This window comes from Bufo bufo, chromosome 5, assembly GCF_905171765.1.
Source record: "Bufo bufo chromosome 5, aBufBuf1.1, whole genome shotgun sequence".
NCBI lineage: Eukaryota > Metazoa > Chordata > Amphibia > Anura > Bufonidae > Bufo > Bufo bufo.
Window position 1 is genome coordinate 549,019,802 of NC_053393.1, and position 124,511 is coordinate 549,144,312.

A 124,511-nucleotide genomic window follows, 5' to 3' on the forward strand; every position below is an offset into this window, starting at 1 on the left:
GCCCCTGGCTACAGCAGGATGGAATCGGCTAGTCTTCGGACATCGTTCTATGCTGAGGAGGAGGAGGCAGCCGCAGACTACAGGGATGCAGACAGAAAGGAAGTCTGGTATGATGCCCTGGAAAATGCCCAGCGGCGGCGAGGTGAGAGTCTCCCCAGTGATGAGCAGCGGCTACAGAAGCGTGTGGCGATGCGAATGGGTCTCTTGGGAGAGCAGCCCCTGAATGAGTGGGTAACAGAGCTCCAGAACCTGGTATGTAAGGAGCTTTGGCTAGAGGACGCTTACCAGGCCCTAAGGTGGCATGTCATTCAACATTCCCCCTGGATGGCTGAGCACGACAGACCCGAGGGTGAGGAGTTTGATGGACCGGGGTTACTATGGGATGCCTTGGAGGAGGACATTGATCTTGGCAGCACGGAGGAGTCTAGGTTTTGGGATCTCTACGACTACCGGATGGGCATGCATGTTTATGCTGACGGAAGGGAGGTGAGCAAAGACATGACCCACCTGGTAACAAGGGAGTGGGAGCTGGAGCAGACCTACCAACACCTGCTCAGCTCCATTCATCCCCAACCTACTCGACAAGCAGAGCCAGATCTGCCCTCCTGCAACTGGGAAGACCTCCCGATGGCAGGTGGAGATGGGACCGAGGTCTCTCCACCGGCCCTACAGAGATGCTGGATGGCCGGTTCAGATCCCCCACCAACCCTGCAGGAATGCCAGGAGGAGGAGGTAAGCGATTCCTCCTCTCCACAGCCGATCTGCAACAAGGTCCTGGGGATAGGATTCCCTGACCACATCCCAGTAGAAGAGCTGGCATCTGGGCAGAGCGCAGTTGGCCTCTGCCCTCCTCTATCCTCTTATCCAGAGCCTGACATCCCACAGGCTACCCCAGCAGAAGAGCTGGCATCTGGGCAGAGCGCAGTCAGCCTCTGCCCTCCTCTATCCTCTTATCCAGAGCCTGACATCCCACAGGCTACCCCAGCAGAAGAGCTGGCATCTGGGCAGAGCGCAGTTGGCCTCTGCCCTCCTCTATCCTCTTCTCCAGAGGCTGACTTTCCACAGGCTACCCCAGCGGAAGAGCTGGCATCGGGGCAGAGCGCAGTCGGCCTCTGCCCACCAAGTACCTACAGCTCCAAGCTAGAGAGCAACAAGGAAGCAAGGAGTAGCAGATGCCCCCTCAACAGCTGGGGACATTCAGAACAGAGCCAGGCCCCAAAATTCAACAGGTCCAGTATTGGGTTGTGGGTGGACTGCCAGACTAACTCAGGTACTGACCGTGAGGTCAGGTATCTGGTTAGTCTTCCCTGGGAGGGGGAGATGTGTGGCGAAACCAACCTCGCCACTGGGTTTTGGAGGGGACTGGGTACTAGCCTCTTGCCCCAGGATTATGGGCCCTCTCATCAGCCCATGCAAAACTTAAACCCCATGGCGATTTGACTGTGTTTGTGGCATCTGAGCGCTCAGATCCAAGCCATATGGGGACATGTGGGGTTTTGAGATGTGTGACAGAACCATCTGTCTGTGTAATTGTATTTTATGTTATGTGAGGGTACCCAGTTAGCTCATTTTATTGTATTCATGTTGTCTGAGTGCCATTCACCTAATAATATGCACTCAGACTTGAGCTGTCTGGGAATGTGTTAAATGTCTGTGTATTGAAAAGGGTGGGACATTGTATGTTTGAGTAAGTGATGTCTGTTCCATTGTCCCCACGTGTGTATTGGCCATTCCCCTTTGTCCTGAGAGATAATTGGATTACTTCTCGGGTTTTTCCAGGGCAGAGAGGAGGAAACCATGATGCATTGTGGGGATGTGTTGTAACATATTGATTGGTGGTATTTCAAACCCCTGTGGGCAGTACTATGTTTTTGGTTTGTAAATAAAAGAGGCTGTACGTGAAGTACAGTCAGTTCCTGTTTTATCCTTCATCATGTTGAGGCTGATGTTTGGGTAACTGATCGACGCTGGGGATTGCTATACGCTGGGAGATTTGCTATACTCCCCTGGCTATAACTACTAGCTCTTTTAAGGGCTGTTCCTGCTCTCTGGTTTTAGGAGAGGTTCACCCACTGGAGCCTGGAGCCTTGTCGTGGGTCCAGGGTGGGTAGGAGACGGTGAGACCTCAACCAAGCTTCGGCGGTTCGTGGGGTCTGCAGTGCGTACGGTGTCAAGTGGAGTTCTTGGAGTCCTCGGAAAGCACTAGGAGCATCTATTCAACGGAGGTACCCGGTCGGGGTGCTAGGAGATCCGTTACAGTTGGCTTGGTAGAATTAGCAAAGATGACGAATGTATTCGTCATATTCCTTAAAACGAAGATAACAAAGTATTCTCCATCTTCGTTTTAGCTCCATATTCGTCAACTTCGCTAATTCTAGCAATCATATAGGAAAGTTGACTATAGAGACAGCTGTGTTTAATTCGCTATGCGATTATATTACTTTGCTTTTTTTTTAATAAATAGAAAAATTATAATAATTATCAAGTATTATAATTATTTTATTTATTTAAAAAAAAAGCAAAGTAATATTATCGCATAATCGAATTGAAAACTTAGCTGTCTCTAGTCAACTTTCCTATTTGATTGCTAGAATTAGCGAAGTTGACGAATATGGAGCTAAAACGAAGATGGAGAATACTTCGTTATCTTTGTTTTGTTTTGAGGAATATGACGAATACATTCGTCATATTCGTCATCTTCGCTAATTCTAGATATCAAACCAATAGGAAAGTTACCTTAAGTTAAATTCGCAATACGCGATTATTTAAATCGCATATTAATCGCGGGAACCAGAATAATGATGAATATTCGATTTCGTCGAAATCGAATATGGCACCTCCCGCACATCACTACATGTCAGTACAGCTGCAATCAGGAGGATGATTTCTCTCTCTCCACAAGGTCCCTAGATACGATAGAGAAGGGACTAGCTGTCTTCACAGAGCAACTGAAGAAGGCTTCAGAGGGGTCAAAGGAGGAGATCCAGAAAGAGATGAATGAACTGAAGGATCTAGAATCACAAGTAGAGGTAAAAATTCTCCAACTTCAAGAGGAACTTGCAGCTTCTGAGCAATCCAGACGTCATGCAGAGCAAGAGTTGGATGATCTGATGGTGGTCCTGGACCACCAAAGGCAAATTATGTCTAACCTGGAGAAGAAACAGAAGAAGTTTGACCTGTTCCTTGCTGAAGAGAAAAACATCTCTGCCCGATGTGCCGAAGAACGTGACCGAGCGGAGACTGATGCTCGGGAAAAGGAGACCAAGGCCCTCTCTCTGGCTAGGGCCCTTGAAGAGGTGCTTGAGGCTCGAGATGAAACGGAGAGGCTGAACAAGCAACTTAGAGCAGAGATGGAGGATCTCATGAGCTCAAAGGATGACGACGAGAAGAACGTCCATGAGTTGTAGAAGTCTAAGTGTACTCTCGAGCAGCAGGTGGAAGAAATAAGGACTCAGCTTGAAGAGTTAGAGGCAAGAGCTTCTCGAGATGACATATTTACTCAATCAAAGGAAAATGAGAAACCTGAAGGGGAGAGTCCTCTGAAAGATGCCAAGAAGTCCAAGCCAGAGCCTGTTAAGAATGGGTCTGGAGATGGTGGCGCTGCGGTGCCGGCCGAGGCAGAGAATATGGAAGATGTCTCTGCTGGAAAAGTTTATGGGGCTGATACGGTTATGGAAGCCAAAAGACTCATGGTAGTGTAGCCTGGGCCTTTCCCCTCCGCCTACAAGCCCTTCCAAGTAGCCAGCAGCTTGCTGGGGAAGAAATACGAGGAGGTGGACGACCAGTATGCGGTTCTGGTCTACTACGATTGGCAGGCTCTCCTGAATCCTGCTTGAAAGGAGAACAATATGCTGGGTGTACCTATGGAAAAAATACCAGAAGACTACGAGTCTGGTGAAGTTCCCAGTGCCTCCTACAGCGGTGAGAAAGAGGAGGAGGAGTTAAGAGGGCAAGTATATGCTGCCGTGCCCAAGAAGAATGAGAAGGCCAACGAAAAGAATGGAAACTTAAAAAAGACAAGGGCCGAAGAAGCTAAGGCCGGTGTGTTGGAGGACATGAAGTCCCCAGGTGCTGCAGAGAACAAAGTTAAGACGAAAGGAGTGGCTGCTGAAGTGGGAGAAGCCACTGAAGACGCAGAAGACTCTGAATCTGGCCCCAAACCCGAGGAAGCCCCTGCTGAAAAGAAGGGGAAAGTGGCCCAGATACATGGAAAAGGGGTGAGCCGTGAGAAGCATGCTCTGCTGAAGCAGCTATGCAAAACAAAGGGAGAGCGAGGTCAAAGAGAGAGTAGAAAGAGAGGGTCGGCCCGTTACATGGACACTGGAGTCCTTTAAACACTATCTGTTAGGCAGAACATCAGTTTTGGTGATAAACCAAGCTCTGCTGACATGAGTGTGGAAAAATAAAGGGAAAGGTGTGCAGCGGATGCACTCTCACGAGCATCCAGGTATTACAAGTGTTCACCCCCAGAGGTGTGAACAGAGGGGGGGATATGTGATAAGGTGGACAGTGCGGGAAGGTGTGTATACCCCACTCAGATACCTCAGTTGGGTGGTAGCTAAAATCCGGGATGCAAGCAGCATGTAGGTTGCTGGGACAAGTTTATTTTTGGTGCATTCTGGGCTGGATTTTGGTTGGATTGGCAGATAGGACTGGAAGTGGGATCTGCCAATCCACACCCTTTCAGGACAGGTGTTCCCTTGGTCCAGAGAGGATCGCAGGTGAGGTCTGCGATAATCAGACTGGGATAAAGCACCTCTGGGGAAGAGAGAGTGACTTGGAAGCAGAGACCTGCCGAGGCTCTGCGTGGTCTCAGTCAGGAGGACTGAGGGGCCACAAGGCTATGTGACGCCTGATCACTTCCCAGGGTGGACTATTTGGCCGGACTGACTTGCACGTGTGAATGATGCTCTACAAGAGAGGTAGGGACGTATTTTGTATAGGTAGTGCCCAGACGGGCAGGTGTTTATTTTGTTTTGTTAATGCTAAAGTGCCATAATAAATCACAAGTTTGGACCTTAAACTTGGTATCTGGCGAAGAAGTCTGTGAGCGCGACCCCCTGATAATGAGCCTGCTGTGCTCCCCAATAATAAACTGCAGAAACAGATAAACCCCCTGATAATACTAGTACAATGCAGATAGTGCCCCTCAATAATTATTGGAAATCAGTGTCCAAAAATAACTGCACCCAGCAAATAGTGCCCCTGACAGTAATAGTGCAAACATAATATCCCCCAAAAATATCTGTGCTAAGCCATGCTGCCTCTTAGTGCCCCCAGTAGAGCAAATGTCCCCATAGCAAATGTCCCCATAGTGCCCCCATAATGTGACAGTGCCCCCCCCCCCCCCATGGTAGCCCAACAGTGTGGTGCCAAATAAGAAACAATAAACTCAAATACTTACCTCCATGTGGCTGTCAGTGATGAGGTGCCTCTTCCGGCCTGATTCATGGGCTGTACGCTTTGTGGCTCAGGCGGCGCGATGATGATTACGTCATCGCGCCACCTGTGCATAGGATTACCACCTTTTGCAACAAAAATAAATTAAAATGGCCAAGTTAAGCCACACCGAAAAAGGGGTGTGACTGTGAGGCGTGGCTTAACAAGGGGTGATAATACTGGGGTTCCCAGTATTGATAATGCCCCCATCAGTGCCCTCAGTAATAGTAATGTCCCCATTAGTGCCCCACAGTAATAGTAATGCCCCCATTAATGCCCCCCAGAATTAATAATGCACCCATTAGTGCCCCCCAGTAAGACTAATGTGTCACGTTCGGGTGTGGGAGGGAAACACCACACCAAACATAGGAGGGAAAGGGGTGAGGGAATCAGGCCTGGAAATTAGGGAAAGGAGATGGACACCTCCTAGCAAAACCCTAATCAAAGTCCTTACTAACTACCAGTATGAACAGACCCCAGAGGTAGGCGAGTTCATACACAGGAATACCTAATGTCCTAACTCACCCTATAGGACCCTGGTACTAATGTCAGGACTGAGACAACCTGTTCCTCCAAAGGGAAGGACGAACAGGAGTCTCCCTTAGTCCTTAATACAAATGACAGGGAAATGCAACACACAAAATAACCCAAACAAAATACAAAAGGGAAAGAAAACACTTAACTTCAAGTGGCAGCACCAGGAACTCAGCCCAGATCCACACACCAGCTATCCACAACTCAAACTGAATCTATAAACCGCACAGCATTGTGGGAGAAACAACAATATAGAGAGAAGGTTAAATGACCCTAATATCCACACCTGGGGAAAGAAGGAGCGGCGAGCGCCAGAAACAACACAGGCAGCATCTGATCCAAACGGAAAACATTTCAGATCAAACCACGTGTTGCCAGTCTCACCGATCTCCTGCCACCTGTCGCGGGAACGTCCGTGACAGTATCTTCCCCCCCCCGTCTACGGGTGACCTCCGGGCACCCAGGACCAACCTTATCCAGATGAGACCTGTGAAAGGCTTTCACAAAACGACTGGCATTCATGTCAAATGCCGGTACCCACATCCTCTCCTCCGGTCCATAACCCTTCCAGGGAACAAGATACTGAAGAGATCTACGGAGAACTCGAGAGTCAATAATCTTGGTGATCTGGAATTCCAAACTACCGTCCACCATGACTGGAGCAGGTAGCAAGGAAGACGGCTCCAAAGGTTCAACATTAGTGTTGAGCGAACTTCTGTTTTAAGTTCGGCGTCTAAAGTTCGGCTTCCGGTTAGCGGAGAATCCCGATATTGTTGTGCCTTTTCATAGGTAAATACATTCATATCCAATTCATTATTGTCAAGATGGATGTTCATTGCCTTTAAGAGCCATGCTCGACTATAGTTGCAATTTTGTATGTCTTGAGTAGGCCGAAGTAAGGTCACACAAAGGTTTCTACTTCAGTGTTATTTTTCTGGTGAATGTACCAGTCTGAGAAGAGGCCTCCTTGTCTACTTTTAAATTTATGACGGGAGAAAAAGATAAGTTCTATGCAGCTGGTGATAATTACCTATACAATTAGGCATTTATTAATAAAGCAAAATATATAATATTCGTGTATTCATTTAATGAGCCTTAGTTAGTCCTTAGCATAAGACAATCAGTAGGACATATATATACACTCACCTAAAGAATTATTAGGAACACCTGTTCTATTTCTCATTAATGCAATTATCTAGTCAACCAATCACATGGCAGTTGCTTCAATGCATTTAGGGGGGGGGGGGGGGGGGGGGCTCCTGGTCAAGACAATCTCCTGAACTCCAAACTGAATGTCAGAATGGGAAAGAAGGAAAGAAAGGTGATTTAAGCAATTTTGAGCGTGGCATGGTTGTTGGTGCCAGACGGGCCGGTCTGAGTATTTCACAATCTGCTCAGTTACTGGGATTTTCACGCACAACCATTTCTAGGGTTTACAAAGAATGGTGTGAAAAGGGAAAAACATCCAGTATGCGGCCGTCCTGTGGGCGAAAATGCCTTGTGGATGCTAGAGGTCAGAGGAGAATGGGCCGACTGATTCAAGCTGATAGAAGAGCAACGTTGACTGAAATAACCACTCGTTACAACCGAGGTCTGCAGCAAAGCATTTGTGAAGCCACAACACGCACAACCTTGAGTCGGATGGGCTACAACAGCAGAAGACCCCACCGGGTACCACTCATCTCCACTACAAATAGGAAAAAGAGGCTACAATTTGCACGAGCTCACCAAAATTGGACTGTTGAAGACCGGAAAAATGTTGCCTGGTCTGATGAGTCTCGATTTCTGTTGAGACATTCAAATGGTAGAGTCCGAATTTGGCGTAAACAGAATGAGAACATGTATCCATCCTCTGATGGCTACTTCCAGCAGGATAATGCACCATGTCACAAAGCTCCAATCATTTCACATTGGTTTCTTGAACATGACAATGAGTTCACTGTACTAAAATGGCCCCACAGTCACCAGATCTCAACCCAATAGAGCATCTTTGGGATGTGGTGGAACGGGAGCTTCGTGCCCTGGATGTGCATCCCTCAAATCTCCATCAACTGCAAGATGCTATCCTATCAATATGGGCCAACATTTCTAAAGAATCAGCACCTTGTTGAATCAATGCCACGTAGAATTAAGGCAGTTCTGAAGGCAAAAGGGGGTCCAACACCGTATTAGTATGGGGGCACTAATAATTCTTTAGGTGAGTGTATATATATTTGGTTATATTATATTGTTATATGTTATGAAGACAACATGTATCCAGTATATTGTATATATTTCTCATTAGAAGAGTGTCTGTAAAGATGTGCGTTTTGTAACAATGAATCACATCTTTGGTGTGACAGGAGGTACTGATATCTCTGTGAGAAAACAAGGCCATTCAAACTATCATAATCAATAAATCAAAAGTGTGAGAAACATTCAGAGAGAGGCCTAGAGGTCTGTCTCTAATTGCTACAAGTGTCAGAATTAATCCCTATAGCTTTGAATTAAAGCTTCTAAGGTCAAAATGTATATTCAGACTTACATAAGTTAACCCTTTATACTATGATGCAAATAGCTTACACAGCAGTGCCACCTAGGTATCAGTAGATGACATTACAACAGTAGCAAAAGTGCATTCTGGGTAAGGTTATGATGTCACAATTTTTATCAATGGTCACGCCCATCCGACAATGATTGGAAAGTTCCAAACTAGGAAGGTGTGTCTAACTGATAAGTTTGTGATCATAAGCCATACACAGGGGGGAGAGAAAAGAGAAAAGGAGAAAGAGAGAGAAGTAGAGGTCTATCAAGATGAAAGCCATGGTGAGATGCACTATGATGGACCACCCAGCTTTCCTAGGAGCAGAAGTGAGATTCCTACTAGGACTTCGTAAGAGACACAGAAAATGACATTTCATTTTATTAAGACTAATTTGATAGTGTGGGTGAAATTATACCATCTAGATTGGCGAATAAATAAATAATTAAATTAATTGATCATCTCCATGTTGAGATGTAGTCTTAGGATATTGTGAGGCTTCATTCTACCTGCAGAAGAATCTAGACTCATAATCTAGCAAAGCATTAAATAATTGCTTATATATATATATTGATAGAACATTCTTCGCCAAGCTAAGTGATGGATTCCCACAGGAAAGACGTCAAGTCCTTCCCATTTAAGATCCTAGATCCCTGTTATTTGTCTTAATAGTCTTACCAAAGTTATATATGTGAAAATAGTCCAGGATGGGGCGGAAGGATACAGTTGTCTCTTCTAAGTTATATCCTTGGATGGATTTGCCCATCTTGAAGCCATGTGATGTGTAGTTGGTTAGAAGGGGCAGAATGTATTTAGCCTTCCATATTGATGTCTAGGATTAGACATGCCCATCCTGATATCATGAGGTTTTCTCTGAACAGAAGTGATGTATATAACTTATGTTCCTACTTTGATATCCTAACCTAATAATAGCTTGGTTATAATGTGACAAGTTATTTCCACTCACATGTATTGTTAAGCTTGTAATGCTTTATATTAACGCTATATATATTCATTTGCCTGTATCATTGTGTTTATTTACTTATATATGTTTATAATCTTGTAACCAATAAATCTGCATATTTTTATAATACCTGTGTATTATTGTATAATGCAGAACTACATTTTATCATTAACGTCATCTCACGTCAAAAATAACTCATTTATCTGAGGAAATAGTCGGACTCAGATGTGAATTGTATCAATTAGGTTGTCTACAATTCACCAGGTCATGATTTTAAGAATTTATGACAAATTTTATAAATTTAATTTTTTTATGGTTAATTATTTTTATGACCATAATTAATAATTCTTAATTGAATTATTACCCACCGACAATATGGATTCCGAATTCCGTTGTGGTCCGTGGTAGCGGAATCAATAATCGGCCACGGACCCCAACGGAATTCGGAATCCATATCGGGATACTCCGCTAACCGGAAGCCGAACTTTAGACGCCGAACTTAAAACAGAAGTTCGCTCAACACTATTCAACACATCTCTTCAACAAAGATTTGTGAAACACATTATGAATTTTCAGAGCCTGAGGAAGTTCAAGATGAAAAGCTACAGGATTAATAATGGCAGTGATCTTAGGCTACTTTCACACTTGCGGCAGAGTGATCCGGCAAGCCGTTCAGTCCGATCCGGCAAAACGTATGCCAACTGATGGCATTTGTAAGACTGATCAGGATCCTGATCAGTCAGAAAAATGCCTGATCAGTCAGAAAAAAAACCTTGGTGTCATCCGGCAAAACGGATCTGGCATTTATTTTTTTCACCTTTTTTTCGGTCTGCGCATGCGCAGACTGGAAGGATGGATTCGGCACTAATACATTCCTATTAGGCAAGTCTTCAGTTTTTTTGGCTGGAGATAAAACCGTAGCATGCTGCAGTTTTATCTTTTGCCTGATCAGTCAAAAAGACTGAAGATATCCTGATGCATCCTGAACTGATTGCTTTCCATACAGAATGCATGGGGATATAACTGATCAGTTCTTTTCAGGTATTGAGCCCCTAGGACGGAACTCAGTGCCGGAAAAGAAAAACGCAAGTGTGAAAGTGCCCTTATTATATGGACCAATAAACCTTGGACCCAACTTCCAAGAAGAACCCTTCAACTTAATATTTATTGTGGACAGCCACACAGAATCACCCACACTTAGGTCCAGACCATTCATAAGTTTCCTGTCAGCCACACGTTTATACTCGTTGTCCATATTCATCAAGTTATTTAGAATTTTCCGCCATATAGAAGACAATGATGACGAAAAACGTTCCTCCTCAGGGATACCGGAAGTATCTGAACCAGAGAATGTTCCAAATTAAGGGTGAAAACCATATGCCCCAAAAAATGGCGACTTACCAGTGGACTCCTGTCTACGATTGTTTATGGCCAACTCTGCCAAAGACAAAAACGAAGACCACTCCTCCTGGTTCTCAGAGACAAAACATCTTAGGCTACTTTCACACTAGCATTTCTATTTTCTGGTATTGAGATCCGTCATAGGGTCTCAATACTGGAAAAAAAAACGCTTCCGTTTGGTCCCCATTCATTGTCAATGGGGACAAAACGTAACTGAACAGAACGGAGCGCTCCAAAATGGATTCTGTTCCGTTCTCATACCGGAGAGCGAACCGCAAAAGAATACGGATCTGTAATGCCCCAGAGTGGCATTACCACTTCTGCACCTCGCTACTATGTCCTATAGTTAACCTACCGTCATTCTGTGTATTTATTTCCAGGTCCTGTATAATGTGCATATCTCTTTCCATGCAACTGTTATGTTAACATGTAATATGCCTGGTTCACCAGCAGATGGCAGCATATATGGCAGAGCTACAGGTACAGAGAATGGAACCTTCTTTTACATTCTAACAGCCCCCTTTGTGGTATGGTGGGTGTGTCCCACTTGCTGCAGGGAGAGTGGAGTCCTAGTTAGAGGTCAGTGGAGAGTACCCCCTGCTAGGGGAAGGCAGCAGGAGCACGCCCCTGTTGGACGAGCCCTGTCTAGACCAGCTGGAGCACCTTCAGCTCTGCTGGATGTGGAGGCCACCGCTTGAAGCCTCTGAAGCCAGGAGTAAAGTTTTCCCTGGACAAATCTAGAAACAGACCAGACTACAAAGTTAAGTACAGCATAAAGAAGAAGCTGAGTTCCATAGCTAGCCTGTCAGCACAGCAGAGCCAGAGAGTGATAGCTGTAGTAGAGAGGAGTTTGCCTGCCACAGTTAATGCTAAAGCCTGCTGGAACCAAGATAAAGGCTGGAACTGTTTGGAGAAATGTTTATGCAAAGTAAAGCTGTTATTGAACTTCATCACAAAGTCTGGACTCAATTTATTCCATCATCCCCTTGTCACGATGAGTGTGGGGGAAAAACTCCCCACTAAACACATAAGGGAAGGGGAACAGTAACTGGGCCTGGAAACTAGGGAAGAAACAGGTCACCTCCTAAATAACCCTAATCTGGGCCCTAACCCCTTCCCGACCTATGACGTACTACTACGTCATGGGAACCACTGCATTCCTGCAATTTGACGTAATAGTACGTCATAGTGATCGCGCGGGCACCGGAGCGGTGCGCGCCTGATCAATGCAGGGGCCCGGTAGTCCGTGGTAGCCGGGCCCCTGCTGTATCCACCGGCATCGCTGTAAAAGCCGGCGGATTAACCCCTTATATGCCGCGGTCCGCGCTGACCGCGACATAGAAGGGGTTTGTGTCGGGTGAGTGATCGCATTGAGTCCCCGCGCTGCCTTGCACGGCATCCGGAACTGCCTTCTACGGGTGCCGAGGAGATCCAGCCTCAGGCCTGTCTCCTAGGTAACCTGTCCAGCCTCGGGCCTGTCTCCTAGGTAACCTGTCCAGCCTCAGACCCGTCTCCTAGGTAACCTGTCCAGCCTCAGACCCGTCTCCTAGGTAACCTGTCCAGCCTCAGACCCGTCTCCTAGGTAACCTGTCCAGCCTCAGGCCCGTCTCCTAGGTAACCTGTCCAGCCTCAGGCCCGTCTCCTAGGTAACCTGTCCAGCCTCAGGCCCGTCTCCTAGGTAACCTGTTAGTGTATGACTCAGTGTCATGCACTAACAGGCAATGCAATATAATACAGATGTATTGTAATGCATTGCAGAGGGGATCAGACCCCCAAAAGTAAACATAATAAATAAAGTAAAGAAAAAAAGGTTAAAAAAAAGTGTTTTTAATAAAATTAATAAAGTAATAAAACTAATAAAGCAAAAAAGAAAAAAAGAAAAAAAACAAACGCTCCTTTAGCCTTTTTTTATTATTTTATAATAAAAAACAGAAGAAAAAAAACAAAACCAGACATATTAGGTATCACCACGTCGGTAATGACCGGCTCTATAAATATATCACATGATCCACCTTGTCCGATAAACACCAAAAAATTTTTTTTTTAAAAAGTGCAACACCAAGCGATCAAAAAGGCGTATGTCCCACAAAATGGTATCAATAAAACGGTCACCTCATCTCGCAAAACATTAACCCCTACCTAAGACAATCGCCCAAAAAGTAAAAAAAAACTATAGCTCTCAGAACATAGAGACACTAAAACATCATTTTTTTGTTTCAAAACTGCTATTATTGTGCTAAAGTGAAATACATTAAAAATATATACATATTAGGTATCGCCACATCCGTAACAACCATCTCTATAAAAATATCACATGACCTAACCCCTCAGGTGAACATCGTAAAAAAAAAAAAACAACTGTGTAAAAAAAGCCATTTTTGTCACATTACATCACAAAAATTGCAACAGCAAGTGATCAGAAAGGCATATGCCCCCCCGCAAAAATAGTACCAATCAGACTGTCACCTCATCCCGCAAAAAATTAGACCCTACCTAAGAGAATCGGTCAAAAAATAAAAAAAGCTATCACTCTCAGACAATGGAGACACTAAAATATGATTATTTTTTACTTCAAAACTGCTATTATTGTGCTAAAGTGAAAAAAAATAAAAAAAGTATACATATTAGGTATCGCCACGTCCGTAACAACCAGCTCTATAAAAATATTACATGACCTAACCACTCAGATGAACACCGTAAAAAAAAAAATAGCTGTTAAAAAAAGCCATTAAAAAAAGCCATTTTTGTCACATTACATCACAAAAAATTGCAACAGCAAGTGATCAAAAAGGTGTATGCCCCCCAAAATAGTACCAATCAGACCGTCACCTCATCCCACAAAAAATGAGACCCTACCTAAGAGAATCGGTCTAAAAATAAAAAAGCTATGGCTCTCAGACTATGGATACACTAAAATATAATTATTTTGGTTTCAAAAATTATTGTGTAAAACTTAAATAAATAGGAAAAAGTAGACATATTATGCCACGTCCGTAACAATCTTCTCTATAAAAAAGTCACATGACCTAATCCCTCAGGTAAATGCTGTAAAAAAAAAACAATTTTTTGGTTACCTTGCATCACCAAAAACTTAATATAAAGCAATTAAAAATCATATGTACCCCAAAATAGTACCAATAAAACTGGCACCTTATCCCGGAGTTTTTAAAATGTGGTAACTCTTTTGAGTTTCTACTGTAGGGGGGCATCAGGTGGGCTTCAAATGGGACATGGCATCTAAAAAACAGTTCAGCTCAATCTGCCTTCCAAAAACCATATGGAGTTCCTTTCCTACTGCGCCCTGCCGTGTGCCCGTACAGCAGTTTACGACCACATGTGGGGTGTTTCTGTAAACCATAGAATCAGGGTAATAAATAGTTTTATTAAAATTAGTTTTATTTGGCTGTTAATTCTTGCTTTGCTACTGGAAAAAATGGATTAAAATGTAAAATCTGCCAAAAAAGTAAAATTAGGAAATTTCCTCTCCATATTCCATTAATTCTTGAGGAACACCTAAAGGGTTAACAAAGTTTGTAAAATCAGTTTTGTATACCTTGAGAAGTTTCGTTTTTAAAATGGAGTCATTTTTGGGTGGTTTCTATTATGTAAGCCTCACAAAGTGACTTCAGACCTGAACTGGTCCTTAAAAAGTGGGTTTTGGAAATTTTCCGAAAAATTTCAAGATTTGCTTCCAAACTTCTAAGCCTTCTAACGTCCCCAAAAAATAAAATGTTATTTTCAAAATGATCCAAACATGAAGTAGACATATAGGGAATGTAAAGTAATAAATATTTTTGGAGGTATTACTATCTATTATAAAAGTAGAGAAATTAAAATTTGGAAATTTGCTAATTTTTCCACATTTTTGGTAAATTTGGTATTTTTTTAGGAATAAAAATGATTTTTTTTTTACTCATTTTTACCACTATCATGAAGTAAGATATGTGACGAGAAAACAATCTCAGAATGGCCTGGATAAGTAAAAGCGTTTTAAAGGGCTTCTGTCAGCCCACTAAACCGTTTTTTTTTTTTTTGCTTAATAATAACCCCTACACTGCGATTTATCCATGCATAAGTAAAATAATAATTTTGGTTCAGTAGAATTTGCTAAAACCCTATTTTTATAATATGTAAATTACCTTGCTACCAGCAAGTAGGGCGGCTACTTGCTGGTAGCAGCCGCATCCTCCGATGGTAATGACGCCCCCTCTGCTTGTTGATTGACAGGGCCAGCGGACGGGATCTTTCTCCTCTGGCCCTGCCTGTTTTCATTTAATATCTGGCGCCTGCGCCGCGGCCGTACCTATCTTCAATCGGCGCAGGCGCACTGAGAGGCGGCCACTCACTCGGCCGCTCGCTCCTCAATGCGCCTGCGCCGGGTGTAGATGTAACGTCATCGGCGCAGGCGCATTGAGGATGAAGCGGCCGAGTGAGTGGCCGCCTCTCAGTGCGCCTGCGCCGATTGAAGATAGGTACGGCCGCGGCGCAGGCGCCAGATATTAAATGAAAACAGGCAGGGCCAGCGGAGAAAGATCCCGTCCGCTGGCCCTGTCAATCAACAAGCAGAGGGGGCGTCATTACCATCGGAGGATGCGGCTGCTACCAGCAAGTAGCCGCCCTACTTGCTGGTAGCAAGGTAATTTACATATTATAAAAATAGGGTTTTAGCAAATTCTACTGAACCAAAATTCTTATTTTACTTATGTATGGATAAATCGCAGTGTAGGGGTTATTATTAAGCAAATAAAAAAAAAACGGTTTAGTGGGCTGACAGAAGCCCTTTAAAGTTGTTACCACATAAAGTGACACTGGTCAGATTAGCAAAAAATGGCCTGGGCAGGAAGGTGAAAACAGGCCCGGGGTTGAAGGGGTTAACTACCTAACAATATGAATAGACCTTGAAGGTAGGAATATTCATATGCTGGATACCTAGGCCCTTATATCCCTATAAGGCCCTGGAATGAGGTTAGGACCAGAGACAACCCATTCCTCCCCAGATAGATGAATGGAAGTCTCTGTCTCAGGCCCAGATACAAACAGGGAATATAACAAACACAAAACAATAAGAACAGACAAGACTTACCTGAAAGTAGAAAACGGGCAACTCCAGAAGCACCACAGAGTACAACCGGCCAGCTAGTTAGAAGGCAGGAAGAAAATCTATAAAAGGTAGTTTACCAACAAGCAACACCTGAAGCAAGGGGTGGCATTCACCAAAACACAGACACAATAAGATCCACAGTGAACTTGTCAATTTAACCCACGAGTTGCCAGTCTCTCCGATCTTCTGGTACCTGCCACGGGAACGTCCGTGACAGTACCCCCTCTTCTACGGGTGACCTCCGGGCACCCAGGACTGACCTTATCCAGGTGAGATATATAAAAGGCATTCACTAAACGATTGGCATTAACATCAGATGCCGGCACCGACATCCTCTCCTCCGGTCTATAACCTCTCCAGTGGACAAGATATTGAAGGGATCCACGGAGAACTCGAGAGTCAACTATTTTCGCGATCTCGAATTCCAAATTACCGTCCACCATGACCGTAGCAGGTGGCAAGGAAGATGGCTGTAAAGGTTCCACATATTTTTTCAACAAAGACCTATGGAACACATTATGAATTTTCAGGGCCTGAGGAAGCTCAAGACGAAAAGCTACAGGATTAATAATAGCCCTATGATCTTATATGGGCCGATAAACCTTGGACCCAACTTCCAGGAAGGTACCTTCAACTTAATGTTTCTTGTGGACAGCCACACAGATCACCCACACTTAGGTCTGGACCATTTATACATTTACTGTCAGCCACACGTTTATATTTGTTGCCCATATTTTTCAAGTTATTTTGAATTTTTCGCCGAATTGATGATAATGATGACGAAAAAGTTTCTTCCTCAGGGATACCAGAAGTATTAGAACCAGATAATGTGCCATCCTGCGGGCGAAATCCAAAAAACGGCGACTCATCAGTGGACTCCTGACTACGATTGCTTATGGCAAACTCTGCCAAAGACAAAAAGGAAGACCACTCCTCCTGGTTCTCAGAGACAAAACATCTCAAGTAAGTCTCCAGGCTCTGATTAGTGCGCTCCGTCTGTCCGTTCGACTGAGGATGAAAAGCCGAAGAAAAGGACAGTTGAATTCCCAGACGAGTATAGAACGTCTTCCAGAATCTGGAAACGACGTCAGAGGGCATGCCATAAGGTTTCACAATGTTGTCAACAAATACCTGTGCAAGGGTTTTAGCATTAGGTAGGCCTGGTAATGCTATAAAATGTACCATTTTACTAAAGCGATCAACTACCACCAGAATAACTGTCTTTCCTGAAGAATTAGGTAGATCAGAGATAAAGTCCATGGATACATGAGTCCAGGGTCTGGACGGAATTGGTAACGGAAGTAAAGATCCAGAAGGTCGAGTATGTGTCTCCTTGGCCCGTGCACAGGTAGTACAGGCTGACACATAGTCCTTCACACACTTATGCCACCCCGGCCACAAGAATCTATGAGATATGAGGTTGGCAGTGGACCTACTCCCAGGATGTCCTGTAAGAACCGTACAATGATGTTCCTCCAACACCTTGTGATGCAATTCCAGTGGCACAAATAGTTTCCCAGAGGGACACGAGTCCGCTGCGTCTCCCTGAGCCTCTAACACCTTCTCCTCAAGGTCAGGGTAGAGGGTGGATATCACCACCCTTTTAGACAGTATGGGACTCGGATTTTCAAAATCACCACCTCCAGGGAAACTACATGACAAGGAGTCCGCCTTGACATTCTTAATCCCAGGTCGATAGGTCACAGTGAAATTGAATCTGGTGAAAAACAGGGCCCATCTGGCTTGTCTTGGGTTCAGTCGTTTCGTCGACTCCAGATAAGCCAAATTTTTGTGATCAGTGAATACCGTGATCGGATGAATCGCCCCTTCCAACCAAGCCAGCAACCCTCTGTTACCCACACCATAATTTTTCTCAGTGGGGGATAGTTTTTTCGAGAAAAATGCACATGGTCGCCATTTACCAGGTGATGGGCCCTGTGACAAAACTGCTCCGACCCCCACCTCGGATGCGTCCACTTCCACAATAAACAGTTGTGACACATCTGGCTGCACCAATATGGGAGCAGAAGAGAAGCATTCCTTAATAGCAGAAAAGGCTTGTAATCCTGAATCAGACCATACAGAGACATCCGTCCCTTTCTTAGTCATGTCCGTTAAGGGTTTTACTATTGTCGAATAATTCTTAATACATTTTCGGTAATACTTGGTGAATCCTAAAAACCACATAAGGGCCTTCAGATTTTCGGGTCGATCCCAGTCCAATACAGCACAGACTTTCTCAGGATCCATTCGAAAACCCGAAGATGACAGCAGGTAGCCCAAGAACTGCACCTCGTGTACCGCAAAAACACATTTCTCTAATTTTGCGAACAATTTATTATCCCTTAGAATCTGTAACATCTGTCTAATGTGATCCTGATGTGTCTCCACGTCTGGAGAATAAATAAGAATGTCATTCAAATACACGATCACAAACCTCCCCACCAGGTGATGAAAGATGTCATTCACAAAATGTTGGAAGACCGCCGGGGCACTGGCCAACCCGATAGGCATGACCAGGTTCTCAAAATGACCCTCAGAAGTATTAAAAGCCGTCTTCCATTCATCCCCTTCCTTGATCCTAACCAGATTATATGCCCCCCTTAAGTCCAACTTGGAGAACACCTTGGCACCAACAATCTGGTTAAACAAATTGGGATTTAAAGGAAGAGGGTAAGGATCATGGATTGTAATCTGATTGAGTTCACGAAAATCCAGACATGGCCGAAGACCTCTATCTATTTATTTATTTTTTTTACAAAAAAGAACCCTGCAGCCACTGGAGACTTGGAAGGTCCTGTGTGCCCTTTCTTCCAACTCTCGGCAATATATTCTCTCATGGCCTCGTCGTTCAGGTTCAGAAAGATTATACAACCTAGATTTAGGCAATTTAGCCCCGGGAATAAGATTGACAGGGCAATCATATTCCCGATGGGGAGGTAAATCCTGACATCCACTCCCAGAAAACACATCGGCAAACTCGGATATAAAAGAGGGTGCAGCCTTAGTAGTAACCACAGAAAAGGATGTATTGAGACAATTATCAGTGTAATAGTCCCCCCAATCCAGAATCTGCCTAGCTTGCCAATCGATAGTTGGATTATGCTTGGCAAGCCACGGTAAACCCAGAACCATAGGTGCAGGGAGACCTTCCAAGACAAAACACGAGAACTTCTTGATGAAAGTCACCCACTCTTAATCTGATATCATGCAAAACGTGCGACAAGCACCTCTGAGTAAGAGGGGCAGAATCAATAGCAAATACAGGATCGTCTTTTTTTTATGTACTTGGCGATAACCCGTGCATGCGGACAAACTGAGCATCCATCAGGTTCACCGCGGCCCCACTGTCGATAAATACTTCAATTTCCACCGTTTTTGACTCTAACGCCACCTCGGCAGTCAGGAGAAATCGGGTACTACCAGCAAAGGACAAATGCACATTCTCTGACTCCCCACTCACACCTCCGATAGATGGGATTTAGACGCCCCTTTTTGTTTCTCTTTTTGCCGCTGAATGCTTGGACATATATTGACAAAATGTCCCCTTTGACCGCAGAAAAAAAAACATACTCCCTACCGATCCCGGAGTCGCTCCCCCTAATTGCATGGGTTCATCCTCAGGTATAAGCTCAGGAGTCTCTTCACCCAAAGAGTCAAAGGAATACGGTACGTTATGTAATAGAAGGTCCTGAGAGAGCGGGCCCTTAGATCTCTCTCTGAGGCGTCCATTAAGACGTACAGCCAAAGACATAGCAGCTTCCAAAGACTCAGGATCCTCACGAAAGGCCAAGCGTCCTTCAGCCTGTCTGATAATCCCTCACAGAACGGAGTACGGAGAGCCGGATCGTTCCACTCAGTATCCGTAGCCCACCTCCTAAATTCGGAACAATAGATCTCAGCTGAACGCTCTCCCTGACGAAGGCCACGTAGCTTGGTCTCGGCCAGGGAGGTCCGATCTGGGTCATCATAGATTAGACCCAAAGCTTTGAAAAATTCATCCACCTACCGGAGAGACTGCGTTACGGTTGGCAGAGAAAAAGCCCATGACTGAGCGTCCCCTTTAAGCAACGAAATAACCGCACCACCTCGCTGCTTCTCATGCCAAGATGAGTGTGGACGTGGCCTAAAATGCCTCCCTAAACATGAACTGAGCATAGGAGGGAAAGGGGTGAGGGAATCAGGCCTGGAAACTAGGGAAAGGAGATGGACACCTCCTAGTAAAACCCTAATCCAAGTCCTGACCAGTGTCGGACTGGGGTGACAAGGGTCCACCAGTAGAAGTGACTCTAGGGGCCCACCAGTAGAAGTGACTCTAGGGGTCCACCAGTAGAAGTGACTCTAGGGGCTCACCCTATAGTTTCATTCAAATATTGACATTTAAGGGGGTTTTCCGATTTGCCTCAACATTCTTTAAAATAATCCTTTATATAAGAAGCTGTAGTGTAATAGCGCACATGACCGCTGCAGCCAATCACTGGCCTTGGTGCTGTTCACCACTGAGATCACTGATTGGTTACAGCAGTCAGGTGCGGTACACGGGCATTTTACCGCGGCAGCCAAAACATTATGTCCCAGCTGCCGTCCGGCGGAGAGAACAGGGTATGGGTGCTGGATCAAAGAGTGATCAGGATGGTGAGTTTAAGTGTTTTTTTACACACACATACACACACTGTCATACATGCAGGTACTCTTACATACACAGACTGTCATACATGCAGGTACTCTTACATACACACACTGTCATACATGCAGGTACTCTTACATACACACACTGTCATACATGCAGGTACTCTTACATACACACACTGTCATACATGCAGGCACCCTTACACACACTGTCATACATGCAGGCACCTTTTCATACACACTGTCATACATGCAGGTACTCTTACATACACAGACTGTCATACATGCAGGTACTCTAACATACACACACTGTCATACATGCAGGCACCCTTACATACACACACTGTCATACATGCAGGTACTCTTACATACACACACTGTCATACATGCAGGTACTCTTACATACACACACTGTCATACATGCAGGTACTCTTACATACACACACTGTCATACATGCAGGCACCCTTACATACACACACTGTCATACATGCAGGTACCCTTACATACACACACTGTCATACATGCAGGTACCCTTACATACACACACTGTCATACATGCAGGTACTCTTACATACACACACTGTCATACATGCAGGTACTCTTACATACACACACTGTCATACATGCAGGCACCTTTTCATACACACTGTCATACATGCATGCACTCTTACATACACACACACTGTCATACATGCAGGTACTCTTACATACACACACTGTCATACATGCATGCACCCTTACATACACACACTGTCATACATGCAGGTACTCTTACATACACACACTGTCATACATGCAGGTACTCTTACATACACACACTGTCATACATGCAGGTACTCTTACATACACAGACTGTCATACATGCAGGTACTCTTACATACACACACTGTCATACATGCAGGTACTCTTACATACACACACTGTCATACATGCAGGTACTCTTACATACACACACTGTCATACATGCAGGCACCCTTACACACACTGTCATACATGCAGGCACCTTTTCATACACACTGTCATACATGCAGGTACTCTTACATACACAGACTGTCATACATGCAGGTACTCTAACATACACACACTGTCATACATGCAGGCACCCTTACATACACACACTGTCATACATGCAGGTACTCTTACATACACACACTGTCATACATGCAGGTACTCTTACATACACACACTGTCATACATGCAGGTACTCTTACATACACACACTGTCATACATGCAGGCACCCTTACATACACACACTGTCATACATGCAGGTACCCTTACATACACACACTGTCATACATGCAGGTACCCTTACATACACACACTGTCATACATGCAGGTACTCTTACATACACACACTGTCATACATGCAGGTACTCTTACATACACACACTGTCATACATGCAGGCACCTTTTCATACACACTGTCATACATGCATGCACTCTTACATACACACACACTGTCATACATGCAGGTACTCTTACATACACACACTGTCATACATGCATGCACCCTTACATACACACACTGTCATACATGCAGGTACTCTTACATACACACACTGTCATACATGCAGGTACTCTTACATACACACACTGTCATACATGCAGGTACTCTTACATACACAAACTGTCATACATGCAGGTACTCTTACATACACACACTGTCATACATGCAGGTACTCTTACATACACACACTGTCATACATGCAGGTACTCTTACATACACACACTGTCATACATGCAGGTACTCTTACATACACACACTGTCATACATGCAGGTACCCTTACATACACACACTGTCATACATGCATGCACCCTTACATACACACACTGTCATACATGCAGGCACTTTTACATACACACACTGTCATGCATGCAGGTACTCTTACATACACACACTGTCATACATGCAGGCACCCTTACATACACACACTGTCATACATGCAGGCACTTTTACATACACACACTGTCATGCATGCAGGTACTCTTACATACACACACTGTCATACATGCAGGTACTCTTACATACACACACTGTCATACATGCATGCACCCTTACATACACACACTGTCATGCATGCAGGTACTCTTACATACACACACTGTCATACATGCAGGCACCCTTACATACACACACTGTCATACATGCAGGCACTTTTACATACACACTGTCATACATGCAGGTACTCTTACATACACACACTGTCATACATGCAGGTACTCTAACATACACACACTGTCGTACATGCAGGCACCCTTACATACACACACTGTCATACATGCAGGTACTCTTACATACACACACACTGTCATACATGCAGGTACTCTTACATACACACACACACTGTCATACATGCAGGTACTCTTACATACACACACTGTCATACATGCATGCACTCTTACATACACACACTGTCATACATGCAGGTACTCTTACATACACACAGTGTCATACATGCAGGTACTCTTACATACACACACTGTCATACATGCAGGTACTCTTACATACACACACTGTCATACATGCAGGCACCCTTACATACACACACTGTCATACATGCATGCACTTTTACATACACACACTGTCATACATGCAGGTACTCTTACATACACACACTGTCATACATGCATGCACTCTTACATACACACACTGTCATACATGCATGCACCCTTACATACACACACTGTCATACATGCAGGCACCCTTACATACACACACTGTCATACATGCATGCACTTTTACATACACACACTGTCATACATGCATGCACCCTTACATACACACACTGTCATACATGCATGCACTTTTACATACACACACTGTCATACATGCAGGTACTCTTACATACACACACTGTCATACATGCATGCACCCTTACATACACACACTGTCATACATGCATGCACTTTTACATACACACACTGTCATACATGCAGGCACCCTTACATACACACACTGTCATACATGCAGGCACCCTTACATACACACACTGTCATACATGCATGCACTTTTACATACACACACTGTCATACATGCAGGTACTCTTACATACACACACTGTCATACATGCATGCACCCTTACATACACACACTGTCATACATGCAGGTACTCTTACATACACACACTGTCATACATGCAGGCACCCTTACATACACACACTGTCATACATGCAGGCACCCTTACATACACACACTGTCATACATGCATGCACTTTTACATACACACACTGTCATACATGCAGGTACTCTTACATACACACACTGTCATACATGCATGCACCCTTACATACACACACTGTCATACATGCAGGTACTCTTACATACACACACTGTCATACATGCAGGTACTCTTACATACACACACTGTCATACATGCAGGTACTCTTACATACACACACTGTCATACATGCAGGTACTCTTACATACACACACTGTCATACATGCAGGCACCCTTACATACACACACTGTCATACATGCAGGCACCCTTACATACACACACTGTCATACATGCAGGTACTCTTACATACACACACTGTCATACATGCATGCACCCTTACATACACACACTGTCATACATGCATGCACTTTTACATACACACACTGTCATACATGCAGGTACTCTTACATACACACACTGTCATACATGCATGCACCCTTACATACACACACTGTCATACATGCATGCACTTTTACATACACACACTGTCATACATGCAGGCACCCTTACATACACACAGTGGCGCACCTACAGGGGGGGTCCAGCGGGTCTGGACCCCCCCTAGAACAACCAGACATATATTTTTTTTTATCCCTCAGGGCCGCACCGCCGATCACCACAGGCGGCGCGGCCCTGGATGTAATTGCGGCAGCGGTGTGGGGGTCGGGGGGGCAGTAGGAGATGAGCGCTTCCATTGTGGAAGCGCTCATCTCCATATCCATCCTGTGCTGCGGCAGGGGAGGGAGAGGCGTGTCCCTCTCCTGTTCTTCTGATAGGCCGCAGGCGCCTGAGCCGGGCAGCACACAGCAGGGACACAGGCCGGAAGAGCCCGCACCACATCGCTGCTGATGGAGGTAAGTATCAGTGTTTTCTTTTTTATTTTTTTATTTTTTTTGGAGAGGGGGGGGGGAGCTGGCACTATGGGGGCATCTGACAATTCTTACAGCCCAATTTTTTTTGGGGGTGGCACTCTGGGAGCATTTCTTACTGGCACATTATGGGGGGCCACCATGGGGGAGAGGAGCAATATGGGGGGCATCTGGGGGGTCTAAAGGGGCTTTTTTTTTAATGACACATTATGGGAGGCACTATAGGAGAAAACGGCACTATGGGGCATCTGGTGGCACTATAGGGGCATTATTTTGGGGCACTATGGGGAAGTGGGGGTTCTAAAGGGGACTTTTTTTCTTATTGGCACATTATGGGGGCATTATGGCATCTGGTGGCACTAAGGGGGCATTTTTTACTGGCACTATGGGGCATTATTTGGGGGCACTATGGGGGAGTGGAGCACTATTGGGGCATATGGTGGCACTTAGAAGGGGCATTTTTTACTGGCATATTATGGGGGACACTATGGGGAAGGGGGAGAGGAGCACTATGAGGGCATTTACTGGGGCACTATATAGGGGTATTTTATACTGGCATACATTATGGGGACATTAGCTCAACTGCGGACACTAAGCGGGGGTATTTCATGTACTGTCATACTATAGGGAGAATTATTACTACTAGGGGGTATTAGCTTTACTACTACTGGGGGCTATGAGGAACATGATTACTAGTATTGGCACTATAGGGGCATTATTACTACTAAGTGAGCTCTGGCAGAGAATTATTTCTATTGGTGGGATTTTGGGGAGCACTGTTACTTTGGGGGCACCCTGGCACAGTATCAGCTTAGCACAATAATTTTTGGGGGACATTATCTTTATACTATTAGTGTCTGGGTGCAGTTATTTTTTAGAGCACTGTGTGCCAATCATTGTTGAAGGGGGCACTATCTGTGTGGTAGTAGCATTTCCAGGGGGACTGTTTCTGCAGTATAGTATTGGGGGCACAGCGGGCACAGTATTGGGGGCACTATCTGTGTGGTAGTAGAATTTCCAGGGGGACTGTTTCTGCAGTATAGTATTGGGGGCACAGCGGGCACAGTATTGGGGGCACTATCTGTGTGGTAGTAGTATTTCCAGGGGGACTGTTTCTGCAGTATTGTATTGGGGGCACAGCGGGCACAGTATTGGGGGCACTATCTGTGTGGTAGTAGCATTTCCAGGGGGACTGTTTCTGCAGTATAGTATTGGGGGCACAGCGGGCACAGTATTGGGGGCACTATCTGTGTGGTAGTAGTATTTCCAGGGGGACTGTTTCTGCATTATAGTATTGGGGGCACAGCGGGCACAGTATTGGGGGCACTATCTGTGTGGCAGTAGTATTTCCAGGGGGACTGTTTCTGCAGTACAGTATTGGGGGTGGCAGGAAAGGGTGTTCAGAAGATGATGGAAATGTGGGAAACTAATGTCTGTTTCTCAATCTCTGCAGAGACGGGAGATGGCTGAAGAATCATCTACAACAAAGGTGACATCACAGGATGTAAGAGGTAGGGGGCGCTATGTAGGAGAGGAGATGCTCCAGCTCCCCCCCCCCCTGCCATTTGCAGAAGGAGGATTCAGAGCTGGGTGAGGACGGTCAAGGGGGGCAGCAGGCCACGGGCAGGTGGCAGATAGTGGGGGGGAACCACAGGCAATGAGCAGGATCGGGGAGGGAGGAGAGCGGAGGAGCTTCCTGGCTGTAGCTTGTTGTATAAGCAGGCAGTGCAGCCAGGACGGGCCCCCCCTCTCCGTATGATGTGTAGACAGGCCGCTACTATAGAATGTCAGCTGTACAGTGTGTGTTGGGAGTGGCCTATTATATGTAGGAGGGGCTTTTAATAATGGGCGGGGCTAAAAAAAAATGTTCCATTCCTGCAGATATTTTAGAAATGGCCAAGTAAAAGAATCAGCGCAACACACTAGAGCCAACACTACATGTGCCACATTTTTTTGCCTTTCGGATCCCCCCTAGACAAAATTCCTGGGTGCTCCCCTGCATACACACACTGTCATACATGCAGGTACTCTTACATACACACACTGTCATACATGCAGGTACTCTTACATACACACACTGTCATACATGCAGGTACTCTTACATACACACACTGTCATACATGCAGGTACTCTTACATACACACACTGTCATACATGCAGGTACTCTTACATACACACACTGTCATACATGCAGGTACTCTTACATACACACACTGTCATACATGCAGGTACTCTTACATACACACACTGTCATACATGCAGGTACTCTTACATACACACACTGTCATACATGCAGGTACTCTTACATACACACACTGTCATACATGCAGGTACTCTTACATACACACACTGTCATACATGCAGGTACTCTTACATACACACTGTCATACATGCAGGCACTTTTACATACACACACTGTCATACATGCAGGTACTCCTACATACACACACTGTCATACATGCAGGTACTCTTACATACACACTGTCATACATGCAGGCACTTTTACATACACACACTGTCATACATGCAGGTACTCTTACATACACACACTGTCATACATGCAGGTACTCTTACATACACACTGTCATACATGCAGGCACTTTTACATACACACACTGTCATACATGCAGGTACTCCTACATACACACACTGTCATACATGCAGGTACTCTTACATACACACACTGTCATACATGCAGGCACCCTTACATACACACACTGTCATACATGCAGGTACTCTTACATACACACACTGTCATACATGCAGGTACTCTTACATACACACACTGTCATACATGCAGGTACTCTTACATACACACACTGTCATACATGCAGGTACTCTTACATACACACACTGTCATACATGCAGGTACTCTTACATACACACTGTCATACATGCAGGCACTTTTACATACACACACTGTCATACATGCAGGTACTCTTACATACACACACTGTCATACATGCAGGTACTCTTACATACACACACTGTCATACATGCAGGTACTCTTACATACACACACTGTCATACATGCAGGTACTCTTACATACACACTGTCATACATGCAGTTACTCTTACATACACACACTGTCATACATGCAGGTACTCTTACATACACACACTGTCATACATGCAGGTACTCTTACATACACACACTGTCATACATGCAGGTACTCTTACATACACACACTGTCATACATGCAGGTACTCTTACATACACACACTGTCATACATGCAGGCACTCTCACATACACACACTGTCATACATGCAGGTACTCTTACATACACACACTGTCATACATGCAGGTACTCTTACATACACACACTGTCATACATGCAGTTACTCTTACATACACACTGTCATACATGCAGTTACTCTTACATACACACACTGTCATACATGCAGGTACTCTTACATACACACACTGTCATACATGCAGGTACTCTTACATACACACACTGTCATACATGCAGGTACTCTTACATACACACACTGTCATACATGCAGGTACTCTTACATACACACACTGTCATACATGCAGGCACTCTCACATACACACACTGTCATACATGCAGGTACTCTTACATACACACACTGCCATACATGCAGGTACTCTTACATACACACACTGCCATACATGCAGGTACTCTTACATACACACACTGTCATACATGCAGGTACTCTTACATACACACACGGTCATACATGCAGGTACCCTTACATACACACACTGTCATACATGCAGGTACTCTTACATACACACACTGTCATACATGCAGGTACTCTTACATACACACACTGTCATACATGCAGGTACTCTTACATACACACACTGTCATACATGCAGGTACTCTTACATACACACACTGTCATACATGCAGGCACTTTTACATACACACACTGTCATACATGCAGGTACTCTTACATACACACACTGTCATACATGCAGGTACTCTTACATACACACTGTCATACATGCAGGTACTCTTACATACACACACTGTCATACATGCAGGTACTCTTACATACAGTGCTATTGACTGACAGGTTTTAGTCCAATCAGTGCTCCTGGTCAGAGTGAGGCTCTTTCCACATCATCTGATTTACATAAAATCTCAGCAAATTGCCTCGTTTTTTTTTTTGCAGCGATTTTATGTAAATCAGATGATGTGGAAAGAGCCTCACTCTGACCAGGAGCACTGATTACACAAAGCTTGTCGGTTGCCATGAATCAGCGCTGGTGTGGAGCCTCCTTCTCCTACAGGGGGAGCCTGGTCCTGACTGACGACCAGTATGAACAGACCCCAGAGGTAGGCGAGTTCATACACAGGAAGACCTAGTGTCCTAACTCACCCTATAGGACCCCGGTACTAATGTCAGGACTGAGACAACCTGTTCCTACAAAAGGAAGGACGGACAGCAGTCTCCCTCAGGCCTTAATACAAATGACAGGGAAATGCAACACACAAAATAACCCAAACTAAATACAAAAGGGAAAGAAAACACTTAACTTCAAGTGGCAGCACCAGGAACTCAGCCCAGATCCACACACCAGCTATCCACAACTCAAACTGAAGCTATAAACCGCACAGCATAGTGGGAGAAACAGCAATAAATAGAGAAGATTAAATGACCCTAATATCCACACCTGGGGAAAGAAGGAGCGGCCAGCTCCAGAAACAACACAGGCAGCATCTGATCCAAACGGGAAACATGTCAGATCAAACCACGTGTTGCCAGTCTCACCGATCTCCTGCCACCCATCGAGGGAACGTCCGTGACATAATGCCCTCATTAGTGCCCTTCACAATTTATAATGCACCCATTAGTGCCCCCAGTAATAGTAATGCCCCCTTTAGTTCCCCCCAGAATTACTAATGCCCCATCAGTGCCCCCAGTAATAGTAATGACCCTAGTAATATTAATGCCTCTAGTAATAGTAATGCCCCCATTAGTGCCCCCCAGAATTAGTAATGCCCCCATCAGAGCCCCCAGTAATAGTAATGCCCCCTTTAGTTCCCCCCAGAATTACTAATGCCCCATTAGTGCCCCCAGTAATAGTAATGCCCCTAGTAATAGTAATGCCCCCTTTAGTGCACCCCAGAATTAGTAATGCCCCCATCAGAGCCCCCAGTAATAGTAATGCCCCCATTAGTGCCCCCAGTAATAGTAATGCCCCCATTAGTGCCCCCCAGAGTTAATAATGCCCCCGTTAGTGCCCCTCAGTAATAGTAATGCCCCTATTAGTGCCCCCCAGAATTAATTATGCCCCCATTGGAGACCCCCAGAATTAATAATGCCCCCATTAGTGCCCCCCAGTAAGAGTAATGCTCTCATTAGTGCCCCCCAGAATTAATAATGCCCCCATTAGCGCTCCCCCAGTAATAGTAATGCCCCCATTAGTGCCCCCAGAATTACTAATGCTCCCTATTAGAGCCCCCCCCCCAGTTAGAATAATGCTCCCCATTAGTGCCCCCTTCTCTGTTTCTGCAAAAAATGTATAAAAAAACAACACCCCCCTCCTCCATTTGCTGGGTCCTGCACTCCTGAATTACTGGTTTGGGTGGCGACCCTACTTGTGCACTAGGCCTGAAGCCTATCAGAAGGGACTGGTGGTGCAGACACCTAATGGTATCGCTGTAATGAGGACAGTGATACATAATTTGTGATGTTCCACCAAGGGGCGTCCTGTGGGCCCCCCAGGTTTAGGAGCCCAGTCTCAATGAGGACCGCTGAGGCCCCTATAGCTACGCCTCTGAATTTGTTGCACCACATTCTCTCCACAAGAAGATGGATGCACAGCTACTACCTTTTGTACAGTGACAAAAAAAAAAATGATAATAACGGATCGATATCGCATCTTGAGGTATCCGTCAGTTTCGGCATTCTGCAGAAGCCCCAGTAGATGTCGCTGTCTTTCATTCAACAGCGCGCTATCTCTACGCACCACTAGAGGTCGCCACGGTCAGTACCGCGATGCGCTGACTCCAAGGTCCGGTAGGTGGCGCCAACCGTGGCGGAAATGATGCAGCCAGTTCCTCTGGGTCGGGAGCCATTAGCCGCACGCTGCATGGACGGTCTGGAGCTCCGCGGGCTGCTGTGACCGGGACACCCCCTGCACCCCGCCCTCCAGCTGCACCGCCGGGCCCAGCACCCGGGGCTGCTCACACAGGACGAGCGCAGCCGCCTACGGGACCCGAGGACTGAGGGTGAGTGAACAATAGACGGAAGACCGCGGGCCACGAGCGGGGTCACTGCCGCAGCCCGGGAAACCGCAGCATCACGGGGGAGGGGTCAGTGCGGGCTCCGGGCCTCGTACAGGGGGCGCTGCCGGGTGCGTGCCTCATGGGTGGGGGAGGGACGGGCGAGCACCGCGGGGCCGTTATCAGGGCGCACGCCTCCTAACTGGGGGGGCACTGCCCGGATACCCGCCTCCTAACTGGGGGGCACTGCCAGGATACCCGCCTCCTAACTGGGGGGCACTGCCCGGATACACGCCTCCTAACTGGGGGGGCACTGCCGGGATACCCGCCTCCTAACTGGGGGGTCACTGCCGGGATACCCGCCTCCTAACTGGGGGGGCACTGCCGGGGCGCATGCCTCCTAACTGGGGGGGGCACTGCCGGGATACCCGCCTCCTAACTGGGGGGCACTGCCGGGATACCCGCCTCCTAACTGGGGGGGCACTGCCGGGGCGCACGCCTCCTAACTGGGGGGGCACTGCCGGGGCGCACGCCTCCTAACTGGGGGGGCACTGCCGGGGCGCACGCCTCCTAACTGGGGGGGCACTGCCGGGGCGCACGCCTCCTAACTGGGGGGGCACTGCCGGGGCGCACGCCTCCTAACTGGGGGGCACTGCCGGGGCGCACGCCTCCTAACTGGGGGGGCTCTGCCGGGGCGCACGCCTCCTAACTGGGGGGGGCACTGCCGGGGCGCACGCCTCGTAACTGGGGGGGGCACTGCCGGGGCGCACGCCTCGTAACTGGGGGGGCACTGCCGGGGCACACGCCTCGTAACTGGGGGGGCACTGCCGGGGCGCACGCCTCGTAACTGGGGGGGCACTGCCGGGGCGCACGCCTCGTAACTGGGGGGGCACTGCCGGGGCGCATGCCTCGTAACTGGGGGGGGCACTGCCGGGGCGCACGCCTCGTAACTGGGGGGGCACTGCCGGGGCGCACGCCTCCTAACTGGGGGGGCACTGCCGGGGCGCACGCCTCGTAACTGGGGGGGCACTGCCGGGGCGCACGCCTCGTAACTGGGGGGGGCACTGCCGGGGCGCACGCCTCGTAACTTGGCGGGCACTCCCGGGGGCGCACGCCTCGTAACTGGGGGGGCACTGCCGGGGCGCACGCCTCGTAACTGGGGGGCACTGCCGGGGCGCACGCCTCGTAACTGGGGGGCACTGCCGGGGCGCACGCCTCGTAACTGGGGGGCACTGCCGGGGCGCACGCCTCGTAACTGGGGGGCACTGCCGGGGCGCACGCCTCGTAACTGGGGGGCACTGCCGGGGCGCACGCCTCGTAACTGGGGGGCACTGCCGGGGCGCACGCCTCGTAACTGGGGGGGCTCTGCCGGGGCGTACGGTATATGGGGCAGAGGCGTGTCGGGGGCTGACTTTGGGTGACCCAGCGACCCTTGTGTCTCTGGAGGACCCGTCCTGTGTGACCCATCGATGTAATACCTCCCGTCGCCTGTGGGGGAGCTGCAGACTGACCGCCCGGTCTCCCCACAGAGCTGGGATTTGCTTGGTCACCGGGAACCTTCTCCTTCACATCCAGAGGCTGAAACCCCATCTGGACCTCAAACTTATCACAGCTGAGGGTTTGTTACAGTGTATGACATAATCATCCAAACATCAGCACCAGTCTCTCTTCTGCTGATAGTCTGTTACAATGTGTCAGTCTGGAGTCCAGGTTCACAGAGGATTGTCTAGACTGGATACAATTGTAACAAACCCCCAGATGGGACAAGGCAGGATCCGTTTTTAGTGTCTGTATGGAAACAAAAATGTCCAGTTCACTGACTGCAAACAGAGGTATTGAAAATGGGGAGAAAATAAAAGTAGTGCTGGTTGATGTCTGCAGCCAGTACACGGGACCTGACGTCTTTACACTAGCAAGGGGTTAATGTGTGGCTTATCTCCCCCATGTGATACATTGTATCCCTGAGGCTTCCTGTTGAGCTCCCTGCACATGAAGGGGTTAATCAGCAGCTTGTTGTTCCAGACATGTGGCCTCTGGGAGAGCCCGCCAAACGGGAGGACACGGCCCCGCCCCCTCCGACACCGGGCCTGCCCCCTCCCCGCTGTCAGAAGTCGTATCCCTCTGTCCCGCTGGTATTATAGTATGTGCACCCCCAAATAGGAACTCTATGGATGCATGTGACACAGGTGCCCCCCCCCAGATATAAACAATGGATGCACGTCAGGTGTTCCGAAACTACAACTCCCAGAGTGCTCCATTCACTTCTGTGGGAGTTATAGTTTCACAGCCCCTCGTATACATATTTGTCATTCTCTCTTGCTTAGTCATTACCCCCTTTTTTGGTGAATGGTTGCTCCCGCTCACAGCTCTTACAATGTACTGGATGATTTTAAGTACTGGGGTGGGGGGTGTTATATGATGGAGAACTCTCATTAATCTGCTGTTTTCTCCCCCTGTTGCAGATTTAAATGCTGAGAGTTTGAATCCAGTCGCACCAATGTCTGACGGAAACCTCCCTGTTCGAAGAATTGGCACCAGAGCGGCGGTACGGCAGGAGGCCTCCAACATGGCGGAATCTGACGCTTCTTCCAGCTCCGAACCGGCACCTTCCACCCCCCAGAAGCTCGACAACTCTCCAAAGTTGGAAGCTTTACTGGAACCCAAACCAGAGCCGATGGATACGTCGCCCCCTGCGAGCATAGACCAGCCGCTGTCCCTCATGCAGACCGCCCCCATCCTCACCACCGTACAACTCAAGGACGCGGTGCTTCTGCCGCCGCTCGGGCCCAGCCTCTACTCCGGCCGGAAACGGAAAGCCAACTTCTCCAATGAAGAGACGGAGACGCTGGTCAGGGACGTGGTCGAACATTTCAGTGCCCTGTACGGGTCCGAGGCGCTGCGCACAGAGTCCACCCGCCGGAACCAGCGCCGCAGCCAGCTCTGGACCCAGATACAGAAAAACGTCAACGAACTGGGGTACACGCCGCGCAGCATCGACGACCTGAAGCACAAATGGCGCGACCTGCGCTTGGAAGTCAAAAGGAAGATCACCCATCGGAGGACGGGCACCAAGGAGACCCCCGCTCCTGTAGGGACCCCCGCTATTGACACTAAGCTCAGCCAACTAGAGGACCTGGTGGCCTCGACGATAGGACACCACTGCACGCTGGACGGGGAGCAGGAGGGCATGTACATGGAGCCTGGTAAGTGCTGGGGGTCCGGGGCTGTAGGGCCAGCCGCCGCAACGTTAGCAGATACGGAATTGTGAACGCAGCTCTGGATGTGACTGAAGTACAAGTTTTGCTGCTTTTCGTTATCATTAGTTTTGAAATATCTCTGCTTGCTGTCATTAATGAGGGGCATTTGGTGGCATGCAAGAAAAAAAAGTCCCGCAGCTTCGTAATAAACTGTGTATACCTCTGCTTGCTGCCACTGAATAGCAGCATTCAGTTCTTGTGGTTTTGTAGCCTCCAGTGCAGTTGTGAACAGAGTCCACCACCGATTGCTGAGGGGTTGTTACAGTTGTATCTAGTTGAAACAAAACTCCATGAGCTGAAAATCCTGCACTGATACATTGTAACAAACCGTACCATTGTTATGGGGACAGGGAGGTTTATCCCATTGAAGACCGCTGCAGCCAGGGAGCAGTAGACATACTGCGGGTGTAGAGTCCCTTTAAGAAGCTGTGCCGTATTTCGTGCTTCCTTTGACGGCCTCCGTTTGTTTCCTCCTCCAGGGGTACCGCGACAATCCATATTCTTCTCATGCAGAGGAGGGATCGGGGACATGGGCAGCGACAGGGGCTGCGACAGGATGGGCACCACCGGTGAGTATCCGCCGCCGATCTGTGTCTGCTACTCCGGGGCGTAGCGAGACGTTCTGCAGCTTCCCCATGGCCTTTGTGTTTCAATTCCTCATCATTTACAAGATCTCTGCTTGCTGCCTCTGAATGGCAACATCACAGCTTTAAGGGCATTCACATGTCGTGTTTATATTGCATAAGACTTCCCTTAGCGTGAATACAGCCTAAAAACTACTCACCTCGATCCTGTCCCGCTCGCAGAAGCGGGCGTTAATGCACTGTAACGAGCTGCGCTCCTGTATTCTTGACCAAGAGTGTTCCTGTTCACTGATGGCAAGCGGAGTAATTGAAAATTGTGAGGAGTTGAGACGCAAAGGACATTGGACAGTTGCAGCACATTATTGGGGGGGATCATAGAGGCTCGGGGGTGCAATGGGCAGATATGGGGAGGGGTTCCCAGCAGGTGGGGTGGGGGGCTTTAATCCATGTACCCCCACAATAGGGGTCAGTCATGTCCTAGGTCTGATCACTGTAGTTACGTTCTTCTCTCTGTTCCATTCACAGCAAGTCCGAGGCCCACGCTGGAGAAGTCGGTCGCGTCCCCTCTGGTCAGCGCATCCCCCGCTCAGCTCTCTTTTATCCGGCTAACGGAAGACGTGGAGAACGGCGAGCGCGAGAAGGATGTCGTCCCGGGTGTCCAGATCAAGACCTTCCCCGACACCTGGACGGCCATGAAGGAGGTGTGCACGCTGGTGACCACCCAGAACCTGATCCCAGCTCAGCGGACCATCGTCACAGCCCCACCGGAGATCCTGACCGTCAAGCAGGAAGTTCTGACCGCCAAGCCTGTCTTGGCTCCAGCGCGTTGCGAGTCTCAGAACTCAATCGTCTCGTCCCCGGAAGGGTCCCTCGGTAATCCAGCCGGGCAAACTGAACAGAATGCCGGGGGAAGTGACTGCGGCGACAACAACAGCAGCAGCAGCCCGGCCATGTCTGTGGTCAAGACAGACGGGGAGACGGTGCAACTGAAGGTGGAGAGTGAAGGAGGAGACAGTCAGGAGGCAGGGAAGGATTCTCCTGAACAAGATGACGACCGGGGCAACTGGCAAGAGAATCAGGATGAGTGGGAGAGACAATCCCATTCCCCGCAGCTCAGCGACAACGCCCAGGACGACTCCATGCCCTCTTCATCTTCCCAGGACGGGGACCCTTCTTCAGGAGGCGAGCTCCCCGCAAACGGAGACTGCTCCTTTGACCCAGACGACCGCAAAGCTCCATGTAAATCGAATATGAGTCGGCTGCTTGAGTTGGAGGAGCAGTGGGACCGGTTATACCACCGCGAGCTGGGACTATGGGAGGAAGAGCGGATGCAGCAACAGCAGCAGCGCAACCAAGACAGGGAGCTGCAGCAGCAACTGCTCGGCGTGCTGACGGACATTCGAGACGAACTGCGCCAGCTCAGGCAGGAGAGGGCCGTCGCCCGGCAGAACCAGGCGGCCGCCGCCACCGCCTCCCTCGCGGTAACCAACACTTCTACTATCGCACCCACCAAACCTAATACCGAAAGTCCCACGGTGGCAGAGACCCCAAGTACTCCCGTTACAGCAAGGCGTAGGGGGAGGCCCCGCCTCATCAAGCCGGCACCAGAGCCCGCCCGCCCCATCCGACCGCAACCAGATCCTTCTACCAAAAGCTGAGCTTTGTCCCATCCTGGACCTCAGCAACTATGCTAGCTCAAACTGTATAATGCACTGGCTACAAAGTGGTTAACCCCCCCCCCCCCCCCCCCCCTCCATGCAATAGTTGGAGTAGTAGTCCACACTGGACACGAAAACATCAGTCTGTTTTTAGTTTTTTTTTTTTTTGCTAGGTTTTGAAGTTTCTAGACGCGACGGGAGCTGCCAGTTCACGGGTCCAGCTCCGCAGGGTATAAGGGGTGGGGGGGGGGGTCCCGACCGCTATATAAATGTATTTTTTTATAACCCAGGCCTTAAAATGATCCATGCACCTGCATTCCAAGCATTTGTCTTCTGCCCGGGGGTAGAGCCCTATCCCTGCATCGTTTCCCAGCTTCATAAGGCAGTATACAGGAAAGGTTTTTCACGCTTATTTTTTTTTCACGTTTTTCCGTTCATGACGTAGAGGATGTGAATGCAGACTTTCGGGATTGTAGCAGCAGTAGAAGTCACTGTATTGTACAAAGCGGTCAGGTTAGAGGAGGAAGAGTCTCCTAGGAGGAGGATGATGATGATTAATATTTTTTTTTTTAATTTAAAAACTTTTATTTTAAAAGAAAGATGTAAAACATTTCTAGTTTTCTATAATGAACTTCCCTTAGAGTAAGATTTTTTGCAACGCAGAGGACGTCCCCGTGGGACCCTGTGACTCGATCCCGACACCCGGGAGCATGAAAGATAAGAGGGGCGAGTTTTAGCGGACGAGGAGGGGTTCGATTCTCGCTGTAACCCCCCCTTCCCCCCCGTGCTCATCCGATGATTGGACCTTTTAACCTTTTCATGCAATAAAAGGATTTTTTGTTTTTTTTACCTTTTTTTGTTTTTTTCCTGTTGTGGTAATGTGCATGAACTCGAAGAGTTAAACCTGCATTAAGAAGTTGATCCATTGCACTGTCCCTGAGTTACAACATGTCTTGGGTTAAATTTGTAGACAGAATTATAAATGCAGCTCTGAATGTGATTAGTGTTTAAAGGGGTTGTTCACCTTCGGGGACCTTCCCCAATGTCACCAGATCTGCAAAAGAAAGCCCACGTAGCTGCTGCTGCTCACTGCAGGATTTAGGCCTCTTTCACACGGGCGTTGCGGAAAAATGTCCGGGTGCGTTGCGGGAACACCCGCGATTTTTACGCGCGAGTGCAAAGCATTGTAATGCGTTTTGCACTCGCGTGTGAAAAATCGCGCGTGTTTGGTACCCAAACCCGAACTTCTTCACAGAAGTTCGGGCTTGGGATCGGTGTTCTGTAGATTGTATTATTTTCCCTTATAACATGGTTATAAGGGAAAATAATAGCATTCTGAATACAGAATGCATAGTAAAACAGGGCTGGAGGGGTTAAAAAAAATTAAAAAGTCATTTAACTCACCTTTATCCACTTGCTCGCGTAGCCGGCATCTCCGTCTGACTCTTTTACTGTCTAGGACCTGTGGAGAGCATTAACTATAGTTTAAGGACCTGGGATGACGTCACTCCGGTCATCACATGGTACGTCACATGATCTTTTACCATGGTGAATCACCATGGTAAAAGATCATGTGACGTACCATGTGATGACCGGAGTGACGTCATCCCAGGTCTTTAAACTATAGTTAATGCTCTCCACAGGTCCTAGACAGTAAAAGAGTCAGACGGAGATGCCGGCTACGCGAGCAAGTGGATAAAGGTGAGTTAAATGACTTTTTATTTATTTTTTAACCCCTCCAGCCCTGTTTTACTATGCATTCTGTATTCAGAATGCTATTATTTTCCCTTATAACCATGTTATAAGGGAAAATAATAAGGTTCAGGTCTCCATCCCGATCGTCTCCTAGCAACCGTGCGTGAAAATCGCACCGCATCCGCGCTTGCTTGTGGATGCTTGCGATTTTCACGCAACCCCATTCATTTCTATGGGGCCTGCGTTACGTGAAAAACGCACAAAGAGGAGCATGCTGCGATTTTCACGCAACGCAAAAGTGATGCGTGAAAATCACCGCTCGTGTGCACAGCCCCATAGAAATGAATGGGTCAGTATTCAGTGCGGGTGCAATGCGTTCACCTCCCGCATCGCATCCGTGCGGAATACTCGCTCGTGTGAAAGGGGCCTTAGGCTCCTTCAGTCCCCGCTGCTGCGCTGTGGTCCTGCAGGGGGTCACTTGTGCCATTGCAGCCGTGATGTGTCCCCCCGTGCATGACGTGACTGGGGTCAGAACATGTGGGGACTGAAGGAGCTGAAATCCTGTGGTGGGGAGAAGGTCAGTAAGTATGCTTCCGTCTGCTGGTCCAGCAGTGCTGCGGGGCAGTGACCAGAAACTCCAGTCACATCCAGAGCTGCATTTCTAAACCTGCTTGAATCCTAGCACAGATCCCACAATGCACTGCATTTACATTGCCTTCGTAGGTGGTCCGGCCTTTAGGCAATAGTGTACTTATCACAAGGAGTTGCAGAAACAGATGCTCGCGGGTTTCAGACGTAGGCGTCCTACCAAATATAGGGTGTTGTCTTCTGCAAATCCAGGTGATAACTTTCACCCCTTCAAGAGCAGGTGCCTGCTGTTTTAAACAGAGACCCTAGGGGCAATGTCTATGATCGGCGACGCCGATCACAGACATTTTACCTCTCAAAGGCTGTGGTCAGTTGTGACCATGGCATTTGAGAATGGCCTTTCCTCAGCATCGCCGATACACTCCCAGAGCTCGAACAGCTCCCTGTGCGGCCATAGAGGGACCCGTTCATTTGCTACAGCATCCTTGGGCCCCCTGCAGGATCAAAGGCCTGCCACAGCTACATTCCTAAGAAGCCCGTCCTGTGGCAGGATAGCGAACCTCCCATCGGTTGCAATGTGAAATTATTGAGGTCTGTGGGAGAAAGTCCCTCTAGGGCAGTGTTTCCCAACCAGTGTGCCTCCAGCTGTTGCAAAACTACAACTCCCAGCAAGCCTGGACAGCCTTTGGCTGTGCGGGCATGCTGGGAGTTGTAGTTTTGCAACAGCTGGAGGCACACTGGTTGGGAAACACTGCCCTAGAGGGACTTAAGAGGACCTGTCCCCTCTCCTGACATGTCAGTTTTAGTAACTACTTGCATGCCCCATGTAATACTGATTCTGGAGCATCTATTCTTAGGACTCTGTGCTGTACCATTCCTGTATTATTCCTTCTGGAAGTTTACAAATACATTACCACTGGTCTGCAGCAAAGGTACTGCTGGGTGTTACCAGTATTAGGTGTGTTTGACTCTGTCCAGTCAGTGCTGCTGGTGTCACGGTGCAGGGACCCCCCAACTGGTAACACCCGGCTCTACCTTTACTGCAAACTACGGACCATAAACTTCTAAGAAATAACAGAGGACTGATGACACAGAGCCAGAAGAATAGATGCTTCAGCATTATTACTACAACAGGCCTGTCAGGAGAGGGGGGCGGGTCCTCTTCAAGTGTAAAAAAGTTTTTAAAAATGTTAAAAAAAATAAAATAAATATATATATTCCCTAAATTAAAAATAAACATCAGGTATCACCGCGCTCAGAAAACCGCTGAGCTATTAACATCTAAACATAGTTGCCCCGTATAGTGAACACGAAACACGGGGGGAAAAATCATGGCCGATTCACTATTTTTCACTTCCAAATAAAAAATGAACAAAAAGTCACACATATAGTATCAATAAAAAGTTCGGATCACCCTGCAAAAAAAACTAGCCCACCCATAGACTGAAATTATGGGGATATAAAAAAATATTCCAACGTTTTTTTTAATTTTAAAACACAAAAAAACTATATGCCGTATTTTTCACCCTATAAGATGCACCCCCCCCCCCCCCCCCACAAAAAAAGTGGGGGTGGAAATAGCACTGCGTCTTATGGGGAGAATGCTGCAATTTTACACTGATGCATCGCTGCGGCCGGCGTGTATCAGTGGGAGGGACTGGGGGCAGCGGGGCCCAGTGCAGTAACTGTGTTCTACTACACCGGGCCCCGCTCACTGTAGTAATCATATAGGCAATGTTAATTCATCTCCAATCCAGGCTGTAGTACCGCACTTACTACTAACTTCCATGGCAGGCAGGAGGCCGAGCGGGCAGGAGCCGGCAGCGTAACTCGCTACGTCACGCGCCTGCTCCGCCCGCTTTTTGAATGAAGCAGGCGCGTGACGTAGCGAGTTCCGCTGCGCCTCCTGCCTGCTATGGAAGTTAGCAAGTACCGTACTACAGCCTGGATTGGAGATGAATTAACATGGGCTATATGATTACTACAGTGACTGCACCGGGCCCCGCTGCCATTACAAAACAAGATGCTGACCCCCCACCCCCTGTATTGGGGGTCATTCACTACACAGACACTGTTATTGGGGGGGGGGGGGGGGTCTGTGGATGACACATAGCATAAGATGCTATGTGTCATCCACAGATCACCATTAGTTCAAAACCCACCAAAAGCACACCTTTTGGTTCAAAATATTTTTTTTATTTTCCTCCTCAAAAACCTATGTGCGTCTTATAGGGCGAAAAATACGAGTAAATTTGGTATATTAATCGTACTGACCTGGAGAATGAAGGGAACAGGAAAGTTTTGCCACATAGGGGACGCCACAAAAACTAAACCCAGAAAACTTGCGGAATTGCTCCCCCCCCCCAATTTGGAATTTTTTCCAGCTTCCCTCTATCTTGTAGTCAATATTAAATGGTGGCGTTAGAAAGGACAATTTGTCTCGCAAAAAAACAAGCCGGCTATGTGAACGGAAAAATAAAAAAGTTACGGGCTCTGGGAAGGCAGGAAGGGGTGAGACCATCCCGCTGGGCCCGCCCCTCTAGGGGGTGCAGCGGGAGACTAGGCCCCGCCCCTGGAGCTCGGAATAGATAATTGCCATAAAAGTGGACATTTCTCAGATTGTTACAAGAGAGGGATCAACCCTAACAAGCATTTCAAAACCCGTAACTTTATTTTTCCGTCAGTGGAGCCGTGCGAGGTCGCGTTCTTTTCAGATGAATTTTTTTTCTACGTTTTTTTTATTGGATTTTTTGGTAAGTGGAGTGAAAAATTTTTTTTTTTCAGCGTATAGGATAATATAATCATTTTTCGGGACTATGTCTGACTATGGGACTTGAACACTTGATCCACTGATGAAACCCGAAGGGGCACATTTATTAGGATCGGCGTTTTAGGTCTTAATAGCTCTATAGCTGGCGGTGGATCCGCTGCAGTCATGCGCCGGCCTCTTCGTAAACTTCGGCGCATCGAGCACCAGTTCTAAATGTAAGAAGCTTCCTCGCTGTCTTACATTTAGACCATTTTCTACGCCTAAAACAGGCGTAGAAAATTGTAGATCAGAAGGACCCGCCGGCCCCTCCCCACAATTTTAGACCTGGCGCGAGTGAGAAAAAGCCCCAGATGGCGGCGCAACTAACCATTGCGCCGCCATCTGCACCTGAAATACGCCTAATTTAGGTGTATTTCAGATTAGTAAATGACCCCCTAATACTTCTGTAGGGTTATGTGTACTGTTAACCTCTCAGCACTATGTGATGAGGCCTCGGTCAGCATTAAGGGGTTAAATGAGCAGGGTCGGAGTTAGGCTACGTCTACACGACGACATTTGTCGCGCAACATTTTGTTGCACTAATGTCGCGCGACAATTTTTATAATGGCAATCTATGGTGTCGCACTGCAACATACTGCGACGCAATAATCGCAGAAAAATCCATCTCGAATGGATTTTCTGCGACTTGCGTCGCAGTATGTTGCAGTGCGACACCATAGACTGCCATTATAAAAATTGTTGCGCGACATTAGTGCAACAAATGTCGTCGTGTAGACGTAGTCTTATGTCTGATCATGGAGTGTGGTGCAACACAGCGGCACCCACAAGTAAAAGCTCTGGATCCTGCTGCTGAGCGGGAAGGGGTTAATGCTACTAATAGCGCTTGAAGCGGTTTCTTTGGACCCAAGCGAGGCCTGCACTCCAGAACCTGGTGAGCAGAGTGCTGGGGTTCTCCCTCGCCTCATGCGGAGGACCTACGAACGGCCCCAGGCCTGTCATAGGCCCTGCCACAGGCGCTCATAATAGGCATCAAGTCCTGCAGGTAGATCGTAGGTTCAGGTCCCCTGGTAGGACCGCTTAAAAATAAAAACCTCCCAAAATACATAATAAAAAGCGATGAGAAAAGTCGTAATGGCACCAATGAAAACTGGGCCTGCGGGTGGAACGGAGTGAAGTCCACCTCGTAATCTGGGCAAAATCACAGCAGAATAGGAGAAATGCAATCTAAAGTAAAAAAAAAAAAAAAGTATAAAAATTCTAATCACTTCCTTGCCCCATAATAACAATAAAAAAAAAAAGATCATAGGTATGATGCGTCCTCAAATATAGGGGGGGGGGGATCAAAATGGCCGATTTGCCGTTTTCTCGTCACCTTACCTCTCCCCTAAAAACTAAAGAAACGTGATCAAAAACTCACACACTCCAAATGGAATCACTAAAAAACGAGCGCACGCGGCTCCGTAGATGGAAACAGAAAACCGCCATGTGGAAGCAATGAAAACATTTTCTTCCAAAGTTTTGGAACACATGAGAACGATGTAAACGCAGCGTCTCTGTAATCGTACGGAGCCGGGAATGAGGAGAACAGGTCGGGGTTATCCCATAGGGAACACTGCAAAAACTAAACTCTGGTGGAATTGCTTTTTTTTTTTTCTTTTCCATTTCTACCCTCATTTGGAATTTTTTTCAGCTTCCCACTACATCGCATACAGTATTAAACGGGGCCATTAGAAAGTACAACTTTTCCGGCAAAAAACAAGCTCTCTCATCTCTATGTGAATGGAAAAATAAAAAAGTTACGGCTCTGGGGGAGGGAGGCAGTGAATGGAAATGCAAAAAATAAAAAATTGCCATGTCCTTAAAGGGGGCTCCCAGGATTTTTTTTTAGCTCCTCCCTCCCCAGCGGTACCTGTGACCTGCCCCCCACCTCATCTTCTGCTCAGACAGGTGAGGTGCGCCTCTGCAGCCAAGGACTGGCCTCAGAAGATGGAAGCCGGGGAGCAGGTAAGTACAGGCTCCTCACAGGTAGCGCCTGGACACCCGCTGTACAGGGAAGTGGCTGCCGACCAGTCTGAACGTATCCGCTCCTAGAAGATTGGGGTGCCATGTGACCCCACCCAACTGGGGCCCCCAGAGTCAGACTGCAGCTTACAAAGTATCCCCCTACTGAAGGGTGCGCTGCCCGCCCGCACCTGAGGTGACCCCAAGGTGCAGTGACCTGTAGGGAGGACCCGCCAGGAGTAACTCCACTCTGGACACAACCCGCAGCAGGGCTCAGCACACCTCAGCGCTCCCGCGGAGCACTGCATTATGGGAAGTGTAGTCCGCGCGCTGTGAGCGTTTACAGGGCTGAGCCGCCTAGGACTCCATCTCCCAGCATGCCTTGCTGAGCGCACGGGTAATGTGCTCCCCCTCCCGGTAGACTTCCTTTGTCTGTTCCTCCCGGAGCTGTGGCTCGTCCTCCTCAGCGGTGTCATGGCGACCGGAAATCCCGCTCAGGTACCGAGCGCCTTACGTAATCTTGTGTCCCCGCAGTGTGGAGAAAGCGTCATGTATGTAAAGTATGTTATATCTCCAGCGTCATCACAACCAACCGGAGATCCCCCACAAGTGTGCCCCCCCCCCCCATAGCAGTGTGACATCCACAGATCCCCCATAACAGTGTGCCCTCCGCACATCCCCCCATAAGTGTGCCCTCCGCACATCCCCCCATAACAGTGTGTCTTCCACAGATCCCCCGTAACAATGTGCCATTGGCAGATCCCCCATAACAGATTGTCATCCACAGATCCCCCACATAAGTGTCATCGGCAGATCCCCCATAACGGCGCGCCCTCCACACATCCCCCCATAACGGCGCGCCCTCCGCACATCCCCCCATAACGGCGCGCCCTCCGCACATCCCCCCCATAACGGCGCACCCTCCGCACATCCCCCCATAACGGCGTGCCCTCCGCACATCCCCCTATAACGGCGCACCCTCCGCACATCCCCCCATAATGGCGTGTTCTCCGCAGATCCCCCATAACAGTGTGTCCTCCACAGATCCCCCGTAACAATGTGCCATTGGCAGATCCCCCATAACAGCTTGTCATCCACAGATCCCCCCATAACAGTGTCATCGGCAGATCCCCATAAGTGTGTCCTCCACAGATCCCCCGTAACAATGTGCCATTGGCAGATCCCCCATAACAGCGTGTCATCAGCAGATCCCCCATAACAGCGTGTCATCAGCAGATCCCCCATAACAGTGTCATCTGCAGATCCCCCATAACAGTGTCATCCACAGATCCCCTATAACAGCATCATCCACAGATCCCCAATAACAGTGTGTCATCCACAGATCCCCAATAACAGTGTGTCATCCACAGATCCCCCATAACAGTGCGTCATCCACAGATCCCCCATAACAGTGCGTCATCCACAGATCCCCCATAACAGTGCGTCATCCACAGATCCCCCATAACAGTGCGTCATCCACAGATCCCCCATAACAGTGTGTCATCCACAGATCCCCCATAACAGTGTGTCATCCACAGATCCCCCATAAGTGTGTCATCCACAGATCCCCCCCATAACAGTGTGCCCTCCGCATATCCCCCATAACAGTGTGTGATAGGCGCCTCCTGGTGGTGGCAGTGTGTTACCGCACCATCCTGTTACAGGCTTACCTTCTCTTTAGGTTTTGCCGACATTTGATGACGTTGCGGTTTATTTCTCGCGGAGGCGTCTGAGCCCGTCCCAGAGGGATCTGTACAAGGCGGTCATGACGGAGAATTACGAGAGCGTGCTATCCGTAGGTAAAAAAAAAACTCTGACCTGACAGGGCCATTTATGGGAGAACTGGTACCGGAATTCATCACGGGCAGCAGAACTTACAATCTAACGAGAAGGAAATGGAGCTGCAGTCACATCCGGTTATTGCGCTCCTATTCTGACTCTACCTACGTGAAGAGGAAAGTCCTAGCGAAACCGGAACAGTAATCGAGGAGGCCTGAGGCTGCACTACTGAGACATTCTGATTACCACAAGTCCATTTATGTCACCGATGCTGCAAATCACCTACATCAATATCTACATCTACATCCTGCCTGGCTAGAATAGTGGCAGCTCTGTGTGTGGACATTGATGTGGATGGTGACACTCTTTGTATAGAGGCCTGTTCACACCTGCCTGCATTCCAAATGAGACTTTAAAATAGATTCCATGGGTTCTGATTTGTACAAAATGTTTTCGGATGCGTTTTACCTCCTGGCTGGACTCCAGTGCTCCACATCTCACAGGCCTTCTTGTTCCGTTTGCAGGTTACGAGATACACAAACCTGAAGTGGTGTCCAGAACTGAAGGTGGTCAGGAGCCATGGTCTGGAGATTGTCTGGAGGGTAAAAGCCAAGGTAAGAGATGATTTCCCACCCGGCCCAGGGGTTCGTCCTAATACGTTTCCAGTCGGTAACTAGTCTTGTTTATGTTATTTAGTGGAGACTCTGAAGACAGAAGATGGAGCCACCAGTGAAGTTCTTAAGGTTGAAGACCTACGCCTGAATTATGAAGAAGTTACTGATCTCTTGGGTGTAGAACAGGCTAATGAGATCCAGTCACCATCTCCTCAGGACATAAAGCCTCATATTTGTAGCCGCTGCGGTAAAAGCTTCAGTTGTTACGAGGCTGTGGAGAGACATCGGGCCTTGTGTGAACAACACCATGAAGATGTGACCAAACTGCGTAAAACCCGCCAAGGGCAGAGGTCGTTCCACTGCTCTGAGTGCAATAAGAACTTTGCAGCACGTTCTGCTCTTCTTAAACATCAGAAAACACATTCCGGGGAGAGACCCTACAAGTGCTCTGAGTGTCACAAGGCTTTCAGCCAGAGTTCTGCTTTAACTAAGCACCGGAGGAGTCACACCGGTGAGAGGCCTTATTCCTGCACAGTATGCTCGAAAGGCTTTATCCAAAAGTCGGACCTGGTAAAACACCTTCGCACCCACACTGGGGAGAGGCCGTATCAGTGTTCCACCTGCCAGAAGAGCTTTGCGGAAAGTTCTGCTTTAATCAAACACAAGAGAACGCACTTTACAAATCGCCATAACCAAATAAAACGGGTGGAGATGCCTGCAGAGTCTCCTAGGAGAATCCAGAATGTGGAGGACAAGAATGGAGCCACTAATTCTCTGTACACGTGTGCAGACTGTGGAAAGACGTGGAAGCAATGGTCGTCCTTCCTCAGACATCAACTGATGCATTTGAGGGAAAGACCCCACAAATGCGCACAGTGCAGTAAGACCTTCATCCAAAAGTCTGACCTGCTGAAGCATGAGAAGACCCACACTGAAGACCGGCCTCATCAGTGCACACAGTGCAACAAAGGCTTCATTCAGAAGTCCGACTTGGTCAAGCATCAGCGGACACATACCGGAGAGAGGCCGTTCCAGTGCGCTCACTGTCAGAAGACATTTGCAGAAAGATCTGCCATAGCCAAACACCAGAGGACGCACACAGGGGAGAAGCCTTACACGTGCACGGCCTGCGGGAGAGGCTTTTCTCAGAAGTCTAATCTCATATTGCACCAAAGGATTCACTCTGGAGAACGTCCTTACAGCTGTTCTCAGTGCGATCGGACATTTATACAAAAGTCGGATATGGTGAAGCATCAGGGAGTCCACATGAGGCATCAGGGTTTATCCATCAACCCTGCAGAGGAGGACTCCAGTTCTTACAAGTGTGACCAGTGCGATCAGAGCTTCAGTCAATGGTCTGACTTTCATAAGCACAAGCTAGTGCATGGTGGTCACAATCTTCTCCGATGTCCTGAGTGCAACAATGACTTTCTCCTGAAGTCCGATCTCTTAAAACATATCTGTAGCCACATTGGAGACCAGTCCTGTTCCCAGAGCTTCGTCCAGAACTCAGCCCCCCTTAGCTATTGTAAGACCCAGATAGAAGAACGCCCTGACACGTGTCAGGTTTGTAACAAGACCTTTGCTAAGAAATCAGCTTTAATAAAGCACAGCCGAATTCACACGGGGGAACGGCCGCATAAATGTGGTCTGTGCGAGAAAGCTTTTATCCAGAGGTCGTCCCTGACTAAGCACATGAGGAGTCACACGGGCGAGAGGCCTTACGCCTGTGAGCAGTGTGGGAAGAGCTTCATTCAGAATTCAGATTTAGTCAAACACCAAAGAATCCACACTGGGGAGAAACCCTATCATTGCACTGAATGTAACAAAAGCTTTACCGAAGGGTCTTCTCTGGTGAAACATCGTAGAACTCACAAGGGGGAGAAGCCCTATAAGTGTCCGCAGTGTGAGAAGACTTTTACTCAAAGCTCAGACTTGATTAAACACAGTTTGGTTCACATTGTAGAAAACCCACCGACTGCCACTGCTGTTCATGAGATTGTCATTGTAGACCCAGAGGATCTGAACAGCGGTTCAGTGGAACAGAGTTACCCCTATCGATGCACAGAATGCCCCAATGTGTTCCTTAATAGACCCGTTTTTATGAAGCATCTGAGAACACACAATATGGAAAAACGTTACCCATGCGGCAAGTGTCCCATGAGCTTTGTTCAGACCTCCGACTTAGTAAAACATTTGCGAAAACATACTGGAGAACGGCCCTACCATTGTACACAGTGTGGTAAGGGCTTCATTCAGAATTCGGACTTAGTAAAACACCAAAGAACCCACACAGGGGAGCGTCCTTTCAGATGTGACATGTGCAACCGTGGCTTTGTTCAGAAATCCGCCCTGACGAAGCACATGAGGACCCACACTGGTGAGAAGCCGTATAGATGTGAGCACTGTGGCAAGTGTTTTATCCAGAACTCAGATCTGGTGAAGCATCGAAGGATCCACACAGGAGAGAAGCCATACCGATGCCCAGAATGTGACCGCAGCTTCACAGAGGGGTCGTCGCTTATCAAACACCGCAGGATTCACAGTCGATTGCAGCCCTACTCGTGCAAAAAGTGCGGAAGAAGCTTTAGTCAGAGCTCAAACCTTCTGAAACACATGAGATGTCACGGAGAAGAAAATACGCAGCTAGCCGATGCACCTAAGAAGAACGCAGCAGTCATCGTCTCTGAGGCCCTCAGCCATGAGGTGCCCTTAATGCATGGGAAAAAGGGAGGTGACAGGTCATTTCCGTGTAGCGTGTGCGGGAACAGCTTTAATCACAAGTCAGTGCTCATTAAACATTTACGTATCCACACAGGAGAACGGCCGTACAAGTGCAATTTATGTGTGAGGAGCTTTATCCAAAAATCAGACCTTGTGAAGCATTACCGCACACACACGGGAGAGAGGCCATACCATTGCCAGGAGTGTGGACGAAGCTTTGTCGAACAGTCGGCGTTATCGAAACACCAGAGGACTCACCACAGAGCTCAGGTGCTCGTGGATGATAGTGCGACACAAGCTTGTGTGGGACCTCAGCACCAAATCACCTACTGGGGAGAATCAGAAGATGACCCTGGGAGTTTGATACCAAGGTTTCATGTCATCAAACAAGACGACCATTTTCCTACCATTCGGCCTATGGGCGGCTCAAAAGGTTTCTCCTTTAAGGTCAAACACAGGAGAAAAGCGACAAAGACACAGTCGTACACCTGTCCAGAATGCAACAAGACGTTTAGCCACTACGCTGTGTTCTTAACCCACCGGAGAACACATGGAGAACAGCTGCATATCTGCAAAGTGTGCGGCAAGAGAGTCAGCCAACGATCGGCACTGGTGAAACACATGAGGCGACACACCGGAGAGAAACCCTATAAGTGCCCGACGTGTGCAAAGTCTTTCATCCAGAACTCAGACCTGGCGAAACATCTGAGAACCCACACAGGAGAAAAACCGTACAAGTGCGACCTCTGTGAGAAACGCTTCATCGACCGGTCAGCGGTGGTGAAACATATTAGGACTCATACCGGGGAGAGGCCCTACAAGTGCCAGGAGTGCGAGCGAGGATTTGTCCAGAAGTCTGACCTGGTAAAGCATATGAGGATGCACACAGGGGAGAAACCCTATCCGTGCTCGTCGTGTGACCAAAGATTCAGCTCTCGATCTGCCTCCTTTAGACACCAACGTGTGTGCTCTGTGGGGGCTTCCTACCAAGACCCCGACCTCTTCTACCCCAACATGTTAATGTGGGAAGAGCAGCCGTCTCCTGATGCTTTTCCTAGAGACTCTTCCAGATTGCAGATGGTGTCAGGGGTGGTCGTATGACTTCAGGTCTCAACGCATTTCAGTGACTGAGCCCATTACATGTGAACATTAGAGGTGTAAATGGTGCAGACGCCACTTGTAAAATAAAACCTTTATCTGAAGTTTGAAAATAAAAGTTCACAGAAAAACTGATCACGAGTGAGTAAAACTTCATCTGTGGTGGTTCAGGTGCAGAAGCACTGACAGTAGTGGTCATGGGGGGCGGGGAGGTCTGCACACTTCCCGTCATTCATCCCATTGTAGAACACTAAGGTCAGCCTCTTACCCACCTGAAATGGCTGATAACAGGGTGCAACGTATTATACCCACCTACCCCACAGTCACTCTCTCCAGAAACAAGAGGTAGCAGCGTTTCTGAGGTAGAACGTGTTTATTTCTGATTTACAATTTGCAGCCTGATTGCACTTTCTAGAATAACCCTGTTAGCAATGTGTGGGGGTGAGAAGAACAATCACCCTCACCATCCTCCTCTTGGTTTGGTGCTTTCGAAGATTTTCAAGAAAACTTAAAGAGGCGGCATAAAAAATAAAAAAAGTATAAAACAGGAACTAGAGCAGTACGTATTCAGGTTGGACCCTGTGTCCTCGCGGTGGAGGTGCGGAATATGCTGCAGATTGTCACGCCAACATATATATATATACATTTATACACACACACTATACAACATGGACACTATGAATACAGGGGGCGCACAATATATCCAGCCATGGTCACGAACGCGCTACAGTCCAGTCTGCTTGCCCCCTACACAGGAGCGCCCTCTGCAGGAGTGGTGTGGTCACCGCACGGCTCATCCAGAGATGATTGAATGTGGAGGAAATAGAGACGTATCCAAGCCCCCGATACTGCACCATCCTTCACCACACATGGAAGCTGCGGAGGCTGTAGAGCGGCTGCTGCTGTACCTGCAGGGAAGGAGGTGATGCATGACATAAGACATTTAAAGGGGTGCGTGGTGGGAATTGTTAGTTAGGCGATTCCCTACAGTTGTCTTATCGCAATTGTTTGGGCTTTTTGTGCATGTTCAGACCTGGTGTTCCCGGCTGTTAACCTATCAGACTATACAGGATTGGATTTTAATGGTTTGGAGCCTTACTTTTCCTGGTACAGAGCTCCAAATACCCTTCTTCCCACCGCACTCAGCGAGAGGATAAAATTCTGTCCACCTGCAGCCACCACTAGGGGGAGCTCACTACATACGCACTGAACGCAGTAATGAATCTGTCTGATGTGAGCTCCCCCTAGTGGCTGCTGCAGGCAGACAGAATTTTATCATATAACTGGCTGTTTGAGGCAGGGGATTTGGTGCTGTGTATCAGGAAACAGTTACAGGTGCATCTCAATACATATTCTATAAATTCATTATACACAGAGTGATCTCTCATTCTATAGATCCATAATACAGTGATCTCTCGTATATTCTATAGATTTATTATACAGTGATCTCTCATTCTATAGATTCATTATACACAGTGATCTCTCATAGGATCCATTATACACACAGTGATCTCTCATATTCTATAGATCCATTATACAGTGATCTCATATTCTATAGATCCATTACACAGAGTGATCTCTCATATTCTATAGATTCATTATACAGTGATCTCTCATATATTCTATAGATCCATTATACACAGTGTGATCTCATATTCTATAGATCCATTATACAGTGATCTCATATTCTATAGATCCATTACACAGAGTGATCCCTAGTATATTCTATAGATTCATTATACAAATGTATAGAATATATGAGAGATCACAGTGTATAATGGATCTATAGAATATATGAGAGATCACAATGTGTATAATGAATCTATAGATTATATGGGAGATCCCTGTGTATAATCTATAGAATATAAGTTTCACTTTTTGAACTGAATTACTGAAATAAATACATTTTTCGATGATACTGAGATGCCCCTGTGTAAACACTATAAAAAATATTACCAACCTGCCTTCAGTACTTACTGGGCCCAGGACTCCATCTGTCCCAATCTGCTGCACCGGAGGCCGCACCACCTCAAGCCAGATCCACTGGAACATCTCACCAGTCCAATGTAGGATTCCTGGTGCGGAGAGCGCCCCCCTGTGGACAGAAGATTTTAGCTTTAGAAATGCAGGAATCACTTCACTGAACCAATTCAGACTTTATCCCCTTTATGTCCTCCATCTGAAATGTGGGCAGATCGACTGTCCCGATCATCCGACAGCCCAGCAAATCGCTAACAGATTCATGGATCAGGCACTCACTGGCTTCCTGGAGACTTGTGCCGGCCACTCCCATCTCCAGATGTGCAGCCGCTGGGGTCCGGCCGCCCCTGTGGCCCCTCCGCAGTCTCCACAACTCTGTTATTGCATGTATTTGTAAAACCTTCTCAGATTCACAGTTTTTGCCGGTTTCCCTGTGGCCGCCGAGCAAAGTCAGCCCCAATTAAAAACTGCTGCAAAGACACTTCTCTCCCGCTGCCGTCACTTCTGCTCATCGTCATGACGGAGGCGGCTTCAAGTTTCTGGAGGAAGAAGATGGAAATACAATATATGTATACTCTTCTTACAGATCCTGCTGTATACCTATAGACACAAGCGGAGGATCAGGACACTACCGTGAGACGATGTGCTCTTAAACCACCAGCTCCCGCTCCAGGCCTGCCCGCTGCCCCTGGGCGCTGGGGTAAACGTTGGGACTCCCTTAAGAAGCTTCTCCAGACCGCTAATATGTTCATTGACGGCAGGAACGGCTCTGACATCACTGCCCGCTCTGCTGCTGCCCGATGCCCCCGGGTCCAGCGGTTTGTCCAGCTTGCCACTTGGATTCTTTGGCGAGTTAATGGACCATCTGTGATTTTCAGCAAGAGGCGGATTCAGAGCGACACCTGTGGAGAGGAACCGAGAGGGGGCATGAGGGTCACGATCAGCGAGAAGCAGACATATGCACAGAAAGCAACCAAATGCAGGTCTGTAAGTACGGCTCAGCGGGCCGCAGTATGCTAGTCTTCAACGGCAAAACCCAGCGCAGTGTGTGAGGCGCCATCGATACCCGTGGTATATGAACCGTATCAGCATCCGCATGTGAACAGATGCAATCCAGTTGCTTTTACCAGTATGACTTGGCTTCCAGGCAATTTCTGCTTTGGGTTTGGTAGGCGTTTCCTCCTCTTCAGTCAGATCAATCAGCTGGTTACTGGGAATCCGGCTGCTGCCTGGATGTCTGGGTCTGTAACCCACTGGATGTATGGACCGGGTACTGGGCAATTCTGTGGGTCGGCCAAGAGAGGGACCTGTGAGAAAGATACACATGGTTTGTGTTACCCGATTTCCTCCCCAGGACCCCAGGCTGAAACGTCTGACCTGCACCGACACACTGTAACACCATAAGCTTTATTAACATTGAAGTAAACCATAGGTATGATCGCTGGGTGTCCGACCGCTGGGAACCCCAACAGATTGGTAGTGCTCATGTCTGACCAGCACTCCATTCTCTTCTATGGGACTGCTGAGTACAGCCCTCGACTCTTCTTCAGTCCCATAGAAAGGAATGGAGTAATGGTGAGGCACGGGCAATGCATTAATACAGGGACCCTCCATTCTCGTGATCGGTGGGGTCTAGAGTTGTTGCGATACCAAATTTTTGATTCGGTTTCGATACCATGAAAAAGTATTGCGATACTCGATACCATTCGATACCACGCGAAAAAAATAAACAAAAAAAGCCACGTGCATTCCTCATTTTTAAAAATGGCGAATCGCGCAGTTTTTATTTTATTTTTTCTGTTCCGGCATTCACCACCTAGATTTTTTTTTTATATTTTAATAGTTTGGACTTTTCTGACGTGGCGATGTAATATGTTTATTTATATATTTTATATGTGAAATTGGGAAAAGGGGGGTGATTTATACTTCATATTTTAGTGTTTTTTTTTTTTTCACTTTTTATTTAATAACTATTTCCCCCCTTAGGGGCTAGAACCTGGGATCTTTCATCCCTTTTCCTATTCACCCTGATAGATCTCTATCAGGGTGAATAGGACTCCACACTGTCCCTGCTGCTCTGTGCTTTGTGCACACAGCATCAGGGATGTTACCATGGCAACCAGGGCTTCCTGGCTGCCATGGTAACCGATCGGAGCCCCAGGCTTACACAGCTGGGGCTCCGATCAGAAGCTGCCACTGCACCACCAATGAGGGGGAGTGGAGAGGTCCCTGTGGCCACTGCCACCAATGATTTTAATACTGGAGGGTTGAGAGGGGCCGGCGCACTGTGCCACCAATGATTTTAATGGGATGGGGGGATTGAGGGGGGGGGGGGGGGGCTGCCCCACCAATGATTTTACCCCTTTATACAGGAGGCGGGTACTAGCAGATCAGCGGCAGTTAACTGCCGCTGATCGCAGCTCCCTGTCAGGGGCAGGGTGCCGGCAATGCGATTCTGCTGCCGGCACCCGCCTCCTGTATGTGTTAAAGACTGACTACTGTATATGAGTCCAGACTTTCACTATTAGGCCACACAGAGCGGCGCCCAGCGATGTCTCAGCACTCACCATTAGTCCTGGGCGCCGCTCCGTTCGCCCGCAGTGCCCCATTACTGTCTCCTCTCCTGCTCCACATGCTGCTGATTACTATCGGAGCGATGGGAGGAGACATCAGCTTCACTAGTGGGCGTTCCTTCTCCCTGGCTGTAGCGCTGTCCAATCGCAGCGCAGGAAGAAGGAACGCCCACTAGTGAAGCTGATGTCTCCTCCCATCGCTCCGATAGTAATCCTATCATTGGGGGCGCAGTGCGCCCGCCCCTCCTCCGCCCCTCTCTTCTCATTGCCGCCCCTCCTCCACCCCCTCTCTTCTCATTGCCGCCCCTCCTCCGCCCCTCTCTTCTCATTGCCGCCCCTCCTCCGCCCCTCTCTTCTCATTGGTGGCAGCGGCAGCAGCACAGGGGGAGGGAGGACAGCTTCCTTCTCCCCGTGCTGCTGAGAGAGAACATGAGCGCGCCGATAGCAGCGCGCTCATGTTCAGAGATACTAGACTGCGCAGAAGCGCAGCCCAGTATCGAAAAAACGGAAATCCCGGTATCGTATCGATACCGGGACAAAAGTATCGATTGGGTATCGAAATTTCGATACCCGCAACAACCCTAGTGGGGTCTCCAATAGTCTGAACCCAACTGGTCGCCTAATAAGTGTTTGTGGGCCAACCCCTGTAATTAAAGGTTTACGGAGCAGGTGTCATTCACAAAATTGGTCCACCTGGCCCTTTAAACCATGCAATGCTGATGCCTTTACCTTCCCGGATTTTCTGCCTTCTCTCCTTCTCCGGGGCCGCACTTCTGTTTTTGCTGCACACGGGCTCCTCTTCTTGTGTCAGGTCGATGCAATGGCTGCCGGACGAGCTGCGAGAGTCATTACGGCCTAGTAAGAAAAAAAAAAATATATAAACTTTTACATAACTTTACAAATGTGGAAAAATGCAACTTTCTTTGGTTCTGTCACTTTCTACACCAATGCAGCTACATTTATTACATAAAATAATCCGCTAATTGTCCAAATATTTGCAGATCTCCAGTCCCCTGCTGTACATGTCACCCGTCCTCTCTCCTGATGCCCCCGGTACCCATCCCCTAAAGGTGGCCATTCCTGCCCAGAACAAAGGTTCCTATTGGGGTTCTAAGCAAATCTCCCTCACGTATAAAGATGGCAGACTTGAAGGGGTTAATATTCAGTGTCGGCTCTGTTTGTGGCCCCTGTATAAGTAAAGGTTGGGGGGCTCCACACCCTGACACCCCATAGGGTCCTGCTGCCATCAGCAGACCCGGTTCTATAATGGGAGATTCCAGACCCGGTTCCTGTGGAGGACATTTTGGGAAGGACTTACTGGGTACAGCGATGGCGGCCGTTCTCTGCCTTTCAGTCGAGCATTTCTGTGAGGTCTCGCCTGGGGATAGAAAGCAGGGTCAAGGCTTCCTTTACACACATGCTGAGATTTCTAAATCTTACAGAAACGCACATCACGTCCTTCCATGGAAAGTGGCGCAAGGGAAAAGAGGAGCAGTTGCCTATGGCAAGCAGGTTCCAGTGGCCATTTTTCAGGGGTCCCGTTTTCTTCAGCACTAGTTTTGATTAATCTCCCTCATTACATATGAAAAAGGGGTAGATCCTGTGACCCCAGGGTAAGAGCGGAGGGACGACGTTAGGCTACATGCACACTATAGCAAAATAAAAGTTTGTTAAAAACGGATAAACTGTACATTTTTAACAGACTTTTTTCACTGACGCCTTTCTGAGAAACGGACGTTAAAAACGAACCCATTCAATTGTATGGGGGTCAGTAAAATACGGACAAGATAGAACATGTTCTATTTTTTGACGTCCGTTTTTCACAGACGGTCAAAAAAACTGCCGTGTGAATAACCCCATAGACGACCATTGGTCTCAAAATAGACGTGTGATGGGCGTTAAAAAAATGTACATCGCATGTCCGTCTTTGTGCATGTAGCCTTAGGCTTACAATATGGAGGCCACCCCTGTAAGACTCCTTTCCTGTATTGTATGGGAGCCTCAAGCTCTGGTGGGGGGACGTGGTCTCCATCCTAACTGGTGCAGTCACTACTGATGTTTTAGGTTTCGAGTCGCGGTTATCATGGAAATAGAAATGACATGCATCAGAACATGACAAACCCTCGTCGCTGCGCTCACGTCGGCTCTTCATCGTCAGTCCTGCATCACTCTCGCTGGAGACATTGCTGGCTACCGTCATGGGGCTCAGACAGCCGGCATCAGGGACCCCATTAATCACGTTCTTCTGTCCGCTGAGGGTAGAGGACACGACATCTGTGCACGGAGGAAAAGGGGGATCAGTCACCGGTCATACAACAAGAGCAATGCAGGAAGGTATGTATAGTCTAGACCAGGGGGTGCCCAACGGAGTGCTGTGTGGTCCTAACTAGGGATGAGTCGATTTGCATAAAACTTCGTTAGAATACTGTACAGAGCGAGCGCTCCGTACAGTATTAGAATGTATTGGATCCTATGAGCCGAAGTTATTACCCGCGAGACTTCGGGTAATAAATTCAGAAATTAATTTCTACTGTTAAAAACCTTTTATGATTGCATTTTACTCATTTTGGACTAAAAGGGTCACAAAGGGTTAACGGTTTGTCTAGGTGTGTGAATAGTGCTGATCATCTAATAACCATTATCTCTAATTTACTAAGAGGTCATAAACACCCCAATCTTATGGCTATACTGAGTGTTTATAATGTCAGAGAGCAGAGAGAAAATTCAGATCCCTCTATTAGAGCATCTCAGTTCTGTACAGAAAAAAAGGCTCCATATTTGTCATAAAGACCAGTTTAAAAATGGATTTTTAACTCAAAATGAGTATCTTGCAATAATTTATAAAAATTTTCCCCAAAGGTGTATATAGCCTTTCATTTTTTCTTTTATGTTATGTTGCTATACCTAGTGCAAGCCTGAGGGGGCGCTGTATGACTGGTGACCTCTATATGATTGCCTGTGTCATGTCGCACCCCCTCAGGCCCAGATAAGACAATTTATAGAAGTATTTTCACGGGAACCATATGCACACCATACTTTTCTGGTGAGTGGGGTCCATCTTTGGGGTCCCCATATCGGGAGGCCGCTCCAGAGAGGAGGAGATTACTCCTGGAGGAGACTGGGATCGGCAGAGTTTGGATGGTGGTGTATGTTTGGAGAGCAGACAAGGACACCCATCTCACCCTGTGCCTGAGCATCGCTCCTCCGCTGGATGGACACCTCTGGGACGCCCTCGCTGACCGGGGTACTGACTGCAGAGAACGGGCTGACGCAGCTCATCTCCGAGAAGCCGTTCACCACTCTCTGGAGACCACTGAGAGCCGAGTATGAGGAGTCTGGTGAGAGGAGTAATAGAGCTTAGTGTGACCCCTACTGGGAGATGCAGATCATGTGGGTGGGAAGCAGAGGGGCGACCCATAATAAACAAGGATTTACATCCTGATCAGTGCATCTCACCCCGTTCAGGCAGCCATTTTCCAGTGTCACACAGGAAGTGACTGGTGACCGACGCCGGAGGGGAGCCCAGAATATGGGGTGACACAGCTGTGGTCAAAGGACAAAAGATATACATGAAGATGTATACACTCAACCTGGATAGAAGACTGCTAGACATAGAAGGTATGTGGTCTACAGTAGCTCAGCAGCAAGGCAGACATGGCTCGGGGAGGCACAAGGCTGGCGTGGCCCGGGGAAGCACAAGGCTGGCGTGGCCCGGGGAGGCACAAGGCTGGCGTGGTCCGGGGAGGCACAAGGCTGGCGTGGCCCGGGGAGGCACAAGGCTGGCGTGGCCCGGGGAGGCACAAGGCTGGCGTGGCCCGGGGAGGCACAAGGCTGGCGTGGCCCGGGGAGGCACAAGGCTGGCGTGGCCCGGGGAAGCACAAGGCTGGCGTGGCCCGGGGAAGCACAAGGCTGGCGTGGCCCGGGGAAGCACAAGGCTGGCGTGGCCCGGGGAAGCACAAGGCTGGCGTGGCCCGGGGAAGCACAAGGCTGGCGTGGCCCGGGGAAGCACAAGGCTGGCGTGGCCCGGGGAAGCACAAGGCTGGCGTGGCCCGGGGAAGCACAAGGCTGGCGTGGCCCGGGGAAGCACAGGGCTGGCGTGGCCCGGGGAAGCACAGGGCTGGCCTGGCCCGGGGAAGCACAGGGCTGGCCTGGCCCGGGGAAGCACAGGGCTGGCCTGGCCCGGGGAAGCACAGGGCTGGCGTGGCCCAGGGCAGCAGGCAGACATGGCCTAGAGAGGCAGGGCAGCAACCACAAGTGGTGTACAGTGGCGCAGGAGCGACAAACATTGTCTAGACTGACAGAAGAGCAGACGTGGCCTAGAGATAGAGACCAGCAGAACCATGATATTGCTATAATGTACTTACCTTCCTCCTCCTGGCAGGTTTTTCTCCCAGGTAGGTCCCTCTGGCCGCTGTTGGGGGTGCTGTTCCTGACAGCTGTTATAGGACTCACGCACTCTTGCTCTACAAAGCCATGGACCACCTTCTGCAGGCCACGAATAGCAGCTATTGCCGCTTCTCCTGCAGGACATGAGACACGAGGATAAGTACGAGACCGACCTTCACCGACTTATTCAATAAGAAAAGCCAAACTTCTCACCATTCTCAGCAGAGCAGGCGCTGGCTGCGACCCCAGCAGCCTCCCGGGGCGATCGCCTGACGCTCTCATGGAGTCGGGAAGCGGAAGCTGCAGAGAGGATTCCATATGTCACACACAAAGAAAACTGCAGGACACAACATTTCCCTGCAGAGCAGCACTCCGATAGAAGCAATGTCGTGGGATCATCCATTTGCTCTTATAGGAAGCCATATTGTAACTTGCAGCAAAATGAAAGGATTCGTTTTTGTTGTTGTGAAAATACAAAAGAACGCCCCCCCCCCCCCTTATCAGCACCAAGAAGGGTTAAACTGCTAGGATCTGCGTTTTCTCCAACACTGTCCATCAGGGTGGAATCAAGTCCTCCGTGGTCGCAGCAGCCACGTCTACTCACCTGTCAAAGCCTCTTTGGGTTTCTTCAGTCCAGTCCCGTCCTGGACGCCGGGGGGGGCAGCTACTGCGACGAGGGGACTGACTGATCCTAGTTCGGCAAACTCGCTCACCACCCTCTGCAGCCCACCGATGGCAGAGTATGAAGGGTCCACTGTGGGGGTCAGGAAACAGAAGCCATCAGCAGGCTGATAACTTACCATCAGGACGGGAGGCAGGAGTGCGACCACTTACCGTTCTCCGAGGACCAGCTCGTGTCATCGCTGTACACAGAGTCCCCCGATGCAATGGTGCTGTCGTTCAGCTCCGCCTGGAAACCCGAATCGTCTGAAAAAGAGAGGCGCAGGAAGGGGTTAAAGGGGCTTCTATACCGTTTCGTCATTGTGTAATAGAGCGAGGCCTGACGCACTGCGACAAACACCTTGGACAGCACAATCTATTAACCCTTTCTAGCCATGTTCTATTCTCACCGTTACAGGAGGAGAGGTAATTCGATCGGTCCATTCTCCGGGCCATGGAATGTCCGACGGCGATACTATACATGGCCCGGGACGGGTTACTGGACTCCACGCATGGGATCTCCTCCATGAGCCTCATCAGCCCAGTCAGGTGGACGTTAGTGGCCACGGGTCCTGCAAAGAGGTTAATTCTACATTAAAATAAAAGGGTTTTTGAGCCAGTGCTAAATTATCAGGTTGGGGACAAACTTTAAGGGTTCACCCTATTTCACATCTTCCAAACAGCTGCAGTTTGAGGGTGGAAACCATCAACGAGCAGGCATAATATTCTCATCCTCTGCAGCTAAACCCGCTGTGGATTTTTTGGATGTGCCCTAAGGAAGGGGGATTGGGCTGACCTGATTGTTTGGGGACATCAGGACTCTGCGGCGGTGCTGTCCACTGTCTGGACGGCTCCACGGGAGGGTTTTCATCTTTTTCCTGTTTCACTTTTACGTCTTTCACTTCAGTGAAGAAAAAAAAAAGGAGAAACCGGTGGATCAGAGGCCTGAAATCATGAGCCGCTCGCCGCGTCCGTGCGTTGATGGTCACCTTGTGTGCAGGGGCGGCCCAAGTCTGGTGGAACATGTATGGAAGAAATGGGGCGGCAGCCGGGGATCCTCCTCACGCAGTTCATGACGCTCAGCAGATGGGAGCTTCCAATAGGCTGATCTGTAGGAGGAGAGCGGGGGACACATGTTTAGCAGCCTCATGGTGAGGGTGACCCCAGAACGGAGTGACGGAGGGGGCGCAAAACCCACACGCGGCGGACATCCAGAGCGCAGAGCTGTGGACATTCTCCATGTTATTACGCTCACATCACAGCTTTACAAATGAGACCTACCCTCACTGGGGGCCCTGGGCAGCTCCTCGGGGGGTCTCCACAAGTCACGGTGGCCGGGAGAACAGCTGCTGACTACACGGGAGGACACTTCCAGGGCGGACCTCTTTGCACCACTAAATACACCAGTCCGACAGGACAGATCTGAAACGTAAAGGCGAAAATAAAAGCACAGCGCCCCCCGAAGCTCAGGAACAGGATATGAGATACGTATCTGATTGGTGGAGGTCCGACTGCTGGGACAGTCGTCCCTCTGAAGTGGTCGAGCATATCGACTTAACCCCTTAAAGACCGGGCCTATTTTCATTTTGACATTTTTTTATTTTTCCTCCTCATGTTCCAATAGCCATAACTTTTTTATTTTTCCGTTCACATAGCTATACGAGGGCTTATTTTTGGCGGGACAAGATGCATTTTTTAATTCCACCATTTAATTTACTATGTCTTGTATTATAAAACAGGAAAAAAAAAATTCTTTGTGTGGCAAAATTGAAAAAAAAATTAAATAAAATGAATTCCACCAAGGTTTTTGGGGTTTTGACATCACAGCACTCACTATGCACAAAAAAACACCTTACGTTCTAATTCTGCGGCTCAATAAGAATTGAACGGTTCTTTTTTTTTTAGTTTTACTACTTTAAAAAAAATAAAAACCTTTAGAAAAATCTTCATTAGGTTTTTTTTTTTTTCGTAACGAACTGTAGTTTTTATTGATACCATTCTTGTAGTATATACATCAATACGATCACAGTTATTCTATTTTTTGGGGGGACAAAAAAAAAAAAGGGCAAATCGCGTGTTTTTATTTTTTTCTGTTACGGCGTTCACCGCACAGGAATTTTTTAAAATATTTTAATAGTTCGGACATATGCGGATGCAGTGATACTCAATAAAAAATAAACATATTGAGTATGTATTTTTATATGGAAAATAGGATTTTTTGTGCTGTAAAATGCTTTTCTCGCCGAGTTGATTGGGGGACACAGAAGACCATGGGTGGGAGCTGTGCCCCCCAATAAACTCAGCGAGAAAAGGATTTTACAGGTAAGCACAAAAAATCCTATTTTCTCGCTCGTATCATTGGGGGACACAGAAGACCATGGGACGTTAAAGAGCAGTACCATGGGGAGGGAACAGGACCAGAACGAATCCAAAACCTTCCATAAGGCCCCGTACAGAATTGCGGGGGAAGGACACCAAAAAAAACTTAAAAAATGGGCAGAGAGCGGCTGAATACACAGAGGCCCCGGCTGGGCAAAAAAAAACACCCTAGAGTGATCAACAGACACGACATGGCAAGAGAAAAAAACAAAAAACAAACTGAAAAATTCTGTCTGGAAACTGAGGGACAAAGAACTGCAGTAGCACCCCGGCCTTCTCGCTGTTTACCGCAGGCCCTGTGACGTCACTGGGCCTGCGGTAAACAGCGAGAAGGCCGCGGCGCTACTGCCAGCGCCGCTGCCTTCCCAAACAGCTGGGTTCACACCTGAGCATTTTACAGCGCGTTCCTACTCGCTTTAAAACGCTCAACAGGCAAGAACCAATGATTCCCTATGGGCATGGTTCTCACCTGAGCGTTTTACAGCGCGTACAACGCGCTGGAAAACGCCCTACGCCCCAAGAAGTACAGGAACTTCTTTGGGGCATATGGTCGCGCGTTCCCGTACATAGACTTCCGGGAAAGCGCGACAATGGGCGTTTGCTTGTTTCGGAGCAGAGCGCAACAAGGTACGCTCAGGTGTGAACCCAGCGTAAGGATTCTGTAGGGGTGTAACAAGCGGCCACCTTGCTTCAAGTCAAGCTAAGCCTGCCCCTTACTCCTTGTTACTGCACGATCCCGTCTCCGGCTCCCGCAGTCAGCCGGCTGCTATCGTCTCACGTGGCATGCGCCGGCCATTTCCATCGCGCGCGCGCACGCCTGAAGCCAGTGATCACGCTGACGACAAGAATCGCCGGGCGCGCGCGCACAATGGAAATGGCCGGCGCATGTGCAGTGAGACGATAGCAGCCGGGATCGCGCAATAACAAGGAGTAAGGGGCGGGCTTAGCTTGACTTGAAGCAAGGAGGCAGCTTCCCCCTTGACTTCCAGCTGGCTCTGAAGAGAGCGCGAATGGAGATTAAAACAGCGTTTTTATAAAGTATGCAGCAACCGAGGAATGAAACACATGATTGTGGACACACTGGGGGCTACTGTAAGGTAATGATGTCGGTTTTATATGTGCTTTGGAGGTGACAGGTTCCCTTTAAAGAAAAAAATTACCTAGTCGAAGGGAACAGGTAGAAGCGACGTCGATGTCTGAAAACATGAAGGTTGTGTAAACCCGTCAGACACTAACGGCCGCCACTGCGGAACCTCTCCGCCAAAAGAAGAAGAGGAATGTACAAAACGGCCAGACAGGAACCAGAGATGGTAGAAATACTGCGCCAGGAAGGGAGTGTGGACGTCGAACGCCACAAAATCCCAGAAAAAAAACTGGGAAAGGAACCAACACTACCAGCGCAGGCACTCCTCAGCAGAAAGGGGGCATACGATAACCCAATGGCTATGAAAACAGCATCTGGGGGAAGTGCAACTACTCGCCCTGCGGGAGGGGAGAAGTAGAAGAGGCTGATGCGGCTCAGTAGAGAACCAGTATTAGTGATGGCAATAAGGACAGCACGACCGCTCTACCCGGAGAGGGAAGAAATGCAGACAACTCACATATGCAACCGGATAAGTGCCTACCAAAACTCCACTAGGAGGTAACGCTGGTGCAGTCGCCGTAGCAGATGGTAGAGGCGATGCACTACATGTGAAGGGAACAAGGCGCTGGGCCAGTGCCATAGAAATCGGTAGGTTATACCAGGTACAGAAAACCATACTAATGCCCACCAGGAGTGAACAGACCCATCACCTGGGTATGGGCATTTGACCAACGCCAGAAGGAATAAGTGTACCCCTCAGGAACACCGTATGCTTGGTGGAGCTACCGCACCCAGCGATGGCAGAACAGGGGCACAGTGCCAACTGTGGGAGAAGGAAAAGTAGACACAAGCACAGCTACAATGAGCGAGGAAGTTCCACCCTCAAAAGGAGAAATGTTTTGTAGAAACCACACGAAAAGCTGGGGCCGATACTCCATATGGAGGAAGGGTGTGTGGCAAGAACCTAACAATGCGTCCTGAAGCCAGAACACAGTAAGTGCCGCCATCTGAAGAAGGAACGCAAACACTCTCCCCGGGAGGGGGTCACACAGCAGCCCAAAAATCTGCGGCCAGCCCAAGACTGCCTCATAGGGGGAGGCCGTACCAGCACCCGTGGCCTCACCAGAGGAGGGACTCCACCTGAAAATGAGGTCAAACAGCAGTAGCCACCATGAATTGGTGCTAGCGTATACTCCACCTGAGAAGGAAGAAAACTGGCACCCAGCGCAGACGTTCCACCTACTGAAGGAGTGTGGAGGCCGAGCGCGCCAAGAAACAGCAACAAAATCAGAATGCCCCCAATAGGGACTCAAGGCACGAGGAAAGGTATGTCATGGGTCAACACCCTGGGAAGACCGAGGCCGCCACACAGGCGCCCGACGCCAATCCGTACAATGACTACCAGTGGTAGTGCCAAAATACCACGTAAGACGGGGGATAAGGCGATTGTAGGAACCGTGTACAGCAAATAGACCACCTCTGGAATGGGATACAATACGACAAGAGAGAAGTGAGACTAGTCACGGTAGTCAATGTGCAAGCAATCACTCCGCCTAAGAAAGACGGATAATGCGATAGAGCGGAAGCTTCCAGAGGTAGGGGAATTACTCCACCTATGGAAAGAGGGGGGACCCCGACATGATGTACAGTATCCAGTGGTAGTGCAAGTACTCCGCCGATGGAAGGAGGGTAATGTTACCGGCTGTACCGTATGCAGTGGTAGTGCAAATACTCCGCCTATGGAAGGAGGGTAATGTTACCGGCTGTACCGTATCCAGTGGTAGTGCAAGTACTCTGCCGATGGAAGGAGGGTAATGTTACCGGCTGTACCGTATCCAGTGGTAGTGCAAGTACTCCGCCGATGGAAGGAGGGTAATGTTACCGGCTGTACCGTATGCAGTGGTAGTGCAAGTACTCCGCCTATGGAAGGAGGGTAATGTTACCGTCTGTACCGTATCCAGTGGTAGTGCAAGTAATCCACCTATGGAAGGAGGGTAATGTTACCGGCTGTACCGTATCCAGTGGTAGTGAAAATACTCCGCCTATGGAAGGAGGGTAATGTTACCGGCTGTACCGTATCCAGTGGTAGTGCAAGTACTCTGCCGATGGAAGGAGGGTAATGTTACCGGCTGTACCGTATCCAGTGGTAGTGCAAGTACTCTGCCGATGGAAGGAGGGTAATGTTACCGGCTGTACCGTATCCAGTGGTAGTGCAAGTACTCTGCCGATGGAAGGAGGGTAATGTTACCGGCTGTACCGTATCCAGTGGTAGTGCAAGTACTCCGCCGATGGAAGGAGGGTAATGTTACCGGCTGTACCGTATGCAGTGGTAGTGCAAGTAATCCACCTATGGAAGGAGGGTAATGTTACCGGCTGTACCGTATCCAGTGGTAGTGCAAGTACTCCGCCGATGGAAGGAGGGTAATGTTACCGGCTGTACCGTATGCAGTGGTAGTGCAAGTACTCCGCCTATGGAAGGAGGGTAATGTTACCGTCTGTACCGTATCCAGTGGTAGTGCAAGTAATCCACCTATGGAAGGAGGGTAATGTTACCGGCTGTACCGTATCCAGTGGTAGTGAAAATACTCCGCCTATGGAAGGAGGGTAATGTTACCGGCTGTACCGTATCCAGTGGTAGTGCAAGTACTCTGCCGATGGAAGGAGGGTAATGTTACCGGCTGTACCGTATCCAGTGGTAGTGCAAGTACTCTGCCGATGGAAGGAGGGTAATGTTACCGGCTGTACCGTATCCAGTGGTAGTGCAAGTACTCTGCCGATGGAAGGAGGGTAATGTTACCGGCTGTACCGTATCCAGTGGTAGTGCAAGTACTCCGCCGATGGAAGGAGGGTAATGTTACCGGCTGTACCGTATCCAGTCGTAGTGCAAGTAATCCACCTATGGAAGGAGGTTAATGCTACAGGGGGTACAGCATCCAGTGGTAGTGCAAGTACTCCGTCTATGGAAGGAGGGTAATGTTACCGGCTGTACCGTATCCAGTGGTAGTGCAAGTACTCCGCCTATGGAAGGAGGGTAATGCTACAGGGGGTACAGCATCCAGTGCAAGTGCAATTAATCCACCTATGGAAGGAGGCAATGCTGCTGGACGGACAGGGTCCAGTGGTAAATGCCCGTATACTGGTAGTTTATCTACTCTGCTTATGAAGGGAGGTCAATGCTACAGGACGTATGTAGCTAGCGGTAGTGCAAGCACACCGCCTATCCATTGCGCCACTGGCCACACTGTAGTGCTATAGGGCGATGGGAACCAGGCCCAAAATAAGACCGGCGCTCCAAGGGTTAATTGTTGCTAAAATTACGCTGAGCCCTAATCCTATTAACCCTTTCCTGAGTTATAATGAATCATTTTTCCCCCAGCCACAGGAGCTCTGAGGCACGGAAGGGGCTAACACTCTGACAGCACAGACCTCGCCCCCCAAAACACTCTGGAAGAATGCGGTCTAGTAGGCCGCAGAGCCGGGGCCTCGCGTACAGGCGGGCCGGCCGGAAGCAATTCCGGCTGGGAGAGTGGTGCAGGGAGGGAATGGGAGTGTCGAGGGGATCTTGCCCCCTGAACAGAGGAGGCCGAGAACGGGCGTGCCGATGCCCCGGCGTCATGGGACCGCTGTAAATACACCGCAGGGCCTGGAGGAAGGTGAGGGGGCTGGGGACGGGACCGAGGGCCGGGGAATCACCGGCTACAGGAAACAGGGCCAAGGTTCTGAAAAAAAAAACTATTTCCCCATGTCCATGAGAGAACACAGGAGAAGGGGACCCAGCAGGGAAGATTAACCCCTAGAACCCAGTAAAAGGAAGAGAAGGGAGGCCAGCAGGGAAGATTAACCCCTAGAACCCAGTAAAAGGAAGAGAAGGGAGGCCAACAGGGAAGATTAACCCCTAGAACCCAGTAAAAGGAAGAGAAGGGAGGCCAACAGGGAAGATTAACCCCTAGAACCCAGTAAAAGGAAGAGAAGGGGGGCCAGCAGGGAAGATTAACCCCTAGAACCCAGTAAAAGGAAGAGAAGGGGGGCCAGCAGGGAAGATTAACCCCTAGAACCCAGTAAAAGGAGGAGGGGGGCTCAGGCAAAGGGGGGCCAGCAGGAAAGGGTAGGTAACATACTTACCTAGACGTTTTCTGCCCACCCTGATTCCAGCAGTGTCACCTTCCCCAGTGTGCTGCCCCTTGGGGAGGCCGTCTACACTGGTAACAGTGGGGACTTCTAGAAGTAGGAGACAAGGTGACACTGTTGCTGGCGGGTAACAGCGGATTTGAGATCCACTGTTCCTCCTTGTCTTCCAGAGGTGGGGAACAAGCAGCGGGCTTGAGGACCCACTGGTCTCCCCCCTCAAGACTGGGGAAAACAGGTGGTTAGAGGCCCCCTGTAGCCAGGACCTAAATAAAAAAATAAAATAAAAAGGACAAATCTAAAAGAAAAAAGCTTTGGCAGACCAGCAGGAAAACATGTCTGCCTCCTACGGACACTAAGCTAAAACTGATGAGCTCAGGGTCTGCAGGAGGGGTACAGCTGAGCGGAGGAGCCAGCACTTTTTTGCTTAGTGTCGCCTCCTAGTGGCAACAGCTATACCCATGGTCTTCTGTGTCCCCCAATGATACGAGCGAGAAATTGGGAAAGGGGATGATTCAAACTTTTAATATATTGGTGTTTTTTCAAATGTTTTAAACTTTTTTTTAATAACTATTAGCCCATATAGGGGTCTTTTGAACCCCTCTCCTATTGACCCTAATAGATCTCTATTAGGGTGAATAGGATTTTTACTCCCTCCATTCTGAGCTGTGCCTCGTGCATAGCTCAGCAGGGAGCTTACCATGGCAGGCCGGTCACCGATCGGTGCCCCGCGATCTCACTGTGGGGGCTCCGATCGGAAGACAGAGGGAACCGCATCCCTTTGCCTTCACTCACAGATGTTGCAATCAGCGTTGATCGCGGCACCTGGGGGGGGGGGGGAGGTGCCGGTTGTATGAAACAGCCGGCACCCGCCGTGTATGGAGCAGGGTCACTGCAGAGGCCTGCTCCATACACCCGGGGGCACATAACGCCGTGTATACATTGGTTAAGATTAATGGGGCTGTGGGGAAGCAGCCAAGCGATACACTGAGCTGAACGGAGCACCAGCAGCCATGTGCGTCCCGCGCTCCGTTCACCCTGTTTTAATCGTTTCGGACCCCCACGTATCAGACACATCCCCTATCTAGTGCCCCCACAATTAGAGCGCCGTAATAGTACATTGCGTGTCCTGGAACTTTTATGGAAGGCTCTGACTGTGGCTCCTAGCCCATGCACTGTACCCCTGTACCCACCATCTTACCTTCAGAGTGGGTTCTCTTCACCCCCAGTTCTGCCCTCCGGGGCTCCTCACTGCTGGTCAGACCGCGGGACTGGATCTTCTCCAGACACTTCCCCAGGGCAGACAGCCGAACGTGGCCCATGGGTGACACTGGAGCATCTAAAATACAGGAGTCGTCAACCCTAAAAACCAGCACAAGCAGCCCTCCACCACTGGAATGACCCCCATCTGCTCACGCTCTCTGCCCGCCCTCGTGTCTGAGGTCTTCGGCTCTACCCCCCGTAGCTGGGCCGCTCCATTGGTGACGGCTGCAGTGAAAGGATTAGGCTGAGGAGCTGCGATCGTGGAGGAACCGCTCGCTCTGCTGGAGGCATCTGTAATAGAAAGGTATCATTTTCCGGTTCTGCTTCCACCACCGGATGAATAATTTGCAGCGTTGCAGTAAAGTTACCTGCACAGACTCTGCTCATATCCGTGACCCATCTGGTGGTGGACAATGTGCCGCTGAAGGGACGTGGGCGGCTGGTGGTAATCTCCCTCAGGCAGTTCACTAGTCTGTGTAAGGGGGAGCTTCCCAGGGGTGCATCTATAGAAAGAAGGATAAATGGGTGTGGAGCAGGACTGCAGTGTAAAGCATGGAGAGACAGAACGACAGCTCGAGCCTGTGATGAGACTTTACATACAAGAACTACCTGCAGGGGATCTCAGGGGAGAAGCCGCCAGCCTCCAGTGCTCCCTCTCTGCCTGCAGGACTGTGGAAGAGGGTGGCGGCGTCTGGTAAACTTTCCTCCCATAACCAGGGGAATCCGACAAGTCTCTATCACTCCCAGAATCCTCTGCAAAATAAAACCTCAATCAAAAAGTGTTCTGCTTCTAGTACTAATGAATATACTGCAAGCTGAGCTAGTGATAAATCTCCACCAGCAGAATAGTGAGTGCAGCTCTGGAGTATAATACAGGATGTAACTCAGGATCAGTACAGGATAAGTAATGTATGTACACAGTGACTGCACCAGCAGAATAGTGAGTGCAGCTCTGGAGTATAATACAGGATGTAACTCAGGATCAGTACAGGATAAGTAATGTATGTGCACAGTGACTGCACCAGCAGAATAGTGAGTGCAGCTCTGGAGTATAATACAGGATGTAACTCAGGATCAGTACAGGATAAGTAATGTATGTACACAGTGATTGCACCAGCAGAATAGTGAGTGCAGCTCTGGAGTATAATACAGGAAGTAACTCAGGATCAGTACAGGATAAGTAATGTATGTACACAGTGACTGCACCAGCAGAATAGTGAGTGCAGCTCTGGAGTATAATACAGGATGTAACTCAGGATCAGTACAGGATAAGTAATGTATGCACACAGTGACTGCACCAGCAGAATAGTGAGTGCAGCTCTGGAGTATAATACAGGAAGTAACTCAGGATCAGTACAGGATAAGTAATGTATGTACACAGTGACTGCACCAGCAGAATAGTGAGTGCAGCTCTGGAGTATAATACAGGATGTATCTCAGGATCAGTACAGGATAAGTAATGTATGTACACAGTGACTGCACCAGCAGAATAGTGAGTGCAGCTCTGGAGTATAATACAGGATGTAACTCAGGATCAGTACAGGATAAGTAATGTATGTACACAGTGACTGCACCAGCAGAATAGTGAGTGCAGCCCTGGAGTATAATACAGGAAGTAACTCAGGATCAGTACAGGATAAGTAATGTATGTACACAGTGACTGCACCAGCAGAATAGTGAGTGCAGCTCTGGAGTATGATACAGGATGTAACTCAGGGTCAGTACAGGATAAGTAATGTATGTACACAGTGACTGCACCAGCAGAATAGTGAGTGCAGCTCTGGAGTATAATACAGGATGTAACTCAGGATCAGTACAGGATAAGTAATATATGTACACAGTGACTGCACCAGCGGAATAGTGAGTGCAGCTCTGGAGTATAATACAGGATGTAACTCAGGATCAGTACAGGATAAGTAATGTATGTACATAGTGACCGCACCAGCAGAATAGTGAGTGCAGCTCTGGAGTATAATACAGGATGTAACTCAGGATCAGTACAGGATAAGTAATCTATGTACACAGTGACTGCACCAGCAGAATAGTGAGTGCAGCTCTGGAGTATAATACAGGATGTAACTCAGGATCAGTACAGGATAAGTAATGTATGTACACAGTGACTGCACCAGCAGAATAGTGAGTGCAGCTCTGGATAGGGTTGTTGCGGGTATCGAAATTTCGATACCCAATCGATACTTTTGTCCCGGTATCGATACGATACCGGGATTTCCGTTTTTTCGATACTGGGCTGCGCTTCTGCGCAGTCTAGTATCTCTGAACATGAGCGCGCTGCTATCGGCGCGCTCATGTTCTCTCTCAGCAGCACGGGGAGAAGGAAGCTGTCGTCCCTCCCCCTGTGCTGCTGCCGCTGCCACCAATGAGAAGAGAGGGGCGGAGGAGGGGCGGCAATGAGAAGAGAGGGGCGGAGGAGGGGCGGCAATGAGAAGAGAGGGGGTGGAGGAGGGGCGGCAATGAGAAGAGAGGGGCGGAGGAGGGGCGGGCGCACTGCGCCCCAATGATAGGATTACTATCGGAGCGATGGGAGGAGACATCAGCTTCACTAGTGGGCGTTCCTTTTCCCTGCGCTGCGATTGGACAGCGCTACAGCCAGGGAGAAGGAACGCCCACTAGTGAAGCTGATGTCTCCTCCCATCGCTCCGATAGTAATCAGCAGCATGTGGAGCAGGAGAGGAGACAGTAATGGGGCACTGCGGGCGAACGGAGCGGCGCCCAGGACTAAATGGTGAGTGCTGAGACATCGCTGGGCGCCGCTCTGTGTGGCCTAATAGTGAAAGTCTGGACTCATATACAGTAGTCAGTCTTTAACACATACAGGAGGCGGGTGCCGGCAGCAGAATCGCATTGCCGGCACCCTGCCCCTGACAGGGAGCTGCGATCAGCGGCAGTTAACTGCCGCTGATCTGCTAGTACCCGCCTCCTGTATAAAGGGGTAAAATCATTGGTGGTGCAGTGTGCCCCCCCCCTCAATCCCCCCATCCCATTAAAATCATTGGTGGCACAGTGCGCCGGCCCCTCTCAACCCTCCAGTATTAAAATCATTGGTGGCAGTGGCCACAGGGACCTCTCCACTCCCCCTCATTGGTGGTGCAGTGGCAGCTTCTGATCGGAGCCCCAGCTGTGTAAGCCTGGGGCTCCGATCGGTTACCATGGCAGCCAGGACGCTACAGAAGCCCTGGTTGCCATGGTAACATCCCTGATGCTGTGTGCACAAAGCACAGAGCAGCAGGGACAGTGTGAAGTCCTATTCACCCTGATAGAGATCTATCAGGGTGAATAGGAAAAGGGATGAAAGATCCCAGGTTCTAGCCCCTAAGGGGGGAAATAGTTATTAAATAAAAAGTGAAAAAAAAAAAAACACTAAAATATGAAGTATAAATCACCCCCCTTTTCCCAATTTCACATATAAAATATATAAATAAACATATTACATCGCCACGTCAGAAAAGTCCAAACTATTAAAATATAAAAAAAAAATCTAGGTGGTGAATGCCGGAACAGAAAAAATAAAATAAAAACTGCGCGATTCGCCATTTTTAAAAATGAGGAATGCACGTGGCTTTTTTTGTTTATTTTTTTCGCGTGGTATCGAATGGTATCGAGTATCGCAATACTTTTTCATGGTATCGAAACCGAATCAAAAATTTGGTATCGCAAAAACTCTAGCTCTGGAGTATAATACAGGATGTAACTCAGGATCAGTACAGGATAAGTAATGTATGTACACAGTGACTGCACCAGCAGAATAGTGAGTGCAGCTCTGGAGTATAATACAGGATGTAACACAGGATCAGTACAGGGTAAGTAATGTATGTACACAGTGACTGCACCAGCAGAATAGTGAGTGCAGCCCTGGAGTATAATACAGGAAGTAACTCAGGATCAGTACAGGATAAGTAATGAATGTACACAGTGAGTGCACCAGCAGAATAGTGAGTGCAGCTCTGGAGTATAATACAGGATGTAACTCAGGATCAGTACAGGATAAGTAATGTATGTACACAGTGACTGCACCAGCAGAATAGTGAGTGCAGCTCTGGAGTATAATACAGGATGTAACTCAGGATCAGTACAGGATAAGTAATGTACGTACACAGTGACTGCACCAGCAGAATAGTGAGTGCAGCTCTGGAGTATGATACAGGATGTAACTCAGGATCAGTACAGGATAAGTAATGTATGTACACAGTGACTGCACCAGCAGAATAGTGAGTGCAGCTCTGGAGTATAATACAGGATGTAACTCAGGATCAGTACAGGATAAGTAATATATGTACACAGTGACTGCACCAGCGGAATAGTGAGTGCAGCTCTGGAGTATAATACAGGATGTAACTCAGGATCAGTACAGGATAAGTAATGTATGTACATAGTGACCGCACCAGCAGAATAGTGAGTGCAGCTCTGGAGTATAATATAGGATGTAACTTGGGATCAGTACAGGATAAGTAATGTATGTACACAGTGACTGCACCAGCAGAATATTGAGTACAGCTCTGGAGTATAATATAGGATGTAACTTGGGATCAGTACAGGATAAGTAATGTATGTACACAGTGACTGCACCAGCAGAATAGTGAGTGCAGCTCTGGAGTATAATACAGAATGTAACTCAGGGTCAGTACAGGATAAGTAATGTATGTACACAGTGACTGCACCAGCAGAATAATGAGTGCAGCTCTGGAGTATAATACAGGATGTAACTCAGGATCAGTACAGGATAAGTAATGTGTGTACACAGTGACTGTACCAGCAGAATAGTGAGTGCAGTTCTGGAGTATAATACAGGATGTAACTCAGGATCAGTACAGGATAAGTAATGTATGTACACAGTGACTGCACCAGCAGAATAATGAGTGCAGCTCTGGAGTATAATACAGGATGTAACTCAGGATCAGTACAGGATAAGTAATGTGTGTACACAGTGACTGCACCAGCAGAATAGTGAGTGCAGTTCTGGAGTATAATACAGGATGTAACTCAGGATCAGTACAGGATAAGTAATGTATGTACATAGTGACCGCACCAGTAGAATAGTGAGTGCAGCTCTGGAGTATAATATAGGATGTAACTTGGGATCAGTACAGGATAAGTAATGTATGTACACAGTGACTGCACCAGCAGAATAGTGAGTGCAGCTCTGGAGTATAATACAAGATGTAACTCAGGATCAGTACAGGATAAGTAATGTATGTACACAGTGACTGCACCAGCAGAATAGTGAGTGCAGCTCTGGGGTATAATACAGGATGTAACTCAGGATCAGTACAGGATAAGTAATGTATGTACACAGTGACTCCACCAGCAGAATAGTGAGTGCAGCTCTGGAGTATAATACAGGATGTAACTCAGGATCAGTACAGGATAAGTAATGTATGTACACAGTGACTGCACCAGCAGAATAGTGAGTGCAGCTCTGGAGTATAATACAGGATGTAACTCAGGATCAGTACAGGATAAGTAATGTATGTACACAGTGACTCCACCAGCAGAATACTGAGTGCAGCTCTGGAGTATAATACAGGATGTACCTCAGGATCAGTACAGGATAAGTAATGTATAGGATTGTGCTTCCCTGATATGATGCTTTGCACACTGCAGTATATAAGATACAGACCTTGTTTAATTTTTATTTTCAGTTCCCCCAGACCAGTGCTTTTTGTTCGTTGATGGGGAGACGCTGGGGAGACACTCGGGTTTCGGGGTGAGGCGGCTGTTGAGCGGCTCAATGAAGTCCCACCTGTTGGGAGTGTATAGTGAATAGTTGTAAACGCGGTCCCCCCTGAGCCACCCCCATTAAGTATGGTGCACTCACCTCCAGAGCTGGGTCTCCTGGCACGTTCAGGAATCAGATGGTCCCAGGTTTCTGGGCTATAGAGCGGGATTTTTGGAAGATGGGAAATGTTGGGTTTTACAAGAGGGATGTCTCTCTGTTGAGCAGGACTGCAGGCAGCGGGAAACTCTTCTGTGATAGGACACAGCACAGGTAATTCCTCGTGCACAATGTAAGCAGAAACTATATATTTTACAGTTTAGCCGTGCAGCATATGCATGGTGACTTTTTGTCCATCACCATTTCTGACATCAGAAAACTTTGCACATCTAGAGATTTTATAAATGTCCCCCAATAATTCTGCACCCCGGTGCACTTACCTCGTTTTATCTGCAGCCTGTCAGTGCCAGTACCTGGGTCACTCTTGATACAAAAGGATGATGCAGGCGAATGACTGAGAGGCGTGCTGTATCTGGATGGCGGACTCACAGCGACCTCTGCTGGAATACAAGGAACATTCGGCGCACAACCGTCATACCGATTTGTACGAATCAAAAATCTGCCTCCTTGAGGAGCAAGGGGCTGGCTCCCCACCCTCTTGATCTTCTACCTGCGCCATTGTTCTGAGCAAACGAGCGAGCGCAGATGCTCTGCTGCTGAAAACTCATCAGCGCGGATGCAGACTGTGCATGCACCGCTCACGTCAGGGTACACCCAGTAGTGGAGTGGCGTATGCACAGTCAGCACTGCTCAGCTAGCAGCAGCAGAGCCTCTGTCCGTGCACCGCTCACGTCAGGGTACACCCGGAAGTGTAGTAGCGCACGCACAGTCAGCACTGCTCAAGCAGCAGCAGCAGAGCCTCTGTCCATGCACCGCTCACATCAGGGTACACCCGGTAGTGTAGTGGCGTATGCACAGTCAGCACTGCTCAGCTAGCAGCAGCAGAGCCTCTGTGCGTGCACCTCTCATGTGAGGGTACACCCGGAAGTGTGGTGGCACATGCACAGTCAGCACTGCTCAGCTAGCAGCAGCAGAGCCTCTGTCCGTGCACCGCTCACATCAGGGTACACCCGGTAGTGTAGTGGCGCATGCACAGTCAGCACTGCTCAGGTAGCAGCAGCAGACCTCTCTGCATGCACCGCTCACGTCAGGGTACACCCGGAAGTGTAGTGGCGCATGCACAGTCAGCACTGTTCAGGTAGCAGCAGCAGAGCCTCTGTCCGTGCACAGCTCGCGTCAGGGTACACCCGGAAGTGTAGTAGCGTATGCACAGTCAGCACTGCTCAGCTAGCAGCAGCAGAGCCTCTGTCCGTGCACCGCTAGTTGGACCAACGGCACAGGTGCAAGATGTCTGGCCCGGTCAATCAAAAGGAGGTGGGGGGTCTCTTGAGCAGCGGAGCCAACCCCTCACTGCTCAAGGAGGCTGCTTTTTGAATGAGTTTAGTGTTGATTCACACATCTCTAGTGAGGACCTATGTCCTCCACTGTCATCACACTTACTTTTTTCTGCTTTGGTCACGATTTTGCTGCTGTTCTGCTCCGTACTCCTGTGCACCCTCGGACTGGTGGCAATTTCCATGGTCTCACTCACAGGAACATAGGCAGAAGCCGGAGAACTGGCCGGTGAAGGTTCCTCTATTTTGACTGAATAAATAAGACGTACAGATACATTTCTGAGCGCTAAGGTGCAGGCCACAGACCGTTCTTCAACATCCATACTAGGCACTGTTCACATTTCATGTTCCCCTCTGTAGGAGGTATACGGTGGAAGCATTCGGTGATGAATACCTCCAACTGTGCCTCTGTGAGGCATATTCTACTGCCCAAAGGCTCCAACTCGGCGTACACTGAGGGTGCTCTCCTGGCATAACGAGAAGTCTGCAGAACAATCACGACCAAGTCCAACTCACCTTCCAGGATCTGCCTGCCGTTCCCATGATCCTCTACGCTGCGGGCGGGAGAGCTTCCATCTGTCACTGAGCTGCCCAAAAGGAATCCTGGGATCTCGTTCACTAGTCGCATCAAGGCACCGAGGTGACTACTACTCTCAGCAGACTCTGAAGAACGGAAGGGTAAATTTAAGGGAGAGTCAGAGGCCGGACATAACATATACAGCATGCTAGATAGTATCTGCAGTAGGGAAGAAGCAGACCGTCTCACCTCGCCCAGTGCAGGGTGAAGTATCGCTTTCCTCAGCTGTCAGGCGGACTCCATCCATATCGCGGTCTAGGCACCACCGGCCCTCCTCTGAAATCAGAAAGCAGCTCTGAGCTCAGACCGGCAATTACAAAAATAAAAGGGTTTCCTGGTTTTAGGCACATGTTTCTAGTCACTGATAGCAAGCGGAGATCTTGTAAATTAAGGTTCATTCTTTTGTGATCAAACCATGAGAACGCTCACCCTGCTGATGGATCCTCCTCTCGGATCCTTCATCAACCCAGAGATTATCCTCCTCGTTCTCAATCCGTATCACCAGGTCCGGCTTCTCCTGCAGGAGCCCTGGGGCCAGAAATAATACTGTAAAGTCACGTCTGCCCCTACAGGAACACGGGTCTGAACGGGGCCAAATCTTGTAGCGCACAGACTTACCCAGAGAGCTCAGAGACTGGTAATTGTCAGCCATGACCTCCCTGTAGAGATCCTTCTCCTCGTCCCCAAGCAATTCCCATTCTTCCTTAGAGAAATACACAGCGACGTCTTCAAATGTCACCTGAGGGGCAAAAAGAGAGGAAAGACCTTAGACGCCCTGCTGCGTTACCCCATCGCTCCTGCACACTGGTAATAACATGTGTAAAGGGGAAGCGTTATTTGAGCCGTTACACAACATTATGCACAATCACGGGGGAATCGCTTAAAGGGTTTCTGTCACCCCACAAAACTCGTTTTTTTTTTTTTGGGATAGTTAGATTCCTTATAGGGCGATATAGGAGAATATAATAGTCTTACTTACTTTCATGCGGCCGATTGTTTATAAAACGAAGTTTTATAATATGTAAATGAGGGCTCTACCAGCAAGTAGGGGGTCTACTTGCTGGTAGCCGCAGCAGCAATCCGCCCCCTCCTCTTGTTGATTGACAGGGCCAGCCGTGATCTCCTCCTCCGGCCGGCCCTGTCAGTATTTCAAAAATCGCGCGCCTCTGGTCATTCGGCGCAGGCGCTCTGAGATGAGGAGGCTCGTCTCCTCAGTGCGCCTGCGCCGATGACATCACCGAAAGAGAATACGTCATCGGCGCAGGCGCACTGAGGGAGTGCTGAGGAGACGAGCCTCCTCATCTCAGAGCGCCTGCGCCGAATGACCAGAGGCGCGCGATTTTTGAAATACTGACAGGGCCGGCCAGAGGAGGAGATCCCGGCTGGCCCTGTCAATCAACAAGAGGAGGGGGCGGATTGCTGCTGCGGCTACCAGCAAGAAGACACCCTACTTGCTGGTAGAGCCCTCATTTACATATTATAAAACTTTGTTTTATAAAGAATCGGCCGCATGAAAGTAAGTAAGACTATTATATTCTCCTATATCGCCATATAAGGAATCTAACTATCCAAAAAAAAAATATGAGTTTTGTGGGGTGACAGAAACCCTTTAAAGAACAATTTCCCATTTTGCCCAATGGGACTTAGATGGTTCCCAGTAACAGACTGGGACCCCCTCGCGCTGCTGTGAGTCAATGTATTAGGTTTGAGCAAATCCTATCTGCAGGTACTGATCTGAACATACTAGGAAGATCTGCCATACCTTATCAACAAGGCTGGTGTCCTGAGGCAGAGGATGGTCCGGGCTACGCTCTTCTTCCTGTGCAGGAGTAAAGGTCATTAAGGGGTTAATCACTGCTTCAGCCTCTGAACACACAGGTTTGTTCATTATCTCAGGAAGTGCTTCACCTGACGCAATGTACGGATGTTCAGCACAGGCGGGCAGCTGTGGCTCTTCGGGGGTCTTACAGGAGTACTCTGCAGGCACTGGGGCTTTTCGTTAGCTCTCTGTGATGTCTGCTGCGGGAGGTCATCACAGGTCTGGAAAGAGGAGAACATCCATGAGGGCTCAAACATGAGGCACGAACAATTACAGATTAAATCGGAGGTCAACCAATCTCAGTAATGTAGTGCCTGCCCCCATTTCCTGGCCTTGCACGGCAGTCAGACTCCATCTATGTAAATAGGAGGTACTAAGTCCTAAGCAGGAACATTAGGAAACAGCACCAGGACGACCGCCATCACTAAACACAACCTGCTCGGGGCGACCTCCATCACTCTACCCAACCTGTTTGGGGCGACCACATTACTAAACCCAACCTATTCGGGGCGACCGCCATCACTAAACACAACCTGCTCGGGGCGACCTCCATCACTATACCCAACCTGTTCGGGGCGACCACATTACTAAACCCAACCTGCTCACGGAGACTGCTATGACTAAACACAACCTGCTCAGGGAGACTGCTATGACTAAACCCAACCTGCTCGGGACAACCGCAATCACTAAACCCAACCTGCTCGGGACAACCGCAATCACTAAACACAACCTGCTCAGGGCGACCTCCATCACTAAACGCAACCTGCTTGGGACAACCGCAATCACTAAACACAACCTGCTCGGGACAACCGCAATCACTGAACACAACCTGCTCGGGGCGACCTCCAACACTAAACACAACCTGCTCGGTGGCGACCGCTATGACTAAACCCAACCTGCTCGGGGCGACCTCCATCACTATACCCAACCTGTTCGGGGCGACCACATTACTAAACCCAACCTGCTCACGGAGACTGCTATGACTAAACACAACCTGCTCAGGGAGACTGCTATGACTAAACCCAACCTGCTCGGGACAACCGCAATCACTAAACCCAACCTGCTCTGGACAACCGCAATCACTAAACCCAACCTGCTCGGGACAACCGCAATCACTAAACACAACCTGCTCGGGGCGACCTCCATCACTAAACACAACCTGCTTGGGACAACCGCAATCACTAAACACAACCTGCTCGGGACAACCGCAATCACTGAACACAACCTGCTCGGGACAACCGCAATCACTAAACACAACCTGCTCGGGACAACCGCAATCACTAAACACAACCTGCTCGGGGCGACCTCCAACACTAAACACAACCTGCTCGGGGCGACCGCTATCACTAAACACAACCTGCTCGGGGCGACCTCCAACACTAAACACAACCTGCTCGGGGCGACCGCTATCACTAAACACAACCTGCTCGGGGAGCCTGCTATGACTAAACCCAACCTGCTCGGGACAACTGCAATCACTAAACACAACCTGCTCGGGGCGACCTCCATCACTATACCCAACCTGCTCGGGGCGACCACCATGACTAAATTCAACCTGCTCGGGGCGACCGCTATCACTAAACACAACCTGTTCGGGGCGACCTCCATCACTATACCCAACCTGTTCGGGGCGACCACATTACTAAACCCAACCTATTCGGGACAACCGCAATCACTAAACACAACCTGCTCGGGACAACCGCAATCACTAAACACAACCTGCTTGGGGCGACCGCTGTCACTAAACACAACCTGCTCGGGGAGCCTGCTATGACTAAACATAACCTGCTCAGGGAGCCTGCTATGACTAAACACAACCTGCTCGGGACAACCGCAATCACTAAACACAACTTGCTCGGGGCGACCTCCATCACTATACCCAATCTGCTCGGGGCGACCACCATGACTAAATTCAACCTGCTCGGGACAAACGCCATCACTAAACACAACCTACTCGTGGCAACAGCCATCACTAAACCCAACCTGCTCCGTGGGACCGGGGGAGAAGAGGAAGAGGGGCAGGGATTAGTCAATGTTTTATTTTCTGGTCTGGAGAATAAATCAATTTTGGAATCTGGTCTCATTCATTTCAGGGTTCTAGTCGGGGGTCTCATTCATTTTAGGAGTCTGGAGTCTCATTGTTTTTAAGGGGTCTGATTCTTTTTAGGCTACTTTTACATCTCCGCTTTCCTCTGCACTATTCATATCCGTCATAGGATCTCAACACCGAAAGAAAACAGTTTTGTCCCCATTCATTGTCAATGGTGAAAAAACGGAACTGAACTGAGCGGTTTTGTGCCCATACCGGACACAAAACCGCTGAAAGTCAATGGTGCCTGATCTGTTTTCTCAGACGCAAAAGACAACGGATCTGGCACACGACTTCCAATGGATCTTTCCTGTTCATTTTAGAGATAATACAACCGGATCTATTCAGAACGGATGCAGACCGTTGTGTTATCATAACGGAAGTGTTTTTGCTGATCCCTGCCGGATGCAGCAAATACGCTAATGTGAAAGTAGCCTTAAAGGTCCGGGGTCTCATTCATTTTGGGGATCTGGTTCATCTTGGGGGTCTAGTATGCTATGGAGCCTGGATTACATTTGCAGTCTGGTCTCTGCCACAGAGCTTATGTCTAGTGGCGGCTTTATAGTGGAGACCTTTACACACAATGTGGAGGAGGCGGCACATACAGGGCAGATTAGGACCCACCTGTGTTTCCCGGTGCTGCAGAGATGTGACGACAGGAGATGGTAAATTACTTGAGGTGCTCGGAGCAGGGGCTTCCTTATTCACAGGCGCACTCTCCTGCTCCACAAAATTGAGGACAATCTAAAAAGGGAACATTTAAAGCATTTTAATCCGAAGATTAAATATCACAAAATATCACCAGAGGGACAAGATCATCTGCACTCACCTGCTTGACCCGGCGCTCAGCTGAGATACACCGGGAGGAAAACACAGGAGCTGGGATACATGAAGGAGGCGGCACATTATACTGCTCCAGCAGATCTCCGACATACTGACCAGATAGAGGAGAAAGAACAGGTGAATACACACAGGACAATCAGAAAGTACCTACCCTGATAAATGTACCGCACACTGAGGACACACCGCCAATGTTATAGGTATAGTCTTACATGTAGGAGCAGTATTATAGTAGTTATATTCTTGTATATAGGAGGCACTATTATAGTAGTTATATTCTTGTATATAGGAGCAGTATTATAGTAGTTATATTCTTATACATAGGAGCAGTATTATAGTAGTTATATTCTTGTACATAGGAGCAGTATTATAGTAGTTATATTCTTGTACATAGGAGGCAGTATTATAGTAGTTATATTCTTGTACATAGGAGCAGTATTATAGTAGTTATATTCTTGTACATAGGAGGCAGTATTATACTAGTTATATTCTTGTACATAGGGAACAGTATTATAGTAGTTATTTTCTTGTACATAGGAGCAGTATTATAGTAGTTATATTCTTGTACATAGGAGGCAGTATTATAGTAGTTATATTCTTGTACATAGGAGCAGTATTATAGTAATTATATTCTTGTACATAGGAGCAGTATTATAGTAGTTATATTCTTGTACATAGAAGGCAGTATTATAGTAGTTATATTCTTGTACATAGGAGGAGTATTATAGTAGTTATATTCTTGTACATAGGAGCAGTATTATAGTAGTTATATTCTTGTACATAGGAGCAGTATTATAGTAGTTATATTCCTGTACATAGGAGCAGTATTATAGTAGTTATATTCTTGTACATAGGAGCAGTATTATAGTAGTTATATTCTTGTACATAGGAGCAGTATTATAGTAGTTATATTCCTGTACATAGGAGCAGTATTACAGTAGTTATATTCTTGTACATAGGAGCAGTATTATAGTAGTTATATTCTTGTACATAGGAGCAGTATTATAGTAGTTATATTCCTGTACATAGGAGCAGTATTACAGTAGTTATATTCTTGTACATAGGAGCAGTATTATAGTAGTTATATTCTTGTACATAGGAGCAGTATTATAGTAGTTATATTCTTGTACATAGGAGGCAGTATTATAGTAGTTATATTCTTGTATATAGGAGCAGTATTATAGTAGTTATATTCTTGTACATAGGAGCAGTATTATAGTAGTTATATTCTTGTATACAGGAGCAGTATTATAGTAGTTATATTCTTGTACATAGAAGCAGTATTATAGTAGTTATATTCTTGTACATAGGAGCAGTATTATATTAGTTATATTCCAGTACATAGGAGTAGTATTATAGTAGTTATATTCTTGTACATAGGAGGCAGTATTATAGTAGTTATATTCTTGTACATAGGAGCAGTATTATAGTAGTTATATTCTTGTACATAGGAGCAGTATTATAGTAGTTATATTCTTGTACATAGGAGCAGTATTATAGTAGTTATATTCTTGTACATAGGAGCAGTATTATAGTAGTTATATTCTTGTACATAGGAGCAGTATTATAGTAGTTATATTCTTGTATATAGGAGGCACTATTATAGTAGTTATATTCTTGTATATAGGAGCAGTATTATAGTAGTTATATTCTTATACATAGGAGCAGTATTATAGTAGTTATATTCTTGTACATAGGAGCAGTATTATAGTAGTTATATTCTTGTACATAGGAGGCAGTATTATAGTAGTTATATTCTTGTACATAGGAGCAGTATTATAGTAGTTATATTCTTGTACATATGAGGCAGTATTATACTAGTTATATTCTTGTACATAGGGAACAGTATTATAGTAGTTATATTCTTGTACATAGGAGCAGTATTATAGTAGTTATATTCTTGTACATAGGAGCAGTATTATAGTAGTTATATTCCTGTACATAGGAGGCAGTATTATAGTAATTATATTCTTGTACATAGGAGCAGTATTATAGTAGTTATATTCTTGTACATAGAAGGCAGTATTATAGTAGTTATATTCTTGTACATAGGAGGAGTATTATAGTAGTTATATTCTTGTACATAGGAGCAGTATTATAGTAGTTATATTCTTGTACATAGGAGGCAGTATTATAGTAGTTATATTCCTGTACATAGGAGCAGTATTATAGTAGTTATATTCTTGTACATAGGAGCAGTATTATAGTAGTTATATTCTTGTACATAGGAGCAGTATTATAGTAGTTATATTCTTGTACATAGGAGGCAGTATTATAGTAGTTATATTCTTGTATATAGGAGCAGTATTATAGCAGTTATATTCTTGTACATAGGAGCAGTATTATAGTAGTTATATTCTTGTACATAGGAGGCAGTATTATAGTAGTTATATTCTTGTATATAGGAGCAGTATTATAGCAGTTATATTCTTGTACATAGGAGCAGTATTATACTAGTTATATTCTTGTACATAGGAGGCAGTATTATAGTAGTTATATTCTTGTACATAGGAGCAGTATTATAGTAGTTATATTCTTGTATACAGGAGCAGTATTATAGTAGTTATATTCTTGTACATAGAAGCAGTATTATAGTAGTTATATTCTTGTACATAGGAGCAGTATTATATTAGTTATATTCCAGTACATAGGAGTAGTATTATAGTAGTTATATTCTTGTACATAGGAGGCAGTATTATAGTAGTTATATTCTTGTACATAGGAGGCAGTATTATAGTAGTTATATTCTTGTACATAGGAGGCAGTATTATAGTAGTTATATTCTTGTACATAGGAGCAGTATTATAGTAGTTATATTCTTGTATACAGGAGCAGTATTATAGTAGTTATATTCTTGTACATAGAAGCAGTATTATAGTAGTTATATTCTTGTACATAGGAGCAGTATTATATTAGTTATATTCCAGTACATAGGAGGCAGTATTATAGTAGTTATATTCTTGTACATAGGAGCAGTATTATAGTAGTTATATTCTTGTACATAGGAGCAGTATTATAGTAGTTATATTCTTGTACATAGGAGCAGTATTATAGTAGTTATATTCTTGTACATAGGAGGCAGTATTATAGTAGTTATATTCTTGTACATAGGAGGCAGTATTATAGTAGTTATATTCTTGTACATAGGAGGCAGTATTATAGTAGTTATATTCGTATACATAGGAGCAGTATTATAGTAGTTATATTCTTGTACATAGGAGCAGTATTATAGTAGTTATATTCTTGTACATAGGAGCAGTATTATAGTAGTTATATTCTTGTACATAGGAGGCAGTATTATAGTAGTTATATTCTTGTACATAGAAGGCAGTATTATAGTAGTTATATTCTTGTACATAGGAGCAGTATTATAGTAGTTATATTCTTGTACATAGGAGCAGTATTATAGTAGTTATATTCTTGTACATAGGAGCAGTATTATAGTAGTTATATTCTTGTACATAGGAGGCAGTATTATAGTAGTTATATTCTTGTACATAGGAGCAGTATTATAGTAGTTATATTCTTGTACATAGGAGCAGTATTATAGTAGTTATATTCTTGTACATAGGATGCAGTATTATAGTAGTAATATTCTTGTACATAGGAGCAGTATTATAGTAGTTATATTCTTGTACATAGAAGGCAGTATTATAGTAGCTATATTAACTCACACAAGCAGGCATGATCGGCCGGTGCTGTGTAACTGGCTGGGGTTAACATAATATTGTCAGCCATATAATACACGGATTATTCCCCTACCTGATTTATAGATGGATCCAAGCAGAAGTGTCCGGCGTTCTGCTGGTTGTGAGGACACAGGGGAGGCTGTGAAGGGTTTTCAGGTTCACATTTCCTGACATTTCTTGTTGTTTGGTCATGGGCAAGCTGCTAATGAAGAGACTTGGAATTATATTCAGATGATGAGCCCTATCCTGGCCCTAGTCCTGCGGACACAGCTGAGGGTTTATTACAAATCCTGGAATCCAACACAGGAGACATGTCTGCGCTCACATTTTATTTAGCTTACAGATATTTGAAACATGGAAGTAAATTGTCAGCTCTGTGCTCGGGAGTATGTCAGGTCATGTCAACCAATGGATGTGGTTACATTCAAAGTCAGCAAGCAGGGATCTTCAATAAGATGACTGAAATTTAGTAAATTAGAAAGGTTGGTTCTGCCTTCTTAAAAGGGGTTGTTTCATCACAAACGATGGGGGCATATCACTACAACGGAGCCCTGGAAGTGGTGGAGAGCGCACTGCGCATGCGCAGACCTCCTCCATTCATTTTCTATGAGGTCGCCAAAAGTAGCCGCGCACTGGCTCGACTATTTCCGTCGGGCCAGTAGAAGTGAATGGGAGCGGTGGTCGGTCATTGACTTCTATGGGGAGAGCGCTTGGTGGTGGCTGGACCGGAGTCCTCCTGCCACCACCTCGCGGGGCTCTGCTCCCAATATAGGTGCGGGTCCCAGAGGTAGGACCCGCACGTATAAGACAATGGGGGCATATACTAGCGATATGCCCTCATTGTTTGAGATGAGACAACCACTTTAAAAGGGCTCATCCACATTTTACACCAAAACTTTAGAAAAGACCAGCATTTGAGTGCGCAACTTCAACAAGTATCAATAAAAAACGCTCAACATGCTAAGTGACGCGTTTCAGACCCACCATGGACACAGTCTAAAATGCGTTATCAAGGTTTGGGGCTGTTTTAAAGGATGATAATAAATGGTACCTGATCCCGTGTGTCCTCAATGGAGGTGGGCGCCCCACATCTATGTTCTGGTTCCTTATCCAAGCTTTTGGGGGCTGCTGGGAGTTTGTCAGCGGCAAGGGGCAGACAATGAAGGTCAGCTTCCCTCCTGGCCTCCTCATTCTGGGACCGCTGGTCTGGTTTACTTAATACGGACGCTGATAAAGCTGTGGATGAACAGATCTTCTCGCCAGGACTGCTGCCGACCTCGCTGGTCTCTGGGGATCTCTCCTCTTGTGGACCGCTGACCTCCGTACATGTACTGGTCTGTGTGCTCGCGTGGACGACCTCCTGATGTGACGGATGGTGGACAGGGATCTCCGAGTGGACCTGGGCATTGGTCTCGGACTTTCCATCTCTCGCCTCAGTCTGGGTGCTAGAACTAACTGTGGGGGGAGACGCCACAGATGACGTTGTGGTGGCCGATTCGCGAGGGTGATCCAAGAAGATGACAACAACCTGAGAAAGAAGAGAGGACACAGAAAGTGAATCTGAAGATCTGCCACGGATGCTTGACACGTCCCATCCTCTCGAGGCCCGCTTACCTGCTTGACCACTCTCTGCAGGCAGTGGCATCCTCCCTGACACTGGGGGGCGCTCTCCGTGGACACATTATCCAGTGTAAGACTCTTTCCTTCCTCCCGAAAGTTTAGAACAATCTATGAAAAAATAAAATGTTACAAGTCCAAAAAAAAAAAAAAAAATCGGGACTTTAGGAAATGGGGCACCCATTTCCAGACACCCAGAATTTTGCAGAAAATTTTCTCAGAAGAGTAGGGGGCTGTTATAGTCACAAAGGGGGAGAACCCAATATTAACCCCCACGGTTCTGAAATGTCTACCAAGCTCCTATAAGTGTAAAGGTCAAGGGTTCAGATGTAATGGAAATCTGGTGGGGACCCTGCACCTTCCACTATGTAGGTCTCAATCCATGACCTCCCACAAGATCAGTGCACTGTACTCCTAAAATCCTCTGTGCTGCATGGGCCTGTTTCTTCAACATTTCCGTCCCCCGCCCCATTATAAAAAGAAAGTGTCGCCCCCATTGTGCTAGCCCCCAACATTGCTGCAAGCGTTATCAGAGTGCCTCACTGGAGAAAGCAGAGAGCCCCCAACATAGCTGCAAGTGCCATCATAGAGCCCTCTCAATATACCAGCAGAGAGCCCCCTACTATTTATGTCAGCAGAGTGCCCTCTATATACCAGCAGAGTGCTCCCCAATATTTATGCCACATCATAAGTGCACATCACTATTTAAGCCAGCAGAGTGCTCCCCAATATTTATCCCTGCACAGTGCTCCCCAATATTTATGCCTGCAGAGTGCTCCCCAATATTTATGCCTGCAGAGTGCTCCCCAATATTTATGCCACATCATAAGTGCACATCACTATTTAAGCCAGCAGAGTGCTCCCCAATATTTATCCCTGCAGAGTGCTCCCCCAATATTTATGCCTGCAGAGTGCTCCCCAATATTTATGCCTGCAGAGTGCTCCCCAATATTTATCCCTGCAGAGTGCTCCCCAATATTTATGCTAGCACAGTGCTCCCCAATATTTATGCTAGCACAGTGCTCCCCATTATTATGCCAGCAGAGTGCTCCCCAATATTTATGCCATATCATAAGTGCACATCACTATTTAAGTCTGCATAGGACCCAGTTATTTGTGTTAGCAGAGTGCCCCCCATTATTTTCGCCTGCAGAGTGCCCCCTATTATGTATGCATGCAGAGTGCCCCCCATTATTTTTGCCTGCAGAGTGCCCCCCATTATTTTTGCCTGCAGAGTGCCCCCCATTATTTTTGCCTGCAGAGTGCACATCATTATTGAAGCCTGCGGAGTGCCCCCCATTAACCCCTTGGTACCACAGTTTCATTTACACTGTGGATACCTGCTGTAAAAGGATCAGAGCCATAAACGTACGACAGAGTGATGACGGGACTTCATCTTGGCCCACCATGGCTGGTATCAGACAAAGCTGAGAACAGTTGTTTAACTCTTTATATACTGTCCTGAAGAGTAAATGCACCGAAGATACAGGTAACCCCCAACAGATAAAAGACTGTGCCCCCTGATTTACAAGGCAGGGTACTGGCGTATATGACACATCGTCTCTTGCAGCTCACCTGACTGACGCCGGGCTGGGAGCTGACAACCGTGGCTCCTGTGGTGCAATGTGACACCTGGGGTCTGGACTCCGACAATCGGATGTTGGACGCCTTTTCACCGTCTGGACCCTGCAGCAGAAAAAAAGTGACTCAGACCTGACCCCAGGGGGAGGGGAGACATGAGATCATATACGACGCAGCCCTTACCTGTGCAGCCCTAGAGGTCCGGGCACATGTGCAAGAGGAAGACGCTGAAGGCGGAGCCTGTCCGCGTGGGCTGCGTGCGGCGGGCAACGAAGAGTCAACCTGGAAGCGAAGAACATAAGATATGTAATGTTAAGAAATCCCACTAGACATGGTGCGTGGTGGCGGGCAGCAGAGAACGCGCGGCGGAGGAGGCGGGCAGCAGAGAACGCGCGGCGGAGGAGGCGGGCAGCTGAGAACGCGCGGCGGAGGAGGCGGGCAGCAGAGAACGCGCGGCGGAGGAGGCGGGCAGCAGAGAACGCGCGGCGGAGGAGGCGGGCAGCAGAGAACGCGCGGCGGAGGAGGCGGGCAGCAGAGAACGCGCGGCGGAGGAGGCGGGCAGCAGAGAACGCGCGGCGGAGGAGGCGGGCAGCAGAGAACGCGCGGCGGAGGAGGCGGGCAGCAGAGAACGCGCGGCGGAGGAGGCGGGCAGCAGAGAACGCGCGGCGGAGGAGGCGGGCAGCAGAGAACGCGCGGCGGAGGAGGCAGGCAGCAGAGAACGCGCAGCGGAGGAGGCGGGCAGCAGAGAACGCGCGGCGGAGGAGGCTATCACCACAACGTCCTCCCTAAGAACCTCAGAAGGATATGTTCGGGGTGAGAGCAGATGAAATGGTGAACCAGCCACGTCTATAAGTGACTGAAAGATGGCCGGCTGGTGGTTGCTATGGAAACTATGGGGAGCTGGTTTGGAAGGAGCAATCAGCGAGGAAAGGTAGAATGAAATCCTCCATGATTTATGATGTGAGGAGTGGACCCCCGCTCAGCACAGGCCAAGGAATCCACCAGGAATACAACCCCAATCATCCACATCATGGCACAGAAGGATCGGCTAAGATACAAATAATAGCAAAAATAAAATGACAACTGCATAAATAGCAATTCCCTAAAATATCCTTGAGGGGACACAAACTCATCGCCATTGCCCTCCGCACAAGGCAGGCACCAAATAATGCATCAAGTGTCATGTCCGCCCCCTACGAGGATCAAGACAGATTCCGGCGACATCGAAAGCTGAGGGAATCCATCGAAAAATAAAGTAGTCTGAGAGCTGCGCGTATACAAGCAGCCAAACAATGCGAGTTTGTGAGCGTTCGCGTGTGTGATTTCAGGTGTGTGACTTTAGATTATGTGACTTCAGATTCAGGGACTTTAGGAGGTGACTACAGATTCTTATCACTGCACTATATTGTATTATTTCCCCATTAGTATGTGCTCCATTACTGACAGCGCCGTCCAGCGCACATCTGGTCTTATGTCTGCCGTCCTGGAACAGCCGTTTGCATATCTTTGTTCAAAATGTGAGCAAATTACCCGTTTGGAATCGCACATTGAGTATCTAACCGGGCGAGTTTCAACACTGAGAGGCATTGGTATTTCGGAACAGAGTTTGCTGCTCACTGAGCAGGCGCTCTATGGGGTAGATGTGGGGGAGGGTGGTAGCGAGGAGGCTCAGGAAAGTGCGGTAGCTAGCTGGATAACAGTTAGAAAGCGGGGTAGAGGGAAGAGTGCCAGGGAGGCTAGCCCTGATCTGACACAAGGTTGGCAGATGAGGGGGATGTCAGTTCAGGGAGAGCACTGCGCAGCCGGACCCTTCCTCTGCCAGTCGGGGGGGTGTCCGCTCCACTAAGCAGGGAACCAGGAGAGCAGGGCAGACAGGTGCTGGTAGTGGGAGACTCCATTATTAGGGGTACAGATAGGGCGATCTGTCACAAAGACCGGGATCGGCGAACGGTGTGTTGTCTTCCTGGCGCTCAAGTTCGACTAGGGTTGTAGCGGGTATCGAATTATCGATACCCAATTGATACTTTTGTACCGGTATCAATTCGATACCGGGATTTGACATTTACCGATACTAGGCTGCACTACTGCGCAGCCTAGTATCAAAGAGCATGGCGCATGCTGCTCTCAGCGCGCGCCATGTTCCCTCAGCAGCACAGGGGAGATGGAGTCTCTCCCTCCCCTGTGCCACTGCTAATAAGAAAAGAAAAGGGCGGAGGAGGGGAGGGGCTGTGGCCACTACGCCACCAATGGTAACTCACCCATTAATACAAATATAGGCGCCGAGTGACGGCGGCAGCATGCAGTACTTTTAGTCCGGCTGCCTCTCGCCGCGCGCTGCCGTTATTGTCAGTGGGGACGGGGCAGCAGTCCGGGGGCACACGTGAACTAGCGGCAGGACGGATCCGACAGGCTGCTCACCCGCCGGAAGAGCCTGCCGGACTCCCCTGCTGCTAATGTGAAACTAGCCAAAAAATAAATAAGAGTAAAAAAAAAAATAATATATAAATATTGACCCCCTTTCCCAATTTTTCATATCAAATATATAAACAATAAATAAATAAACATATTACATATCGCCATGCCCAAAAAAGTGCGAACTATTAAAATATAAAAAAAATCTATGTGGTGAACGCCGTAACAGAAAAAAAATAAAAATAAAAACCGGGCGATCCGCCATTTTTTTGGTCACCTTGTCACCCCAAAAAATAGCATTGTACTGTTCGATTATGGGCCAGACCTTCCATAAAATGCGCAATGCACGCTGCTTTTTTGGTGTTTTATTTTTTTCGGGTGGTATCGAGTATGGCAATACTTTTTTATGGTATCGAAATCGAATCAAAATTTTGGTATCGCAACAACCCTATTCGACACATGGCGGATCGGGTTGACAGATTACTGGGACGGGCTGGTGAAGACCCAGCGGTCATGGTCCATATCGGAACCAATGACAAAGTTAGAGGAAGGTGGAGAGTCCTTAAAAATGATTTTAGGGATTTAGGTCACAAGCTTAGGGCGAGGACCTCCTTTTCCGAAATACTGCCTGTACCACGAGCCACACAAGAAAGGCAGCGGGAGATTAGGGAGGGGAACAAGTGGCTCTAGAACTGGTGCAGGAAGGAGAGGTTTGGGTTCCTGGAGAACTGGGCGACTTCTCTATCGTAGGGACGGGCTGCACCTCAATGGGGAAGGGGCAGCTGTGTTACATAGAAACATAGAATGTGTCGGCAGATAAGAACAATTTGGCCCATCTAGTCTGCCCAATATACTGAGTACTATGGATAGCCCCTGGCCCTATCTTATACAGTCAGGTCCATAAATATTGGGACATGGACACAATTCTAACATTTTTGGCTCTATACACCACCACAATGGATTTGAAATGTAACGAACAAGATGTGCTTTACCTGCAGACTGTCAGCTGTAATTTGAGGGCATTTACATCCAAATCAGGTGAACGGTGCAGGAATTACAGCAGTTTGCATATGTGCCTCCCACTTTTTAAGGGACCAAAAGTAATGGGACAGAAAAATAATCATAAATCAAACTTTCACTTTTTAATATTTGGTTGCAAATCCTTTGCAGTCAATTACAGCCTGAAGTCTGGAACGCATAGACATCACCAGACGCGGGGTTTCATCCCTGGTGATGCTCTGCCAGGCCTCTACTGCAGCTGTCTTCAGTTCCAGGTGGTTCTTGGGGCATTTTCCCTTCAGTTTTGTCTTCAGCAAGTGAAATGCAGCTCAATCGGATTCAGGTCCGGTGATTGACTCGGCCATTGCAGAACATTCCACTTCTTTCCCTTAAAAATCTCTTTGGTTGCTTTTGCAGTATGCTTTGGGTCATTGTCCATCTGCACTGTGAAGCGCCGTCCAATGAGTTCTGAAGCATTTGGCTGAATATGAGCAGATAATATTGCCCGAAACACTTCAGAATTCATCCTGCTGCTTTTGTCAGCAGTCACATCATCAATAAATACAAGAGAACCAGTTCCATTGGCAGCCATACATGCCCCCGCCATGACACTACCACCACCATGCTTCACTGATGAGGTGGTATGCTTAGGATCATGAGCAGCTCCTTTCCTTCTCCATACTCTTCTCTTCCCATCGCTCTGGTACAAGTTGATCTTGGTCTCATCTGTCCATAGGATGTTGTTCCAGAACTGTGAAGGCTTTTTTAGATGTTGTTTGCCAAACTCTAATCTGGCCTTCCTGTTTTTGAGGCTCACCAATGGTTTACATCTTGTGGTGAACCCTCTGTATTCACTCTGGTGAAGTCTTCTCCTGATTGTTGACTTTGACACACATACACCTACCTCCTGGAGAGTGTTCTTGTTCTGGCCAACTGTTGTGAAGGGGGTTTTCTTCACCAGGGAAATAATTCTTCGGTCATCCACCACAGTTGTTTTCCGTGGTCTTCCGGGTCTTTTGGTGTTGCTGAGCTCACCGGTGCGTTCCTTCTTTTTAAGAATGTTCCAAACAGTTGTTTTGGCCGCACCTGATGTTTTTGCCATCTCTCTGATGGGTTTGTTGTGTTTTTTCAGCCTAATGATGGTTTGCTTCACTGATAATAAAAAGAAAAATGTAGCAGCACTACAAAAATGATGGTTGTTCCTTACTGTGGTGGTGCTCGCTGTGTCAGAAGCCAGTCTTGTGCTTCCCCAAATCCAGATGCAATTGTAACAGAAAACTGCAGCACTCTCCAGCCTTGATCTTTCCAAACTTTATTTCACCAATACAAATGCGACGTTTCGATCTGTGTGATCTTTCTCAAGCAATCATTGCTTGAGAAAGATCACACAGATCGAAACGTCGCATTTGTATTGGTGAAATAAAGTTTGGAAAGAACAAGGCTGGAGAGTGCTGCAGTTTTCTGTTACAATTGCATCTTGCTTCACTGATAGTGACAGCTCTTTGGATCTCATCTTGAGAGTTGACAGCAACAGATTCCAAATGCAAATAGCAGACTGGAAATGACCTCTGGACCTTTTATCTGCTCATTGTAATTGGGATAATGAGGGAATAACACAGACCTGGCCATGGGACAGCTGAGAAGACAATTGTCCCATTACTTTTGGTCCCTTAACAAGTGGGAGGCACATATGAAAACTGCTGTAATTCCTGCACCGTTCACCTGATCTGGATGTAAATACCTCAAATTACAGCTGACAGTCTGCAGGTAAAGCACGTCTTGTTAGTTTCATTTCAAATCCATTGTGGTGGTGTATAGAGCCAAAAATTTTAGAATTGTGTCCATGTCCCAATATTTATGGACCTGACTGTATGAAGGATGGCCTTATGCCTATCCCATGCATGCTTAACCTCCTTCACTGTATTTGCAGCTACCACTTCTGCAGGAAGGCTATTCCATGCATCCACTACTCTCTCAGTAAAGTAATACTTCCCGATCAGGGCTGTGGAGTCGGTAGATAAATGCTCCGACTCCGACTCCTCAGTTTTTGGTACTTCCGACTCAGACACCGACTCCCCGACTCCTCTGTATTTAATATGCAAATGTATTTATATATTCCTTGAAGGAAAGAAAGGCAACATACGGCTGTTCCACCAAGTTCTTCTAAGCTCTTCTAGCAGAGAGGTCGTTGGCCAGAAGCCGCTGCCTTCTCCGTTGTGTGCTGATCTTCTGCTGAAGATCGGGCAGTGGGGGATCCAGGACGGGGCATTTATTGTAAAACATGATTTCCCTAGTAGAATCCCATAGTCATGTTTAAAGTTTAAGCTAACAATCTGAGTTTACAAGTTTTTATAGCCTTAGCTGAATGACAGCAGTTTTTCAAATGGTTTACAGCTTCAGTCTTGAGCTATTGACCATCCATTCCCTTCACTTATACAAGTGTCACTAGTCCTGCAAAAACATCTTTACTTGACCAGTTATCAGTGAGAGGCGAGGTTAACCATGGTCCTGTACCAGCAGAACACAACACAATGAATAGTATAAGTATTGCCGCTCCTTAACTGTGCGTTGCGTGCCATATAGTGAAGCACATGAAAAGCTTCTTCGCGGTCACTTAACGCGTTCGTTTTGCGGTAACGTGACGCACTGCATGCATTGGCCTTTATTCTTACAGTAGAGAAGTAATTAATTATATTTTTTGGTGAATTGGGACATTTAAACTTGCTTTTTTTAATTCCAATTTAAATTTAGTAGGAGTCGGAGTCGGTTTATTTTTGCTGACTCCAGGTACCCAAAATTGCCTCCGACTCCTCGACCCCAACTCCACAGCCCTGTTCCTGATATTACTTTTAAACCTTCGCCCCTCTAATTTAAAACTATGTCCTCTTGCAGCAGTTTTTCTTCTGTTAAATCTTCTCTCCTCTTTTACCTTGTTGCTTCCCTTTATGTATTTAGCAGTTTCTCCCATATCCCCTCGGTCTCGTCTTTCTTCCAAGCTATACATGTTAAGGTCCTTTAATCTTTCCTGGTAAGTTTTATCCTGCAATCCATGTACTAGTTTAGTAGCTCTTCTCTGAACTCTCTCCAAAGTATCTATATCCTTCTAGAGATATGGCCTCCAGTACTGCGCACAATACTCCAGATGAGGTCTCACCAGTGTTCTGTAGAGCGGCATGAGCGCCTCCCTCTGTCTACTGGTAATGCCTCTCCCTTAACACCCCAGCATTCTGCTAGCATTTCCTGCTGCTCTATGGCATGGTCTGCCTACCTTTAAGTCTTCTGAAATAACGACCCCTAAATCCCTTTCCTCAGATACTGAGGTTAGGACTGTATCACTGATTGTATATTCTGCTCTTGGGTTTTTACGTCCCAGGTGCATTATCTTGCACTTATCAACATTACATTTTAGTTGCCAGATTTTTGACCATTCCTCTAGTTTTCCTAAATCCTTTTCCATTTGGTGTATCCCTCCAGGAACATCAACCCTGTTACAAATCTTTGTGTCATCAGCAAAAAGACACACCTTACCATCGAGGCCTTCTGCAATTTCGCTGATAAAGATATTAAACAATATGGGTCCCAGAACAGATCCCTGAGGTACCCCACTGGTAACAAGACCTTGGTCTGAATATACTCCATTGACTACAACCCTCTGTTGTCTGTCCCTCAGCTACTGCCTAATCCATTCAACAATATGGGAGTCCAAGCCCAATGACTGCAGTTTATTGATAAGCCTTCTATGTGGGACAGTATCAAAAGCCTTACTAAAGTCCAGATAAGCGATGTCTACTGCACCTCCGCCATCTATTATTTTAGTCACCCAATCAATAAGATTAGTTTGACATCATCTCCCTGAAGTAAACCCATGCTGTTTTTCATCTTTCAATCCATGGGATTTTAGATGTTCCACAATCCTCTCCTTAAGTATGGTTTCCATTCATTTCCTCACTATTGATGTCAGGCTTACTGGCCTATAGTTGCCCGATTCCTCCCTACTACATTTCTTGTGAATGGGCACAACATTTGCTATTTTCCAATCTTCTGGGACGACTCCTGTTGCCAGGGATTGGTTAAATAAATCTGTTAATGGTTTTGCTAGTTCACCGCTGAGCTCTTTTAATAGCTTTGGGTGTATCCCATCAGGCCCTGTGACTTATTTGTATTAGTTTTAGACAGCTGACTCAGAACCTCTTCCTCTGTAAAGACACATGCATCAAAAGATTCATTAGTCTTCCTTCCTAACTGAGGTTCTTTTCCTTCATTTTCCTTTCCTTTTTTCATTTATGTATCTGAAGAATGTCTTATCCCCTTTTTTCACTGACTGAGCTAATTTCTCTTCTGCCTGTGCTTTAGAAGCTCTTATAAGCTCTTAAACACCTTCACTGTATTTGCAGCTACCACTTCTGCAGGAAGGCTATTCCATGCATCCACTACTCTCTACTACTACTCTCTCAGTAAAGTAATACTTTACTGGGGGAGAAGATGGCTAGAAGGTTGGAGGAGTGTTTAAACTAGGGACTGGGGGAGGGTAATTACATAATAGGAGGGGGAAGATAGTGCAGATAGAGACCGGGGGCAGGTAGTGGGACTGGGGGAGGAATGGAAGGAGGGACTAGAACAGCTCAGAAGGAAAGGTGTAGGGTAAAAAATATACATAAACCTTTCAAATGTATGTATACTAATGCCAGAAGCCTGACTAATAAACCGGGGAACTGGAATTAGTGATGTGTGAGGAGGACTATGACATAGTGGGAATAACTGAGACACGGCTGGATGATGGCTATGACAGTGGGAATAACTGAGACATGGCTGGATGATATCTATGACAGTGGGAATAACTGAAACACGGCTGGATGATAGCTACGACAGTGGGAATAACTGAGACATGGCTGGATGATAGCTATGACAGTGGGAATAACTGAGGCATGGCTGGATGATCGCTATGACAGTGGGAATAACTGAGGCATGGCTGGATGATCGCTATGACAGTGGGAATAACTGAGGCATGGCTGGATGATCGCTATGACAGTGGGAATAACTGAGACATGGCTGGATGATAGCTATGACAGTGGGAATAACTGAGGCATGGCTGGATGATAGCTATGACAGTGGGAATAACTGAGGCATGGCTGGATGATCGCTATGACAGTGGGAATAACTGAGGCATGGCTGGATGATCGCTATGACAGTGGGAATAACTGAGACATGGCTGGATGATAGCTATGACAGTGGGAATAACTGAGACATGGCTGGATGATAGCTATGACAGTGGGAATAACTGAGACATGGCTGGATGATAGCTATGACAGTGGGAATAACTGAGACATGGCTGGATGGTAGCTATGACAGTGGGAATAACTGAGACATGGCTGGATGGTAGCTATGACAGTGGGAATAACTGAGACACGGCTGGATGATAGCTATGACACTGGGAATAACTGAGACACGGCTGGATGATAGCTATGACACTGGGAATAACAGACATGGCTGGATGATAGCTATGACAGTGGGAATAACTGAGACATGGCTGGACGATAGCTATGACACTGGGAATAACTGAGACATGGCTGGATGATAGCTATGACAGTGGGAATAACTGAGACATGGCTGGATGATAGCTATGACAGTGGGAATAACTGAGACATGACTGGATGATAGCTATGACAGTGGGAATAACTGAGACATGGCTGGATGATAGCTATGACAGTGGGAATAACTGAGACATGGCTGGATGGTAGCTATGACAGTGGGAATAACTGAGACATGGCTGGATGATAGCTATGACAGTGGGAATAACTGAGACATGGCTGGATGATAGCTATGACAGTGGGAATAACTGAGACACGGCTGGATGATAGCTATGACAGTGGGAATAACTGAGACATGGCTGGATGATAGCTATGACACTGGGAATAACTGAGACATGGCTGGATGATAGCTATGACAGTGGGAATAACTGAGACATGGCTGGATGATGGCTATGACACTGGGAATAACTGAGACATGGCTGGATGATAGCCATGACAGTGGGAATAACTGAGACATGGCTGGATGATAGCTATGACAGTGGGAATAACTGAGACATGGCTGGATGATAGCTATGACAGTGGGAATAACTGAGACATGGCTGGATGATAGCTATGACATAGTGGGAATAACTGAGACATGACTGGATGATAGCTATGACAGTGGGAATAACTGAGACATGGCTGGATGATAGCTATGACAGTGGGAATAACTGAGACATGGCTGGATGGTAGCTATGACAGTGGGAATAACTGAGACATGGCTGGATGATAGCTATGACAGTGGGAATAACTGAGACATGGCTGGATGATAGCTCTGACAGTGGGAATAACTGAGACACGGCTGGATGATAGCTATGACAGTGGGAATAACTGAGACATGGCTGGATGATAGCTATGACAGTGGGAATAACTGAGACATGGCTGGATGATAGCTATGACAGTGGGAATAACTGAGACACGGCTGGATGATAGCTGTGACTGGGCGGTTAATGTACAAGGTTACAGTCTGTTTAGAAAGGATCGTCAAAACCGGAGAGGGGGAGGGGTCTGCCTTTATGTAAAGTCCTGTCTAAAGCCCACACTCCGTGAAGATATAAGTGAGGGACATTAATAGGGCTGCAGCTAACGATTATTTGAATAATCGATTAGTTGCCGATTAATTTCTACGATTAATCGGGAAAAACGACAAAATTACAAAACAAAGCGGTTTATATGATTTTACTTGAAAAATTATGTTCAAAGGCCATATTAAAACAAATTGTGGATGGCGCTGTTATGGAGAGGTGGATCTGTGGGTGGCGCTGTTATGGAGAGGGGGATCTGTGGGTGGCGCTGTTATGGAGAGGGGGATCTGTGGATGGCACTGTTATGGGGAGGATCTGTGGGTGGCGCTGTTATGGAGAGGGGGATCTGTGGGTGGCGCTGTTATGGAGAGGGGGATCTGTGGGTGGCTCTGTTATGGAGAGGTGGATCTGTGGGTGGCGCTGGTATGGGGAGGATCTGTGGGTGGCGCTGTTATGGAGAGGGGGATCTGTGGGTGGCGCTGGTATGGGGAGGATCTGTGGGTGGCGCTGTTATGGAGAGGGGGATCTGTGGGTGGCGCTGTTATGGAGAGGGGGATCTGTGGATGGCACTGTTATGGGGAGGATCTGTGGGTGGCGCTGTTATGGAGAGGGGGATCTGTGGGTGGCTCTGTTATGGAGAGGTGGATCTGTGGGTGGCTCTGTTATGGAGAGGTGGATCTGTGGATGGCGCTGTTATGGGGAGGATCTGTGGGTGGCGCTGTTATGGAGAGGGGGATCTGTGGGTGGCGCTGTTATGGAGAGGGGGATCTGTGGGTGGCGCTGTTATGGGGAGGATCTGTGGGTGGCGCTGTTATGGAGAGGGGGATCTGTGGGTGGCGCTGTTATGGAGAGGGGGATCTGTGGGTGGCGCTGTTATGGAGAGGGGGATCTGTGGGTGGCTCTGTTATGGAGAGGTGGATCTGTGGGTGGCTCTGTTATGGAGAGGTGGATCTGTGGGTGGCGCTGTTATGGGGAGGATCTGTGGGTGGCTCTGTTATGGAGAGGGGGATCTGTGGGTGGCGCTGTTATGGGGAGGGGGATCTGTGGGTGGCGCTGTTATGGGGAGGGGGATCTGTGGGTGGCGCTGTTATGGAGAGGGGGATCTGTGGGTGGCGCTGTTATGGAGAGGTGGATCTGTGGGTGGCTCTGTTATGGGGAGAGGGATCTGTGGGTGGCGCTGTTATGGAGAGGGGGATCTGTGGATGGCACTGTTATGGGGAGGATCTGTGGGTGGCGCTGTTATGGAGAGGGGGATCTGTGGGTGGCTCTGTTATGGAGAGGTGGATCTGTGGGTGGCGCTGTTATGGGGAGGATCTGTGGGTGGCGCTGTTATGGAGAGGGGGATCTGTGGGTGGCACTGTTATGGAGAGGGGGATCTGTGGGTGGCACTGTTATGGAGAGGGGGATCTGTGGGTGGCGCTGTTATGGAGAGGGGGATCTGTGGATGGCACTGTTATGGGGAGGATCTGTGGGTGGCGCTGTTATGGGGAGGGGGATCTGTGGGTGGCGCTGTTATGGGGAGGATCTGTGGGTGGCGCTGTTATGGAGAGGGGGATCTGTAGGTAGGCTCTGTTATGGAGAGGGGGAACTGTGGGTGGCACTGTTATGGAGAGGGGGATCTGTGGGTGGCACTGTTATGGGGAGGATCTGTGGGTGGCGCTGTTATGGGGAGAGGGATCTGTGGGTGGCGCTGTTATGGGGAGGGGGATCTGTGGGTGGCGCTGTTATGGGGAGGGGGATCTGTGGGTGGCGCTGTTATGGAGAGGTGGATCTGTGGGTGGCGCTGTTATGGGGAGGATCTGTGGGTGGCTCTGTTATGGGGAGGTGGATCTGTGGGTGGCTCTGTTATGGGGAGGTGGATCTGTGGGTGGCGCTGTTATGGAGAGGTGGATCTGTGGGTGGCTCTGTTATGGGGAGGATCTGTGGGTGGCTCTGTTATGGAGAGGTGGATCTGTGGGTGGCGCTGTTATGGGGAGGATCTGTGGGTGGCGCTGTTTTGGGGAGGGGGATCTGTGGGTGGCGCTGTTATGGGGAGGATCTGTGGGTGGCGCTGTTATGGAGAGGTGGATCTGTGGGTGGCTCTGTTATGGAGAGGGGGATCTGTGGGTGGCTCTGTTATGGGGAGGGGGATCTGTGGGTGGCGCTGTTATGGAGAGGTGGATCTGTGGGTGGCGCTGTTATGGAGAGGGGGATCTGTGGGTGGCGCTGTTATGGAGAGGTGGATCTGTGGGTGGCTCTGTTATGGGGAGGGGGATCTGTGGGTGGCGCTGTTATGGAGAGGGGGATCTGTGGGTGGCGCTGTTATGGAGAGGGGGATCTGTGGGTGGCGCTGTTATGGAGAGGGGGATCTGTGGGTGGCGCTGTTATGGAGAGGGGGATCTGTGGGTGGCGCTGTTATGGAGAGGGGGATCTGTGGGTGGCGCTGTTATGGAGAGGGAGATCTGTGGGTGGCGCTGTTATGGAGAGGGGGATCTGTGGGTGGCGCTGTTATGGAGAGGGGGATCTGTGGGTGGCGCTGTTATGGAGAGGGGGATCTGTGGGTGGCGCTGTTATGGAGAGGGGGATCTGTGCACTGTTATGGAAAGGGGATATGTGCACTGTTATGGGCATAACAGTGCACAGATCCCTTTCCACATAACAGTGCACAGATCCCCCCTCCCCATAACAGTGCACAGATCCCCCCTCCCCATAACAGTGCACAGATCCCCCCTCCCCATAACAGTGCACAGATCCCCCCTCCCCATAACAGTGCACAGATCCCCCTCCCCATAACAGTGCACAGATCCCTTTCCCCATAACAGTGCACAGATCCCCCCTCCCCATAACAGTGCACAGATCCCCCTCCCCATAACAGTGCACAGATCCCCCCTCCCCATAACAGTGCACAGATCCCCCCTCCCCATAACAGTGCACAGATCCCTTTCCCCATAACAGTGCACAGATCCCTTTCCCCATAACAGTGCACAGATCCCCCCTCCCCATAGCAGTGCCATAGACCGATCCCCCTACCCATAACAGCCCCGGCCCTGCTGCTCACAGCATCACTCACTGCATCTTTATTTTACCTTACAATCGTGACGCTCCAGTAACAACTCTGCAGGCAGAGCGGAGGGCGGCGTAACGTCACTTACTCACGTGACGCACATTCTCCGCCCACTTTATGAATGAAGGAGGCGGAGCAGGCGCGTCACGTGAGTAAGTGACGTTACGCCGCCCTCCGCTCTGCCTGCAGAGTTGTTACTGGAGCGTCACGATTGTAAGGTAAAATAAAGATGCAGTGACCGCCCGCCCGGCGCCCGCACGCATAGCAACGAATCGGCGATTATTCGATAACTGGATTCGTCGACAGCGAATCCAGTTATCGATTATTATCGATTACATCGATTAATCGTTGCAGCCCTAGACATGGACATGTGGAGTCACTGTGGGTAGAGATACATGGAGGCAAAAACTATAATAAATTACTAATAGGAGTTTACTATAAACCGCCTAATATACCAGAGTCCACAGAAAATCTACTACTAAACGAGACAGACGAGGCGGCAGATCATAATGAGGTGGTTATTATGGGAGAACTCCGCAGATATAGACTGGGAAACTGACACCTGTACATCTCATAAAGGAAACTGGTTCTTGGCAATAACCAAAGACAATTACCTCTCCCAACTGGTTCAGGCCCCGACTAGAGGGACGGCCATACTGGACTTAGTACTAACCAATAGACCTGACAGAACAACAGACGTGCAGGTCGGGGGACACCTGGGAAATAGTGACCATAAAGTAATAACCTTCCAATTATCATTCAAAAGAGCGTTTCTACAGGGGGGAACAAAAATACCAAACTTCAAAAAAGCTAAATTTAGCCAACTAAGAGAGGACAGTATACTGTATATATACTACAGAGGACAGTACACTGTATATATACTACAGAGGACAGTATACTGTATACATACTACAGAGGACAATATACTGTGTATATATACTACAGAGGACAGTATACTGTGTATATATATATATACTACAGAGTACAGTATACTGTATATATACTACAGAGGACAGTATACTGTGTATATACTACAGAGGACAGTATACTGTATATATATACTACAGAGGACAGTATACTGTATATATACACTACAGAGGACAGTATACTGTATATATACTACAGAGGTCAGTATACTGTATATATATACTACAGAGGACAGTATACTGTGTATATACTACAGAGGACAGTATACTGTGTATATACTACAGAGGACAGTATACTGTATATATACTACAGAGGACAGTATACTGTATATATATTACAGAGGACAGTATACTGTATATATATACTACAGAGGACAGTATACTGTATATACACTACAGAGGACAGTATACTGTATATATATATATATATATATATATATATATACTACAGAGGTCAGTATACTGTATATATATACTACAGAGGACAGTATACTGTATATATACTACAGAGGACAGTATACTGTATATATACTACAGAGGACAGTATACTGTATATACACTACAGAGGACAGTATACTGTATATATATACTACAGAGGTCAGTATACTGTATATATACTACAGAGGACAGTACACTGTATATATACTACAGAGGACAGTATACTGTATATATACTACAGAGGACAGTACACTGTGTATATACACTACAGAGGACAGTACACTGTGTATATACACTACAGAGGACAGTATACTGTATATATACACTACAGAGGACAGTATACTGTATATATACACTACAGAGGACAGTATACTGTATATATACACTACAGAGGACAGTATACTGTATATATACACTACAGAGGACAGTATACTGTATATATACACTACAGAGGACAGTATACTGTATATATACACTACAGAGGACAGTATACTGTATATATACACTACAGAGGACAGTATACTGTATATATACACTACAGAGGACAGTATACTGTATATATACACTACAGAGGACAGTATACTGTATATATACACTACAGAGGACAGTATACTGTATATACACTACAGAGGTCAGTATACTGTATATATACTACAGAGGACAGTATACTGTATATATACTACAGAGGACAGTATACTGTATATATATACTACAGAGGACAGTATACTGTATATATATACTACAGAGGACAGTATACTGTATATATATACTACAGAGGACAGTATACTGTATATATACACTACAGAGGACAGTACACTGTATATACACTACAGAGGACAGTATACTGTATATATATACTACAGAGGTCAGTATACTGTATATATACTACAGAGGTCAGTATACTGTATATATACTACAGAGGACAGTATACTGTATATATATACTACAGAGGACAGTATACTGTATATATACTACAGAGGACAGTATACTGTATATATACTACAGAGGTCAGTACACTGTGTATATACACTACAGAGGACAGTATACTGTATATACACTACAGAGGACAGTATACTGTATATACACTACAGAGGACAGTATACTGTATATATATACTACAGAGGTCAGTATACTGTATATATACTACAGAGGACAGTATACTGTATATATACACTACAGAGGACAGTATACTGTATATATACTACAGAGGACAGTATACTGTATATATATACTACAGAGGACAGTATACTGTGTATATACTACAGAGGACAGTATACTGTATATATATACTACAGAGGACAGTATACTGTATATATATACTACAGAGGACAGTATACTGTATATATACTACAGAGGTCAGTATACTGTATATATACTACAGAGGACAGTATACTGTATATATACACTACAGAGGAAAGTACACTGTATATACACTAGAGGACAGTACACTGTATATATACTACAGGGGACAGAATACTGTATATATATACTACAGAGGACAGTATACTATATATATACTACAGAGGACAGTATACTGTATATATACTACAGGGGACAGTATACTGTATATATACTAGAGGACAGTATACTGTATATATACTAGAGGACAGTATACTGTATATATACTAGAGGACAGTATACTGTATATATACTAGAGGACAGTATACTGTATATATACTACAGAGGACAGTACACTGTATATATACTACAGAGGACAGTACACTGTATATATACTAGACAGTATACTGTATATATACACTACAGAGGACAGTACACTGTATATATACTACAGAGGACAGTACACTGTATATATACTACAGAGGACAGTATACTGTATATATACACTACAGAGGACAGTATATTGTATATATACTACAGAGGACAGTACACTGAATATATACTACAGAGGACAGTACACTGTATATATACTACAGAGGACAGTATACTGTATATATACACTACAGAGGACAGTACACTGTATATATACTACAGAGGACAGTACACTGTATATATACTACAGAGGACAGTATACTGTATATATACACACTACAGAGGACAGTATACTGTGTATATACACTACAGAGGACAGTATACTGTGTATATACACTACAGAGGACAGTATACTGTATATACACTACAGAGGACAGTATACTGTGTATATACACTACAGAGGACAGTATACTGTGTATATACACTACAGAGGACAGTATACTGTATATATACACACTACAGAGGACAGTATACTGTATATATACACTACAGAGGACAGTATACTGTGTATATACACTACAGAGGACGCTATACTGTATATATACTACAGAGGACAGTATACTGTATATATACTACAGAGGACAGTATACTGTATATATACTACAGAGGTCAGTATACTGTATATATACTAGAGGACAGTATACTGTATATATATACTACAGAGGACAGTATACTGTATATATACTACAGAGGACAGTATACTGTATATATACTACAGAGGACAGTACACTGTATATATACTACAGAGGACAGTATACTGTATATACTACACAGGACAGTATACTGTATATATACTACAGAGGACAGTATACTGTATATATACACACTACAGAGGACAGAATACTGTATATATACACTACAGAGGACAGTACACTGTATATATACTACAGAGGACAGTATACTGTATATACTACACAGGACAGTATACTGTATATATACTACAGAGGACATTATACTGTATATATACACACTACAGAGGACAGTATACTGTATATATACTACAGAGGACAGTATACTGTATATATACTACAGAGGACAGTATACTGTATATACTACACAGGACAGTATACTGTATATATACTACAGAGGACAGTATACTGTATATATACACACTACAGAGGACAGAATACTGTATATATACACTACAGAGGACAGTAGACTGTGTGTGTGTGTGTGTATATATATATATATATATATATATATATATAGGCTCCAGATGGCGACCAAAATGGTCGCCAATGCGACTTAGAATTGCTAAATGGCGACAAGACTTTGTATTCTTGTTGCCATGTGCTCCTAGTCCCTCCGCTGCTCTGCCTCTCACACACGAGGAACTGACATGGGACGCTCTGCTGTCAGCGCGGCCATGTTCTTCTCAACAGCACAGGGAAGAAGGAGGCAGTCCCTCCCCCCTGTGCCGCTGCTACCAATGGGCTGATAGCAGGGAGGAGGAGGGGAGGGGCTGTGGCCACTGCGCCACCAATGAATATAGTTTACGCCTGAATACAAACGCAGGCTGCGCTGCAGGTGCCGGCCATATCCCATATCCGGCCTCTATGACTGCGCGCTGCGATCCACCGCTATTAACCCCTCAGGTGCCGCACCAGTATTATAACTATTATAATCATTGGTCCCCTCCCCTCCTCATTGGTGGCAGCTTCTGATCAGAGCCCCAGCAGTGTAATCCTGGGGCTCCGATCGGTTACCATGGCAGCCAGGACGCTACTGAAGCCGTCCATGGTCAGCTCCCTGCTGCTGTGTGCACTATGCCCAGGGACAGTGTGAGGTCCTAGTCACCATCATAGAGATCTATCAGGGTGAATAGGACAAGGGATGAAAAGATCCCAGGTTCTAGCCCCTAAGGGGGGAAATAGTTATTAAATAAAAGGTAATAAAAAAAAAAATAATAATAATAAAAAAAATACTAACTTCAAAACATTAAGTTTAAATCACCCCCTTGATAATTTTACATATAAAATATATAAACAATAAATAAATATTACATATCGTCACGCCCGAAAAAGTGCGAACTATTAAAATATTTAAAAATATCTCCTATGCGGTGAACGCCGTAACAGAAAAAAAAAAAAACTTGCAATTTGCCATTTTTTAGTCACCTTGTCCCGACAAAAATTAGGATCGGACTGTTCTGTTATGGTCCATGCGTTCCATAAAATGTGAAACGCACGCAGCTTTTTTTGTGTTTTATTTTTTCACGTGGTATCGAGTATCGCAATACTTTTTTATGGCATCGAAATCGAGTCAAAATTTTGGTCTCTATAAACTCACAGCCTTATTTGGCTTATAATCACTCTTGTCCCAGACATTAAAACAAGAGTCCAAGAGGGGCCTGGATGTGTTTCTGGAGCGTAATAATATTACAGGCTATAGCTACTAGAGAGGGGTCGTTGGTCCAGGGAGTTATTCTGATTGGAGTCGGGAAGGAATTTTTTCCCGAAAAGTGGGGAAAATTGGCTTCTACCTCACAGTTTTTTTTGCCTTCCTTTGTCGAACTGGATGGACAGAGGGATTTTTTCAGCCTTATAGACTATGTTACTATGTTAAGTGTTTAAGCGAATCCCAAATATAAAACTGACCCACAATCCACACGGTCACAATCTAAAGGACGACGCTCCTCTCTGTACTTGTAGTGACAAGCCGTCAATCAGAGGATGAGGAAGGCAGGAGCGGCCATTCTGCAGGTCTGCGCTGAGTGCACATATCAGCCGAGCGCCGGCCGAGAGCAAACAATGACCGCAGAACCGGGGGGAGAATAAAACCGCCAGCACGCTGACAGGTGGAAGCATGATTAATGGCATCGACGTCGCTTGTCAGGCTTGGCTTGAAATGAAAAATTGGACTGACGCAGACAACTGACAGCAATGAATGATGGAGCCAGGTGTCAGGAACGGTCATCACATCCATCACCGGGACCCGGAACAACAGGCGGGGGAAATAATCCATAAGAGACCCAGAGAACAGCACTATACTAGGTATATTCCTGTACATAGGGGCAGTATTATAGTAGTTATATTCCTGTACATAGGAGGCAGTATTATAGTAGTTATATTCCTGTACATAGGAGCAGTATTATAGTAGTTATATTCTTGTACATAGGAGCAGTATTATAGTAGTTATATTCTTGTACATAGGAGCAGTATTATAGTAGTTATATTCTTGTACATAGGAGCAGTATTATAGTAGTTATATTCTTGTACATAGGAGCAGTATTATAGTAGTTATATTCTTGTACATAGGAGCAGTATTATAGTAGTTATATTCTTGTACATAGGAGCAGTATTATAGTAGTTATATTCTTGTACATAGGAGCAGTATTATAGTAGTTATATTCCTGTACATAGGAGCAGTATTATAGTAGTTATATTCCTGTACATAGGAGCAGTATTATAGTAGTTATATTCTTGTACATAGGAGGCAGTATTATAGTAGTTATATTCTTGTACATAGGAGCAGTATTATAGTAGTTATATTCTTGTACATAGGAGCAGTATTATAGTAGTTATATTCTTGTATATAGAAGGCAGTATTATAGTAGTTATATTCTTGTACATAGGAGCAGTATTATAGTAGTTATATTCTTGTACATAGGAGCAGTATTATAGTAGTTATATTCTTGTACATAGGAGGTAGTATTATAGTAGTTATATTCTTGTACATAGGAGCAGTATTATAGTAGATATATTCTTGTACATAGCAGCAGTATTATAGTAGTTATATTCTTGTACATAGGAGCAGTATTATAGTAGTTATATTCTTGTACATAGGAGCAGTATTATAGTAGTTATATTCTTGTACATAGGAGGCAGTATTATAGTAGTTATATTCTTGTACATAGGAGGCAGTATTATAGTAGTTATATTCTTGTACATAGGAGCAGTATTATAGTAGTTATATTCTCGTACATAGGAGCAGTATTATTGTAGTTATATTCTTGTACATAGGAGCAGTATTATAGTAGGTATATTCTTATACATAGGAGCAGTATTATAGTAGTTATATTCTTGTACATAGGAGGCAGTATTATAGTAGTTATATTCTTGTACATAGGAGCAGTATTATAGTAGTTATATTTTTGTACATAGGAGGCAGTATTATAGTAGTTATATTCTTGTACATAGGAGCAGTATTATAGTAGTTATATTCCTGTACATAGGAGGCGGTATTATAGTAGTTATATTCTTGTACATAGGAGGCAGTATTATAGTAGTTATATTCTTGTACATAGGAGCAGTATTATAGTAGTTATATTCTTGTACATAGGAGCAGTATTATAGTAGTTATATTCTTGTACATAGGAGCAGTATTATAGTAGTTATATTCTTGTACATAGGAGCAGTATTATAGTAGTTATATTCTTGTACATAGAAGGTAGTATTATAGTAGTTATATTCTTGTACATAGGAGGCAGTATTATAGTAGTTATATTCTTATACATAGGAGCAGTATTATAGTAGTTATATTCTTGTACATTGGGGGCAGTATTATAGTAGTTATATTCTTGTACATAGGAGCAGTATTATAGTAGTTATATTCGTATACATAGGAGCAGTATTATAGTAGTTATATTATTGTACATAGGAGCAGTATTATAGTAGTTATATTCTTGTACATAGGAGGCAGTATTATAGTAGTTATATTCTTGTACATAGGAGGCAGTATTATAGTAGTTATATTCTTGTACATAGGAGCAGTATTATAGTAGTTATATTCTTGTACATAGGAGCAGTATTATAGTAGTTATATTCTTGTACATAGGAACAGTATTATAGTAGTTATATTCTTGTACATAGGAGGCAGTATTATAGTAGTTATATTCTTGTACATAGGAGGCAGTATTATAGTAGTTATATTCTTGTACATAGGAGCAGTATTATAGTAGTTATATTCTTGTACATAGGAGGCAGTATTATAGTAGTTATATTCTTGTACATAGGAGCAGTATTATAGTAGTTATATTCTTGTACATAGGAGCAGTATTATAGTAGTTATATTCTTGTACATAGGGGCAGTATTATAGTAGTTATATTCTTGTACATAGGAGCAGTATTATAGTAGTTATATTCTTGTACAGAGGAGCAGTATTATAGTAGTTATATTCTTGTACATAGGAGCAGTATTATAGTAGTTATATTCTTGTACATAGGAGCAGTATTATAGTAGTTATATTCTTGTACATAGGAGGCAGTATTATAGTAGTTATATTCTTGTACATAGGAGCAGATTGCGGCGCAGAGGTCCTTTGTGCTGCAATCTGGGAGTTCTCCGCACTCACGCCAGGTCTAAAAAAGTGGACGTGGCGCGGGCAGGAAAGGGCCGTCTCATTTACTATTTTCTGTGCCTGTTGTAGGCATAGAAAACGGTCTGAATATAAGATAGGAAGCTCGGATGGAAGCGGTCTTACATTTAGAAGCAGCGCAGGATACCGGCGCCTCTTCATAACTTCAGTCTAAAACGCCGGTCTTAATAAATGTGCCCCAAAGTGTATTAGAAGGTGGAGAGACCATTCACTATACAGTAATTATTCTTCATTGCTATACCCGGGGCAGCTCCATTAGACAGACGTCTTGCCCACAGAGGTTGCGCACCTTCGCTCAGCAGATTGGTTCGGCTCACTTAGCCTTGGCGTCACTTACCTGAGCGCTGCTCTGGGCGGTCTGTCTTGGGCTCAGTAACAGCGTTGGCTCCACTCCTTGCTTCAGTTTCTTGCTGCAGGTTTTGTCGTCTGGTTTTATTTCAAAAGCTTCTTGCTCAAAGTGCAGGGAACATAGTTGGTATCTCTCGACATCACCACGGTCCAGATCCTTCAAGAGTTGAGAACACTCCTGGCCGGAGACCCCGCACAGACTCGCCCATCTCTCCGCTGTCTCTCGGTTTGCTGGGAAAGGGTGGAAGGAGACTGAGATGTCCGTCCTCCCAGAAGCGTTCCTGCAGCCCCTCACCAAGCAGTGAGACATCATGGACCTGACAAGAACAGGAGGCAGAGACTGGTGTCAATCAGTGTCACTTCACTATGACATATCACATCCCTCCGGACAGAGAGTCCCAGGAACAGCAAGCAATTAGCATAACAATAAAGACAAGAGGTAAAAACACATTACAAAAAAGGGAGTTTATGGGGGATGGGGAGCAGAGTCGGCCACAGCGACCATCCACACATTCACCCTCAACTCCCCCATTAAAGCAAACCATAGAGATCAGAAGTTATATAGGATCAGGCTGGATGGATATACCCTAATTGTTGTTTGTCCTGAAATAAAGGGCTCCAAAGGGGACCACAGGCGCTTACATCCTGTATTATACTCCAGAGCTGCACTCACTATTCTGCTGAAGCAGTCACTGTGTACATACATTACTTATCCTGTACTGATCCTGAGTTAGATCCTGTATTATACCCCAGAGCTGCACTCACTATTCTGCTGGAGCAGTCACTGTGTACATACATTACTTATCCTGTACTGATCCTGAGTTACATCCTGTATTATACTCCAGATCTGCACTCACTATTCTGCTGGTGCAGTCACTGTGCACATACATTACTTATCCTATACTGATCCTGAGTTACATCCTGTATTATACTCCAGAGCTGCACTCACTATTCTGCTGGTGGAGTCACTGTGTACATACATTACATTACTTATCCTGTACTGATCCTGAGTTACATCCTGTATTATACTCCAGAGCTGCACTCACTATTCTGCTCGTAGAGTCACTGTGTACATACATTACTTATCCTGTACTGATCCTGAGTTACATCCTGTATTATACTCCAGAGCTGCACTCACTATTCTGCTCGTAGAGTCACTGTGTACATACATTACTTATCCTGTACTGATCCTGAGTTACATCCTGTATTATACTCCAGAGCTGCACTCACTATTCTGCTGGTGCAGTCACTGTGTACATACATTACTTATCCTGTACTGACCCTGAGTTACATCCTGTATTATACTCCAGAGCTGCACTCACTATTCTGCTGGTGCAGTCACTGTGTACATACATTACTTATCCTGTACTGATCCTGAGTTACATCCTGTATTATACTCCAGAGCTGCACTCACTATTCTGCTGGAGCAGTCACTGTGTACATACATTACTTATCCTGTACTGATCCTGAGTTACATCCTGTATTATACTGCAGAGCTGCACTCACTATTCTGCTGGTGCAGTCACTGTGTACATACATTACATTACTTATCCTGTACTGATCCTGAGTTACATCCTGTATTATACTCCAGAGCTGCACTCACTATTCTGCTCGTAGAGTCACTGTGTACATACATTACTTATCCTGTACTGATCCTGAGTTACATCCTGTATTATACTCCAGAGCTGCACTCACTATTCTGCTCGTAGAGTCACTGTGTACATACATTACTTATCCTGTACTGATCCTGAGTTACATCCTGTATTATACTCCAGAGCTGCACTCACTATTCTGCTGGTGCAGTCACTGTGTACATACATTACTTATCCTGTACTGATCCTGAGTTACATCCTGTATTATACTCCAGAGCTGCACTCACTATTCTGCTGGTGCAGTCACTGTGTACATACATTACTTATCCTGTACTGATTCTGAGTTACATCCTGTATTATACTCCAGAGCTGCACTCACTATTCTGCTGGAGCAGTCACTGTGTACATACATTACTTATCCTGTACTGATCCTGAGTTACATCCTGTATTATACTGCAGAGCTGCACTCACTATTCTGCTGGTGCAGTCACTGTGTACATACATTACTTATCCTGTACTGATCCTGAGTTACATCCTGTATTATACTCCAGAGCTGCACTCACTATTCTGCTGGTGCAGTCACTGTGTACATACATTACTTGCCCTGTACTAATTTTAGGTTAGTGTGTATTACACTCTAAAGCTGCACTTCATTCTGTCGCCTTCAGAGCTGAAATCTCCCAGTGTCTGCAGAGATGTTTCACTGGTGATTTGCATTCAGAATGCACAGTAAAAGCGGAGTGTTCCTGTGTACGTCGCGGGGGTCGGGAGAGATGGATGTTGGTCAAACAAGCATTCAGCACAGAGGTAACTTATGTGTACGTCTGCCGGATCGCACTGCCCAGTTTCGCCTGAAGCCTGTAACCATGGAGACACGTCAGTCCGCATAGGAAATGCATACGCAAAATTACAAAACTGAATGCAAAGTTGTTTTGTGATGCATTTGTGCATTAAACAATGGTTGCAAAAGTGTTCATACCCTTCAAAGGGGTTCACCGAGATTTCCCCTGGATAGGTCATTAGTATCTGATCGGTGACCCCCGCCGGCGCTCCTGTGAACACTGCGGCATTCTCTCAGCTCACCAAGCACGGCCGCGATATAACGTACGGCGAGCATGGAGAAGGCAGCGGCGCTCACAGCTGATCGGCGGGGGGTCCCGGGGGTCCGACCCTCACTGATTACCTATCCTGAGGTTAGGTCAACAGTAAAAAAATCCTGGAAAACCCTTCTTTTCAGGATGAAGAATGTGGAAAAATTGTCACCAACATTCAGCACAAATATGTCACTGAACGTGAAGGTCTGAACCAGAAAAGATGGAAAATAAATACTGACTATATATAAAAAATAAAAATAAACTCTCTTCCCGGAATTCGTTTTTGCCCCAAACATCCCCGCCCTGTGTCCCACAAGTCTCCAGCTGCAGCGGTGTGGTCAGTGTGTAATAATCATGGAGGAGCAGGGGGTGTCCCCGGGCCCCGGGCGTCTGCTGATCTCACTCTGCTGGGAAGAAAGTCATGCATTGCAAAGTAGGGCACTTGTCAGCTATGATAAATGCCCCCATTTGTGAGAACGGCTGCAACAGGATGGGGGGGGGGGGGGGGGGGGGGGGCGCAGAGATAACTCCCGGCTCCTCCCCCTCCCTGCAACCGACGGGAGCAATAGTGACAGCGACGAAAAAGGCGAAAATCACTGGATAAAGTCAGAGTAAAAAGCAACAAATAAATATCATATAGAACATAAAATACAAATGAAGTAATAAAAAAAATAAAATCATAAAAAAATATACAAATATCAACACAATACGTATAAATGTGTATGTATGGAGCATACAGGAGGAGAGCCACAAAAATCTAGACGGACAGTCCTGAATAAGGGCTCACGCACACGACCGTATGTATTCTGCGGAACACAACAGCCGGCGCCTAATAGAACAGTCCTATCCTTGTCGGTAATGCGGAACGGAAATACGGACATACGGAAACAGAACGCACACGGAGTGACTTCCGTTTCTTTTTTGCGGACCCATTGAAATGAATGGTTCCGTATACGTCCGCAAAAAAAAAAACAGAACGGACACGGAAAGAAAATACGTTCATGTGCATGAGAATTTAAAGTAACAATAAAAAATAAAATAAAAATTTGGACGTAATACTAAATTAAAATTACATAATAAATATTTTTTAAAAATATAGAAAAAAAAAAAAAAGAAAACACCAGGGTATAATGGATAATGAAATTATATAAAGGAAAAATCTAAGTAACACTCGGAAAAATAATACAATAATAGTATAAAGTGAAAAAATAAAATACATAAAACTATTTAACTGAAACTATCTAAAATAAAGAGAAAATATAAAAAAAATAAGAGTAAATAATAAACTAATAAATAATAAAAAAAATATATACACCGGTACATAAACATATAAAAATGGTGACACTCCATTAGTCTGAATCTAATGGGCAAAGGGAATAAAAGAGAAAAAAATCTAATTAGAAATTTTAAGAAATCTTATAAAATAAAAGAAAATGAATGGAAAAAATAAATAAATAAATAAATATGCAAATAAAATAAGAGGAAATACCAGGCGGCACAGACAAGAAAGTATAAAATGCAATAAACAGGTCAAAATTATAAGATATATTTTTCAATTTCATAAAATAAAAAAAAATCTGAAATGTAAAGATAAAATATAAAATGAGCTTTATCCATAATTAGGAAAATATGGTGTAACATGAGGGGCAGGAGCGACAGGACAGGTGGGACCTCTACGTGGCTGCGGCCCCCACCATCACCCCCGGGTGACACGCAGGAGACGATCTCATGTGTGAGGCGATGGGGATTCGACAAGGTGATGACAAAACTGGAATGTGGAGGAGAAGGAGCAAGAGCGCTCAGTCATCACAGGGGGCAACATGGAGATATTGGGGGGCACTACACACGCATGTGTCCGGGGACTGCAGATGGCAGAAGGTGGCAGCAGCAGCCATAGTGGGTGCACCCGGACATGGAGATAAAGGATCTGGGGGCACAGCATAGCCTGGAAAAATTTTGGGGTGCAGGCAAAGGATAATGTAAGAGCTGGATGACGAAGAGATTACTGCAGGTCTAACAATGGGGGGCTAAATATTGGGGTACATCTCTAATGTGGAGAAATGTTATGCTGTTAGATATCGGGGTGCTCTGAGGGAGGTTGGTAGATATCGGGGTGCTCTGAGGGAGGTTGGTAGATATCGTGGTCCTCTGAGGGAGGTTGGTAGATATCAGGGTGCTCTGAGGGAGGTTGGTAGATATCGGGGTGCTCTGAGGGAGGTTGGTAGATATCGGGGTGCTCTGGGGGAGGTTGGTAGATATTGGGGTGCTCTGAGGGAGGTTGGTAGATATCGGGGTGCTCTGAGGGAGGTCGGTAGATATCGGGGTGCTCTGAGGGAGGTCGGTAGATATCGGGGTGCTCTGGGGGAGGTCGGTAGATATCGGGGTGCTCTGAGGGAGGTTGGTAGATATCGGGGTGCTCTGGGGGAGGTCGGTAGATATCGGGGTGCTCTGGGGGAGGTCGGTAGATATCGGGGTGCTCTGAGGGAGGTCGGTAGATATCGGGGTGCTCTGAGGGAGGTTGGTAGGTATCGGGGTGCACTGAGGGAGGTTCGTAGATATCGGGGTGCTCTGAGGGAGGGAGGTTGGTAGGTATCGGGGTGCACTGAGGGAGGTTGGTAGATATATCGGGGTGCTCTGAGGGAGGTCGGTAGCTATCGGGTGCTCTGAGGGAGGACGGTAGATATATTGGGGTGCTCTGAGGATGGTTGGTAGATATTAGGGTGCTCTGAGGGAGGTTGGTAGATATCGGGGTGCACTGAGGATGGTTGGTAGATATCGGGGTGCACTGAGGGAGGTTGGTAGATATCGGGGTGCACTGAGGATGGTTGGTAGATATCGGGGTGCACTGAGGATGGTTGGTAGATATCGGGGTGCTCTGAGGAAGGTTGGTAGATATTGGGGTGCTCTGAGGAAGGTTGGTAGATATCGGGGTGCACTGGGGGAGGTTGGTAGATATCGGGGAGCTCTGAGGGAGGTTGGTAGATATTGGGGTGCTCTGAGGAAGGTTGGTAGATATCGGGGTGCTCTGGGGGAGGTTGGTAGATATCGGGGTGCACTGAGGATGGTTGGTAGATATCGGGGTGCACTGAGGGAGGTTGGTAGATATCGGGGTGCTCTGAGGAAGGTTGGTAGATATTGGGGTGCTCTGAGGAAGGTTGGTAGATATCGGGGTGCTCTGGGGGAGGTTGGTAGATATCGGGGTGCACTGAGGATGGTTGGTAGATATCGGGGTGCACTGAGGGAGGTTGGTAGATATCGGGGTGCTCTGAGGAAGGTTGGTAGATATTGGGGTGCTCTGAGGGAGGTTGGTAGATATTGGGGTGCTCTGAGGAAGGTTGGTAGATATCGGGGTGCTCTGGGGGAGGTTGGTAGATATCGGGGTGCTCTGAGGGAGGTTGGTAGATATTGGGGTGCTCTGAGGAAGGTTGGTAGATATCGGGGTGCTCTGGGGGAGGTTGGTAGATATCGGGGAGCTCTGAGGGAGGTTGGTAGATATCAGGGTGCTCTGAGGGAGGTTGGTAGATATCGGGGTGCTCTGAGGGAGGTTGGTAGATATCGCGGTGCTCTGAGGGAGGTTGGTAGATATCGGGGTGCTCTGAGGGAGGTTGGTAGATATCGGGGTGCTCTGAGGGAGGTCGGTAGATATTGGGGTGTTCCGGGGGAGGTTGGTAGATATCGGGGTGCTCTGAGGATGGTTGGTAGATATCGGGGTGCTCTGAGGGAGGGTGGTAGATATCGGGGAGCTCTGAGGGAGGTTGGTAGATATTGGGGTGCTCTGAGGGAGGTTGGTAGATATTGGGGTGCTCTGGGGGAGGTTGGTAGATATTGGGGTGCTCTGGGGGAGGTCGGTAGATATCGGGGTGCTCTGAGGGAGGTTGGTAGATATCGGGGTGCTCTGAGGGAGGTTGGTAGATATCGGGGTGCTCTGAGGGAGGTTGGTAGATATCGGGGTGCTCTGAGGGAGGTTGGTAGATATCGGGGTGCTCTGAGGGAGGTCGGTAGATATCGGGGTGCTCTGAGGGAGGTTGGTAGATATCGGGGTGCTCTGAGGGAGGTTGGTAGATATTGGGGTGCTCTGAGGGAGGTTGGTAGATATCGGGGTGCTCTGAGGGAGGTCGGTAGATATCGGGGTGCTCTGAGGGAGGTTGGTAGATATCGGGGTGCTCTGAGGGAGGTTGGTAGATATTGGGGTGCTCTGAGGGAGGTTGGTAGATATCGGGGTGCTCTGAGGGAGGTTGGTAGATATTGGGGTGCTCTGAGGGAGGTTGGTAGATATCAGGGTGCTCTGAGGGAGGTTGGTAGATATCGGGGTGCTCTGAGGGAGGTTGGTAGATATCGGGGTGTTCTGGGGGAGGTTGGTAGATATCGGGGTGCTGATACAGTTAAGGTGCTGAATGTTGGGGTTCAGTCTGTGACGTGCAGGGCTATGCTGTATACTGGGGGCAGAAGGTAGGAATATCAGGGTGCCTGATGTACATCATGGCTGCAGGTTTGGGGTCCAGGGCAGGTGTTGGGATGATGGATATCGGGGGCCCCGGGTGATGTGTGGCAGCTCCAGGGCAGGGGCGGATCTGCGGGGTGCAGGGCTGGGGCCCCGGGGAGCCCCTTACCTCGCTCAGACATGCTGCCCCGGCTCCGGGGGGAGACGAGATCCGGGTGTCCGTCCTTTTGTCTGGGCTCCGGGGATGTGACTGCCGGGGAGCGGGGAGGACACAGCACAACCAGGGCGGACAGGAAGTAGGAGGAGAGAGGGGACATGGAGGCCGCGCACCCCGCACACCGCCCCGGAGCGCACAGCAGACCCCGCACCGGCCGCACAGGGTCCCACCTCAGCCGCAAAGCATCACTGGGAGCTGAAGTCCCCTGACCGGAGGAGAGGAGGGGGCGGGGGCAGGGAGAACTACAACTCCCGTCATCCACTGCCCGTGTGTCACAGTCATCAGTGTCCCCTCATCTCCCCCTGTGTCACAGTCATCAGTGTCCCCTCATCTCCCCGTGTGTCACAGTTATTAGTGTCCCCTCACCTTCCCCATGTGTCACAGTCATTAGTGTCCCCTCCTCTCCCCATGTGTCTCAGTCATCAGTGTCCCCTCATCTCCCCGTGTGTCACAGTCATTACTGTCCCCTTATCTTCCCCTGTGTCACAGTCATTGCTGTCCCCTCATCTCCTCTTGTGTCACAGTCATCAGTGTCCCTTCATCTCCCCATGTGTCACAATCATAAGTGTCCCCTCATCTACTCCTGTGTCACAGTCATTACTGTCCCCTCATCTCCTCCTGTGTCACAGTCATTACTGTCCCCTCATCTCCCCCTGTGTCACAGCCATAAGTGTCCCCTCATCTCCCTCTGTGTCAGTCATTAGTGTCCCCTCAGCCCCCTTTGTGTCTGTCATTATTGTCCCCTCACCTCCCCCGGTGTGTCACAGTCATCAGTGTCCCCTCATCTCCTCCTGTGTCACAGCCATCAGTGTCCCCTCATCTCTTCCTGTGTCACAGCCATAAGGGTCCCCTCATCTCCCCCTGTGTCACAGCCATCAGTGTCCCCTCATCTCCTCCTGTGTCACAGCCATAAGGGTCCCCTCATCTCCCCCTGTGTCACAGTCATCAGTGTCCCCTCATCTCCTCCTGTGTCACAGCCATCAGTGTCCCCTCATCTCCTCCTGTGTCACAGCCATAAGGGTCCCCTCATCTCCCCCTGTGTCACAGCCATCAGTGTCCCCTCATCTCCTCCTGTGTCACAGCCATAAGGGTCCCCTTATCTCCCCGTCTGTCACAGTCATTATTGTCCCCTCATCTCCCCAAGCATCACAGTCATCAGTGTCCCCTCTTCTCCCCAAGTGTCACAGTCATTAGTGTCCTCTCATCTCCCCCTGTGTCAGTCATTAGTGTCCCCTCATCTCCTCTTGTGTCACAGTCATCAGTGTCCCCTTATCTCCCCCTGTGTCTGTCATTAGTGTCCCCTCATCTCCCCATGTGTCACAGTCATTATTGTCCCCTCATCTCCTCCTGTGTCACAGTCATTACTGTCCCCTCATCTCCTCCTGTGTCACAGTGATCAGTGTCCCCTCATCTCCTCCTGTGTCACAGCCATCAGTGTCCCCTCATCTCCTCCTGTGTCACATAATAAGGGTCCCCTTATCTCCCCGTCTGTCACAGTCATTAGTGTCCCCTCATCTCCCCCTGTGTCACAGTCATTATTGTCCCCTCATCTCCCCCTGTGTCACAGTCATCGGTGTCCCCTCATCTCCCCCTGTGTCACAGTCATCAGTGTCCCCTCATCTCCCCAAGTGTCACAGTCATTAGTGTCCCCTCATCTCCTCTTGTGTCACAGTCATTAGTGTCCCCTCATCTCCCCATGTGTCACAGTCATGAGTGTCCCCTCATCTACCCATGTGTCACAGTCATTAGTGCCCCCTCATCTCCTCGTGTGTCACAGTCATTATTGTCCCCTCATCTCCCCATGTGTCACAGTCATGAGTGTCCCCTCATCTACCCATGTGTCACAGTCATTAGTGCCCCCTCATCTCTTCTTGTGTCACAGTCATCAGTGTCCCCTCACCTCCCCCTGTGTCACAGTCATTAGTGTCCCCTCATCTCCCCGTGTGTCACAGTCATTAGTGTCCCCTCATCTGCCCGTGTGTCACAGTCATTACTGTCCCCTCATCTTCCCCTGTGTCACAGTCATTGCTGTCCCCTCATCTCCTCTTGTGTCACAGTCATTATTGTCCCCTCATCTCCCCAAGCGTCACAGTCATCAGTGTCCTTTCATCTTCTCGTGTGTCACAGTTATTAGTGTCCCCTCACCTTCCCCATGTGTCACAGTCATCAGTGTCCCCTCATCTCCCCGTGTGTCACAGTCATTAGTGCCCCCTCATCTCCCCATGTGTCACAGTCATGAGTGTCCTCTCATCTCCCAGTGTATCACAGTCATTAGTGTCCCCTCATCTACCCATGTGTCATAGTCATTAGTGCCCCCTCATCTCCTCGTGTGTCACAGTCATTATTGTCCCCTCATCTCCCCAAGCGTCACAGTCATCGGTGTCCCCTCATCTCCTCGTGTGTCACAGTTATTAGTGTCCCCTCACCTTCCCCATGTGTCACAGTCATCAGTGTCCCCTCATCTCCCCATGTGTCACAGTCATGAGTGTCCTCTCATCTCCCCGTGTGTCACAGTTATTAGTGTCCCCTCACCTTCCCCATGTGTCACAGTCATCAGTGTCCCCTCATCTCCCCATGTGTCACAGTCATGAGTGTCCTCTCATCTCCCCGTGTGTCACAGTCATTAGTGCCCCCTCATCTCCCTGTGTGTCACAGTCATTAGTGTCCCCTCATCTTTTCCTCATCACGGCCATAGGGCAAGCATTTTGAAGGCCTGAGGTTTGGGATAGGAGACCGCTTGAGCAGTAGGGTGCACTTACACTTCTGTCCCTCTTTTGGGGTGCGCTTCTCTCTATTTTATCCTGGCTTTTTGGCTAAGCTCCATTATGAGGATTTTTATTTACACGTGTCGGGCTGCAGCGTCATCTTCTTTACCTGATGCAGTATACTGCACTGTGTAACTGCGCTGGGGGTATGCTGCCACCTACTGTCCAATAACTGCCACTGGGTAATATGGGGCTGCCCAGGACCCCTTTGCCAGATGAGAACACACCTCTGGGAACATAGAGAGCAGCGCTCTGCAGACCTTGTGTCAGTTGCAGGCAGATAGAAGGGTGAGCTGCAGATTCCTGCGTGTAGCTAGTTGGCAAGTGGAGGTGATTGATACTAGTAATACTAATATGGGTACACTACCTCAGGACATAGAGCCACAAAGAGTTAAGGCTGGAGTCCAGGGGCATAGCTAAAGGCTCATGGGCCCTGGTGTAAGAGTTCAGCTTGGACCCCCCCATCCCTCAGTGCTTTGTGGCCAGGAGCAGGGGTGCAGCTAGCCTTTCTGCTGCCTGAGGCAACAATTGAAACAAATTCTCAACCTAACCCCTTCCCTCCAGTCCTACTGTTAAATACATTGGAAAACATTACATACAGCGCTACAAAACATCCAGGGTAATACAGCGCTACATACCGCTTACATCCAGTGACATCTCCTCTGATGTAGATGTTCTCTTTCCTCTACTTCTCCTTCTGACCAGACCACCATGATGACCTGATTCAGCCATGTCTCGTCTCTGCAGAGCTTGACAGACAGACATCTTAGTTTACAACTTTTCCATCAACCTTTTCAACACCCCAAGACTGCGCCGCTGTGCTCCCCAATACTATACTGCAGAAACAGATAAACCCCCTGAAAATACTGGTACCACACAGATGGTGCCCTTCAATAATAATTAGTAGTGCACCGTGCCCTAAAGAATAACTGTGCCCAGCAAGTAGTATCCCTGACACTAATAGTACCAGCCCATACTAGTAATCATGTTCCCCGTTGTCCCCCAGTAGTAATAATTCTCCTCATAATGTGTGCCAGTAGAAAAATACCCCCTTACAATGTGTGCCAGTACAAAAATACCCCCTTTTCAGATCCGCAGATCACACCCCCATATGAGACCTTAGATCAGACCCCATATTAGAACTCAAATCTGACCCTCATATCAGATTCTCAGACCCCCATATCAGACTTCAGATGATACCCTCATATCAGATCCTCAGATCATACCCCCATATTAGATCCTCAGACCCCCTTATCAGATCCTCAGATCAGACCCCCATATCAGACCTCAGATCAGACCCCCATATCAGACCTCAGATCATACCCTCATATCAGATCCTCAGATCAGACCCCCATATTAGATCCTCAGACCCCCATATCAGACCTCAGATCAGACCCCCATATTAGATCCTCAGATCCCCATATCAGACCTCAGATCAGACCCCAATATCAGATCCTCAGACCCCCATATCAGACCTCAGATCAGACCCCCATATTAGATCCTCAGACCCCCATATCAGACCTCAGATCATACCCCCATATTAGATCCTCAGATCAGACCCCCATATTAGATCCTCAGACCCCCATATCAGACCTCAGATCATACCCTCATATCAGATCAGACCCCCATATTAGATCCTCAGACCCCCATATCAGACCTCAGATCAGACCCCCATATCAGACCTCAGATCAGACCCCAATATCAGATCCTCAGACCCCCATATTTGATCCTCAGACCCCCATATTTGATCCTCAGACCCCCATATTTGATCCTCAGACCCCCATATTAGATCCTCAGACCCCCATATTAGATCCTCAGACCCCCATATCAGACCTCAGATCATACCCCCATATAAGATCCTCAGACCCCCATATAAAATCCTCAGACCAGACCCCAAATAAATAAACTTACCTTTCCTGCTCCGCCGCCCCTCTCCATGTCCGATGGTCTCTGCTTCAGTCCCCGCTCACTGAAAGATCACGATTGCCTGATGAATGGGTAATCGGCGGCAATACTAGGCTACTTTCACACTAGCGTTTTTTTGCGGATCCGTCATGGATCTCCAAAAACGCTTCCATTACAATAATACAACTGCATGCATCCGTCATGAACGGATCCGGTTGTATTATATCTTATATAGCCATGACGGATCCGTCATGAACACCATTAAAAGTCAATAGGGGACAGATCTGTTTTCTATTGTGTCAGAGAAAACGGTTTGGCTCAGTCTCGCTGCAGGCGGCGTTTTGGTGTCCGCCTCCAGAGCGGAGTGGTGACTGAACTGATGCCTTCTGAGCGGATTCTTTTCCATTCAGAATGCATTAGGGCATATCTGATCAGTTTTGGACCGCTTGTGAGAGCCGTTCAGGGAACGGAAAGCCAAAACGCCAGTGTGAAAGTAGCCTTAGACTGCCAGATCGCTAACGAGCGTTACTACGAAAATCTGCCAGTGTAATACAGGCTTAGTCCGTGGTATGGCCCCTCACTACCCCGTCCTCTTTACTTTCTTCTGACATCCATCTCCTTATCAGGGAGATATGGGGCGGATGTGGCTAAAATGATTATGCACAGGTTGTCAGACAGTTGGCACTCCGATCTCCCAATGGCGTTGTGCACGTGTCTAGGGTCAGCGTCCCCGGAGAAAACATGAAGATAAGACCGCCACTCACTTGTAGATTGCAATCTACCAGTCTTATCTTCATGCATGCAGAGGTTGTGTCACACTGCCCTGCCAAATATCATGTAAGAGAAAGTGAAGATTTAAGAAAAATGAGCAGATAACTAAGACAGATACAACAAGTCCTGATATACAGTACAGACCAAAAGTTTGGACACACCTTCTCATTCAAAGAGTTTTCTTTATTTTCATGACTATGAAGGCATCAAAACTATGAATTAACTCATGTGGAATTATATACATAACAAACAAGTGTGAAACAACTGAAAATATGTCATATTCTAGGTTCTTCAAAGTAGCCACCTTTTGCTTTGATTACTGCTTTGCACACTCTTGGCATTCCCTTGATGAGCTTCAAGAGGTAGTCCCCTGAAATGGTCTTCCAACAGTCTTGAAGGAGTTCCCAGAGATGCTTAGCACTTGTTGGCCCTTTTGCCTTCACTCTGCGGTCCAGCTCACCCCAAACCATCTCGATTGGGTTCAGGTCCGGTGACTGTGGAGGCCAGGTCATCTGGCGCAGCACCCCATCACTCTCCTTCATGGTCAAATAGCCCTTACTTTCAAAGTTTTCCCAATTTTTCGGCTGACTGACTGACCTTCATTTCTTAAAGTAATGATGGCCACTCGTTTTTCTTTACTTAGCTGCTTTTTTCTTGCCATAATACAAATTCTAACAGTCTATTCAGTAGGACTATCAGCTGTGTATCCACCTGACTTCTCCTCAACGCAACTGATGGTCCCAACCCCATTTATAAGGCAAGAAATCCCACTTATTAAACCTGACAGGGCACACCTGTGAAGTGAAAACCATTTCAGGGGACTACCTCTTGAAGCTCATCAAGGGAATGCCAAGAGTGTGCAAAGCAGTAATCAAAGCAAAAGGTGGCTACTTTGAAGAACCTAGAATATGACATATTTTCAGTTGTTTCACACTTGTTTGTTATGTAGATAATTCCACATGTGTTAATTCATAGTTTTGATGCCTTCATAGTCATGAAAATAAAGAAAACTCTTTGAATGAGAAGGTGTGTCCAAACTTTTGGTCTGTACTGTATTACAATCAGGAATAGCTGCTACCTAGCCACTAATCCAGCTATTATACCAGAGAAATGGCCTCGATTGGTTGGATCGGAGTCTGAGACGTTGTATGTGGAGTCCGGTTTCAACTTACGATGGGTCAGAAATGACCAATGTATGTTGAAAACATTGTATCCTGAGGCCATTGTATGTTCAGGGTGCAGCACCATGTGGAAGTGGCCTAACACACATGACGGGGACGACAAATCCTTTGAATGGACTGGGTGCTGATAATAATACGAGGAATTCAGGCAGCAGAACACTACGGCTGAGCTCAGATCTGCAGGCGCATTCCAGTATTCTCCTCCGGCATAGGCACAGAATACCGGCGCCCAACGGATCCCATTTACTATAAAGGGGTCCATCAGGTTCCCGGCATGAACACTGGCATTCTGCCAAATAAAATACCGCTGCAGGCTACTCTGTTTCTTACACGTTGTGTGTTGGGGTTGAGGCCTTTATGGCAGCCACTGACTTCCCAGGGTGTCGCCCCAGCCACACAACTATCTGAGAAAAGCACATTGCAATTTGTTTCTCATGGTCATGAATGGACTTAAAGGGTTGTTCCTTCTTGGACATTGGGGTCATATCGCTAGGATATGCCTCCACTGTGCGAGTCGCACCTATCCTTAGAAAAGAGCCGTAAAGTGACGGAGGGCGCACTGTGCATGCACAGCCACCCTCCATTTATTTCTATGGGAGTGCCGAAAATAGCCGGAGCGCCCTGCTCGGGTATTTTCAGAAGTCCTATTGAAATTAATGTTAAGTGCTCCATTCACTTACTTACAGAAATAGCAGAGCCAGCGCTCGGGTATTTTCGGAAGTCCCATAGACAAAGAAAGGAGGGCGGCCGCGCATGCTCCGTCACTTTGCGGGTTCCATTCTAAGGATAGGTAAAGGTCCCACGGGTGGAACCGCATGTATCAGACATCGGGGGGCATATCCTAGTAATATGACCCCAATGTCCAAGATAGAAATACCCCTTTAAACATCCCACACCCGTTAAGTGTATGCCGGATTCCTTCGTCCATTCTAGACTGGGGAGCCATGTATGTCACTCTGGGCTTAAAAAGATTCTGTCCGGAAGATCTGACCCCCTTACCATGTTCTTTTGGTATACCTCAGGATGCAGGGCTCTTTTTGGTGTCCCTCCTGGGGTGCTGTGGCTATTAGGTTCCTTACCTCCCTATAACCCAGCTTCTCACTTTCGGAGAGCACCCACAGATTGATGAAAGGCGGTCATTGGCCCCTGACCCTTGCAGGCCCTGAAGGTTGTAGAATAGGTCTAGGGATCTTCTTCTTTT

At 47.3% G+C, this 124,511-nt stretch overlaps 4 protein-coding genes across 13 annotated transcripts; 2 read left to right on the forward strand and 2 right to left on the reverse strand.

Annotated features, from left to right (window-relative positions):
• Nucleotides 1-30,717: 30,717 nt before the first annotated feature.
• LOC121000781 lies at nt 30,718-37,208 on the forward strand. The gene is made up of 4 exons (XM_040431413.1): nt 30,718-30,890; nt 33,347-34,087; nt 34,621-34,710; nt 35,251-37,208. The coding sequence occupies exons 2-4, from the start codon at nt 33,382-33,384 to the stop codon at nt 36,381-36,383; spliced, it is 1,929 nt and encodes a 642-aa protein (XP_040287347.1). The 5' UTR covers nt 30,718-30,890; nt 33,347-33,381; the 3' UTR covers nt 36,384-37,208.
• A 6,660-nt stretch (nt 37,209-43,868) lies between these two features.
• Nucleotides 43,869-49,773, forward strand: LOC121000778 (zinc finger protein Xfin-like). Of its 3 annotated transcripts, none has more exons than XM_040431406.1 (4): nt 43,869-43,935; nt 45,119-45,236; nt 45,741-45,830; nt 45,913-49,773. In XM_040431406.1, the coding sequence occupies exons 1-4, from the start codon at nt 43,912-43,914 to the stop codon at nt 49,653-49,655; spliced, it is 3,975 nt and encodes a 1,324-aa protein (XP_040287340.1). In that variant the 5' UTR covers nt 43,869-43,911; the 3' UTR covers nt 49,656-49,773. The 3 variants fall into 3 exon arrangements, with proteins under 3 accessions (XP_040287340.1, XP_040287341.1, XP_040287342.1); XM_040431407.1 differs by having other exon boundaries at nt 43,899-43,988; XM_040431408.1 differs by having other exon boundaries at nt 43,914-43,997.
• A 225-nt stretch (nt 49,774-49,998) lies between these two features.
• KRBA1 (KRAB-A domain containing 1) lies at nt 49,999-117,003 on the reverse strand. Of its 8 annotated transcripts, none has more exons than XM_040431402.1 (41): nt 116,641-117,003; nt 109,334-109,661; nt 87,683-87,781; nt 87,494-87,604; nt 85,916-86,029; nt 85,353-85,829; nt 84,375-84,503; nt 80,602-80,706; nt 80,397-80,516; nt 77,773-77,904; nt 77,627-77,683; nt 76,483-76,603; nt 76,294-76,392; nt 76,054-76,140; nt 75,804-75,950; nt 75,394-75,537; nt 74,274-74,393; nt 73,936-74,085; nt 73,738-73,860; nt 68,712-68,855; nt 68,471-68,605; nt 68,256-68,393; nt 68,041-68,178; nt 60,533-60,673; nt 60,238-60,360; nt 60,048-60,164; nt 59,662-59,823; nt 59,426-59,518; nt 59,196-59,345; nt 58,805-58,891; nt 58,570-58,725; nt 57,662-57,748; nt 57,388-57,540; nt 56,345-56,479; nt 55,524-55,583; nt 54,935-55,060; nt 52,760-52,939; nt 52,265-52,534; nt 51,912-52,171; nt 51,630-51,747; nt 49,999-50,560 (listed from the first exon to the last, which is right to left on the reverse strand). In XM_040431402.1, the coding sequence occupies exons 2-39, from the start codon at nt 109,655-109,657 to the stop codon at nt 52,164-52,166; spliced, it is 5,262 nt and encodes a 1,753-aa protein (XP_040287336.1). In that variant the 5' UTR covers nt 109,658-109,661; nt 116,641-117,003; the 3' UTR covers nt 49,999-50,560; nt 51,630-51,747; nt 51,912-52,163. The 8 variants fall into 8 exon arrangements, with proteins under 8 accessions (XP_040287336.1, XP_040287337.1, XP_040287335.1 ...); XM_040431403.1 differs by having other exon boundaries at nt 52,760-52,915; nt 56,327-56,479; XM_040431401.1 differs by having other exon boundaries at nt 56,327-56,479; nt 84,375-84,500; nt 116,641-117,002.
• Nucleotides 114,102-116,788, reverse strand: LOC121002635 (early nodulin-75-like). Its single transcript, XM_040434074.1, has 3 exons — nt 116,641-116,788; nt 114,706-116,375; nt 114,102-114,632 (listed from the first exon to the last, which is right to left on the reverse strand). The coding sequence occupies exons 1-3, from the start codon at nt 116,786-116,788 to the stop codon at nt 114,102-114,104; spliced, it is 2,349 nt and encodes a 782-aa protein (XP_040290008.1).
• Nucleotides 117,004-124,511: the final 7,508 nt, after the last annotated feature.

Coding starts and splice junctions, on each gene's coding strand:
- KRBA1 (XM_040431399.1), bottom strand. CDS start 109,657: ATGATGTCTCACTGCTTGGTGAGGGGCTGCAGGAACGCTTCTGGGAGG. Junction 68,394..68,470: donor TATGAGCAGAGTCTGTGCAG/GTAACTTTACTG, acceptor TTTCTATTACAG/ATGCCTCCAGCAGAGCGAGC. Junction 60,165..60,237: donor CCGCCCCTGCACACAAGGTG/ACCATCAACGCA, acceptor TCCTTTTTTTTT/TCTTCACTGAAGTGAAAGAC.
- LOC121002635 (XM_040434074.1), bottom strand. CDS start 116,788: ATGTCCCCTCTCTCCTCCTACTTCCTGTCCGCCCTGGTTGTGCTGTGT. Junction 116,376..116,640: donor GGGCAGCATGTCTGAGCGAG/GTAAGGGGCTCC, acceptor AACCTCCCCCAG/AACACCCCGATATCTACCAA. Junction 114,633..114,705: donor AGCACCCCAATATATCTACC/GTCCTCCCTCAG, acceptor AACCTCCCTCAG/TGCACCCCGATACCTACCAA.
- LOC121000781 (XM_040431413.1), top strand. CDS start 33,382: ATGTCTGACGGAAACCTCCCTGTTCGAAGAATTGGCACCAGAGCGGCG. Junction 34,088..34,620: donor GGGCATGTACATGGAGCCTG/GTAAGTGCTGGG, acceptor TTCCTCCTCCAG/GGGTACCGCGACAATCCATA. Junction 34,711..35,250: donor CGACAGGATGGGCACCACCG/GTGAGTATCCGC, acceptor TTCCATTCACAG/CAAGTCCGAGGCCCACGCTG.
- LOC121000778 (XM_040431406.1), top strand. CDS start 43,912: ATGGCGACCGGAAATCCCGCTCAG. Junction 45,237..45,740: donor CGAGAGCGTGCTATCCGTAG/GTAAAAAAAAAA, acceptor TTCCGTTTGCAG/GTTACGAGATACACAAACCT. Junction 45,831..45,912: donor TCTGGAGGGTAAAAGCCAAG/GTAAGAGATGAT, acceptor TATGTTATTTAG/TGGAGACTCTGAAGACAGAA.